We start from the raw sequence: 144,179 nt of genomic DNA, 5'->3' as shown, positions 1-144,179 counted from the left end.
TACTGCTTGATGTTTATTCAAATAGTTTTATCTCTGGAACACAGTATAAAGCCTGTCTGCTTCTTGCAAATTCTCTCAAGCCTGGGGTGGCAAATGGTGTTAGTTTTGCCGCAGCAGAAAATGGAGAAGTGACTCATCCATGATTGCAAAGTTTGTTGGCATTACTGCTAGAAAGAGAGAGAGCTCTGTACTAGGCTGTCTCTAGAAATGGCTCCCAGCAAAGAAATTTCCCTTTTCTTCAGAAAAATTGAGGTATTCGATCAGAGTCACTTAGAATAACCTTTTCAAGCTCCTCCTCTTCTGACTGCCCAGCTTCATCCCCAGATGGCTGATGTAGCCAGTCCTCTGCTGTGACACAGACTTCTGTCTGTGGTGATGCTTTTGCTATTTGTCCTTTTCTAGTCAACCTTTTAATCCATCTTCATTCGCTCCATGTGCTCACTTTCTTCCTATCTATTGAGACAGAAATGTACAAAACTGAGTTCTGAAGTGCATTAGGTGACACTGCTGCTTGACCCGTGTTCTTGGAGACTGGGTGCCAAGCTGAGAAGGACAACTTCCTTCTTAGTTTTACAGTTTGGAAATAATCTTATAATTTTAGCAATTCAGTGCATTTGCCAACATCAGCTGATCTTTGAAAATCATGTTCCTAGGCAATGCAATGTGAAACAGATTAGCATAAAATCATAGGTAAATTGTAGGATTTACTGTTTAAATTACAACACCGTATGAATTACTGTGTTTTGCCTGCCCTTTCCATCATTCAGCTACCGCAGCTTCACCAATTCAATTTATCCTGCCATCTAGCATCCGCGCTTTGCCAATGGCGTGGGAGAGCACGGCGGCGAAGTCGTGAGCGAGAAGCTGCGTGTGCAGCGCTCCGTGTGGCACAGGGAGCTGGAAGCGGCTGCCGCAGCACAGCCGGTGCCGCAGTGAGTCAGGGAGCGAGCACGGCCCGTCCCGGTGAATCACCGTGGGCACGGGCTACGCCTGCACACGGATCCCTGCGCTCAGGCGCTCCGAGCTGCCATTCAGCTCAGCTGGAAGCCCCGGCTCCCGTCCCCACCTGCACAGCGGGTCCTCTCTCCGTTTGCCCAGAGAAATCACGGCTGGCTGCGGGACAGCTCGGACTGGCGGTGTGCGAGTCTGAGGAGCTGCACATACCCCCTGCTGCTGTGCGGAGACAGATTGCTCAAGCACCTTTGGCCTGGGATGGTCTTTAGGCATCACAAATAACATGTTTTCTCTCTGAGTAGTGAATTAATGTCCCAGTGTAGTGAAAGAAAAGCCTGATAGGGTTCCATCTTCTGGGACGTTATGTTCTTCAGTCGGGCTACTTTTCTGCATGTGACTGTACATTTTCATCTTATTGCCAAAAATGCTTTATATTGTTGCTTAAATAGCTCCTGCACTTCATACCAGGTCTAACTGTGCTTCAGTGGTGGGTAAATAATAACTTTAGAATGGAAGAATTATTCCTGATAGTTATCCTGATATGCCAAAGTGAAAGTAGTGGATGTAGTACTATTGGACAAATTCCAGATACATGGATAGAAGTATGTAAATGGATTTTGTTGAACACCTCTGCAGGAATATGTGTGCATATACATGAACATACACACTTTCAAAGGAAAAAAAGGTAATTAAGAAGCTAATCTAAAAAATAAAAGTATGATTTCCCTGGTATTAGCCTAATTTATTGGCCCCACCCAATGTTGAGACATAATAAACAAAAAGTTTCATTGCAGCTGTGTGCATCCAGCTGTGGAAGCGCAGTACTTCAGCTGCAATGCATGAATACGACTTTTTCTGTATTGTACAGTTCGGAAATTATTTCAGTGCTGAAAAAGAGCTCTCTGCTAGTTTGTATCAGATCAAATTAGATCTGATACAAGCGTTATTATAAAATGCTTTTCGTTAAGAGTGTGACATAAAACCGTAATTCCCCCATATCCTTTTGGTTGGCTTACAAGTTTGTTTTTATTCTGTCTTTCAGAGAATTTTTAAGGCTGAGGCCTTAGCACCTCTTTGCCAAGCATTTGAACAAATTCATAACAGTGTTGGTAATTACTCATTTTAGGATGGCTTTGAGTATTTTCCCAGGCTTGGTTCCAGTAATTTCTCTCATCAGTCTATGATAGAGAAAAATTAAACATAAGGTAGTAAAAGGGATCTTAATCTGCATTGGATTCTGTTCTTGAAAATGGAGAGGACTAAGAAGCAGAAATGTGTGTTTGGTATTTAAGCAATGCTGTGGAACTGCTCCTGCAGCAATATTGTGAGGCTACATCTGCAGCAGGACATCAGTTATTGCCAGTGTTTGGCTTGGTAAAGCCATGTTATTGTTACTGAGATATAGGATAAACCATTGAAACTCTGAGGATCTCAGGAAGAAATGTCAGCTGATGGTGTGTAGATGTAGGAGTTGCTGAAAATAAATAAAGCAGTTGAGGCACTGGATTTTAAAATCTGGATACAAAATCTGTGGAGATATGAGCAGAAAAAAAAGGGGCCTTTATTTTTTTTCAGTGGATGCTGACTCACAGATAATTTGTTTTTCCCTAACCACTGGTTACAAGGCTAATAGTATATTTCTTACTCTTTTTCGAATGTCCCTTGACACAGCTTCATACCATTATGTATTTTCAGGGGTTGTAGTTGTGTTTAATAGGATTATTCATCAATTTTTGCATCACTTGCCATCTAATTGCAGAAATAGAAGAATTGTTTACAAGCATTGTGATTCACGGCCTAAATCTACCTGCACAGGGCAATTTAAAGAAAAAAAGTATTCAAAGTAGTTTCTGCATGCAATAGCTTTCTAAATAATTATTCAGTAGCTATCAATTTATATGGGGTCTGAATTAGATGCAGAGCTCTTTCTGTACATTCTCTCTATGAACCTTTTCCACAGGCATAAGGTACCAGATCTGTAGTGTGCTATTACAGTGAGTTTTGGAATTTTCTGTCTCTCAGCCTCCTGGTGTGGTCAGAGGGTTACTTTTATCCACCGCTGTCCAGTGGAACATAAACATGGCACCTTAGGCAAAGCATTCCATTATAATGCGAAAATAAAAGAGCAAAAATATCTACACAGCTTTTGTTGATGACACAGATCTTTTCCCTTGATCCTTTTCCTTCATGAGAAGTAATGTTGCCATCTGCTGGCAGAGGACGAGGACAGGCTGCTTCTGGTGCTCTCTTCACAAAGCTGTGTTTCCTTGAGGAGTTACAAATCCTTTCTCCTCCCCCCGTGTTTGATTCATTGATCCTGGCCATATCTTTACCACACCGAGGAAATTATTTCTGTGTGAGATCCATGAGTTATTTGTGAAGGTTTGAAGCAGAAAACCATCTACATAGAAAGTTTTCCTTTCAAGTATCCGTTGGCCTTGTCTTAATAAATGAGTTTAATAAAACATTAATGATGTGATCCTCATTATGATTTAATTAATCGGTGAAACAGTGTTAAAGCAATTTTTTTCCTATGAAACAGGGTAAATTTATGCCCTTGCTGTAAATCAGGAGGTCCTTTTCATTGCCACCGCCACAATAAAAAAATGTTTCATGTCCTCTAATCTCAGTCAAAGGTGTCAACAGTAAAGCCAACAGGAAGAGACAGCTGGTCCCTCACACCCTGCTCATCTGTCTTTTAATGCCTAGTTCATGAATGAACGCTGGCAAATACTGTCTAGGAATGTTGGGACTATGTTGCTACTTTGCAAGAATGGGGATACCAGAACTAGACTCTGATTCAGTGCCAGTTTTGCCAAACATTCTTCTTTGCTCTTGAAATGTGTGCTCCTTAGATAGCCCTGACCTGGGGCATTGTCTAGAAAGATACAGAAAAAACACTAATGTCTCTCTGACACTTCCAATGGTCTGATGCCACATCTGGCAGGTTATTTCTAGGACTTCTCTTAGTTTAGCTTGGAAGAGCAATTCATATTCCTCTTCTCAGTTTGAGGGAAACTTCTCGGGACTGGTTTCACTTTAGTTCACAAGAGTCAGTTTTTAAATAATTTCTCTCAAGCCACTGCCCCTTTGATAAATAACTTTGTCTTTAATTCATGTCTTGGATCAGTTTTATAACCCCATTTTGCTTATTTCCCCAGATATTAAATGTTAACTCAGTGCAACTCCTGGAAATGTAGGAAAAGTTTAAAAAACCCCAAAACTCCATACCAAAACAAAAAAAATAGCAAAAAACCCCAATCTGTCCCCAAACCACCACCACCAACTGTGAATGCACCAGAGAACTGTTTCACCTGAGAACATCTGAAATTCTGTTCACAGATGACTATCAGATGTTGAGAAACATTAAAAGGAAAATGTATAATACCTGTATTCAAAAGAAAAGGATAAAATAGATCAAACAGCCTTTTCTCCTTATCTGAAACATATTTTGTTTTAATACAGTACCATTTGGCTTTGTTGCTTTTTGTCTTCTGAGCACAAAATAATGATACTCTTCTTCCTCTTTTCATAAAACTTCTGATCCTGAGGAGACAGATGGAGAAAATTTCCTGTTTTAACCGTGCTTAATTTTGCAGACTTCATGTATGTTTCAGGATGCCGATGGTTAAAAGCCCAGGCCTTTTGAAGGCTGTGGGAATGCTTTTTCATGAGTGACCACAGAGGGGCTCTGAAGGGTGTGAGATGCTACACCATTCTCTCACAAAAAGAGAGCAGCACTTCTGATGTTGATCATCTTCACTGCTGGATGAAAGAAGGTGCATTTGGGTTGGAAATGGAATATTATAGATTTCTGCTCTCCCCAAACAAATGCTACGTCTGATGGGCAGACATCAGTTAAGTGTTGGATATCAAATGCTGTGGATTGGAGGAAGCTTTTCATTAACATACAAATCTCATCCATATGATAAGGTGGTGAATGTAAATAGCACAGGTGTCTAGAGAGAAATCATTCTGACTTCCCAGCATTTTGGCAATTAAAGGCCGAGTTGTAGTAAATTCTACTTAAGTGCAAGGAAGGATGAGGAAGCAAATATGGCAAGAATTTGCAAAGAACCCTCACTAGTTTAGGCCTGTGCTGTTGGCAGCATGGACAGATCTTGAGAGATCTCAGATCTCAGCTGTAGTGTGACATTGTTTGAATTGAAAGCTTTCCTCCTTCCTTGTCTCCTGTTGGGGTTGCTGCACATGACAGAGCATATCTGACATATTTCTAATGCACAGACTACTCTTTAGGCAGGTGTGTACTGAAGAGAATGTATTTGTCAAACCTCCTGCAGCAGAAAAGAGGATTAATGCAGAAAACGAAAGCTAATCCCTGCCCCACATGGTTGAAACTGGATCAGAATTTCCATTGCTTCTTCATATGCTCAGCTCTTTAACAGCAGGAAGGAAAGAAAAAGAGGAGATTCCTTGGATGTAGTTGAGGGACAAAGCTGTCTCCCACCATTTCATCCCTAGGCTCTGCAGGGAGGTGGATGGTCTTTGAGGTTGGAGGACCATAACAGGAACATACATTGGAGTTGAAACAGAAAGCTAAAGCATATACAGTTAATTTGGAGGGATGAAGAAGAGGGGTTAAGTGAGCAGAAAAGTAAGGAACTGGGAGTTCAGAGGGAGGGGACTAACAGGAACTTGGATGCCCTGGATTCTAGGGCAGACTTTTCTGTCACCTAGGTTACTTCCTTTAACCTAATTTTATTTGCTCTTTCATTAAATTATCCCCTTATTTCTCAGTGTTTTGGAAAGTCTTTTGTTCTGCTGTGTCAAGTTTGAGTGCTTGGGACTTGGACAAATTAAAGATAGACCAAAAGAGATATTAAAAACCCTATCCATGAATGTTCTGTGATTTGGGTTTTCAATAGGTCAGCTGACAATATTCTGTACCTCTGTGAACTGACACTGCAAACGAAATCCTTACTCCTATTTTCTGCTGCAGCCTGAGAAGGTTTAAACATAAACCTGAGAGTGTCTTCACCACCAAAATTGTGGGAATGTGGTGGTGGAAATCCCTTCATTCCCACTGAGGCTAAATAACAGTGAGAAAGTCAGCAAGTTAAGCAGAGGGAGCTCTGATAGGAAAGAGGGATCCCAGTTAGGTTGGAAGTGAGAAACCCTGACTACAGGGCTTTTATTGTTTATTGTATCTAGTGCCTTCTGATTATTGTTCTGATTGTTGTGATTGATGAAAACTTATCTGAAATAACTTTCTGAGTTTCTATGCAAACAACTTTGAATGCATTTCTTAATCATGTTAAATCTGTGTTTACCACTAAATTTTCAGATGGTTTAAATGAACTGTGTTCCACCTGAGTGGGACTTCAACAGAGCCATAGCTGTAGAACAGTACATTTTATTTTACTCTGGCCCTTTTTCATGGGTATTCAATTACATTGCATGCAAACACTCAGGGTTTGAATTTCCTATTATGCTATCTCAAGCCAAGTTCTACTGAAGAATGATTTGAAATGGACAAAACCAGTTTTGACTTATTTAGAAGTGGTGAAACAAAATGGTCGAATCAGTGTATGGCTTGTCAAGAAAATCTCTTGTTGCCAAAAAAATTACTACCCCAAATGCCAAATCCTCTTTTCGTATAAAATGTGAGAAGTTTTAAAATATGCTATTTTTTTCTTATGGAGATTTCTACCACAGCTCCTTACAGGACCTTAGATTTCCAGCTTTCTTCTCTTGCTGTATTCATCCTGAATCCTTTATGGAATTTCTTAGCTGTCAGTCTTGGCCACAACAGCTAAACTGCATTAGCAAGATCTAACCAAAATACAGCATTCATTCCAATTTGAGTAAGTTAATTTGTCCTAAAAAGATAAGATTTTTGCTCCATTATTTGGAATGTACAAAATAATTTTTTACACAGTGGTGATAGTTGCCATAAGGTTAGCAAATTCACATTTATAATGAAAATGTTACCCCTGCGTGAATGCCATTGACTTTAACATTGAATTTAAAAATCTTTGAGTTGAAGAATATAATTGAAGGAGAGATTATTTAGTGCTTAGCATAACAGGTTCATGTGTGGATGGACTCTTCTGTGCTACTGCTACAGAATGGGAGAACTGGATCTTCAAATATTCTTTGAAGGAAAATAAATACACTTAGGCATTGAAGTGAGATATATTTGTCAGTGCATTATACTATTGAACATAAGCTAAACAATACTGTTTGGGCTTTTTTTTTTCCTTCATGTTTTAAAATTCTGTTTGTAGCCCAGCATTAAATCCAGATGCTTTAACAGTAACTTCATTTCAGTGTGGTGATTGTAACAAAATACCCTGTGCAGCAGAACAAGTGGCATTTTACCTACAATCACAGTCAAAATTCATTGACCTGCTCTGCTGCATACAAATACAACATATTAACACGTGTGAGGACTGTCTTTATTTAAGTTACAGGAGGAGGCTGCTTTTCTTAGGGAATGGTTGTAGAACCACAGTCATAGAGTTTTAAGAAGAGCATTTCCTTACAAAACCGGAACTTCCTTTCCTTGAACCAGGAACTTGCCATAAGTCAAGTCACAAACGTAAAGATGGGTGCAAACTCCACATATAGGCACTCTCATAATTGTTATTTTTTTATCAGCTGTGGCGTGCAGCTGTTGTTAATTCTTCAGCTCCTCCTGGAACGTGTATTGTTTGTTCCTTTTGGAAACTGGGCAGAGATTAAATAATGAGTGTCTTTACTGGGTGTTTGTCTTGGGCCAGGCAGCTCTTTAATGACTGCTGTTCTTTCTCTGTTGTAAAGAGAGTTTTCATTTTCAGAATCTCAGGATTACAGCATCTGGAGAATTTAAAACTCCTTCAGAGCATTCAGCTTCTCTTCACTGTTGTTCCCAAAAGCTAGTCTGAGTTTTCTGTACCAAAGTGATCCAATTTTAGAGATGCTTTCCTCCATAGATCCAGTAAATGAAAAATAAGCATGTCCAATAAACTGAAAGTACTATCCGTGTTGTGATGAATAAAATATCATTCACTTGAGCTGCATGCTCAAGCAGCTTATTACAATGCAGTTCTAAAAAGCAGAAACCCTTTGTTTAGGATAGAGTTACAGTGTTTGGTGAGATAGTTTTACAAGCAGCAGCCTGTATCTGTGAGATTAGAAGAACACTGAGTGAAAAGAGCTGGTAATGATTTTCTAGTTTTCACTCTTCTGAAAATAAGTGTATGCACTGAAACATGGTAGGGCGTAGGCATTTTTATTTGAAAAATGATTTCAGTATTTAAGGAATAGAATAAATGTGCATGCCTGGGGGTATAAAAGCATTTAATATAACCACATAGTTGATACAACACAGTGCCTGTTTGTGCTTCAGTGCTCTGTCTCATCTCAGCTTTGCTGATGCAGAATGACCACTGGCACTCATGAAAAAAATATATGAATTATTGATGTATTTGATTATGATTTGTGTCAGATAAATGCCTGCCTATAGACACTAGAAAGAAAACAGTACTTTCTATTTCATTTCTGCTACAGAATATGCATAGTGCTAAAACGGTAGTGATTTAGCATCATTATCTCAATTGTTTTTCAATTTCTGGCCAAGATATAAAAAAGATCTAAATACCATTAACAATTAAGAAAACTAATGATCTAAAGTGTATGGTACTATGCAAATCATGGCACCTCTTTAAGTCTTCATGGTTTTGCTTCTTATGTATTTATATTTTACCCTTTTCCCCTTCTCAGTATTAATGTTTTACCTTTTTTCCCATCCTTCTTACTTTTGTCTGATCACTAGGAAAGCTGCAGTTATTTGTGAAGGTTTATTTTCAAACTGGGTGTGTGATGAATTAACTATGACTTTAAGATGGCATGTAAGAGGAAAAGAGCTAAGCTGTAATGACAGGCTCTTATTTATTACCTCTTAAACTGTGCTTCCCACTCAATTATTGCTTTAAAAATTGAGAACAGTACAAAGACACTTGGTATTAATGGTATCAAATAGGTCAGTCTATATGTTTTGGTTTTTTCTGTTAATAATAATAATAATCCTATTGTAGTTCATTTATTATCATATTTCCTCTTCCCTTTGATGGGGAATATTAGATTGTCCCTGACAAACTATTGCACTGCAGGTATTAACAGTATATGTTATTTGCTGCTGTCAAAATGTGTGTTTATTACACCCTAAAGATGGCCATGCATTTAAGAAAGACATAACTATTCATTGTATCACCATGAGTAAGGAAAAATTAGAGCTATAGATTTTTACCAAGGGAAATTTAACACTTTCTCACACTTACCCAAAGCCTGTAGATGTCAAGAAATGGAATACAAATTTTCTCTGGAGTTCAAAAATAAGAGAAGGTGACTATGCAGTGGAAGCTCCTGGAATTACCATCATTTGAATAAGACTCACACCTAGATTTAAGAAAATAAAAAGTATACTTTAGAAAGTAACCATGTTTGCAAAAAACAGAGATGATAAAAAGAGCTGTGTTCTTCCATACACAGATAGATTACAGAATACCTTTCAATCACATTTGTCTGCATTCTTTGACAGGAAACACCAACATGTGCTTAATTGATCAAATATCGTTTTATAGTCTTTCTTAATGTGGCTTTTATTTGTCAGAGAGTCTTTTTTTTTAACAGTTTGAAGTAACTCTTATGTAAGAAGGATCTAGCATCTATGTACATAAGCACTTATGTACATAAGCAGTCTAGTTTGTAAAAAGGATGCATTTAAATAAAGTAGGTAAATAGAGGTGAGAGGGTAAGTCTTGTCTAAGAAATTAACCCTGTAAAAGAAGGCTACCAAGTACCCATGTCTTACATAACTGCAAAGGTGGAAGAGAGGAATAAATAGTCAAGCCTTTAGAGTGAGAGGATTAGTGGTCAAATTGTGGGGCTAACTGGGACTTCTATTTCATAAGTCCAGTCCTGGGAGAAAGTGCTGAATATTGATGTATTTTTCTCTTCCTACAAAATACATTGTTTTTCTTTAAATCCAAAATAAAAATTCAGATTTTTTTTCTCTGTGCTGAGCAGTATCTACAACTGAGCATAAATTAGTGTGCTAACAGAAATCACTGTAGTGGTTGTAGACTTAAAATCCCATCCTACTTTAGGGAAAATGTTGGTTACATGTTAAGAGGAGGTCAGTGCACTTTTGACTATTCATGCAACATAGGAAAAGTCAGAAGTGAAGGAAGTAGTCAGGAAAAAGAGATAAAGAGGATACAGTTGTGAGAACAGGGCATGTGTCTGCTTAGCAGTATCCATGCACAGCAGTTAAATGTTCAAAAGAACTTCTTCTTTATTTTCTCACAATTTCTTTTCAAAGATGCTGAAATGGACTCTTGAAAACACACACCTTGGAAGAAAAATAACCCTCACCCCCAAAGTGCAAAAACCTTTTAAGGTCGTTTGAAAAAATGGTTTTCTGGCTAGACATTATTTCTGGGAAGTATTCACCTTGTCTGTGAGTTCTCAAGCCAGGCAGACATCCGTGGGACTGCACTGCACTCGCCTGATAGCAGCCTTCCAGTGGGTAAAGGGGCCTTAGAACACATCTGCACTGGGGCTTTTCACAAGGCCATGGAGTGCTACAACAAGGGGGAATGCCTTAAGCTGAGGGAGGGTAGGTTTAAATTAGATAATAGGGAAGAATTTTTAACTGTGAGGATAGTGAGGCACTGGAACAGGTTGCCCAGACACATTGTGGACTGCCTGTCCCTGAAGGTGTTCAAGGCCAGGCTGGATGAGGCTCTAAGTAACCTTGTCTAGTGAAAGGTATTGCTGTCCATGGCAGGGGATTAGAAGGACATGATCTTTGAAGTCCCTTCCAAGCCACAATTCTATGAGTCCATGATTTGCCCAAGCTCGTGTTTGTGTTCAGCACCATGGCCAGGGCAAAAGGTAGGGGATAGGTGACAAGGACAAGGGGAATGTATAAATAATTGTAATAGCAAGTAACCTTTCCCTGGATATGTTGCTGGTTGTATATTCAGTAGATGATCTGTAGTATATGATTAGGGAGATTTACCAGACACAAAACTGCTTGACTTCCTCCTCTTCTTGATAGTCAGTCATTAACTGTATGTTTGTTTCTCCTGTAAGTCAGAGATGACAGTAAGTAAAGTAAATTGCACCGGATTTATAAACTCTTAATCAGAAGTGAAAGACAATAATGCCCAAAAGGAACATTGGCCATGTCCCCTTCAATAGTGCCTTACTTAGCTTCCTCTTTAGCACCTCAAGTAAGGGGTTTAAATGTTTATTCTAGGAAGCATATTCCAAGTATGAGAAAAACATAGTATGTGCAAGAAACACATAACTGAATCTGAAGGTGTAGTTTAGCTTTAGGTAGTGAATAAATAATATCAAGGATGTGCACTATTATGGTTCTCTTTCTGCCTCTGTATCAAATATAAAGATGATCTTCATAACTCATGCCCTTCCCCACCCTGCCTAGTCATTTAGTAATCAGTGGCATATCCCCCTGCAAGAAAATGTTTGTAATAAAACTCTGCCCAATCATTTATAATCAGTGGCATATCCCATGCAAGGGAGCATTTGTAATAAAACTGTGCATGGAATCTTTTGGAAAAGGAGAGAGATTCTTGCTTACAAAACTTCTAAATGAGTTTATTTTATTGTACTCATTCCTTCTCTCCTGAATTTCAGTCAGTTGCCCTTTCACATCCACTTTTGCAGGCATTGAGCTTGGGTTGCCAGGTTTTACCAGGTTTGGCCAGGCTTGTTGGTGTGCAAAGTAGATGACAAGAGACATGGTTGTCAATGCCCATTGCATTTATCATTTTTCCTAGACTGGTGGTGACAAACTACTTTGTACAGATCTGTGTATCCTTTTGTAGTCCCTGGCTGTTAAGACAGGATCGTTTGCCACAGAATATGGCTTATTTCAGCTTTCTGAAATCTTAGATCTGATTACTGCTTATTATCTGTTTCCCCCATTTAAGTTATATATCTTTAGTCTGTTTTCTTGGTGAATTAATGGAAGAGGAATGGAATATATGAGATGATGCTAGTTATTTCTGTCTTGATCTCAGGATGCAGGTCTTCCACTGCCAAGTCATCTGTGCTGTGGTCTCAGCAGAGTGCAGGCCTTATTTTTCTGGATGCAAACAACACAATTCCACTTTATCCCTGGTAGCAGCATCTTGGAAACAGTGTTTTTAATCATCATTTTGGGCTGTTCTTTCAGTCTCAGTTCTGCCAATTCTTCCAATGCTTACACATATATTCTTTTTCATATACATTCGCACTCCTACCACCATCATCTAGTTCTGGGTCTTGTTCTGAAAAATACTTATTTTTAATGGTGTGATCCACACTCAGTGGCACTTCATATATAAGATATACACTTAGCAATGGATGAAATGGTCTAGGAAAATACAGACAGCCATAGTCATCTATAGTGCCCATAGCTGTTCATATTAAATCAATGAGAGTTTATATAATAACAGTTTATCAATTTATTCTAAAATCTCCTTTTTCTTTATTTTGGACTAATATGTTATTTTGTCTCTATTGCTGCTGTGCTTGGCCATGGTGGTTTTTGTTCTCGTTCCTAGTCCTTTTAGGTCTGTTTTGGTTTGTGCTATTCACCTATTTGAGCCTATAATATGGTGCCTGTAAACAGCTAAGAGATCACTCCTTATTTTGATTGATAGTCAATCGTTCATGGGCATTTCCCATTTTTAAAGTTAAATATTAATGTGCTATTAATGGCTTTATTACTCCCAGAGGTGTTGAATTATGTACATTAAAACATTATTAAAGCATCTCATATCTCCATTCCTACATATAGCAGAGAAGTGTCCACAAAAATACATTGCAGACCCAGTTCTCTGTGCTTGATACTCACGGTATCAGCAGGTACCATGAACATCATAGTTCTGGTAGTCTCTGCCTTATTGAAAATCTTGTTCTTAACTAATACTCCTGGGCAAGGAAAACAAAACATCTCCCCAAATAACCCCAACCCCTAGCAATTAAAGAAAAATAAATTGTTGTTGCTCTAAATGTTTTGCTGTAGAATTTGAGAATCTACCCAGCAAGAAAAGTAACTTCTAAAAAAATGTTGATAATGTAGTTAAAAATGCCTCCTTGACCCTGCTGTTTCAGTATCTGAACAATTTACAACCCACAAGGATAAGCCTTTAACTTGTAACAGAAAGCTGTGTCAACTTCCTGAAGTTGGTGTGTAACATACGGGTAGAGGTGTTGGGCCTGTCGTACTCTAGGTCTAATTGTCCTGTCTAACACTGTAGGCATTACAGAGGAGGTTGCAAACTCAGTCATGGAACTGGGGAGGTGGAGAGAGAGGCTCTGTCTCACAGAAATATGTTTGTGACTAGTTATGCTCATGATCTTGTAAATCTTTTCATGAGGTTTCCCACAGAATCAAGATAAAGGTTCCCAGGAAACTGTGCTGGCTTTGGCTGGGCTAGACTGAATTTTCTTCATAGTATCTAGTATGGGGCTGTGTGTGGGATCTAGCTGATAACACAGGGATGTTTCAGCTATCCCTCAGCAGGGGTTACACAGAGTCCAGGTCTTTTCTGCTCCTCACCCCATCAGCATGGAGGTTGGGGTGTACAAGGAGTTGTGAGGGGACACAGCCAGGACAGCTGACCCCAGCTGGCCAAAGGGATATTTCAGACTATATGGCTTCATGCTCAGCATGAAAAGTTGGGGGAAGAAGAAGAAAAAAGGGAGGAACACATCTAAAATGCCAAAGGGATGTTTCAGACTATATGGCTTCATGCTCAGCAGTGTAAAGTTGGGGGAAGGAGAAGAAAGGGAGGGACACATTTAAAATGCAGGCTTTTTTTCTTGCCAAGTAACCATTGCATATAATGTAGTCCTGCTTTCCTGTTGCTTCATGGCACTTTGCAGCATTGAATTTTTTTATTTTTTAATTTTTTTAATAGCTTTTGCTTCATTACTGTTCTTTTGCAAATTTTACTTATGGTAGTTAGTGGTTTTTGTATTGACACAGTTCCACACAGGAAATAGTTTTTGTGAGATGCACTTGATTACTACATGGGTTAATAATAAATAAGAATATGAATGGTGGCAATGAAAGATATGAAGTCTTTTTTTTTTTCTTTTTTTAATCCAAATGACAGTATTTAGGCAATTCTTGTTCTGACATACAAGTCTTGGATTGAATTCATATATCTGACATGCATTGCATAGAGTTAGAAACTGAAGTCTTCTATTCTTTTTAGTTTAACTATGTATTCTTGTCACTATTTTGCTCTCTTCCAGCTAATCAAACTAGAAAGCTTTTTCTTAAGTCTCATGTGGACTGTACATGGACTCTTACCTAACTCATGCTCATGACTCAGTAGCAGGCACTAATCTTCTATTCTCATCAGACTCCTTTTATATTTTTTACATTTACTTTGTGAAATGGGAGTTGTCAGATTGTATGGGAGTTTCTCAGTAAACAAAGAGGATACACCTCCTTAGTCAATTAGAGAATTTATTATGAAGGTAAATGCTGTAAGTTAAGCATCAATCACTTCCAAGTTCATCCAGGTATGCTTTGTTTGCTGACCTACTTTAATATTATTTATATAATTGCAGTCAAGACAATATACAGGATTATATAAATACTATTTAGCTTCATAAAACCAAATTCTATTAGTTCAAAATTCCTGAATTATTGCCTGCACCTTTCATGAAAATGTCATCTAGTCATCCCAATGTAGGATGAGGTGAAGTGCTCTTTTCAAGCACACTGTCACCTCAGTTAAAAATTATTCTTTTTGTGTTTGCAGTTTATTTTGGCTCAGTTCCATATACTAGCTTACATGAGAGAGACCTTACAAGTCCAGGGTCATGATATGAAAATGGCATTTTCAACCAAAGAGGGAGATTTTTCTAGGAGAGCTACAAAGTAGCTCCTATTAAAACTCGGATAATCCATGTTTTGTAATCTGTATTTCCATTCATATTCTGTGTGTTTGAAATAGGTTTGTTTAGAATAAATACTGTAATTTGAATAAGTAGTGGCAAAATAAAATCTAGTACAACATCAGTCAATTCAGGAGTATTTTTTGCTCTGAATTTGGATGACTCAATCTGAAACATTCCTGTGATGACAAAACAAAACAAAAATCCCAAATTTAGGAAATGAAATGAAAGAGCAGAAAAGCAGGCTTTTCTTTGACATATCTATAGCACCGTAAATATCTTGCAAAGGAAGAGGAAAGTCCACTCCCAAATGCATGTAGCATTAACAGGAAATATTGATTTTCAATGTGAAGCCTAGAAGTGTGATTTACTTTTTATTTTATAATAGAACTCTTCTTCAAGAGCTTATGTGCCTGTCTCAGTCTTTCAATTTCTGTAATATCTTAAGCCATGCTGAGCATTTTGTGATAAATCTACATTAAAGTCTGACCACTGTTTAATAATTTTTGTTATTTTAAGTCCCTTTTCTGAATGATGGGTGATTTCCAAAAGAATATTCCCCTCTTGTCAGAGTGCTTGGATTCAATACCCTCAGAGTAAATGCCTAATTGCATTGTTAGTTTGCATGTTCAAGTCTGGCCTAAAATACCAGAAAAAGATCTTTTATTAATCATCTGGCCCTTGGAGATGCTGAGGAGATGTTTCTGTAATAATTTATGTACAGGTGTGTGGTACATGGTAAGATTTTGGTAGCAGGGGAGTTGCATGGGGGCCTCTGTAGGACGAGATTTGGACAGCCCTGTGCCAGACACAGACACTGCCAGCTGACTGCAGAGCCAGCACAGCACCCAGCCCATCAGCCACACTGGTGGCTAGGGAATATATTTAAGAAAAGTTGGAAATATATTTAAGAAAGTCTAACGTGCTGTGTAGCAATTAGAGAGAGGAGGGAGAAATGTTCTGTTGAGGGAAGGGGGTGAGAGAGTTGCTGGTTGAAGGTTTGCAGTCAGCCAAGCTGAACCCATCACAGCTGGAAAAAGGAAGATTCTTTGTGTCTAATTACAGATTTGCCAGACTACAGCAGCAACACTTAATGCAACATTGGTGAAACACTGTTCTGAATTGGAAACTTTAGTCTCTGTCTTGGGAAAGTACAGGTAAGATATTATCAGTTATCTCATGGACTTTTTTTGATTTAACATTTTTATTATGCTATTTGCCTTCAGCAAACACCTTTACAGAGTTCTTATGAAATATTTTCCTCTATAATGTTTCTAACCTACGCAAGCACTGCCAGAAAAATAACTGTTCTTCAGCCTGGGCAGAGGAAGTACTCTGTCATCCATGTTCTTCATGCTCATTCACATCAGCAATACTCTGTTGTGTTATGTTCATCTAAGTCTTACTTCCAGGTCAAGATAAGAATTCAGCTTTATTTTTTTATAATATTTTTCTTTTAATGATCTGGAAAACCTCTTTAAAGGTAGATAGCCTTAAAAAATTTGGGCTTATATCCATACCAGGGTTTATATTCCCACAATGGATTGGATTAAATGTGATCACATCTCTTCTCCCTTTTCTCATCAGTGATTCCCTCTAATTTCTGCATTATAGAGTCATGCTCATTCCTGTTTACCTGATCTTTGGAAAAGTGAAAAAAGGAAGTATTCTGTTCAAAACTGAAGTGTTTCAAAATCAGGAGAGAGCCGTAGAACCCGAGGATTCGGGTGTTAAAATAGAATTGATCACTTAAAAAGGGACCTACAACAAACATCTGGTCCAACTGTATTCTCACAGGAAATTATAGAATCACACAATGGTTTGGGTAAGAAAGGACCTTAGGGATCATTTTGCTGACAATCCCCCCCACTCCTTACCATGGTCAGGGACAATTCCCACTAGACCAGGTTGCTCAAAGGTTGCCATTTAACCTGGCTTTGAACACGTGCTGAGATGGGGCATCCACAGCTTATCTGGCCAACCTGCCCCAGTTTCTCACCCAGTTTCTCAGACCCCTTAAAGTAATGAATTTCTTTCTAATATCTAATCTAAATCTACCGTTCTTCAGCTTAAAGTCATCCCTTTTGTCCTATCACTACATGACCTTTTAAAAAGTCACTCTCCAGCTTTCTTGTCGGTCCCTTTTCAGTGTTTGAAGGTGCTTTAAGGTCTCTCCAGTTTTCTCTCAGCTGCCTTTTTTTTTTTCCCCTAAGATTTTCCTTTTGCCTGGTGCAGGAATCTCCTTGTTCAGAATGCTGGATGTGTTATACATATTGGGACAGGAGTTTTGTAGAGGTGCATGTATCAAAACTCTTGAGATATTCTGGTGCACTGGGTAACAGTTCTTTTGAACACTAATTACCCACAGTTTGAAGTTATAATCAGATTTTTTATTCCAAACATTTTTTATCCATCCCTTACAAAATTTGAATGTAGGTAGACCCAGTAGATGTGATAGACTGAATGGCATGGACTGTCAGTCTCACGACTGGCATTTTATGGTACAGATAATTGCCTTCTGAGAATTGACATTTGAAGAAGCAGCAGCTGAAAAGGAGAAGGATGAAGGAATGCTCTAAAGTATTTTTTAGTTTTGCTTTCCTTTTCTTCCCTTTCAAAAGATACCTTGATAGTAATCTGATTCAAATTTTGAAAGTGCCTGGAAAATAAGAAAATAGTGCAAAATATCATGGAAGTGTGTAAAGGAAAATTTTTCTCAGGTTGCCTAATTCATCAGTTCACAAAGTTTTCTTCTATATACATTTTCATATTCACAATGTCGCTCTGCTGAAGTGCTGTATTGCCAATCCTGTCTTTTTGATGACTCAAAGGTTAGTTATAAAGCAGTGTTGTTAGGAAATGTGCATGGCAGCTGGAAGACTTGGCTACAAGTCAGACGTACAAGTCAGACGTGTTCTCCCGTTTGACGCAGTTATTCCCTGGCCTACGATGCAGAAGGCACTCTTAACTACGTAACTGCTGACTTACATAACTGAAAAAAGTTAAACTTTACCATAATTGTGGCAAGTTTGCTATTCTTTTGCAAGCACAGCAAATTATATCAGCAAGATTGTAGTGTTTGGTGGCAAGAAGAGGAAGACTAAAGATTCTTAGCAATTCTTACTTCAAATGAGCTCAATTTTTCATAACATCCTGTGGAACCATCACCATACCTTTACCACTACTCAGAATATTGTTTATCTCAGCTATTTAATATTAAATCTTAAACTTATGAAAATCTGTCACTTCAGTAGAGCTGTTGACTGTGGGCCATAAACTAAGCCATTCTATTAAGAGCTGGGGAGAAATGGAAAAAGTTTAATCTATCAGCCAAGTGACTAGGCTGGCCTTGCTGAAAAATACAAGAATATACCGTGTTGAGCAGTAGTGTTTGAAGTGTCTTTCATAAATTCTTGTTTTGAAAGATAAAAAATATCTCAAAATAAATGTTGATGTGGAGGCAATATTGATAAGCTGCTGCAAAAAGGAAAGAGAAAGTGAAAGGTTTGTTCTTCAATTTTTTTGTGACAGCGAGTCTGATTTCCCATATACAACTACATAGTAAATGCAAATTTACTTCAGTTTCACCTTCAGTGTCAATTGGAATTTTGAGACAAGGAGGTGGTAGAAGATATTAGTAGAGGAAATACACAATTAAAATAAGTATGCTCGCTTCCTTTTTTGTTCAAATTCTCTCTAACATCTCCTTGATATGTGAGCTCCATTGAGAGAGCGCAGGTTTAGGTACTCAAGTTTTGTCTGGAACATTTTCTAGATATTTTCACCTAAGTGAACTGTATTTTCAGAAAAAATCCTCTCCAGAGGACAGAGGAAAAAAAGCACATTTTGCCAATATTTTTTTCTCCCATTTTTTCCTACAGAGAAAAGATTTGGAAAATCCCATTCCCCTGGAAAAATTACTAGAGTATGGTGTGTGTGTGTTACCAGAGTAAGGTATGTGAAGTGTAATTCCCTTGATGCCTTTTCCATGCCATCTCTTCTTGGCTTAGTCTATTTCCCTGTAGTAAGTCCCACAGATGCTTGAGCAAAGGAGAACTGCTCTAATAGTATTTTAAATCATCAAGTATTTTTCCTTGGGTATTGATGTAGCTGCTGCTGTGCAGAGGCCTTTTGCAGACTAAAATTTTCTAGAAGCTAAGTGTTGTTAGGAAAGCTTACTAATTGAAGTTATTTCCTACATCCCTTCCTAGTCTTCAGTAATTGTGTGTCACGTGTTTATCCCCACTTGTACCTAGCTGGAAGAGAAGGAAATGTTTTGCAACCTTAGTCTCAGAGGATGAGCTGCTGACTTCCAAAGAAAGAAATATTTGGAATGGAAAATGGATGCTATTCTTAACATTTCTATGCCAAACCACTTAAGGAGGCTTACAATATTGTATTTGTTGGAACAAAAAGTAATGCCCATAACCCAAAGGCTGCTCAATGTTACAGTGATGAAATTGATTCTTTATCAGTTTTACATCCATCTAAATGTTGGCTCCTTTCGTGTTGATAATTTTGGATTAATCTGTTGGCAGTGTGCGTGTCAAAATGAAGTTCACACCCATTACTTCTGTGTGGTTGCTTTAACACTTTCATGCACTGTTCAGCCTTCTGCTGCTTGTCTCTGTTTCTTGTTAAGTTTTTATCAAGATGTGCTACAGAGGGCTTAAATGCCTCCGTCAAGGAAACACATCTCTGAATTCATAACTTGACTAGATTTTACCAGAGCTATTTTAGAATGGCTGCCAAGGGAATTCCAGCAACCCAGTTCAGACAATCTCTATGCTTGAAACAGAGAAGTGATGTGTATATTGTGGAGTTATATGGTCATGTGTAAGGCTGTGTGTGCTCTGGTGAAATTCTGGCAGGTGGAAGAGTAGCTGAACAAAATCCTATGGCCATTTCTGCAGAACAACATTACTGATAGAACATTGCTGCTTGGTTTGGCAGCCTGTGATCAGCAAGTCAGGACTACAAAAGCAGATATGGAAAAGACCTCAGTCACCAACTGTAATTGTACTCTTTGAGGCATTTGTACAGTTGTCATCCTGTGATTGCTGTAGCAAGACTGCAATTAGATTTCTTCTTGATACGTTAACTAATAGACATAGACTCCACATTCTTGAAAAATTGTTTATTCTTCCTAAAACAATAAACTCAGTCAGGTCTCAGCTGAATTATATCTTAAAGTTATATAAATTATATATATAGGCCCTTTTTTTTGCAGTGTGATTCAGAATGAAGATAATCTTCCATGTAGATTCTCTTTTTAACAACAAGTGTATTGCAAAATAAATTTACTCTGTGACTAAATGAACATTAAAGGTTAGCTTTGCTGATGGAACGATTGGAAATAGTCTCATAAAAGTTTAAGGGTAGGGAAACAATGCATTGACATAATCATGACTCAAAACACATCTTTTATCTCTTTTTCTGCGTCTGCTGCTATAACAAACACACTTGCCATGCAACCAACTTTTCTCTTTTATGCTTTGGATTTTAGCAGTGATTTTTGTAGCACTGGTGTTGGAACTCCTAGGTCAGACATATAATGAAAGCTTATAGGAAGCTGTATTGCTACTCATGGGCTTCAGGAACTGTTTAAAATCCATCTCTGTTAGTACTCAACTGTGGAACCTAAATAGGAAAATCCTTCTTCTTGTCACTAGTTCTGCTGCCTCTTGCATAGGAACAGCATGCAGAGTTATCAGTAATATCTTTGGTAATAAAAGCACCTGAACACTTGACATTGGAAAGAGGAAGGTGATTTCTGGTGAAGATGACTAGAAGCAGAAATGGCACAAAGTTCCACAGAAAGGTCAAAGCAGGTGTATATAACTTGTGTAACCTTAGGGCAAAGATGGTAATGGTAAAGTGGAATTAACTTTGTTGCAAAATGGTTGGTTACTTCAGGATGTCAAACAATTTATGGTAGATAAATTAATGCATACATACAGATCTTATCTGCACATTATCAGTAAGGTTCTTCTGGATTAAAATGTGTAGTCCAAAAACTTTTGAGGTAGCTGAGCAAGAAATAAACCAGGCTTCCTCAAAGAGTGGTTATTTCTGAAAGACATAAAGAACAGATGGTAGACAGGATCATTACCCTTCTGGCAATAAGGAAACAGAGACAGTATAGTTTAGGACACATTCTAATGCTAGCAAAAGTACAAATACCTAGGAATTTTGGAGATAAGGATCTGTATTTATTTATCTTCAAATCATCACAGCCATGTAAGCTCAAGTGTGAATTCTGCAAGAGTGGTCTCAGTGCTTAAAGACATGTTGATGTCCCTTATTCTCCTGTTAGAGATGTCACAGCAAGCCACATATATGTGAGAAGAAGGGAAAATGGGAGGTTATTCTCTGAGAGCAAAGACTGCAGAAGGAAAATGTCCTGTGTAACTTCATAGCTCAAGAAGAAATCATGTTCCCTGTACAGGCAGGACAAAGCTGGAACAGAGTAAATCAGTCTCTAAAATTTAGAGGTGCTTAACTAAAAATATCTCTCCTACACAGAATATTTTAAAATTATAAAAATACGAGCATATTGAACTGAGGTATGGTGCAACTGTAGTTGAAGGATTATTACCTTTCCCAGTCCCAAGAAATGAATGAGTCTCATTCCATCAAGATCTAGAAGCTTTGTGGCAAAGAAACCTGAATGGAAAATGTGCAAGTTTCCAACTTACACCTGTCAGCATGCACATCCAGTTTAATCCAAAAAGGGGTCAGGTTTGCTGTGTACATGGAGTTGTTGCAGTTTGCAAAGAAGGAATTAAGTAATGGAAACCTTTTTCCTTCTGAGGTGATAGTTCTAGCCAGGAAACTACCTAGAAAAACACAGGGAGGAAAAGAAAAGCTCAAAATACAGTCCTTTGGGAATCTCCTAAGTATTTTCAGAAAATACTTCTGAACTAAGGGTTTTGGTGGCATAAAAGACAGAAAATGCCAAATTGAGAGATGGCTCTGAGATACAAGAAGTTCAGTCTGTTAAAGTAACCACTGAGGAAGGATCTCTGTGTTTTTTCTCTGTTTTCTACGAATGGTTGGTTCTCACTGGTTATTACTGGGTTTATTTTTATTTTCCAAGAAGGAAAATAATGTTCTTCCAGTGATAGATTCATGAGGGAGAAAAGGGCTACTACTTAATTTCAGTCAGTATTGTTGAGTGATACGCTGTGTAAGGGTAAGAGAAGTGCAAATTTGTATTCTCAAATAGAGAAAGGAGAAAATCTGAAACCTTTTGAGATGTATTGAGGGAAAACAGGAAGATGTTCAGATAGAATCTAGGCTGTAGTTGAGATAAAATTATTAAATAAAAAAATAGCAGCTAAAGAATATGCTTTTATGATAAGAGGATGTTTCTAGTTGACTTAGAGCAGTTAAAAGGGCTAAGTAAAAAATTTCCTTGATGTTTTGAAAAATATAAAAATTCTATTTGTAATATGATCAATGAAAGTAAAACATACTTTAAATGATCAAGAGGATTACAGATTTCTGGTCACTGAATTGAAAAATTTTTGATGAGGAAATGTAGAGACTAGCCTGGACACTTTAAGAAGTAAAACCCTGTTAGTGCTATGAAGCAGATGTGTTACAAGATGTCTTGAAGGAAGTGTGCTTTACCTCAAGGACCTGTGCTTTTTCTTCTTAAGAGAGTTGCAGAAAGACCTTCTTAAAGGAGCTTTTCAGCATAAAATAATGTGCATGTGGAAATCTTGTATTTCTGAAACAGCATTGTGAACTTGTTCCTGATTCTGTTTTCTGCTTTCTGACTTCTTCTCCCAAGGACTCTCCCATTTTTCTCAGCACAAAGCAAAGCTGATCCTATGGTTGTGTATGATCTGATGTGGGACAGCAGACTGTAAATTCATCATTTGTGTAGAAAGTAAGCCAGAATGAGCAAGAAGGTTAGGGGGATTAAGGACAGTAATGTTTTCTTGTTTTCCCTTATTTTTTTACTTTTTCTCTAAAAGCTTAATACTATGTGAGAATCTCTTCAACTTTGATAGACATTCTGTTGCACCATTATAAGGTGTGAAAGAGCACCTCTTTTACTGTAAAATCCTTGAACTTACTGTGTCTCCCAGTCTCAATTATGTGTAGTATGGGCAGTATTTTGGTTTAGACATTCCCAAGAGCTTTAAAATTTAAAGAAATACAATAATTGCCTGCAAAATAATTTTACAACACATGATATGCCATTTTATTTGTAAAGGTTACTTACTGTTAATTACAAAGAGCTTCACAAGCATCACTTAATTTTTACAGGAATCATTCTATTTGGTGATGAAAAATGAAAAATTCTTTGGTTTTGAAGCTTTTATTTTAGGGTCTCACCTTAAAATTTCTTCAAGGGATTTCTTTGTTCAGCCACCCCAAAATTCATTATTTGTTATGGGAGTTGCTGAAGGTTAAACTTGGCGTGAGCATTTGAAGGATTTAAAAGCACAGCATCCTGTAGATGAAATAGGGCAATAAAAATTACATGATTACTGAATCAATATTCTATCGTTTCCTGTATGCTGAATTCCTTCATTTATGAAGGAAAAAAAAAGATTGTCTGTTTACTTCTTATCTTCTGCAAATATTGTACCTGTTTTTTCAGCCCTCCTCTTGCCTCCTCCCTTTGAATCTCCTCCCCTGTGATAGAATCAATTGCCTCAGTGGGGATTATAAAAAGCCCAGTTTGCAGTGGAGCTCCCATTCACCCACCTTAGCCACCATGGGGCTAAGAGCGGCCAGCCTCTTCCTCCTCTGGCTGGCTCTTGCCTCTGCTAATGAAATCAAAAAAGGTAAGCTCTAGAGATGAAATGGTAGCAGGCTGCCTCCTGGAAAAGGAGGAGAGAATTAAAGTATTGCTGCAGAGCTAGAATGAGGCAGTTCATTTAAATAATGCTCTAGAGTTTTAGGATGCCTTAAATTGCTTAAGCTTTCAGATACTGAGGCTGCATTGCTTGGACAAAAATTGGTAGATACGACTTTCTTTGGAGAGATTAGTGCCTATATCTACTGCAATGATGTCTAGTTTGAGGTGCTTGGAAAATATTTTCAATGTTGCTTTTCTTTCCATGCATTGAGTCTTTACTAGGTATGGCAACGACTTGACAGAAAGGAACTGTAGGACTTTGAGGGGTTCGTTGTTAAAGCAGTGAAGGAAGTGGATGATGGTATCTTCTGTTACTTTGGAGCAACATAAATTGTTCTTCAAAAATGAATGTCATAACATTGGAAAAAAGCTAATTTTGTCATTTAGGACATTTTCAACCCTTTTGCAAAGGCTCCGATTTAGTGTATTTGCTATCAAATTTGAAATGATGGAATGGAGCACTCGTACTGAAAACTGTTTTTAGAGGAATAGGTGTTGGATTATATCCAGTGATCAGATTTGGGCTATTGAGCTTGGTCTGCTGTGTCTTGAGTTCAGCAGTGGGAGGAAAGCTTTACCTGGCATTTGGTCTTCCAGCTGTGAGCTGTGGGAGGATCTCTGTGCAGCCTTCCTTGGGGGAGGGAAGCATTCCAGCTTGGCTGGATGTATCTGGTATGGTTGATACCATCCAAGTGCAGTAACCTAGAGGTTTTCTTAGCAGTTTTGCTTTCTCATGTTAAATGCTGCAAGAAAATCTTGTGAAGATGAGAGATATGTCAAGATTCCCAAGGATGCTCAGCTTTTGTGATTTGCCCCTAATCTACAGTATCTGGAGATTTATCAGATATTGTATTAGTTTTTATTATTTGTTCGTACAAACAGCAGGAAAAGGAGCAAATAATCTTCATATTTTGCTATTGCAAAAACTTATTTTTTCCCTCCTACCATGGCTGTTTTCTAACCTACCTTCTGAAAAATTTCTGTCTTGAAGTAATAGAAATCACTACTGCTTTTAGGAAAAGAAAGAATTCCTTGAAATCTCCTGTTGTGCACAAGCCCTTTCATAACCTTTAAATTATTTGCCTTCCAGAGTAGGTAGTACTTTCTTGGTTTCCTACTTGTTTTGTTTCTAGTACATGTCACACCAGGGAAGAAGATAGTTCTTGGAAAAGTTTAATATTGATAAAAATAATACTGTGTTTCAGAATAAAATCATATGCTTGGCACAGAAGCCAAGTTAGTGGTCAGTATTAAGTTTCCCCACCTCATGCAGATAAGTTCCTTCACCTCAGTGAGGATTATAGGCTATACCCTGGTCTCAGAATTATTTCTTAATATCTTATTCTCCTTTAGAGATTTTCATATTTTCTGCTGACCTGGCAGATACTTGATCAGGCTTGAAATCTATGGAATCACTGTGCACATACTTGCAAGTGGTTCCTACTGTAAAATGGAACACTTAACTTTTTTCACACTAGATTGTTTCTTGCACTTCTTTTCATCTCTATTTCTTTTTCATCACTTACCAGGAAGGACAAGAAGCCATGGCCACTATGTCTGCAGCACTTGGGGAAACAACCACTTCAAAACTTTTGATGGAGACATCTACCAATTCCCTGGCGTTTGCGAGTATAATTTTGTTTCTGACTGCCGAGACGCTTACAAGGAATTCTCTGTCCACATCCAGCGTGCTCTCAACAGCGATGGCCATCCTGAGATCCAGTATATCCTGATGAAAATCAAGGATATAGCCATCTACCTCAAACCAAACCTGGTTGTGGTGGATGGGCGGATGTAAGTTCCTTTACTCTAATGGTATTCAGAGAAATGTGCTGGCAAGATAAAAGCAGGATTGATTCTTTACACAACTGTCTGTGTACCACTACAGAAGCTGCTGCAAAGCATTTCCACAGACTAACAAACAAACAAAAAAGCCTTTTGAAATTCAGCTTTAAAACTGTTTTGGGGAGGGGCTTTAGTATTAATTGTAATTTCTACACTGGCAATTTAAATAAGAGATTATTTAAATACAAGTCAGGAATAGGTTTGAGTGAATTGTTCTTCCAGTTGTGCAGAAAACAGTGCAGCTCATGAGCCAGATTTTTCACTGGTGTAATATGACATAGCTTCATTTGTTTAATGGCATCATCTTGACTTTACCTTAGCAGATGGTCTAGAAAATCCTTGAAAAGGAAATGCATTTCTCTGGCGTCTTTTCCTCTTATTTTCTGACAGAAGAGAGGTAGTTTCTTCTGATCTTCATAAATAATTCTTTAAAGATCTGATGGCCATTCCTCAAGGGAGCTTAGTAGATGTAACACAGGTCAAAATTTTCACAAATTTATCTGTTGCAATATGTACTTTTTCAGACTAAGCTGTGTTATTTTTCTCCTCCTATAACATGATTACACAAGAAACTCGTCTGACACCATTACTAATGCTAAGTAGTGTCTCAACCTAGTCTTTTCTATCATTAGCTTATCCTTGCAGTGTGTGCATTTATATTCTGAAGCCAGTGAAGCAACTTATGAGTTAATTAGTATGTTTTCGCATAATTGAAAAAAAGGGGACTTTTAAATTGTCATTGGAGAATTCAGCTTTTGCTCTTAAGTTTGGAAGCCACTGAAATGAAAATATGTTTGAAGACTGAACGTAGCATTCAGTTTTCCAAAGATCATACTAGAATGCATAACAAAATGACAAGGAGTTACAAAAAATCCATTCTTGCCTCAAATTGAAAAAGCTCTTTCTTGTGTACTCAATTCTTAAAAAGAGCTCCATGAGAAAACAAGTTAGAAGCCCTTTGAAAACTGTTTCTCTTAAACCGAGCCATTTTCCTCTTAGATAGACTTTATTGTCATAAAACGACAGATCCCTGCTGAACAGGTTTTTGCTGCTTGGAGAACTTATTTTTTTGTAGAACCTAATTTTCCACATTGATCCTGAAATGATAAGTGATCAATTGTCATGTAAAACAGCATTTCACAGTGCTGAAGTGAAAACTGTAAAGTAGAAAAGTGTATGGATTACCCTTCAGGTACCTGATCCACTGATTGACTGAATGTCCTACTATTAGAAAAAAAATAGATAAATATTCCATACTGTGATAGCTAAAAGCTGAAAAGATGTCCAACATTTTATGCTCCCCCTCAAGAAACATATGTCTCAAGACTTCATTGTTTATTGATGAACAGTGCAGTCAAAAGCAGGAATAATAATCTCTGAGTTTGCACTTGGATGTGTAAGTCATTTGGGCATGTTAAAAAATGCCTGAGGTAAATAGCTGTAAAAACTCCAGTGACAGAAATTCAGGAGATAAAGCTCTCCCAGTCAAGAGACTAGTTAAGAGATGTGCATACACATGCATGAATCCTGATGGATAGCAATTACATTGATAAATCTGTAGAAAATTAACCAGTTATTTTGACTGGATTCCAGTTTACATTACTTCTGTTTGAACAGACTCTAGTCTAGATTTTATAGGATAAGACTGCCTGCCACAATCCTTTTATTGCTGAATGAAATTTAGCAGTTCAGTTTACTTGTAAGGCAAACAGGAATTGTTACCACACAAAAATATCTATGCTTAGCCCTCTGCAAAGCCTCTTCTGTCACCATTAACGAGATCAGTCCTGTCCACTTAAAACTAAGTAAGTAACTACTGAAAGAGCTACTGAATTCCTCTTAACATGCTACTTTCTTCTCCACATTTTGTTGGCAGTCCCTGTAACTGCCTGTGCATTCTGAACTGTCTCTTAAGGAGACAGTTCCTTGCAATGGAACATTAATTCTCTCTGAAATGGCTGTGAGATATTTTGGTAAAGAAATGCTGTAAATTAGGTTGTAGCTCATTTCATTGATGCAAATTATTAGTGAGTGTTTGAATATCCTCTGTTAATACCACAATGATGATGTTTTTCTTTGATTAATTTAAAGACATCTGGAATTTTGTTTTTTCTTAAGTTAAAGAGCTTGAAGTGTTGGGTAGGCTTTTCCTCTGAAATTGCTTTTCATTTTAAATGAGTTTTTGCAATGAGTTATTGTCCAAAGTGTCAGAGAGAGAAGACTTTGTGCCTCATTAAAACAAGGTATCCTGTGCAGTTAGGATGAGGTAGTCACACTAGTTCCTCTATTCCTTGGGGCATTTGGCTTATTACAGACATTCATGTCAGCCCTTTTATTTCCTAACTAATGCAAAGTCTGTGATTTTCTTCCTAGTGTGAAGACACCTTACTACGCCTCTGGTGTCTTCATTGAGACCAGTGAGATTTACACCAAGATTTATGCCAAATTAGGCATGGTTCTGATGTGGAACCAGCAGGATGCCCTGATGGTATGTATGATCAAAGTATTTTTAATTGGGATTTCCTGGGTTTCCTGGGATATTTCTCTATCTCAGTAGGAAAAAAAATAGGAAGGGGGAAAAAGGAAGAAAAAAAGATAATTATTTATGTTTTTCCTTTTTCTTTTCATTGTTTAGGTGGAGCTGGACAACAAATTTAATAACCATACCTGTGGTCTCTGTGGGGATTACAATGGAATTCAAATCTACAATGAGTTCATCAAAGGAGGTTTGTCATCCCACCATCCTGACAGCTGTCACCAAAGATAGGCTGACAAGCCCTGTGCATAGAAACATCACAGGAGAGGCAAATTTCACTTGAGAGGTTTCTGTGATTGCCCCAGACTAAACATGAAGTTCCAATGCTGCATTGCTGGTCTAAATTTATTCTATTCCAGATCAATCTTTTTGTTCTTTACTAGCCTTCTTTTCCTGTTTCCCCTTTAAGGGGAATTTTTGAGCACAGTTAGGCATCTTCCAGAGCAGGTGCCTGTGTCTAGCAGGCATATTTGATACCATAGTAACTGTTTCCCTTGATCAGTAGACTTCCAGGAATCAGGTGCTCCCTGTCAATTTTGGGGGCTCAGCAGATTCTCTTTCTATTTTTTTTTCTCATAGATGCAAGCTACAACTCAATTACATTTGGGAACATGCAGAAGATCAACAAACCCACGGCCAAATGTGAAGATCCAGATGAAACTCAGGCTCTTCCAAGCTGTAATGAGCATGTAAGTATTTCTTGTGGTGAACTTCATTTACATGGGGCACATGGAGACATCCTTGTGCAACAGGGAGTTAGTTGCAAGGAGCTGGGAGGACTATCCCTTCCAGGATAAATGGTTACTTTTTCCTAGCTGTTCAAAAAACAAGAGGTTTTTTTTGAAAGAAATGTCCAGAAGCTCAGATGCTTGCAAATCTCTTAAACATTATTCCTCTTCCTCCTCAGCGTGATGAGTGTCAGAAGTTGCTGACTTCCTCTGCGTTTTCTGATTGTCGGCTCCGTCTTAATTTGGAAATGTACATCCAAGCCTGCATGCAGGACAAGTGTGCCTGCAATGGCAAGACAGACTCCTTCTGCCTCTGCAGCACCATCTCTGAGTATTCCCGCCAGTGTTCGCACGCAGGCGGCCGCCCGGGAGAGTGGAGGACAGAGAGCTTCTGCCGTAAGCAGCGACACAAATTTTACAAAAATCCAAATGTTTCCTGCATGCAGCACCATGGAACTTAAATTCGTTATTTCTTTACAAAACTATTAGCATGTATTATAAATTTCATACCGGTACTGCTAAAACTCCCTGTTTTCTTTTTCTATTACTTTTGCTATTAAGAAATATTTTTCAGCAAATTCTGTTCCCATTAAAAAAACCTGAGATCTGATGCTGCAGGAGATGGGAATAATTTGATATCTTTGAGACCAAAAGAAGTAAATATAAATACCAGGAAAAGCAGTTCAGAATTGGATGAACATGCTTTGCCATGTGGAGTCTGGCTTGAGACACCACTGACTTGAAGGGAATAGGGTGTATGATCTGTTGTTTCTCAGGAATGATGGACTTAGCACTCAAATAACTCCTGGTGTCATTCTTTCAGCCAAGAGCTGTCCTGCTACCATGGTCTATAGAGAAAGCAGCTCACCTTGCATGGATACTTGCTCACACTTGGACATCAGCAGCCTCTGTGAGGAGCACTACATGGATGGCTGTTTCTGCCCTGAAGGCAAGTGTTATTCTAGCTGTTGCATCTGGGACAAAAGAAAGTGGCCTATCTAAGGAAGTCATACTCAAATACTACATGTAGTCAAATTATATCTTAGAAATGAGTAGAGCTAGTCATTATTTCCCCCCTTAGAGGAACATACCTGTAAAATTTTCTAAGGAGGTAATAATTGATTAATTAATCAATTGTTTTATGGTTCAAACATATTAACACATTGGCAGGTAATAAACCTGCTTTTTAATTCTCAGCAAGTGGGTTTTTTCTACGTAGTAAATCATGCTTTTTAGGTTGAAGAATTCTGAGACAATGGACATCATTTGCCCAGAGAGTGGCAGTGAAGGACAATGAGAGAAATTCCCAGGCTTGCTGTCAACCTTGGGAAAGATTACAGTGATAGTGTTCACAGCCAAAAAGACTAAAAATCTAAACGTGTGACATTGTGAGGTTGTTCTTATACGCTTGTAATAACCTTTTTATATGTGTATAGTTATGTAAATGAGCAGACTTGGATTTTCAAAGCTGAATAAAAGTGCTTTCCATCTGTCTTATCTTACAAATAATAGAGACAGTATTCTTCACAGTTTAGATAAACTCAGCCTGTGTGGCCAATTAGAGTTTTCCCTCTGTGGAAATTGCTTATTTGAAAAAGAGCTGGAATGGTTAATGTTGTGTTTTATAGGAACTGTGTATGATGACATCAGTGAAAAAGGCTGCATCCCTGTTAGCCAGTGCCACTGCAAACTCGGTGGAAAGACGTATGCACCTGGAGAAACCATTTCCATGGAATGTGAAGAATGGTAAGGATCCTGGCTGTTGTACACCTTTCTTTGAATGATTGTAAATGGGTCTGCATTTTTCAAATTTCCACTTGGTCATAGGAGATGTCCTGAAAACACTCTGAACTTAATGTTTATGTTGCATGTCTATAGAACAAAATTTCTGAAAAGTTTTCTTGATTCTGTGGCATATGTCAGAGGGAAAATCTGAAGGAAATGGTCAAGGACACCATTTTAAAACACCTGAGGATAGTTTGCTGGTTGCCAGATATACTTTCAGTGCTCTCAGCTCCTGTAATAACTACAAGCATTTTTTGTATTATTTGTCTGTTTATAGCACCTGCAATTCAGCCAGATGGACCTGCAAAGATCTAGAATGTCCAGGCACATGCTCAGTGGAAGGAGGTTCCCATATTTCCACCTTTGATGGGAAGAAATACACCTTCCATGGAGACTGCTACTATGTGTTGGCCAAGGTACTGTGTACTGTGGGGCTGTTCTCTTATAGAGTAAAACTGTCTGTGGGCTGATGTGTATCAGCTGGGAGTTATTGTTCTATTCCACTTCCATAGGGTGAGGGAAGCAGAAATGCTGGAAGTTGTACTACAAAATTCAGGATTTAGCTGTAATAGCCCTAAGGGGAAGCTGAGGACTTATTGCAATGGGTGATTAACTCAGTGAGATAGAAGACTGCCTAGTTGTCATTATCCAGTGGAGCTCTTAGTATATAAGAAATCAAAAAGTCTCAGGATTAGAAGTTTTTGACCACTTCTGTAATAGTTATTTTTGAGTGTCAAAGGTAGGGAAAAGAGGTAGGCAGCTATTTCATTCATCCCTAAAATACCTGGTGTCCATTCTTCTAGAGAATGAGGAAAATCTTGTGGAGCTAGGAAGGTTACTGTAACGGATAAATTTAGTCTTTGTTGTGGAAATCATCTCATGACATTTTTTATTTGAGTAATGGACATTTCTTTTCCTGTGATTGTAGGATACTGCAAATGACAGTTATGCTCTCCTGGCCGAGCTGGTTCCCTGTGGCTCCACAGACAAACAGACCTGCTTGAAGACTGTTGTGCTGTTAGCAGATAACAAAAAGAATGTAAGTGATGCACTGTGGATTTTGCTAGATACGTTGAAGATTAGCATATTTCCCTTAATATGGGTGAATACCTTTTTCTTCTGGAGTCAATATTGTGGATAGATAAGGAACCTCAGACAGGCAGACAAACAGCTCAGGTTTCTGCCTGAGAATTCAAAATAGACCTAAATTTAAGAAAAGATGGGACTCAAAACAACTGACATTTCCCCCTCTTCTTTACTCTGCTCTGTGTGATATGATTATTCTCACAGGACTCCAGGTGTCTGGAAGCAGAAGTACCATTCTTCTTTCCCTCAGAGCATTTTTCTTAATTCAGATATGATTTTATAGATCTAATTGAGTCTTTTTCAGAAGAATGCCTTTGTATGGTGGTACAATCCAACCTTCTGAAATATTCACTTTAATATTCTCTTTGTTTATAAGAATATATAGACTATCCCTATATATAATTTACATACATATACACATGATTTTCCTCACATATTTTTGGACTTCCATGTCCTTGCCAACATTACTAAGACATAAGAAAACCAAATAACAACCCAATAATTTAATGTTTCCATATGTATAGAGCAGCATTTTTGAAGAAGTTTAGTAAACTGCTTTCTTACCATGTCAGAATCATATTAACCATCATACAGAAGCTGTAGCACATGCTTTAATAAGGAATAAGAACTTGCTACAGATCCTGAAGACCTAATATTTTCTTCTACTTGCTGAAACCAAAGTGTCCAATATAAATGAGTTTTTCATTTCATTATTGCTACGAATTCTTGTAGGCAGATGTAAGAGAAACACTGAATAGCAAGATAAAACCTTACATGTACCCTATAGGGCTGCTGCCATGTTCAATTTTCAGACAGATTTTTCCTTTAAAAAATTTGGAGTTCTAGACAGAGCCTAAATGTCTAAAATATTCTTCTTGTTAATTTTCCTTGTATTAGTTCTTTTTCCTAAGCCCTGGGAGCTCATTGATTCCATTTGCCATTACACAGGTGGTGGTTTTCAGATCAGATGGCAGTGTGCTCCTGAATGACATGACAGTGAATGTGCCTCATGTGTCAGGTAAGACAGCCTTACAGGTGTCACACACCTGACTTCTCTTCTACAGGTGTATTTTTATTGAGGCAAAAGTGGAAGAGAGGTATTTAGCACTTTCCAAACCTGGCTACATGGTGTGGGTATGCCCATTTGGTTCTGATCTCAGAGACCAGTCTTTATAAGTAATCAGCTTGTAAAGTTTGTGAGGACCAGCATCATATCTAGTTGGCCAGTGTTTTTTAAAGGAAAAAAAATTAATTTGATCCTGGTCTCAGAGACCAGGGTGCTGGGTGATCCATGAGAATATGTATATAGATTATATATAAGAATATATATATATATATATATATATATATACATATATAAGAAATGTTTCTTTTGGCATCCTGTGTGTCTCTGTTTACTACAACAGTTCATGTTTTGTTTTTCAGCCAGCTTCTCAGTATTCAAGCCGTCTTCCAACTACTTTGTTGTACAAACTTCTTTTGGGCTTCAGATGCAGATCCAGCTGTTTCGACTCATGCAGCTGTTTGTGACTGTTGATCAATCAGTTAAAGGGAAAGTTCAAGGTAAGTGTCTCTGCAAATGGGAAGCAAAGCTATGCTGTTTCACAGCTGAATAGTCATGTATTCTTTATATGAGGAATAAGTCATGCTACTTGTTGATTCAAGGGGAGAAAACAGAAAGAAAATCAACTCAAGCGACCTAGAAATGTGTTTTTGTTTTTTGATATTGAAATTACCTATCACTCTGGTGCCAGGACATAGGTGTTTATTAGAATATTCCTTACTTTTGTGTTAAGTTGAATTTTTAACTATTCACAACATCAGGTTTTTGGTGTATTTTGTGGTTTCAGTGTCATCAGAAGGCATAAAAAATATGGGTTAGGGTAGTAATCTCTTGAAGCACAGATATCTTCATGATTACTATTTTTGAAGATGTTGAAGATTTAAAACAGGGCTTCTAAAACTTCAGTATTTATAGTATGCATTAAATTGATGTGGAATAATCAGCTGTTTCTAATGTTTGTGATCAGTTGTCCCTTTTCTTTGACCTTTCAGTATGAGAATAAGTAATGCTTATGTGAAATTTTTACCTTGTTCTCAAATAGGTCTTTGTGGAAACTTCAACGGAATGGAAGGTGATGACTTTAGAACAACCAGCGGGCTGATTGAGGCTACAGGATCTGCCTTTGCTAACACGTGGAAAGCTCAGTCCACCTGTGCAGACCAGGCAGAAAAGCTGGAAGACCCCTGCAGTCTCAGCATTGAAAGTGGTAAGCACATTAATGAATCCAATGGTGGGCTCCTGCCAGGATGAGCAGTGTCTGCTGTGTGTTACTGCAACAGGAGTGTAAGAGTTGTAGTGAGGCATTGAAGATTTTTTTACAGGACTGTAAAATTATTAATGAATATCTGCAAGTATGTATACATACAAGCACTTCATCCAAGTGAAGTGAAAATTTAAGGGGTGATGGTAAAAGAATTGTAAGGTGGAAGAATGGGTAAAACAGTCATTAATTTGTATTATCTGCAAAGACAGCTTGTATCTCCTAGCATTATCTATCCTTATGTTTAACTTAGCTTTATTGTCCCCAAATGGAAAGAGCTGTCACAATTCCTGAGCACAAGTTGCAGGAGTACAGTGCAATTTTTGATCTTATCGTTGCATGTCTCTGAATCGAGGATTAGAAATACATATATGGTGATTGCATGCAGTTTCTCCACTCCCTAAAATGCACACAGTTCTCTCATTTGTATTTCTGCACTGCATTTATGTGTGAGCATAACTAGGCATGGCACAGGAAAGAGAAGGAAATGCGATGTATTTATCTTTTTTTTTTTTTTCAGCAAATTACGCTGAGCATTGGTGTTCTTTGCTGAGAAACCCAGAGGGTCCTTTTGCAAGGTGTCACTTAGCTGTCGATCCTTCAGACTACTATAAGGTATCGTAATTTTGCACTCTTTTAGCACTGCATTATTTCAGATGGTTAACTGTAATTTATCATTTTTTGAACATTTGAGACATCAGTGAGTAGCTTATCCATAAGAGATACTGAAATTTTTGCATTGACTGATTCAAGCAGCATAGCATCCAAAGTATCTCATGTGATGAGATCCTTATGGGCTGCTGCTAAATAAAATTGTACATTTTTTCTTTTGCTTGCTTATGTTTTGTGTTTTATGTACATTTTTATTTGCTTGGGTATTTGGACTGAAAAGAAGATTCAGGAGTTGCAGATGTGCACAGTTTAGGCCTACCCTTAAACATTAGTTTTTATAAAATGGGGGAAAAAATTCCAACCATATATTGATTGGAATGTAACGCCGAATCATTTTCATGCCAGATACTCCATGAATTCTTTTCCCCCATGCTCATCTCTGTTGAGCAGTAAGTGAGGCTTACCTGAGCAAAAGGAATTCCAAAATGATTGCTTGTACTTGGAAGTCAATGTAAGCTCAAATGTTGTAAAGGTCTTTATTGACCTGGTTAATATTTTGCCTTTATTATTCTTGTTTTTGTGGATCTTTGTATTTTTAATTAGTAACTGAGAACAAATGGTATCAGTATGCTTTGAAAAACGTGTTCTTAAGGAGGCTGACCACTTTTTAAAGGTTCAGGAGTCTTGGCTTAGGTTAGAATAATCATTCAATTATTTTCATTATGTATGAAATGAAGCAGCACTTTAGCTCTCTAGTCTTTGTCTGTTCCTTCTTGTTGTCTGGTCATGGGAATTAATACAAACAACATCAGGAAAGGCACACAGGGCATTTTGTAGCAGTCAAACTGCAATTGCCCATTGATTTCTTGGGGACTTATTTACCCTTTTGTTTTTTTTCAGAAATGCAAATATGACACCTGCCTCTGTGAAGACAATGAGGAATGTTTGTGTGCTGCCCTGTCCTCTTACTCAAGAGCCTGTGCTTTCAAAGGGATTATACTGGGAGACTGGAGAAAGAGTGTCTGCAGTAAGTAGTGGAACAGTAATCCCTGTAGATATAATTAAACATGATCTCAGCATATGCAGGTTCTCTCTGAATTTGGTTGTCAGGGATCTCACTGTTAAGGGATTTGGAGTATCTTAGAAATGTCTAATGGACCTAAAAGAGACAATGCTGATAATGTTTACTAATCCATGTTATATTCTTCAGATGTAATTTGAAATTTTTTTCTAGAAGTAGAAAGCAATATTTTAAACTTTCACCTTCTTTCCCCAGTCTAGCTAATACAATTTCATTTACTAATGGAATCCCAGCCATCAGGGCCTTTACCATGCATTTGTTTATCAATGTCTTTGTTTCTGATCATGCTTGCTTTTCATCAACAGTTCAGTATGTTAGAGACTAGGAGTTTATTATATTGTACTCTCTATCTGATTTTCAGTATGTGAAACAAATAGGGGTATGAAAGTAGAAACTATTAGTAGCAGTTAAAAATAAGTGTTCAACTGGTAAAGTTAGGTTAGTGTTACTTGTGACTTCTGATATTTTTGTACTTTAGTAAGATCTAAGGGAATGTTTTTATCACTACATTTGGTGCAGCCAAAGAAACCAGAATGGAAATATCAAGGCCAAATTGTCCAACCTGCATCTCTCTTATATAATTTTGGTTTTTACCCCTCCAGGCAGTGAAGCATCTTCTTGCTCAGGAAATCAAGTCTTCCTTTACAATCTTACAATGTGCCAGCAAACCTGTCGTTCCCTTGCTGATGGTGAAAAGTATTGCTTGCAAGACTTTGCTCCTGTGGATGGCTGTGGCTGCCCATCCAATACATACTTGGATAACCAGGATAACTGTGTGCCCATCTCCCAGTGCCAGTGTTATTACAAGGGCTCATACCTGGAACCTGGGGAATATTTCACAAAAGATGGAGAACGCTGGTATGTTTTATTTTGCCTTCTTTTGTGTGGGTAAAAAGCCCTTTAAAGATTGCTTGTTAGGTGTAAGGTGCTTAGGTTTTTTTAGTGCTTCAATGAATAGTTCTAATGTATTTCACAACATTCTCATGCTTAGCAAAGCATTATCCTGTTGCAATGCAAGTTACCAATAATTGAGAAGTGCAGTTTGCTTTGGAGGTGTGAGTACTGGCCTTCACAGATAAATGTTATTCTGAAGCTGCAGTGTTAATAAGGCTTTGTTAAGCAAAACGGGGAAAGGAAGATAAAAGGCCAGCTGTGTGTTATGTTTGCTTTTCTAGCAGACACAGATTGCTTGTGTTTTCCACTGGAGGAAGGTCCCCTATTCTTGATATGTATTTACTGTAGCATAGGCTTTTGAAAGCAGCATTAATGATTCTGTTATATTTTGCCATGACCTCTGGCAATGGTTTGCTGCCTGAGTCATCAGTGCAAACTGTGAAATGCCTTCTTTCATCCAGCAGAAGAAGCATATAGGTCAACAAATTTGCAGCATGTAAATTGAATAGGCATGAAATCACACTGTGTATCCAAATGGAGGCTTTGATTTAAATTATCACTGTTATCTGTGTCATTATTATCTAATTCCTGAGTTGTCATAAAACATAGTGCTAAAGATTAATAGAATAGCTGTCTTTCCTTAAAATATACCCTTTCTCTGCATTATGCCTAAAATCTTGCTACACTTTTCTCCAAAGAAAAAATTCATTAGTGTGATTCAATAGAATTGACCTTGAAATTTCCATTGAAATGATGCTGGACATCTTTAATAAATACTCCCAAATTTATATGAACAAACCCTTAGACTTAAATTGAAGATATTGAGCTTGCTTTTTTTTTTAAATTTCTCCTTACATCACTTTTCTAGTGTTTGCCGAAATGCTAAGATCCAATGCACTTCAGTGAAATTAAGAATGAGAAGTAAGTGACGTTCTATAAACTAAACTAGAATAAAACCCATAACCAACCTCACAACCCAAACCTACTTTCTTTTTGAATTTTCCATGTACTTGTTTTGCATGTTTTTTTCTCTTTATGTAAAACAGTAACACGTTTTCCCTTTGGTCTCTCTTCACTGGGCCTATTTTTTTCATAAGGGTAGACTGAGATTTCTGTCTCAGAAACTGCCACCTTTCACTCACATTTCTTTTGCCTTTTCTTGATTGATCTAAACCAGCAATGTACCTTTCAGGTGAAGAAGAATGTTCTTCTAACAAGACGTACTTTGACTGCAGTGCAACCTCAACGTGGAGTTCACAAACACCTTTACAGCTTAGCTGTCATACTCCTCAAACTGATCATGTATGTATTCAACTTTTCTTTCTGTCTTGCTTTCTTTATTTTGTATTCTTTACGTGACATGGTGCTACACAGCAAATACAGTTATAACTAACAGTTTATTTCTCTTTGGTTTAATCAACTCTTTTTCCCCCCTATGATATTAATCTGTTGCCACTTTCATGATGATTCCAGTTATGGTTTCCTTCTCCTCTTTCTTTATACTGTGGCTTCAGTAGAGTCGTAACTTCCAGGTGAAAAAGAATTTTGGTTATTAGACAATCAAAAAAGTAAAGAAAGACATTAGAAACCGGCAAAAAAAAGAACCTTATAAAACTAATCAATATTGGACTGTGTGGTTATAAATTCATTTTTTTTTAAAGAGTGCTTGTGGATGAAGTGGAATTAAGATGCAGTGCTTTGTCATAAGGTAACCATTTTTCCTTATATTCCTTAGTTCCAGACAGAGTGTGTCTCAGGCTGTGTGTGTCCTTTGGGTCTATATGATGATGGCAGAGGGGGCTGTGTTGAGCAAGAAGATTGCCCGTGCATTCATAACAATGAGTTGTATTCTTCTGGAAAAAAGATCAAAGTGGACTGCAACACCTGGTGAGTTATAAGTGAATACGCTCTTCTAGAATATATTCTATGCAGTATATTCATATAATGTTTAGGCTTATGTACCACAGTAGCTGCAACAGCTGGAAGTATCATCCTTAATTTTCAGGAATACTTATTGCTAACTCAGAAAATACAGATTCTGCTGAAAGTATGGGGGTGGTAGTTACCTCTGTTTTCAGTAGGCATCTCTTGTTGGGAAAATTCACTCGTTTTTAAAAATTAAATGCTATCAGATCTAAAGATTGTAGCTCAACAGAGTAAAAATCATATTATAGGCTTAAAAACAGGCTAAACAATTGAAGTTGAGGCTTGGATATTTTGCACATTATCACATTATATCAGGCAGCTGCTTGGTTTGTTCTGCAGTTTTTCGAACCGCATACTATTGGTGAAATCTGAAAATTCAACTTCTCTGCTCTCTTCTAGCACCTGCCAGAAAGGGCATTGGGAATGCACTGATAACGTGTGCTATGGGACTTGTACAATATATGGAAGTGGCCATTATAACACTTTTGATGGGAAATTCTATGACTTTGATGGGAGCTGTGAATATGTGGCTGCTCAGGTAATGCTCATCAGGAGGGCTGAAAAGGAATTCCATTGCCTTGAAAATCTACTTTCCTCTGGTTTTGTCATTCCTTATTGTCTGCACCATTGTTCCCAAGGTGTTCACACATTCTGTCAGGATAAATTGTGTATTTTCAGTGCAGGCAAGCTGTGTGAATGTGGCTTTTTTTTTTTTTCCAGATATATCATAAATTGCACATAACAGAACTCTGTTACAGTGAGAGCTAACTATCATTTGTGAAATAAATCCAAATTCTAAGCTTAGAAAATTGAAACTTATATTTAAAGATATATTCCTCACTTTGTTTTATTGCCTCACTCTTTTTTCCAGGCTAAGACTGTGTTAACTGTTTATATGTATGCATGGAAGTATGCATATATGGCTGTGCATTTGTAGAAATATGTGTATATAGGATCTCACATTTGAAGAAGCAGTAACTATTTATACATTGTGAAGATTTAAATGGTTGCAATTATTATGAGATTGAACTACAATGAAATATTCTACCTAATTTTCCCATGTTCTTTTCTTTCTCTTTTTCAATAGGACTTCTGTGGCGACAAAAATTCCAGTGGTTCATTCAGTATCATCACAGAGAATGTCCCTTGTGGAACTACAGGAGTCACCTGCTCAAAAGCTATCAAAATGTTCCTAGGGGTGAGTGGTGATAGTCAGTACATATCAGTAATCAAGCATGTAAAAATGTAATGCTCCAAAGTCATGTCCCTAAAAGCAGCTGTAACAAGCATTAGAGACCCAATCAAATCAAATTACTCTGTAAAGGTGTAGGTTCTCAGGTGATGAAAACCCTCTCAAATAGAAGTGCTGCACCATTCCCTGCCATCTTGGAAGTCATCCCAAAGTTTCAGCTATTGATTTCAGAATGAGTTGCATTGTTACAAGTGTCTAATGTTTTGCTCATCATAGAAGTTAGTGTACAATACTTCTCTTTTATCTTTCAGAAAACGGAACTGAAATTGGAGAACAAAGAGTACAAAGAAATTCAGCGAGATATTGGTGATGATGTGCAGTATTGGAACAGGACAGTCGGCCTGTACCTGGTTATTGAGGCTAGCAATGGAGTGATGTTGATCTGGGACAAGAAGACTACTGTTTTCATCAAGCTGAGCCCTGATTACAAAGTTAGTGCCTATCTTTTTCTGAAGTAGTACTGTGAATAGATAAGGAAACATAAATGTTCTTTTATTCTGACTCCGTGTCTAATTCCTGTATCCTCTGTGCACTGATTAGCTTGCATTATTACCATCACAGCTTGCAGAAGTGCTTCTGAGGTTTCTTACAGTCTATCACAGTGCATTGCACAGAATTCATAGGATGCTATCCTAATAAACATCTCAGGCAATACTCTTGAGTTTATGAGTATTGATAGCCAATCGTCCAGAATAATGGAGGGGATGTGGACTGGCTGCACATGTGCTTGGAAACCTACGTGCAGTCTCAGCCCTGTGTTAAAAACAAACTCCCTATGCAATGCAAGGCCGTGGTTCTGGTTCCTGAAATTCAGCATGCTGAATTGGAGAATATTGAGGCATTGTACAAACAGTGACATACTGTTTCTTGAGGAGACTGGTGGACCTTAAATAACACTACCAAAAATTCACCATTGAGGGCAGATTGATACATTTTCTTTGAAGAAAAATGAGTCCCTGTTATTTCTTTTTCATGAATGAAGAAATGGTGCCCATTACGTTAGAAACTTTTAATAAAAACAGCTTTGAGCAGAAATGAATTACCTCAGACTTATATTAATAGGTGAGTTATGATAAATTGAAAAGAATGGAGAATAAATAATTATTCTCAGCTGTAAGAGGCTTGGGCACTCTTTAATGTTTTAAATTGGATATGGAGACGGAGATATGGAAATACACCAGATAGAATTGATTTTGAGGAAGGAAGACATGGCAGCTGAGTAATTTGCTGAGGATGGACAAATGAAGATTTTCTGTACAAATGAGTTGTCAGTAAAGATGAAAGTCATCATTTACAGAGACAGTAATTTGTCACTTTTTATGTCAATGTTTTGCTCTTACTTAACCAGAGCCTGTTTCTCACTTACATGGTATATTTAAAAACACAATTTTCTTTTCCAGGGCAAAGTGTGTGGTCTGTGTGGCAACTTTGATGACAAGGCAAACAATGACTTTACAACAAGGAGTGGACTGCAGGACTCTAATGCTCTGAATTTTGGAAATTCCTGGAAACAATCTCCCATGTGCCCAGATGTCACAGAAGAGATTAAGCCCTGTGATCTGAAACCACACCGGAAATCTTGGGCAGAGAAAGAATGCAGCATCATCCAGAGCGAAGTCTTCAAAATTTGTCACTCCAAGGTTTGTAGAAGACAGTAGGTGATGGGACAGCACAGTGCATTTCTGATAATGCAGAACCAAAAAGACCATCAAAAGAAATGAATGAAGAGATGGTTAAATAGTGACCTTCAATTAAGTCTTCAGTACAGATATAGGTGTCAGCACATTTCACGTGGCCTTAGTCAAAGTAGTCTGACTCTCTGTGGCAATGGAACTGTATCAGTGGTGGTGGTAGCCCAATACAATAGTCATCACCACAGTTCCACTGCTACTACTCTGCAAATTAGCTTCAGAAATATATCCTGAACAAGTCTGTTTTTGCTGCAGTTGCACCATCTCTTGTTGAGAGACAATCAGTATTACAAGTACTGAAGGGCCTTACAATCATCAGACCCATCTTCTGATGGAAATTCATACTAAACATGAAAGATGGCTGTTGAAGGGGCTTGTAGTATTCAATCCACAAAAGGATCTTCTTAGATACCACTGACATCACACTGACAGATGCTGGTACTGTGCCTCCAAATTGCCACAGCAAAATACTGTGACAGCCCACAGCTCCCAGAGTACAGTGCACAGAGCGCACTGCTCTTTATTTCTCATCTTTTTCCCGATGTATGGTAATAATTAACAGCAGTTTGTTCTTAACTCACAGTGGAAAAGTCACAAACAATTATGAATTGAATTAATTTATTGTATGTTTCCATGTGCTTTACTTCAGCAGCAAAAATCCAGTATAAGTTTCTTCTCTTTGCGATCTCAAACAAAAAAAAAATTCTTTTTTTAAGCATGTCGTTGGATAAACTCCCAAAACTGACAGGATAAAATTATATGCCTTATATTTGCTGTGAATGCAGCCTTTCTGACATTGTTCACCATTTGGTTGGCAAAGCTTGCTGAAAGATAAGACTTCATTGGCATCAATTCAACTTGGTTTTCAGAGCACTAAAATGGAACTCTATTAGAAAATGTGAGCACTGCCAAGGACTCTTACTTTGTTTTTTAAGTCATAGCAACTTATGAAGGAGGCGTATTATTTTAAGTCTGTTATTCTCCAAAATATATTGACCAGCTTCAAGCTTGTATATGTTTGTGATTTGGTAACTCTTAGACAAAATCTCATTCCTGGCCAGCTTAATTCCCATGTATCAAGAGCTCTCAAACATATTAGTTTGCAAACTTAGTTTGGAGGTGAACTGAGGCATCATTTCTTCCCCTGACAGGTGAACCCACGTCCTTTCTATGAAGCTTGTGTTCATGATGCCTGCTCTTGTGACAGCGGTGGAGACTGCGAATGCTTCTGCTCTGCAGTTGCAGCATACGCCCAGGAGTGCATCAAGGCTGAGGCCTGTGTTTTCTGGAGAACTCCTGAAATCTGCCGTGAGTACCAGATAAACACAACTGTATCTTTCTTGCTGCTTCAGAAAGCCAGTCAAATAAATCATTAGTACTGTCACTGCAAGGTCATGCTGGCTACTTGGTGAAATCTTTTCTCAGCATATCAGGGAACAAACAGGGCTAGTAAATTAAAATGTTTCAACTGTCTTGTTCAGCCTGGCCCTCTCCTCTCCTCTCCTCTCCTCTCCTCTCCTCTCCTCTCCTCTCCTCTCCTCTCCTCTCCTCTCCTCTCCTCTCCTCTCCTCTCCTCTCCTCTCCTCTCCTCTCCTCTCCTCTCCTCTCCTCTCCTCTCCTCTCCTCTCCTCTCCTCTCCTCTCCTCTCCTCTCCTCTCCTCTCCTCTCCTCTCCTCTCCTCTCCTCTCCTCTCCTCTCCTCTCCTCTCCTCTCCTCTCCTCTCCTCTCCTCTCCTCTCCTCTCCTCTCCTCTCCTCTCCTCTCCTCTCCTCTCCATTTTTCTTCCTCTATCTCTCTCCTCTCTCAGTTCTTCAAATTACTCAGAATTTGATTTTAGCAAAAAGTATATAGCATTCCCATGCTTTAGCACTGAACCTTATCAGTATAATGTATATTAATAGTGTCCATTACTGGTGCTAATATTCATACCAGTACACCATAAATGAATGTAAAATATTATTTAAATTAATATTACCCAAAAAGCACTCAAATCAAAATTTCGAGGTTCTAAGTAGCAGAAATATATTATTTTTTAATTTAAAAATTCATTCAGATTCAGAATTTGAACTAATTGGAGCTTTTAATTGTAAGAAGCCAGCAAAACAAAAACTGCAAGTTTCATTCAGCTCTGATATATAAGTTAATAAAAGCTCCTTCCTCTGTCTCTAGTCATCTAAGCTGAATTTAAGTTGTATTCATAATGTCTCATGTGCTTCCTCTTGGACTTTCAGCCTGTGTGATACAGCAAGATGGAGTATTTGCCATTTTGTATAAAATGGAAAAATATTTAGGAGTTTGCTAATAGCTGCAGAAGAAAAGTACTCTCAGAAATATACCTTTAATTTTAAACTAAAATAACTTTTTTAAAAATTGGGTTTTTTTATGATTTGAAACACTTTTACCCAGTGGCTTGAATATCTAAGATTTAAATCTTGGGCACCCGTGTTTTGACATTTCCTAAGTTTAAGCAGAGTAGCAGAAAGTCCAGGTCTTGTACCTCAAGAGAAATTTGGCCACCTTAACTTGTAGATTGATGCAGCTTGTGCCTTTAAAGGCCTGCTCAGAAGAGCATTCTGGTAACTTTGTTTTTAATCAGCCTCTCTCTTTTCTCATCAGCCATATTCTGTGACTACTACAACCCTCGCAATGAGTGTGACTGGCACTACGAGCCTTGTGGCAGTAATATCACAACGTGCAGGATGATCAATAATGTCACCACCAACTTTACAATACCACTGCTGGAAGGTAATCAATTCCTTGCCATTTTATATTGTGTTTTGTATAACTCTGTTCTGATGTCTTTTAATAATTATGGGCTAGTCAGTCAACTTGATGAGATGTTCCTGAATCTGCTATGTTGAGTTTGCCTCCAGTCTTACATAGACGTTTCCTATAATGTTATTTATTATTTATTGACATCAATGGGATAGTTATATTCCTGTCAGCCACAAAACTAGCTTTCTGCTTGGATGATATCCTGAAACATGTGTTACTATTACATCATGGTTATTTTGAATCCTATGCAAAAGTATTTCAAAAGCAGAAAATCTTTGATATGGCAAAGAAGCAAGTCACTTAGAGTTGGGCGTTTTTGACCTTGTCATTTTTTATGTACCAGATCATCTTGCCTTTGCTAGATTAGTGTGCAACATTTACCTACCTTTACACTGGAAAATATCTTTCATAGCAGACACACTGATGCTGCTATACATTGGATTCTTACTGGAGATTCTGTTTCCTTTGTAGATGAGATATTAGTAGGTGACAGTCCTTATGGTTGATAATGGAGTGGGAATTTCACATTAAAAGGACTGCAACGATCCAAGAATGTGAAAGATTTTACAAGTATCTTCTGGTTTACCACATGGTAAAGCAGGAGAAAAAACTTATATTTTTAGCCATAAAGTCTTTTTGGTCTGGACTAGAAGCACTTACCTCCAGTTTAGGGATTGGCAGGAAATGCCTTGAGTTTGACTTTGCTTTGAACTGCTAGTAAAAAAATTAAAAGAAAAATAATCAAACAAACCAAAACTCAAGAGAAACAAAACAAAGCAAAATACCCCTACAAAACCCTACTAAAAAAATCAGCAAAAATCCCTAACCAAAATATTTTCTAAAAATCCAACAAACCTCTATGTTTTAAAATAAATTGTCTTATATTATTAGAAAGATTTAGGAGGTGTCAGAAGACAGATTATTATAGATCCCGTTATCTTTCTCAGTTATTTTTGTTGTTTAATTTCACTAGAAATATAGAGCACACCTATTTTTATTAAGACATCTTAAGTTCAGTCTGGCAGTGTAAAGTGACTTTTAAGTACAAGCTAATTACATGGTGCTTCAGTTTAAAGGCTATTTAGAACTCCAGTACAGTATAAAGAGGACTTCATGTCATTAATAATTGGACTTAATAAGAGGTTATTTGGAGGAAGGAGATACAATAATAATAGCAGAATAATATTTTTAAGTGTATTTACATGAAAAATAGAATGATCCTTTGCAGTGGAGTTTGCATCACTGCCCAAGGGTAAGGATAAACACAGATAAATTATCTGTTTGAGGTAGGGATGATGTATTGAAGGCATATAAACAAGGTCTAATGTTCCAAGAAATGCAGTGAAAAACCTGTTTGTTAGTGAATCTGCTTCCATATTCCTCACAGAAGTATTAGTGGTACAGTGATCTATACAAAAATTGGGGTGTTTCTTTGTCTTAAAATTACTAGCTGCCCATAGAAATGAGTATAAATTAGGAGTTTCTCTAAGGTATTGAACTAACAAAAAGAAACTTCACTAGTTTTCGTAAAAAAACCTCTTAATCCTCCTCACCCCAATATTATCAGTGAGAACTGCTGAAGTCTTTTGAAAAGACTAATTATCCACGGTTTGATTTGAATGGGAAGTTTTAGATTTCTTTCACTATGCTTGATTCAGTGAGAGTAATTTCCCTTCAGATGGTAGCATTTCACTGAGTTAACTTTTTGTACTTTTTCTTCATCGTGTATTCTGTTCTACCTGTCATCAATAGGCTGCTACCCCAGATGCCCTAATGACAAGCCTATTTATAATGAAGAGACAAAGGAATGTGTGACTCCAGATAAATGTGGATGTTACCTCGAGGATGGAACCTCTGTACCTCCTTGGGAAGAAGTACCCTCAAAAGAAAACTGTACAACATGGTATATAAAAATTACTTGCAGTAATTCGGGAAATAATTTGTGTGTGCTGAGTCCTTCATTTACTTTACTGGGCTTCAAAAAAATAGAGATGCAACTTCAGCTGAAGAGCTGGTATATTCTTGTATTTCATAGTTTTCCAAACCCATAATAGTCCAGATTTCAGGTTGGTAGTTATTATAATTAGGGTATTAGCAAATTCACAAATTATTAGCAAATTATACCTGTCAACTGTCATAAATTATAATAATTAAACCTGGGTGAACTTCTAAAACAACCTTTCAATTCTCTTTGGGAAGAGAGGGTTTACTCTGCCTTGCATTAAAACACTTAAAACTGGGACTGCCACATCACTGTAATCTGAAATACTCTTGCCTTGAAAGAGATAGTTGAGTCCCAACTATTTGCTTAGAGTGTTAGCAATGACAGCACTCACACCTCTGGCCCTACATGGTGACCAGAGAATAATCTGATCTAGCTGTTAAATTCACTCTGCAAAACAACTGCTATTGCAATATTGCAACTTGCAATTGTACTGAAAGCGGTGACTTAATTTGAAAGAAAAATGGTAGGCAATACTAGAAAATATACCCAGAAATATATCCAGTAGTGTGAATGAAGACCAAGAGGCAAATATCTGTGTTTCTGTACTCTTGCAAACAGGTGTCATAAAACATCAGCAACATTTTAATTTTTGAAAATTTTTCTTTTAGTGTCTGTGTCCCATCAGGATCCATACAGTGTAAACCAATCCCAGGTAAATAACTTTTGGGTTTTTCTGGAAACAAAAGGGAAAAAAAAAGCATAGAACTGCTCTGTCTGACTCTACAAAAGGCTTAGTATTGATTTAGAATAATTCTTTCCAGTATTAGTGAAAGTTGTGACTAAAGAAAATTTGTTTGTGCTTCGTTGAACTTTGCTGTTAGTGCTTCTGGTTCAACCTTTTTCTCATGCCCCTTCAGTCTTTCTCCCCATGTCCCATATCCAAACTAATGGATTTCAGTACAAGTTTGCACTTTCTGAACATGTAGTTTTTACTATAAAAGTGTCAGTTAGTAAATTGCAATTATTATTTCTCTCAGAACATTTTAAAACCTACTTTCTAAGTCTGTGCCACCAGGCATTTTATTCAGGACTTGATTAAATATATCCTAACATTGCTTTAAATGTAATGATAAAGTAGCACAGTATAGTAGGTCTAAGCTCCAGGTATAGGTCTGAAAAACACGACTCATGTAAATGCTCTCTTGTCCATAAGTATTTTACCTCTGCCTCTTACATGGTAGTAGCAAAATTGCACAGTAAAGCTCTTTCTTGCAGCGTGTCCTTGTGTCATCAATGGAACAAGTTATCAGCCGGGTGAAACTGTGGGAAACGTACAGCATGGCGACATATGTACAGAATACATTTGTGCAGAAAATGGTTCTGTGGTTCCTGGAAAAGTCTATCCTTGCCCAACATCTTCACCTACAATCATTTCAACTTCCACCCCTACCATTACTCTTACCACCACCACTGCAGGTAAATCACCAATACAGATGTGATCTAAAAATTGTTTTCTTTAAGGAAAATATTTTAAATATAGAATGTACAATTATATGGGATTATAGTTGACACAGATAGAGCAATATTTATGAATTGTTTTATCACGCCCCACTAAAGAAAGATTTTTAGCATCTTGAATTGATTTGTTTCCCATGAAAGAAATTTTAAGTACAAATGTACAGGGTGCCTTCCTATTTCTGAAAAACACATGTTAGCTTTAAAATATCCTAATGGGATAGTAGAAATAATGTTAAGAGTGTCAGCAAAAAAATACTATTCTATTTCTTTTGAAATGATAGAGAAATCTCTTTTTTTTCTATTTCAGTTTCCACTACGAGCCATCCAGTAACTACAAGTAAGTTATAAATACAAAACAAGGTTATTAAAAATGTCAAAAGAATATTTAAAGGAAGAATAAACTAAAGATAATCAATTCAGAAAAATCTATTTTAAATAAAAATGAATACTTTTTTATAACTTGAAAAGTGCTATTAGTATAGAGAGAAGAAGGACCTTGAAAGGTTTCAGCTTGGTTATTTTATTTTGATGCAAAATTCCCAGTTTAAAGACCTGGTAATACAGAACCAATTTTAGAAATCTTTTCTTTGGAAAGATGACAAATTGCAATGCCATTCTCTAGCCCTTAATGGAAGAAAATTAAAAATTATCTTCTCAGGATGTTCTCTGTAACATCTGAAATCTCTGTCTTTTCTTGCAGCTCCTTGCTTTGGACTGGTCTGTGACTGGACTAAGTGGTTTGATGTTAGTGATCCTGAAAAAGGTGATGGTGACTATGAAACATATGAGGAAATAAGAAAGCATGGAAACAAAATATGTACAGCGCCTGAGAAAATTGAATGCAGGGCTAAGAATCAACCTGATGTGAGCTTAGAAGAACTTGGTCAGAAAGTCCAGTGTAATGTTACATATGGGCTAATCTGTAAAAATGATGAGCAAGATGTAACTATGTGGCCACTTTGCTATAATTATGAAATCAGAGTAAACTGTTGTGAGTGGCAAGAAATTCCTTGTGGGCCTACAGCTACACCTACTGCACCACAAACTACAACTTCAACGACCATCAAGACAATACCCACCACCACTACAACCAGGACTTCAACCACACCCATACACATCACTTCCACAAGTGAGTATGCACCACCAGTCCCCACTCCAGTATCCCCAACATCTACAGGTATTTAACAGAAAAATACTCTGTGATCTTACTTTGCCTTTGAAGAAATAAAAGGCTATTGGCTACTAAAGGCAGGTCACAGTCATAGAAAACGTAGATTTGCAAGGAAGTCTTACTTAGGAGGGTTTGGACTTTTAAGTTTCTGCTGGAGAGAATATACCCAGGAGGACCTGCTGTGTGAGAAAAGACTAGCCATGCTTCTAACTCCTGTTGCTAGAGGCATTTTCTGGGTGGGGCTGCAAAGGCTTCCTTCTTCAGGCTGGTGTGGTATTTCTGATTTTGTAAGAAGTATTTTCCAGCACCATGCCTAATCCCTTCACTAGGAAAAGAAAACCATGAGCTTCTCTGTGCATAGATGTCTAGGATTCTGCTTTCCAGGGCCAGAAAGGGAGGGTTGGTGCTAAGGACCTTTGCAGTGCTAAGGGTGGGCTCATCTGTTTATGTCTGTGGCAGCTGCCTCATGTACAGCTTCTGTCCAGTTCACATTGAGTCCCACTCATGCATTTGTGCCTTTGCCTGATTTCTCTGTCCCTGCTGTTTGGAACAGGCACACCGAGCACAACATCCCCTACAACAGAATTGCCAACCACTTCCACATCACCAGAGACTCCCAGCACCACCACCACCACAACCACCACCACCAGAGAGCCAACGACAACAACTCTTCCAACATCAACAACAAGTATGATCCAAAATCAAATAATTCCCACCAAAAGCCCTGTGCCTCCAACTACAGTACCAACAAATAATTTTCTTGTTCTGTTGTCATTTGTGTCCTTATTGTGGGAGTAGTAAAGGTCCATGAGCACCTCCGTATGTGGCTCTGGATGGGATCAGGGATGGGTGTAACGTTTGGGCATACTAGGAAATGTCATGTGCCCAAAGCTGGCTTTCTGGTCTGGCTATTTAAAAGAAACAAGTATTTAAGGGTCCTTGGGAGAAGGTCTTGTCTTCCCTGACTGAACAATGCTCCAAGGAGGTACATCTTCCTTTGCAATGTATGCTAGTGGATGACAATGTTTATAGATGTAGGAAGCAAGGATTTCTGTGACAGGCTTTTGGGAAAAGTTTCAGTCTGCAGACTGTCAATTCCTGTCAAGTGTGGTCATTGGCTGATGAGATTCACTATTGCTCTGGAAGCCCTTCAAAGGGCTGACATCGAATCAGTGGAACTCTTACAACGATGAGGCAGGAACATATTGCTGTGCTTTGTAGTCAAACCACACATTCCCTTCTCAGCTCTGGCCCCAGAATTTAGTAAGGTGTTTAGGTAATGAGGCAAAGATAGAAGGCCCCAGCCAGATCCAAAGCATTACTCCTCCTCATCTCTTGCTTGGTCTTTCTGATTTTGGAAGAAGCATCTTCCAGAACTATCCCCAGTCTCTTCACAAGGCAAGGAGGGACATGACTGTCTCTATGCATGGCTGTGAAGGATTCTGCTTTCTGAGGCCAGAAAGGAAGAGTTGGTGCTATGGACCTTTGTTGTGTTAGGGTTGGCTGAACCCTCTAGGTCTGGGGCAGCTGCCTCATGCACAGTTTCTGTTCATTTCACATTGAATCCCACTTGTGCCTTTGTCTGATTTCTCTGTCCCTGCTGTTTGTAACAGGCACACCGAGCACAACATCCCCTACAACAGAATTGCCAACCACTTCCACATCACCAGAGACTCTCATCACCACCACCACCAGAGAGCCAACGACAACACCAACCACCACAGGTCCCATAGGTATGATCCAAAACCAAATAATTCCCACCAGAAGCCCTGTGCCTCCGACTAGAGTACCAACAAATAATTCTCTTGCTCTGTTGTCATTTGTGCCCTTGATGTGGGAGTAGTAAAGGTCCATGAGCAGCTCCATATGTGGTTCTGGATGGGATCAGGGATGGGTGTAACTTCTGGGCAACCTGTGGCCAAACCTGGCCCATTGTCTGGCTATTTCATCAGGAACAAGGATTTAGGGGTCCTTGGGAGAAGGTCTTGTCTTCCCTGACTCAACAGTGCTCCAAGGATGTATTTCATGCTCATGCCCAGCTTAGACAGCTACTGAAGTGATGGGAATGTTGCTTTTGCTGCTATTGGAGGGTGTCCTTCATCTGGGCAGATTGTAGTCACTGGATCCAAGGTGTGCAGTTGGAGTGGGACTAAAGTTGGTGGCAGTGGCATTTCAGGCTCTGTTTGGGCACTGCTGTGCAGACCTTCTTCCCTCCCTCTCCTGTTTTGTCTCTGTGGCCATTGCTGTTACTTACCAGCTGTTTGGGCTGTGGGAAGCTTTCAGAGCTGTAGCTGGCAGAGTTTGGGGATTGGTTTCAGAGTGCAGATTTGACAGACACAACCTGTGGGCAGCTGGGTTCTTCCAGTGTTCCTGTTGGTGCTTGGCTCCAGTGATCCATGTGCTGCTGGGAGGCAGCTGAGGCTTTGTCAGCAGCATGTGTCCCGTTGCCTGCTTTCCCTGTGGTTGGGTGCCTTCCCAGTGCTTAGTTTCTCTGTGAGATACTGAGGTGGTGTGCATGGCCCAAGAAGCTGAGAGTGGCAGGAGTCTCTGCTTAGTCCCGCTCTGCCTCCTGTGTTGGTCTTAGGCGAGTGGTTTTTTGCACACGAGAGTCCATACAAAGCAATGTGACCCAGCTGTGGGGGGCACACACAGAACTCATCAGTGCCTGTGTTGTCCTGGTTTGGGCCTGGAGTGGTTTGTAGGGCCAAGAAGGAGAGGCCTGGTCACTTCACTGAGCTTTCTTGTGGCCAGTGTTGGCTGAGTGCAGTGGCATCCTGAGGGCCACCGTTGAGTGCAGGGGGTGCCCAGGGCAGCAGCTGTGAGTGAGCTGGTGCTCTGCCTTGTTGTGTCTGTCCTGTCTGTTTCTCATTGTCTGTCTTGTTGTTGCCTCCCAGAGTGTGAATGCGTCTGGTCAGAGTGGTTCGATACAACTTATCCAGATGCTTCCGACAAGAACAGTGGTGACTACGAAACCTTTGAGAACATTTGGAACAAGTTCCCGTCCTGGGAGTGTGCGAAAGTCGAGAATGTTTCATGCCGAGCACACAAATTCCCTGACACTCCCATTGCAGATTTAGGGCAGAAAGTGGAATGCAGTGTTGACGTAGGGCTCATCTGTAACAATAAAGATCAGCAGATAGGAGGTATCATACCGATGCCAGTGTGCCTCAACTATGAGATCAGTGTCTGCTGCACCCCCAGCTACCCAGAGTGTCTTGCAACTCCAAGCACCCCAAGCACCACACCTTCCAGAGCTTCAACCACCACGAGCAGTGTGTCCACCCCAATATCAACAACCTCTCCAACGCCAACAGCAGAGAAGACTTCCCTCAGTACCACCCCTACCACCACCACCACCACTACGACCACGTTGCCCCCCAACGCCACCACCACCAGTGGCAGCACCTCACAGACAACACCAACTGTTCCTGTCTCAACAACACCCATTTCAACCACTTCAGGCACCTCCACGCCCACACCAACATATACCACCACCACACCAACGACAGGTACTTCTCTGATCTGTGCTCTCATGTGTTTCCTTGCTGTGGGGAATTGAAGGTCTGTGAGCATCTCCATCTGTGCCTCTGTATGGGATCTGAGATTGGACTGATTGCTGTGTATCCAGTGGAATGGCCTTTGCCCAAAGATGGCCCTTGGGCTGGTTGTTTCAGAAGGAACAAGGACACAGGGGCCTATGTCCTCCTGTCCTGTGGAGATACTGATCCTCTTGGTACTGTGCATACATCCTTCCCTGACCACAGATTCCCATCTCAGCTCTTACTCCTTGAGTGAGTGAGGTGTTCAGGTAATGAGGCACAAATAGAAAGCCCCAATAGATGAAAAGCATTGTTTGTCGTCCTTCTCTTCCTTATTGGTAGATGTCTCTGATTTTGTGAGAAGCACCTTCCAGCACTATCCCCAGTATCTTCACAAGGCATGGAGGTCTGTGACCCTGTGTGTGTGCATGGCTTTTAAGGATTCTGCTTCCTGGGGCCAGAAAGGAAGGGTGCTGCTAGGGACCTTTGTTGTTCTAAGTGTGGGCTGATCTTTCTAGGTCTGTTGCTGCTGCCTCATGTGCAGCTTCTGCTGAGTTCATATTGAATCCCATTGATTCCCTTGTCTCTTTATTTTCTCTGTCTCTGCCACTTTAGCAGGCACACTGAGCACAGTATCCACTACACCAGAGTTGCCATCCACACCGGAGACTCCCAGTACCACCACCAGCAGGTCTCCAAGCACAACCACAACTGGTACTGGGTCACCCACCTCAACTACTTCAAGCACGTCCTCTCCCACACCAACATACACCAGCACCCTAGGAACTCCAGGTACTTCTAAGTTTTGTAGTTTCATGTGTTTTTGGCTTTGGGAGTACTGCGAGTCCATGAACACCACTTTTTTTTTTTTTTTTTTTTTTTTTCCTGTATGGCATCAAGAATGGGTTTAACTTCTGGACAGCCCCTGAAACATCCTTTGCTCATAGCTGGCCCATCAGCTCTTTTTCAGAAGGAAGAAGAACTCAGTAGCTTTTGGTGCTGTTGGACTTAGTGTCTTTCAGCTGGCCAGAGTGGTGTCACTGGACACGTGGAGTGTAATGGAGTGGGGCTTGGTTTTGTGACACTTGCATTTTAAGCTCTCTTTAGGCACAGATATGTAGACTTTCTTCCTTCTCTTCTGCTCATTTGCCATGTCCATACTAATTAAGCTACTTAGAGATGTAGGAAGGAAGCATTCCTCTGCAGTGCTCTTGGGAACAGTTTCACTCTGCAGGCTGTGATTTCCTCTGAACTGTGGTCTTTGCCTGACAAGATTCACTAGTGCTCTGGGAACTCCTGATATCAGAAAACCACATGGCAATCAGGCAGGAACATAGTCCTGTGCACGTTTCCTTCCCTGATCACAGCTTCTTCTCTCAGCTCGTACCCCAGGATTTAGTGAGGTGTTGTAGATAATGGGGCAGAGATAGAAAGCCCCATCTGGAGCCAAAGAATTACTCCTTCTCATCTCCTACCTGTTGGTAGGTCATTCTGATTTCATGCAAAGCACCTTCCAGCACCATCCCCAGTCTCTTTGCTAGGAGAGGAGGGCCTGCGTGTGCACAAATGTCAAGGCGTTTGCTTTCCAGGCCCAGAAAGGAAGGGCTCATTCTAGGGATCTTTGCTGTGCTAAGGGTGGGCTGACCTGTCTATATCTGTGGCAGCTGCCTCATGTGCAGCTTCTGTTCACATTGAGTCCCACTCATGCATTTGTGCCTTTGTTTTCTCTGTCCCTGCTCTTTCCAACAGAAACAGCTCCATCCACACCAAGCACACCAAAATCAACAACCACTTCCCGACCACCAGAGACTCGCACCACCACCACCAGCCCTCCGAGCACAACAACCACTGTTACTGGGTCAACAACAACCATCTCAACTACTGCAAGTATGTTCCCAGCACTAGTAATTCCTATAAACCCCTCTCTGCCTCTAACCCCAGAACCAACAAAAATTTCTCTGGTTCTTCTGTCATTTTTGGTCTTACCATGGGAGTAATGCAGGTCTGTGAGTACATCCATTTGTGGCTCTGTGTAGGATCAAGGATGTGTGTAACTTTTGGGCGTTCCAGGAAATAAGTTGTGCCCAAAGTTCATTTGGGCTGTTTCAAAAGTGATGAGGATGCAGGGGTCCCGGCAAGAAGGTCTTGTCTTTCTTGTGCAACAGCGCTCTGAGGAGATATTTCATCTGGCTGCCCAGCTAAGACAGACGCTGAACTGATGGAAAACGTTGCTTTTGCTGCTGTTGGACCATGTCCTTCAGCTGGGCAGAATATAGTCAGTGAGGTGCATTTGGACAGTCACTTTGGTTTTTGGCACTGGCATTGTAGGCACTGCTTTAGGCTCAGCTAAAAAGTTAGTACAGACTTTTTTCCCCCTCTCTCTTCCTTCTTGGTGGTGTTTGTTCTAATGCTTGTCAGTGGTTATAGATGTAGGAAGGGAGGATTCCCCTATCATGCTTTTGGCTACATACTACCTCTTGAAGTGAACTGTGGTCTTTGGCTGCCCATAGAGATCCACTATGACCACAGAGATCACTATCTGTGATGTCCTTTATCAGGGTGACATTGGGAAAATCATATGACTATCAGGCAGAAACATATTCTGCTGCATGATCCGTTCCCTGACCGTAGATTCCCCTCAGCTCTTACTCCATGAGTTAGCAAGGTGTTTAGGTAATGAAGGAGAGATAGAAAGCCCCAGCCAGATCCAAAGCATTACTCCTCCTCATCCAGTCCCTACTGTTAGGTCTCTCTAATCTTTTGAGAAGCACTTTCCAGCACCATCCGCAGTCTCTTCACTAGGAAAGGAGGACCATGACCATCTCTGCACATGGATGTCATTGAGTTTTCTTTCTGGGCCAGAAAGGAAGGGCTGCTGCTAGGGACCTTTGTTGTTCTAAGTGTGGGCTGATCTTTCTAGGTCTGTTGCAGCTGCCTCTTGTGCAGCTTCTGCTGAGTTCGTATTGAATCCCACTGATTCCTTTGTCTCTTTGTTTTCTCTGTCTCTGCCACTTTAGCAGGCACACTGAGCACAGTATCCACTACACCAGAGTTGCCATCCACACCGGAGACTCCCAGTACCACCACCACCACCACCAGCAGGTCTCCAAGCACAACCACAACTGGTACTGGGTCACCAACCTCAACTACTTCAAGCACGTCCTCTCCCACACCAACATACACCAGCACCCTAGGAACTCCAGGTACTTCTAAGTTTTGTAGTTTCATGTGTTTTTGGCTTTGAGAGTACTGTGAGTCCATGAACACCTCTTTTTTTTTTTTTTTTTTTTTTTTCTGTATGGCATCAAGAATGGGTTTAACTTCTAGACAGCCCCTGAAACATCCTTTGCTCATAGCTGGCCCATCAGCTCTTTTTCAGAAGGAAGAAGAACTCAGTAGCTTTTGGTGCTGTTGGACTTAGTGTCTTTCAGCTGGCCAGAGTGGTGTCACTGGACACGTGGAGTGTAATGGAGTGGGGCTTGGTTTTGTGACACTTGCATTTTAAGCTCTCTTTAGGCACAGATATGTAGACTTTCTTCCTTCTCTTCTGCTCATTTGCCATGTCCATACTAATTAAGCTACTTAGAGATGTAGGAAGGAAGCATTCCTCTGCAGTGCTCTTGGGAACAGTTTCACTCTGCAGGCTGTGATTTCCTCTGAACTGTGGTCTTTGCCTGACAAGATTCACTAGTGCTCTGGGAACTCCTGATATCAGAAAACCACATGGCAATCAGGCAGGAACATAGTCCTGTGCACGTTTCCTTCCCTGATCACAGCTTCTTCTCTCAGCTCGTACCCCAGGATTTAGTGAGGTGTTGTAGATAATGGGGCAGAGATAGAAAGCCCCATCTGGAGCCAAAGAATTACTCCTTCTCATCTCCTACCTGTTGGTAGGTCATTCTGATTTCATGCAAAGCACCTTCCAGCACCATCCCCAGTCTCTTTGCTAGGAGAGGAGGGCCTGCGTGTGCACAAATGTCAAGGCGTTTGCTTTCCAGGCCCAGAAAGGAAGGGCTCATTCTAGGGATCTTTGCTGTGCTAAGGGTGGGCTGACCTGTCTATATCTGTGGCAGCTGCCTCATGTGCAGCTTCTGTTCACATTGAGTCCCACTCATGCATTTGTGCCTTTGTTTTCTCTGTCCCTGCTCTTTCCAACAGAAACAGCTCCATCCACACCAAGCACACCAAAATCAACAACCACTTCCCGACCACCAGAGACTCGCACCACCACCACCAGCCCTCCGAGCACAACAACCACTGTTACTGGGTCAACAACAACCATCTCAACTACTGCAAGTATGTTCCCAGCACTAGTAATTCCTATAAACCCCTCTCTGCCTCTAACCCCAGAACCAACAAAAATTTCTCTGGTTCTTCTGTCATTTTTGGTCTTACCATGGGAGTAATGCAGGTCTGTGAGTACATCCATTTGTGGCTCTGTGTAGGATCAAGGATGTGTGTAACTTTTGGGCGTTCCAGGAAATAAGTTGTGCCCAAAGTTCATTTGGGCTGTTTCAAAAGTGATGAGGATGCAGGGGTCCCGGCAAGAAGGTCTTGTCTTTCTTGTGCAACAGCGCTCTGAGGAGATATTTCATCTGGCTGCCCAGCTAAGACAGACGCTGAACTGATGGAAAACGTTGCTTTTGCTGCTGTTGGACCATGTCCTTCAGCTGGGCAGAATATAGTCAGTGAGGTGCATTTGGACAGTCACTTTGGTTTTTGGCACTGGCATTGTAGGCACTGCTTTAGGCTCAGCTAAAAAGTTAGTACAGACTTTTTTCCCCCTCTCTCTTCCTTCTTGGTGGTGTTTGTTCTAATGCTTGTCAGTGGTTATAGATGTAGGAAGGGAGGATTCCCCTATCATGCTTTTGGCTACATACTACCTCTTGAAGTGAACTGTGGTCTTTGGCTGCCCATAGAGATCCACTATGACCACAGAGATCACTATCTGTGATGTCCTTTATCAGGGTGACATTGAGAAAATCATATGACTATCAGGCAGAAACATATTCTGCTGCATGATCCGTTCCCTGACCGTAGATTCCCCTCAGCTCTTACTCCATGAGTTAGCAAGGTGTTTAGGTAATGAAGGAGAGATAGAAAGCCCCAGCCAGATCCAAAGCATTACTCCTCCTCATCCAGTCCCTACTGTTAGGTCTCTCTAATCTTTTGAGAAGCACTTTCCAGCACCATCCGCAGTCTCTTCACTAGGAAAGGAGGACCATGACCATCTCTGCACATGGATGTCATTGAGTTTTCTTTCTGGGCCAGAAAGGAAGGGCTGCTGCTAGGGACCTTTGCAGTGCTAAGGGTGGGCTGAACTCTAATTCTTTGCCAGCTGCTCATGTGCAACTACTGTTCAGTTCCAATTGAGTGCCACTCATGCCTTTGTGCCTTTGTCTGTTCTCTCTGTCCCTGCTGTTTCTATCAGCCTCACCTACGAAGACACCAAGCACACCAGAATCACCAGCCACTCCCTCACCGGAGACTCCTACTGCCTCCACCCCAACAACAACTGTTCCAACTGGACAAACACCAACACCCACTCCAACTACTTCAAGCACATCCTCACCAACACCAACATACACCACCACCCTACCAACTCCAGGTACTTTTATGTTTTGTGCTCTCCTGTGTTGCCTTCCTGTGGTTGTAATGGAGGTCTATGAGCATTATCACTTGAGGTCGTCTATGGGATCCAGGATGGGAGGAAGAACTATTGGGCATTCCAGGAAATGTCCTGTGCCCAAAGCTGGTCTTTTGGGCTGGCTATTTCAGAAGAAGGATTCAGGAGTCATGAGGAGAAGGTCTTGTCTTCCCTGATTCAACAGTCTCCAAGGAAGCTTTTGATCCTAGTGCCTAGCTTAGACAGATGCTGAACTGACAGGAAATCTTGTTTTGCTACTGTTGAACTTTTTTCTTCAGCTGGGCAGAATGTATTCATTGGACCCATGGTGTATAGTTGGAGTGGGGTTTAAGTTAGTGATACTGGCATTTTAGGCAGTCTTTCCCAACAGCTTTGCAGACATTCTTCCCTTTCTCTCCTACTCCTTTGCCTGTCTATGCTAATGGTTTTCAGAGGCTGTAAATATGGGGAGGAAGGATTCCCCTGACATGCTTTTGGGAGAAGTTTCACTTTGCATACTACATCGTGCTGTGAATTGTGGCCTTTGGGTGAACAGATCCACTAGTATACTCGGATATGCTTTATCAGGGTGACATTGGGAACACCACGTGCCAGTCAGGCAGGAACGTACTTCTGTGCATGCTTCATTCCTGGACTGCATATTCTATTCTCTGCTCTTGCTCCAGGATTTAGTGAGGTGTTCTAGGTAATGACACAGAGCTAAAAAGCCCCAGCCAGATCCAAAGAATTATTTCTCCTCATCTCTTCCCTATTGGTAGGTTTCTCTGATTTTATGAAAAGCACCTTCTAGCATCGTCCCCAATTTCTTCACCAGGGAAGGAGGGACATGACTATCTCTGTGCACGGATGTCAGGAAGTCTCCCTTCTGGGGCCAGAAACGGAGGGCTGGGGCTGTGGACTTGTGCTGTGCTAAGGGTGGGCTCTTAGACCTCTCTGTGTCTGTGGCAGCTGCCTCATGCACAGCTTCTATTCAATTCACATTGAGTCCCACTCATGCCTTTGTGCCTTTGTTTTCTCTGTCCCTGCTGTTTGTAACAGGCACACCACCCACACCAAGTAGAGCATCCACTACACCAAAATCAACAACCACAATAACAGGATCAACCTTGACCCCAGAGACTCCCACCAGCACTGCCAGCACCACGATGCCCCCCAGCAGCACCACCAGCATCAGCACTCCAAGCACGACAACTATTACTGGATCACCAACACCCCTTTCAACTTCTCCAAGCACATCTACACCCACACCAACATACACCAGTACCACACCAGCTACAGGTAATTCTACATTTTGTGCTCTCACATATTCCACTGCTGTTGCAGCAATGAGGGTCCATAAGCACCTCTTTTTGCTTCTGTATGGGATCAGTGATGGGTATAATGGCCAGGTATTCCTGGTAATGACCTGTTCCAAACCTGGTGTTTTGGGCTGGCTGTTTTATAAGGAACAAAAATTCAGAGATCATGGGGAGAAAGTCTTGGCTTCCTGACTCAACAAGCTCCAAGGAGTCATTTCATGCTGGTGCCCAGCTTAGAAAGGTGCTGAACTGATAAGAAATGTTTATTTTGCTGTTTTTGGACCTGATCCTTCTGCTGGCCAGAACAGAATCACTGGAGCCGTGATGTTCAATTGGAGTGGGGCTTGGTCTAGTGGCAGTGGCATATCAGGCTCTGTTTGTACCCAGCTGTGCCAGGATTTTCCATTTTGCCTTCTCCTTTGTCCTGTCAGTGCTAACAGTTGTCAGTTGTAGGAAGGAAGGATTCCCCTGCAGACTTTTGAGAACAGTTTCTCTCTGCAGACTGCCCTTTGCTGTGAGCTGTGGCCTTTGAGATTCACTGGTTCCCAGGGAAGTCGTTCATCAGGCCTTCATTGCACCACAGGGATATCACATGATGATGAGGCAGGAATATATTCACAGCTTCAGTTAGGTTGGAAAAGATCTCTAAGATCCTCATGTCCAACCTGTGCCTGAACACCACGGTGTAAACCAGACCATGGCAATAAGTGCCACATCCACTTTTGTCTTAAAAGCTACGAGACCACTGTGGCTCTGCCGCCTCCTTGGGCAGTCCATTGCAGTGTCTAATAATTTGTTCTCTGGAGAAATTCCTCCTAATGTCCAACTTAAACCTCCACCAGCACAACTTAAGACTATGTCTTCCTGTCCCATCCTGTTAGTGCTCTCATTCCTGAGCATGCTCCTTCCATTACCGGAGCCTCCCATCTCAGCTCTTAACCTTGGATTTAGTCAGGGGTTCTGGTAATGAGGCAGAGATAGAAAGGCCTAGCCGGATGGAAAGCATTACTCCTCCTCATCTCTTCCCTATTGGTAGGTTTCTCTGATTTTGTGAAGGGCATCACTCAGCACTATGCCCAGTATCTTCACTAGGCAAAGATAGACATGACTGTCTCTGTGCATGGATTTCAGTCTCCTTTCTGGGGCCAGAAATGGAGGGCTGGGGCTGTGGAATTTTGCTGTGCTAAGAGTGGGCTCTTAGACCTCTCTATATCTGTGGCAGCTGCCTCATGCACAGCTTCTGTTCAATTCACATTGAGTCCCACTCATGCCTTTGTGCCTTTGTCTGTTTTCTCTGTCCCTGCTGTTTTTAACAGCCTCACCTTCGTCCACACTGAGCACACCAAAATCAACAACGACTCCCTCGACACCGGAGACTCCCACCACCACCAGCACCACCGGCCCTCCGAGCACAACAACCTCTGTTTCTGGACCAACAACTACCCCCTCAACTCCTGGAAGTATGTTCCCAAAAGCAATAACTCTCACCAAAAGCCCTCTGCCCCCAGAAACAGAATAGACAAAAAATTTTCTGTTTCAGTTGTCAGTTCTGTCCTTGCTGTGAGAGTAATGGAGGTCCATGAGCACCTCCATATGTGTCTGTAGATGGGATCAAGGGTATATGTCATTCTGGGAATCCCAGGAAAAGTCCTGTGGCCAAATCTGACCCTTGGGCTGCTATTTCATAAGGAACAAGGATTTAGGGATTCTTGGGGGAAGGTCTTGTCTTTCCTGACACAACAGTGCTCCAAGGAGGTATTTCATGCTGGTGCCCAGCTTAGACAGAAGCTGCACCAATGGGTAACATTGCTTTTGCAGCTGTTGGACTGTGTCTTTCAGCTGACCAGAATGTAGTTGCTGGACACATGGAGTGCAATTGTAGTGGGATTTGTTCTTGCAGCAGTGGCATTTCAGGCTCTGTTTGGGCTCAGCCCTTTGTCCTCCTCCTATGGCCTCTCAGTGTTAGTGGTTGTCAGCTGTTGGACATGTAAGAAGGAAGGCTTCTCCTGCCAGCCTTTGAGGGACCAGTTCCACTCTGCAGACTGCCTCTTGCCATGAACTGTAATTTTTGGCTGATGCTTTGTCTGATGAGATCCACTAGTGCCCAGGGAAGCTCTGCATCAGGCTGAAATTGAAATACAGAGGGAATCACATGCCAATCAGGCAGGAATATAGTCCTGGACATGCTTTCTTCCACGAGCCCAGCTTCCACTCTTATGTCCTGTTCCATGAATTAGTGAGGTGTTCACATAATGAGGCAGAGATAGAAAGCTCCAGCTAGGTCCAAAGCATTGCTCCTCCTCATATGACTCTTACCTCTTGGCTGGTCTCTCAGATTTTGTGAGAAGCACCTTTCAGCACCATCTCTAATCTCTGCAGTAGGAGAGGCCATGGCACTTTCTGTGCATGGATGTCAAGGAGTCTTCTTTCTGGGGCCAGAAAGGGAGGGCTGGTTCTGGAGACCTTTGCTGTGCTAAGGGTGGGCTGACCTGTCGATATCTGTGGCAGCTGCCTCATGTGCAGCTTCCATTGAGTTCCTAATGAATCCCACTCATGCATTTGTGCCTTTGTCTGTTTTCTCTGTCCCTGTTGTTTCTAACGGGTGCAGCTCCACGCACAGCGAGCACCCCAGAAACCCCAGAAACACCAACTACTCCCACGCCAACAGCATCTGAAACTCCCATCATCACTGCCAGCACCACGATACCCCCCAGCAGCACCACCAGCATCAGCACCCCTAAGACAACAACGACTGTTACTGGATCATCAACAACCTCCTCCACTTCTTCAAGCACATCCACACCCATATTAGAACACACGACCACAACTCCAGGTACTTCTGCCATGTCTGATTTTTATCCCCTTGCTTTGGGAGTAATGAAGATGTGTTAGCACTTCCATTTGTGCTTCAGCGTGGAATTAGGGATGAGTGTAACTGCTGTGCATCCCATGAAATGTCCTTTGCTGAAAGCTGGAGCTTGGGTTGGCTATTTCAGAAGTGATGAGAATTCAGGGGTCCTTGTGAGAAGCTCTTGGCTTCCATTACTCCACAAGCATCTAAGAAGATATTTCATGTTGGTACTCCTGCTGGGCTTAAAGAGATACTAAACTGATGGGAAATCTTGTGTTCTTGTTTCACCTTGTCCTTCATCTGTCCAGAAAGTAGTCACTGGACTTAAGTTGTGAAATTGCACTGGGGGTTACTCTTGGGGCACTGTAATTTCAGATGCTTTCTGGGAAAAATTTTGCAGACTTTGTTTGCTGTCTTCCTCTGCAATGTCAGTGCTAGTGGATGACAGAGTGTTTATAGATGCAGGACAGTGTTTATGGATGCAGGAAGCAAGGATTTCTGTGACAGACTTTTGGGAAAAGTTTCAGTCTGCAGACTGTCAATTCCTCTCAAGTGTGGCCATTGGCTGATGAGATTCACTGTTGCTCTGGAAGCCCTTCAAAGGGCTGACATCGAATCAGTGGAACTCTTACAACGATGAGGCAGGAACATATTGCTGTGCTTTGTAGTCAAACCACACATTCCCTTCTCAGCTCTGGCCCCAGAATTTAGTAAGGTGTTTAGGTAATGAGGCAAAGATAGAAGGCCCCAGCCAGATCCAAAGCATTACTCCTCCTCATCTCTTGCTTGGTCTTTCTGATTTTGGAAGAAGCATCTTCCAGAACTATCCCCAGTCTCTTCACAAGGCAAGGAGGGACATGACTGTCTCTATGCATGGCTGTGAAGGATTCTGCTTTCTGAGGCCAGAAAGGAAGAGTTGGTGCTATGGACCTTTGTTGTGTTAGGGTTGGCTGAACCCTCTAGGTCTGGGGCAGCTGCCTCATGCACAGTTTCTGTTCATTTCACATTGAATCCCACTTGTGCCTTTGTCTGATTTCTCTGTCCCTGCTGTTTGTAACAGGCACACCGAGCACAACATCCCCTACAACAGAATTGCCAACCACTTCCACATCACCAGAGACTCTCATCACCACCACCACCAGAGAGCCAACGACAACACCAACCACCACAGGTCCCATAGGTATGATCCAAAACCAAATAATTCCCACCAGAAGCCCTGTGCCTCCGACTAGAGTACCAACAAATAATTCTCTTGCTCTGTTGTCATTTGTGCCCTTGATGTGGGAGTAGTAAAGGTCCATGAGCAGCTCCATATGTGGTTCTGGATGGGATCAGGGATGGGTGTAACTTCTGGGCAACCTGTGGCCAAACCTGGCCCATTGTCTGGCTATTTCATCAGGAACAAGGATTTAGGGGTCCTTGGGAGAAGGTCTTGTCTTTCCTGACTCAACAGTGCTCCAAGGATGTATTTCATGCTCATGCCCAGCTTAGACAGCTACTGAAGTGATGGGAATGTTGCTTTTGCTGCTCTTGGAGGGTGTCCTTCATCTGGGCAGATTGTAGTCACTGGATCCAAGGTGTGCAGTTGGAGTGGGACTAAAGTTGGTGGCAGTGGCATTTCAGGCTCTGTTTGGGCACTGCTGTGCAGACCTTCTTCCCTCCCTCTCCTGTTTTGTTTCTGTGGCCATTGCTGTTACTTACCAGCTGTTTGGGCTGTGGGAAGCTTTCAGAGCTGTAGCTGGCAGAGTTTGGGGATTGGTTTCAGAGTGCAGATTTGACAGACACAACCTGTGGGCAGCTGGGTTCTTCCAGTGTTCCTGTTGGTGCTTGGCTCCAGTGATCCGTGTGCTGCTGGGAGGCAGCTGAGGCTTTGTCAGCAGCATGTGTCCCGTTGCCTGCTTTCCCTGTGGTTGGGTGCCTTCCCAGTGCTTAGTTTCTCTGTGAGATACTGAGGTGGTGTGCATGGCCCAAGAAGCTGAGAGTGGCAGGAGTCTCTGCTTAGTCCCGCTCTGCCTCCTGTGTTGGTCTTAGGCGAGTGGTTTTTTGCACACGAGAGTCCATACAAAGCAATGTGACCCAGCTGTGGGGGGCACACACAGAACTCATCAGTGCCTGTGTTGTCCTGGTTTGGGCCTGGAGTGGTTTGTAGGGCCAAGAAGGAGAGGCCTGGTCACTTCACTGAGCTTTCTTGTGGCCAGTGTTGGCTGAGTGCAGTGGCATCCTGAGGGCCACCGTTGAGTGCAGGGGGTGCCCAGGGCAGCAGCTGTGAGTGAGCTGGTGCTCTGCCTTGTTGTGTCTGTCCTGTCTGTTTCTCATTGTCTGTCTTGTTGTTGCCTCCCAGAGTGTGAATGCGTCTGGTCAGAGTGGTTCGATACAACTTATCCAGATGCTTCCGACAAGAACAGTGGTGACTACGAAACCTTTGAGAACATTTGGAACAAGTTCCCGTCCTGGGAGTGTGCGAAAGTCGAGAATGTTTCATGCCGAGCACACAAATTCCCTGACACTCCCATTGCAGATTTAGGGCAGAAAGTGGAATGCAGTGTTGACGTAGGGCTCATCTGTAACAATAAAGATCAGCAGATAGGAGGTATCATACCGATGCCAGTGTGCCTCAACTATGAGATCAGTGTCTGCTGCACCCCCAGCTACCCAGAGTGTCTTGCAACTCCAAGCACCCCAAGCACCACACCTTCCAGAGCTTCAACCACCACGAGCAGTGTGTCCACCCCAATATCAACAACCTCTCCAACGCCAACAGCAGAGAAGACTTCCCTCAGTACCACCCCTACCACCACCACCACCACTACGACCACGTTGCCCCCCAACGCCACCACCACCAGTGGCAGCACCTCACAGACAACACCAACTGTTCCTGTCTCAACAACACCCATTTCAACCACTTCAGGCACCTCCACGCCCACACCAACATATACCACCACCACACCAACGACAGGTACTTCTCTGATCTGTGCTCTCATGTGTTTCCTTGCTGTGGGGAATTGAAGGTCTGTGAGCATCTCCATCTGTGCCTCTGTATGGGATCTGAGATTGGACTGATTGCTGTGTATCCAGTGGAATGGCCTTTGCCCAAAGATGGCCCTTGGGCTGGTTGTTTCAGAAGGAACAAGGACACAGGGGCCTATGTCCTCCTGTCCTGTGGAGATACTGATCCTCTTGGTACTGTGCATACATCCTTCCCTGACCACAGATTCCCATCTCAGCTCTTACTCCTTGAGTGAGTGAGGTGTTCAGGTAATGAGGCACAAATAGAAAGCCCCAGTAGATGAAAAGCATTGTTCGTCGTCCTTCTCTTCCTTATTGGTAGATGTCTCTGATTTTGTGAGAAGCACCTTCCAGCACTATCCCCAGTATCTTCACAAGGCATGGAGGTCTGTGACCCTGTGTGTGTGCATGGCTTTTAAGGATTCTGCTTCCTGGGGCCAGAAAGGAAGGGTGCTGCTAGGGACCTTTGTTGTTCTAAGTGTGGGCTGATCTTTCTAGGTCTGTTGCTGCTGCCTCATGTGCAGCTTCTGCTGAGTTCATATTGAATCCCATTGATTCCCTTGTCTCTTTATTTTCTCTGTCTCTGCCACTTTAGCAGGCACACTGAGCACAGTATCCACTACACCAGAGTTGCCATCCACACCGGAGACTCCCAGTACCACCACCACCACCACCAGCAGGTCTCCAAGCACAACCACAACTGGTACTGGGTCACCAACCTCAACTACTTCAAGCACGTCCTCTCCCACACCAACATACACCAGCACCCTAGGAACTCCAGGTACTTCTAAGTTTTGTAGTTTCATGTGTTTTTGGCTTTGGGAGTACTGTGAGTCCATGAACACCACTTTTTTTTTTTTTTTTTTTTTTTCTGTATGGCATCAAGAATGGGTTTAACTTCTGGACAGCCCCTGAAACATCCTTTGCTCATAGCTGGCCCATCAGCTCTTTTTCCAGAAGGAAGAAGAACTCAGTAGCTTTTGGTGCTGTTGGACTTAGTGTCTTTCAGCTGGCCAGAGTGGTGTCACTGGACACGTGGAGTGTAATGGAGTGGGGCTTGGTTTTGTGACACTTGCATTTTAAGCTCTCTTTAGGCACAGATATGTAGACTTTCTTCCTTCTCTTCTGCTCATTTGCCATGTCCATACTAATTAAGCTACTTAGAGATGTAGGAAGGAAGCATTCCTCTGCAGTGCTCTTGGGAACAGTTTCACTCTGCAGGCTGTGATTTCCTCTGAACTGTGGTCTTTGCCTGACAAGATTCACTAGTGCTCTGGGAACTCCTGATATCAGAAAACCACATGGCAATCAGGCAGGAACATAGTCCTGTGCACGTTTCCTTCCCTGATCACAGCTTCTTCTCTCAGCTCGTACCCCAGGATTTAGTGAGGTGTTGTAGATAATGGGGCAGAGATAGAAAGCCCCATCTGGAGCCAAAGAATTACTCCTTCTCATCTCCTACCTGTTGGTAGGTCATTCTGATTTCATGCAAAGCACCTTCCAGCACCATCCCCAGTCTCTTTGCTAGGAGAGGAGGGCCTGCGTGTGCACAAATGTCAAGGCGTTTGCTTTCCAGGCCCAGAAAGGAAGGGCTCATTCTAGGGATCTTTGCTGTGCTAAGGGTGGGCTGACCTGTCTATATCTGTGGCAGCTGCCTCATGTGCAGCTTCTGTTCACATTGAGTCCCACTCATGCATTTGTTTTCTCTGTCCCTGCTCTTTCCAACAGAAACAGCTCCATCCACACCAAGCACACCAAAATCAACAACCACTTCCCAACCACCAGAGACTCGCACCACCACCACCAGCCCTCCAAGCACAACAACCACTGTTACTGGGTCAACAACAACCATCTCAACTACTGCAAGTATGTTCCCAGCACTAGTAATTCCTATAAACCCCTCTCTGCCTCTAACCCCAGAACCAACAAAAATTTCTCTGGTTCTTCTGTCATTTTTGGTCTTACCATGGGAGTAATGCAGGTCTGTGAGTACATCCATTTGTGGCTCTGTGTAGGATCAAGGATGTGTGTAACTTTTGGGCGTTCCAGGAAATAAGTTGTGCCCAAAGTTCATTTGGGCTGTTTCAAAAGTGATGAGGATGCAGGGGTCCCGGCAAGAAGGTCTTGTCTTTCTTGTGCAACAGCGCTCTGAGGAGATATTTCATCTGGCTGCCCAGCTAAGACAGACGCTGAACTGATGGAAAACGTTGCTTTTGCTGCTGTTGGACCATGTCCTTCAGCTGGGCAGAATATAGTCAGTGAGGTGCATTTGGACAGTCACTTTGGTTTTTGGCACTGGCATTGTAGGCACTGCTTTAGGCTCAGCTAAAAAGTTAGTACAGACTTTTTTCCCCCTCTCTCTTCCTTCTTGGTGGTGTTTGTTCTAATGCTTGTCAGTGGTTATAGATGTAGGAAGGGAGGATTCCCCTATCATGCTTTTGGCTACATACTACCTCTTGAAGTGAACTGTGGTCTTTGGCTGCCCATAGAGATCCACTATGACCATAGAGATCACTATCTGTGATGTCCTTTATCAGGGTGACATTGAGAAAATCATATGACTATCAGGCAGAAACATATTCTGCTGCATGATCCGTTCCCTGACCGTAGATTCCCCTCAGCTCTTACTCCATGAGTTAGCAAGGTGTTTAGGTAATGAAGGAGAGATAGAAAGCCCCAGCCAGATCCAAAGCATTACTCCTCCTCATCCAGTCCCTACTGTTAGGTCTCTCTAATCTTTTGAGAAGCACTTTCCAGCACCATCCGCAGTCTCTTCACTAGGAAAGGAGGACCATGACCATCTCTGCACATGGATGTCATTGAGTTTTCTTTCTGGGCCAGAAAGGAAGGGCTGCTGCTAGGGACCTTTGCAGTGCTAAGGGTGGGCTGAACTCTTTGCCAGCTGCTCATGTGCAATTACTGTTCAGTTCCAATTGAGTGCCACTCATGCCTTTGTGCCTTTGTCTGTTCTCTCTGTCCCTGCTGTTTCTATCAGCCTCACCTACGAAGACACCAAGCACACCAGAATCACCAGCCACTCCCTCACCGGAGACTCCTACTGCCTCCACCCCAACAACAACTGTTCCAACTGGACAAACACCAACACCCACTCCAACTACTTCAAGCACATCCTCACCAACACCAACATACACCACCACCCAACCAACTCCAGGTAATTCTCTGGCCTGTGCTATTTTTTGTTTCCTTCCTGTGGTTGTCCTGACGGTACATGAGCATTTCAAATTCTGCCTCTCAGCGGGATCAGGGATGGGTGCAGCTGCAGAGCATCCCTGAAACTACCTTTGCTTAAAACCTGCCTTTCGTTTGGCTATTTAAGAATGTGCAACGTTTTGGCGTTCTGGGGAAAAAGATCTGAGGTCTTCCTTCTCTCAATAAGACTCAGAGCAGATGTTCTGTACTGATGCTCATCTGATGGGAAATCTTGCCTTTTTTGCTGCTGGACCTTCCCCCTCATCCAGAACTGGGCACACGTGCAATTGTGGCATGGCTTTGGGTTTTGGTACTGGCTTTTTAGGCACTGACTGGATATAACTGTGTAGACATTCTTCCCTCTCTCCTGTTTCTTTGCCCTGTTAGTACTAATGTTTCTCAGCTGGTGTAGATATGGGAATGATGGATATGCTTTTGGGAGCAGATTCACTCCAAAGACTGACTTTCTTTGAACTGTGGTCTTTGGCTGACAAGATCCACTAGTACTCTGGGAAGCCATTTCTCAGTGTGACATTGGGAAAAGCACATGCCAATCAGGCAAGAACATACTCTTGTGTATGCTTCCTTCTCTGATCACAGCTTCCCATCTCAGCTCTTACCCCAGGATTTAGCAAGGTGTTCTAGATAATGACATAGAGGTCAAAAGCCCCAGCCAGACCCAAAGCATTGCTCCTTCTCATCTCCTACCTATTGGTAGATCTCTCTGATTTGGTGAGAAGCACCTTCCAGCACCATCTCATTGCTCAGAGGGAAGGGCCATGACCCTGTGTGTGCATGGATTTCAAATAGTGTGCTTTTTGGGTCCAGAAAGGCTAAGGTTTGGCTGACCCACCTTAGCTGCTCCATAGCAGCTGCCTCATGTGCAGCTTCTGTTCAATTCACATTGAGTCCCACTCATGCCTTTGTGCCTTTGTCTGTTTTCTCTGTCCCTGCTGTTTTTAACAGCCTCACCTTCGTCCACACTGAGCACACCAAAATCAACAACGACTCCCTCGATACCGGAGACTCCCACCACCACCAGCACCACCGGCCCTCCGAGCACAACAACCTCTGTTTCTGGACCAACAACTACCCCCTCAACTCCTGAAATTATCACCAGAACCCCATCGGTTCCACCGACTCCACCCACAGAAGAAATAAGTAATTCCCAGGGTTTCATGCCATTTGCTGGTTTTAGAAAGTGGGGTTTATTGGCAGCTTAACATGTGTTTCAGTTTCTATACTCTGCACTAATGTAGTTGGTTATATTTCAAAAATATCCCAGCTAACCTTTCAGGAGCAATGTCATATCCCCTACTCCCAGTTCATCTGCCTCTGTTAAAGGACATGAAGTACATGAAGGAGTTTGCCTGTCCTCAGTCAAACATGAATTAGTTTTTGTTGAAGGACTGTCCTTGTGGGCTGCCTGGGCAGAATCAGTGTATCTTAATTCCTCTATCATTATTACTGCACTCTATTATGTACACAGTGCTTCTCTCTCTACCATGTGTTACATATCGTGCTATAAAAGCACAAATAGATGGCTCTGAGGCTTGCCTGTGCAAATCATGAATACTTTTTAACATCCTAATAAAAAACGATTTTAAAGGAGTCCCCATTAGCAACCATAATGAAAACTGGCCATGTGAAAAATCAGAAAAGTGTATTTGGGGTTCATAACATCCCAAAATAGCTTGTGTGTGAGTAGTGTTAAAGGCCTGGGCATTAGAAATGGAACACAGCCTGCTCTAGCAACTGCTCCATTTCTGTAGAATCAAATGACTCTAAGCATAATCAATGGTGGCATGAACCACCATGAAGCAGCACAGGGAATAGTGGTCTTTCCATAGAATATAGTATGACAGCAATACAGTATTAACCAGAGTTCATTGATCTATTCAGTGGATTCCCCTGGGTATAGGATTGCTGAGCTCTTCTCTGCAATATAAAGTTTTAACACTGCAGAAGATGTTTCTTCTGACACTGTTGATAAAGTGTTTATATCAATGTCTCCTATGCAAGATGTAGATTTTGTTAATAATCCCTCAGTGATGCATAGACCATTAATAAAACAATTTCTGCTTTATTTCAATCTAAAGACGCTATGCTTAGGCTTGTTGAACTATATATGCTTAGTAGAAAATGAGATGACATTAGGAAGAAAATGCAATTTCCCTACTTAAAATACTCTGTTTTCTCTCTGTCTTAAAGAAGGTACCACAACAGCTGAACCACAGACGTCGACAAGCACCCCAGTTACTCCTTCAACTACCCCACTGCCAACAACAAGTACGACAGAAATAAGTACATCTACTGCAAGCACCACCAGTCAACAGTCAACATCACCAGTGTCAACAAGCCCAGTGACAGCTACCACCTCTGAAGTCACTGAAACAACACCAACCACCAAGACAACCACTTCAGGCCCCACACCCTCAAGATCCACCAGCACCACACCAGTAACAGAAACACCTTACCATGAGACCACTACCACCTGGACCCCAAGCCCACCAACAGTATCACCTACCACCATCTCCAGCCCTGGCACCGCTACAACCTCAGGACCAAGCAGCACTACAGAAACACCACCACCAATATCAACAACCCCATTCACTGGAGAAACATCAACCACCAAGACAACCACTTCAGGCCCCACACCCTCAAGATCCACCAGCACCACACCAGTAACAGAAACACCTTACCATGAGACCACTACCACCTGGACCCCAAGCCCACCAACAGTATCACCTACCACCATCTCCAGCCCTGGCACCATCACAACCTCAGGACCAAGCAGCACTACAGAAACACCACCACCAGTATCAACAACCCCATTCACTGGAGAAACATCAACCACCAAGACAACCACTTCAGGCCCCACACCCTCAAGATCCACCAGCACCACACCAGTAACAGAAACACCTTACCATGAGACCACTACCACCTGGACCCCAAGCCCACCAACAGTATCACCTACCACCATCTCCAGCCCTGGCACCGCTACAACCTCAGGACCAAGCAGCACTACAGAAACACCACCACCAGTATCAACAACCCCATTCACTGGAGAAACATCAACCACCAAGACAACCACTTCAGGCCCCACACCCTCAAGATCCACCAGCACCACACCAGTAACAGAAACACCTTACCATGAGACCACTACCACCTGGACCCCAAGCCCACCAACAGTATCACCTACCACCATCTCCAGCCCTGGCACCGCTACAACCTCAGGACCAAGCAGCACTACAGAAACACCACCACCAGTATCAACAACCCCATTCACTGGAGAAACATCAACCACCAAGACAACCACTTCAGGCCCCACACCCTCAAGATCCACCAGCACTACACCAGTAACAGAAACACCTTACCATGAGACCACTACCACCTGGACCCCAAGCCCACCAACAGTATCACCTACCACCATCTCCAGCCCTGGCACCGCTACAACCTCAGGACCAAGCAGCACTACAGAAACACCACCACCAGTATCAACAACCCCATTCACTGGAGAAACATCAACCACCAAGACAACCACTTCAGGCCCCACACCCTCAAGATCCACTGCTCCCACCACCACAGTAGGAACAGAAATAAGTACCCTAAGGACGACCTCTGCTACTGGTCCTACTCCAATAACATCACCTACATCAACCAGCCCTGTGTCAACCACCACCTCTGGTACTACTCCAACAGCAAGCTTTACCACCACTTCAGGAACCACCTCTAGTAGTTTTATCCCAACCAATGCAACCACCACCTCCACCACCTTCAAAACCCTTTCCCCTGGCTCAACTGCTACATCTGGGCCTACTGCAACATCAACTGCAGTCACCACTACGGGAAGTTCTACACACAGTGCAACTCCTCCAGTTAGTGGCTCAAGTACAAGTCTAACACCAACCATTCCTAAAAAAAATTGTACTATTTTCCCTAATGAATCTTATGAGGTGAGTCGATTTCATACTTTCATTGTGCTTTGGATGGAGACTTGATACATCACTTCAGTATTAGTAACATAGAAGGCATTAATCTGGTTAGGAAAGGAACTATCAGACTGTTCTGTTTATTTAGTTTCGTGGGCATCAGCAGGACTTGCAATGATATTTGGATTGATAGTTTATATATTGGAATTAGCTCTGCAAGGATGATTTTTAAAAAGCTTTCTGCAAGGAGCTAGATCGCAGCTCAGTGTTTGTCTTTGTTTTAGGATAGCTCTGATGAAGAGGAAACCAAGAGCTAAGTGGTGCTAAGCTTTCTTTTCTATTTCTGCTTTTGAATAAGTCCAGAGTGGGTAAAAGTTGTTTGTCTGTTTACATTGCAGCCCAACAAAAATCCACAGGGCTGAATTTGTCTGAGTTTGGAATGAATCATACTTGTTTACAGACTGGTTTCAGGAGAGGACTGTGAAACAGATCACTGCATTCAAATACTTACGAAATTTGACTCAGTTTTTTGGCTTTTTTTTTTAAACCCTCCACCTCTGACATAGACAAGTTAATGTCTTGTACATTTCTAAAGCCTCCTTATAGTTTAGATGCATACCAACTTGCTCAGCAGATCTGCAGGAATAAAAATTATACATGGCTGAAAAACTGATAGAAGATAGAAAAAACCTCATGCTATCTCAGTGCATGTATATAATCACCTTGGACATTTTCCCTCAAACAGTTGTTCACTATAGCTTTAGCTATTAATCCGTTCTAGGCATTAATGGAAGGGAATTGATCATATATTGGCCATTCATATTGATGAGTGTCTTTCACTGTTCTTTAGAGAGTGTGTTAAGGTGATGAGATTAGATGAAACATCTCACTTTTACATAGCTGAAACTAGAAAGGAGATTCCCATTTCAGTTTACTGGCTTGACTTTTGTAAGTAATGTTTTTCACTTAGCAGCTCTCAGTTGTTCTAGCTCATCTTGCAGACATAGATAGTGCTGACTGATGCACTTCCATCCTATTTTCAGATTTCTGGTGGGGGAAAGCTTGTCAGTAAACGTATGGCTTTTTAGAAACCTGCAGAAGATATTCAGGCATAACTGTTGTCAGTCTTACTGCGTCCTAAGGTTTGTCTCTGTCTCCTCCCTGCCCCTCTCTTTTCAAACACAGGAAGGTGACTCATGGTGGCTCTGTAACTGCACTAAGGCAATATGTATAGAAGACAACATTGTCCAGGTGATTCCAGTAATCTGCAATCCACCTCCAAAACCCACATGTGCCAATGGACTGTCTCCTGTGCGAGTCATTGATGAAGATGGATGCTGTTGGCACTGGGAGTGTGATTGTAAGTATATATTTTGTTGAATATTTAATCTCCTGAGGGAACAATACTATTGTCAAGGCCAACAATATTTATCAGGGAACAAGTATTGTGCAAGGCTATGACTCAGTCTTCTAGTGTTGGTTTGAGTGCTCTGTTGATTCTTTTTAGCCAATGGCGGGATTTGCTTAAGTTGCCATTATCTCTACATAACTGTTGTGTTAGTAGAGTAAATTGGTCTCCCAAAGAAGGATTTAAATGTCCAGAGGCAGCCATCTGTAGGCTAGAAGCCTATATATATGTTACTTGTTCAGACTGTTGTTAAAGATGTATCTATGGTACAGTTAATCCTATTCTCAGTTGTCTGTCATTAATGTCAGATGAACTGTGCATTGAAAGTGCCTGGTTTTTATTGATGACTTCTAGCTAATAAGCTTATGCATTGACATATACACATTATTAAAATTAAGATGACCGAGTTCACTGAGATGTTTCCCAAACCAACAGATTTAGCTTGTAGTCTGATATGTTTTTATTTTGTATGTTGCCATAATAGCCTAACTTAGCTGTATGTTTTTTTAGGCTACTGCACTGGCTGGGGAGATCCACATTACATGACTTTTGATGGATTGTACTACAGCTATCAAGGGAATTGTACATATGTCCTTGTGGAAGAGATCAATAAGAATGTTGACAACTTTGGTGTCTACATTGATAACTACCATTGTGATGCACGGGATGTAGTGTCCTGTCCTCGAACGCTCATCGTGAGACATGAGACTCAGGAAGTGAGGCTAAGAACAGCACAGCCAAATACTCTAAAAGTAGAGGTACTAAAGAATGTTACCACTGATTTCTTGATTCAGATATTAATACTGCATCAACAGGATAATTATATTCTCACGGTTTGGGAAAAAAATGAATCTGTGTTTTAGATTCAGTAACAGCTTAATTATAAAATTGGACTACTTCAAAGGACTACTTCAAAGCATTTTTTTACTCCAAATGTGGAGGAGAAAAAATTATACAACTTCCTGTCTTTTCAATCTCAAATCTTTTCAGATCTCTCCTAAATACACAAATGTGGACAAATTGCTAAGAATTAAGGATATAAAACAGGTTAATTTATAATTAACATTAATGTAACAAAGGAGAACAATGTGGAATGGGAGGAGATAATATAAGGTAGACATAACAAGAAGCATTTTTTAAAAGTACCATTAGTAGCTTTGACTTGTGTCATCTTTTTAATTTTTCGGAATAGGGCACTTATGTTTATTCCATTGATAAATGTGATGTCATAGTTTTGAGGTTTCAGAATTACTGAGAAGTGTTTGGGGCTTTTTGTAGCTTTTTACTATTTGTTTGGTTTATTTTTGTACATTACTGTGTGAGAATATTATGTTAGGTTGCAGCATATTGTTGAAAATTTACAACATTTAGACCTCCTTTTTTTTCTCTAAAGCAAAGGAATCTCTGATAGCTGAGTGAAAGTAGTAGTGTTAGTTTCTCAGGTGGCTACTGTATTTAAACAAATAATACAGTTTTAGTCTTATTTCTGTTACTGAATTTTCAGTAAGCATGTTCCTGTTATGCCAAGAAACCTAAAATTTTATACCATATGAATTTAGGAGAATTTTTTATTCCACTTTTATGAGGAGTCCTTGATGCCATAGTCATTCTAATAAGTCTGTCGAGTGTTAGGATTTATCTGATTTAAACCTTGAATTTATAGCCTCATTTGTTGATGGTTGATGGGCTTTTTGTGGCTCAGAGAAGAAAAGTTTGACTTTCCAGTAACAAAGGAAACACAGGAACATTTGTTACAAATTAAAATTATATTATTTACCTTTACATTCTCTCTGCAAAACAAAGGAACAGTCAATTGTTTTGAAAAGTCAAACTAAATTTATGCCTCTTTTCTGTTTTCCTTTATTTATTAGGTGACAGTAAACAACCAGCTCGTGGCTTTGCCTTACAAGAAGTTTGGCGTGAGCATCTATGAGTCAGGCATAAATCGTGTGGTGGAAATTCCTGAGCTGAAAATGAATGTGACCTACAATGGCTTGTCCTTTTCTATCAGAATGCCCTACAGCCTGTTTGGCAACAACACCCAGGGACAGTGTGGTAAGGCTTACTCTTCCAATTTTTGCACTCAGAAAACCACAGCCCTGCTGTAAAGATGAATGGAATTTCCTAACAAATCTGTGAGTGAATTCTTTCTCTCCTTACCACCCTTAGGTACTTGCAATAACAACACAGCAGATGACTGCATGCTGCCAGATGGAACTATTGCAGATAACTGTGAAACCATGGCAGATCATTGGCAAGTTGTTGATCCTTCCAAACCACAGTGCTCTCCAGGCCTAGTTCCTACAGGTTCACCAAGCACAACACCAACGCAGCCTTGCAAAGAATCTTCCATCTGTGAGCTTCTTTTGGGAAGGTAACATTACTCTTGGTTTTTCAAGCCTTTGGTCTTTGATTTAAATGGAAATTTTAGGATCAATTTACCAGTGGAAAATTTTTCTAACTATTGCTCTATTTCTTGTATCTTTATGGTTTGCTTCTACTCCTTTCACTTTTTCTGGTTGTTTTTTGCTGACGGTTTCTTTCAAGCCTCTGTCTGCCATGTTAATCTTTGTTGATGTTCCCACATTCTTCTATACTCTCAGCCCTCCCCTGTCCCATGTTCTTGCCTTTTCTCACATTTACTTAGCAGAAAACAGAGATCTTAATTGGTAGAACACCATGTCAGAACTGCAAAAGAAAAAAAATCAAAATCCCTTTAAAGAGATAGCACATGGTTGCACCCAATAATATACAGCTCCTGGACCCAAAGACTCCTAGACTGTTGGTGTCTAAGTGTTTTGTAGGTGAGTGAAAGAAGATTTTAAGATATGTTGGAAGGTTACTATCTGGATAAGTGCTCTTGGCACAAATCTCTCATCAGTAGTCCACATCCACATCCCCTTTAATCTCCCATGTTCTCTGTTGCCACATCGTAACATGTTAAACACATTGAAAAATGTATGAATCATTCAGTAACTAATAATGATAAATATTTCTTTTTCTAGTGTGTTCGAGCCATGCCATGCATTTGTCCAGCCTGAAAAGTACTATGCAGCCTGTGTTTTTGATAGTTGTGTACTTCCCAACCTAGACCTGGAATGCTCCAGTCTGCAGGTCTATGCTGCCACCTGTGCTGATCAAGGTGCCTGCATTGACTGGAGAAGCCACACCAATGGTGTATGCTGTAAGTATCTGGCCATTCATCTTGAATTTTTAAGGAAGATTACGTGGAACTGTTTCAGCAGTAATGTCATACTGCTTTCAGAGTAATGAAGACACTAATAAATCACAGCAGCTTCTCTCCATAAGTAATTTTGCAGGTAACGTTTTTAACAATGGAAATGGGCCTTCAAAAATATACATGTATTGACTATTCCAGAAACATTTGTATCAGTACATACTGTTTTGGATATAGGCAGTTCTATGCTTTGCAGGCATCAGCAGATCACTTTATTTGGTGACATGTACATTAGTTTTCATCTGAAGAGCACAAAAGGAAGAAAGACACTCCTCTTTGAGAGCTTATGCAAAAGAGACTGAAATTATGGGAAAAAATTGTAATCAAATGTAGACTCTAGGCTTTATCACCTCAGTGTAAAGTACAGTACTGTACCTCTATGGCTAAATTGCACAAAATTATGCCATTTAGAGACATGAGTCTATCTGGGCTTTTTCCTCTTTGCTTCTCAAGATTGTCATAGATATATAGGAAAATGAGTAAACAGTGTTTAAGTTCTTGGCATAAGGTCATGGGGCTTTTATATGATATTGTTACTGAGCTGTTCCTCCTTTTTGTTCTTCCATTTCAGCTCATGAATGTCCTCCAGGTAAAGAATACAGAGCATGTGGTCCTATAAAAGAGACGACCTGCAAGTCAAGGTAAAAAATTCCTTCACAGTTACTTATAGCTTGTACAATTATTCAGTCATATCTAATGCACAGGTGAATGAGCAAAATCAACCTCCTCTCATATCTTAAACTGACTGTCAAATTTATTAGCACTATTCTGCTGACCCTAAATCTGGGTGCCTGAACTGTTTCTGTTATATCAAACACAGACACCAACAAGTCCCAATCACAAATGTGCAGATCATTTGCCATTGTCATTTCACTGAAAGGTTATTCAGCATAATCCTCCTGTATGTGCCTGTGACATTAATGGTGATCCTCTGAACATTTTGTCTCACAGAGGACAGAATGACACATCAACTAAACAAGTGGAAGGCTGTTTCTGTCCTAATGGAACCATGCTGTATGACTCTGGTGTGGATGTCTGCGTGAAGACCTGTGGTAAGTTTTACTGCTTCACTTGGATGCATGTTTGTTTCCTCTTTGTTTCCTTCTGTGTATGCAACGTAGATTTGACTGTATGCAGTGCTCATACAATGTATAGTAGAGATGCCTCCTGTTATGTGACTGGTAATGGGAATTTATTTTGGTATTTTCCAGGCTGTGTTGGAGTGGATATGATACCAAGAGAGGTATGATGCTGTATGCTTTTGGATTTTCAAGTAGAAGTTTGGGTGGGGAGAGGAGAGTGGTCTCCACTAGTACAATCTTGTTTTGTCATCTCTGGACTTTGTATTCCTGGTTTTACTTCTGTTCCTTTTAACTGGTTGCTATGCAATCACTCATTTTATTGTTTTTCAATGACAGTTTGGAGAAAGGTTTACAGTGGACTGTCAAGACTGTATTTGCCTGGAAGGTGAACATGGCATTGTATGTGGGCCTCATGTATGTGATCAAAAGAAGGTCACTTGTGATGGAGAAGGCTTCTATGAAGTCACTGAAGTCAATCCTGAAGACTCCTGCTGCCCTCTTTTCACTTGCAGTGAGTTTATACTTTTGTTTCTGGTCTTTCTATACCTCTTGGAAATAGAAAGGAAAAGAGACTGAACTAGCTTAGTACCAGAGATCTACAGCAGGGAGTCACAACATCGTATCTTTCCCCATGCTTTTAAAAATCGACTTGCCCAGTGCTAGGGAAAATACATTTTAATATTGCAATGATTCAGTATAACTGAATTTACAATTATGGGACTCAACATAACTCAAGCTATAGTTCTTATGTTCAGGGTCACATTTTATTTAAGCAAAATGCAGAGATATTATGGAATTCTCTGTGGATTTTCACTTTCTAGCAGTTGCCTAATATCCTGGAGAGAGTAGGAGTTGTTCCCTACTTCTTTGCCTAGAATGGTGATACTTTATCAGCACAGAATAATTGCATTGTAGAAAAAAATTCATTAACTAATACAATACCCCATATCCAGTGGCTGGATTTATGAGGAAAACGTGTTCCCTATCTGCAATTTGTTTCTTTGAAGAGAATCTGGACTGTTCACTTGCAATGGAAAGTTCATCCTTAGAGCTTTGATAAGTGCTTATTTCTAGTAGCTGTGATTTAGTGAACTTTCTGGCTTACTCTTTTTTTTTTTTTTTTTCCCTCCTCAGAATGCAATACAAGCTTGTGCACAGCCAAAGCTCCCAAGTGCTCACTGGGATTCGAAGTTCATTCTTACATTCCCAGTGGTCAGTGCTGTCCTGTATACCAATGTGGTAAGTCCCTTGGAAATATATTACAATGTTATAGCTTTATTTATTACATAATTTAGCATTACACTTAATAAGACTGTATGCAGTAGCCTATTGAAAGAGGTGTTAAACAAGTCAGATTGTATAAATTCACTGCTATTAAAATTGGTTATCAGTGCTATAGTTATGAAACTAGGGAATCAGATATAGCTTAGGGGCCTCAAGTTCAGTGTTCTGCTTATAAATACACGTAAGAACAGCTACAGAATTAACTGGGATGATGGTCTCAGCTTAGTCTAGCAAAAAGTCCCTAGAATCTCCAGTAGAAGACAGATTTACAGTTCCTGGTAACTAAAACAAAGAATTACTTGTATCTGTTAAATAGACATTCTTGGCTATGAACTGGACTGTGTATTTTGGTTCAAATCTTTTTCCCTACTTGCACATGCAGTATTAGTTTTTATACTTTGTACATGTCCTGTCTGCTACCAGAATTGGGGAATAACCATATGAATTGTGACTGATTGTGGAAGAAATGAGTTTGATTAGAGTGGGGTGAAGACATTTTTTATTCTTTTTTCCTATCTAAACTTCTAACTCCTTGCTTATCAACAGTTCCCAAGGGGGTTTGTGTACACGAGAGTGCTGAGTTCTTGGTAAGTTCCTGTTTCAACCATCTTCTAAAAGTGCTTAAAACACCAGTTAGTATACTTATCAGAAATGCTATGAAAAGGTTTATCCAGTACAACAAATATTTTAGAAATTTTCAAATTTCTGTCAGGAGTTTACCAGTTTCAGAAAGCCTAAGTATTTTCTGAAAAGTTTCCTGTGTAGGAGAAAACTTGAAGAGCTGCATGTATGCCAGTATCATAGAGGAACTTGGGTTAAGCGTGCTGGCATTTAAAAAAGTCAGTTCACATTTACTGTCAGCGCATTACTGCAGTTTTAAACTCTATTTTCAAAAATTAAAAGTCGTATAAATAAGTATTATTCTAACCAAATTTAGATTTCTAATAAATTCTCTTGGGTCTAGTAATTATACCTGTTCTTTTAATATCAGAGTTTGTCATTGCTTTGCAGGACTTCAATAAAGACACACATTAAATTATATTCAGTATTTTAAATGTTGTCTTCATAAATGTCTAGCCAAATAGTTATCCAGATGTCTTTACAATTTTTTTCCTTTTCCACTGCTTCATTTACAGATTTTTTAAAAATTAATAAATGTCTGTTAGACATAATATCTCATTACTATGTGATTTGATTTCTTTTTTCTTAAAATGTGTAGCCCAACTCCTCAGTCTTTGTTGACAAGTGTCAGAATTGTATCTGCACAAATGATGTTAACGTCAGCACTCAACTGAATATCATCTCCTGTGAACATGTCCCCTGCAACACCTACTGTCAACCAGTAAGTGGCAAATTTAAAGAAACAAAAGACCTCAAAATACTAATATATTTTATTAATTGATTTTAATATTTAATTTAAAATAATATCATTTCAGTTATTAAAATACAATACTATAATTAAGCAAAGGACAGGGAGTTGAAACCCAGAGACTAACTCCAGCATGGATATCAACTGTTCTTTGAGCAATCTACTGCCTGAGACTGGCTGTTTAACTGTCAGCATTCAGTTCACACTGGCAGAATTAGCTGGGAAATTTCTCTAGACCACCTTGTGGAGTGATATTTAATTATTATACATATTTATTCTAGTACTTTAATTTATTCCATTTATAACCTGCTTCTATTACTTGTCTTCTGTTGGGTTGGAATACAAAAAGGCATCAATCTAGAGTGCACTTCAAAGTATAGTCAATTAATGGATTCATATGCTTGCATTTATTTCTCAAAAATTTATCATAATGCTATTGTTTTTATTTTATTTCTAGGGATATGAGATTAAACCAGTGAAAGGTGAATGCTGTGGAAAATGTGTGCAGACCAAGTGTATTATACACACAGCAGACAATTCTGAACTCATCTTGAGTGTAAGTATTCTCTATGTCTTAGGTCTCCACCAAATCTGTAAAGTTCCCAGTTCCAGAAGGGGAACATCTCCTTGCCAGAGATAAGGCTTTAGTATAAGTTTGCACCTGAAAGATCAAAATCTCATCTAAAGCAAAATCTAGCTACAATCTTTTGACCTGAAGGTAGGTCTCATGAAACAAAATTATCTGTAAGGCCTTTCCTGGAATGAGAAATCCAATACCATTGGAAGGGGTTTTCTTCCAGTGTCTGGAAGCTTGGGCTTTTCTGTTATTTTATTTCTGTATGCTGAAAAACACTGTTAAAGCCTCCATATGAAACAATTCTATTGCCCTAGTAGGATGAAGGTTTAGGTTTTTTTCTTAATTCACATAAAACAGTCTAGCCTTTTGAAGGCAAAATCCATTGGCATGGATGATTTTATTAAACTACTCCATGTACTTTAGAGACATTTTTCTTTCTCAAGGAAAATACCATATAAAACTGAAATTCTCTCCATGTATGACATAGTGCATCACATATCATAATCTGTATCCCAAATGGCTGTTAACCTAAAAATAATTGACTGGGAAACAAAATGAAAGTCATTATCGGGGCAAGAAAATTTCTGTCTGAGTTCCCTTCAGCTTTCCTTATTACATTACATTTCACTTGCAGCCTGGAGACTTTAAAAATGATCCTCAAAACAACTGCACCATTTATAGCTGTGTAGATGTCCACAACCAGCTTATTGCTTCCACATCTGAGATTACCTGTCCAGCATTCAATGAGGACAGCTGCAAGCCTGTAAGTAAAAATGGAAAATTTACTCTCTACCCCATACATAGATTACTTCAGTGTAATTCAGCCATTTAACTAACAACAAAAGTAAAATTTAGCTCTGATGGCCTTTTGTCATAATTTCTCAGTCCTAAGAACAAAAGTTCTGGATGCAAACATGCACAGCCCTACAGAGTGTATAAAATAAGATACCTGGCTGAGAATTCAAGGTTTATAACTGGTAGCTGTTTCTCAGTAGCCAAAATACTGGTCAGCACCGAGATACTGAATCTTTGTTTGGGGTTCTGTCTCAGCAAGAACCAGGTTTCCTTGAATGTTAAAGAAATAAATGCGAAACGCAAGCTGTTCAGTCAGCAGGCTGCCAGTAACACTGTGCATGGTCCCCATTCAAATACAGAGGACTCTAAGAAACTCTTGGAATTGCTTCTGAGGAAAAATTGCATGATGTTAACTGTAGACTTCCTAGAAAGAATTAGTTTTTATTTTCACAATCCTTTGTAAATTGATAGATTTCAAGACAGGAAGAAGCTGTTATCTTTGCTTATTTAGATCCATGTTAAAATTTTCACTGGTTATTTCCAGTCACTGAAGAATTGCTCTCCTCAGTTTTTTGCCTTAATGCCTATTTAAAATAGAAAAATAATCCATTATTTTTTCTCTGTATCTTTTTTCTTTCAGGGAACTATTTCATTCTTACCTAATGGTTGTTGCAAGACCTGTAAGTATGCCAGTATATCTGAATCAACAATATAGAGAATGAATTGTCCTCTTAAATCAGCCCATTTTCCAGATAAATTTGTATTTAAATATCTACTTTTATATTTATCATTCCAAGCCTTCACTGTCCGATCTCTCTGGAGAATTTTAAGCCGAAGCAGAAAGATCCCTTAAGGCAATTCTTTGAGTGCACTAGTGAAGCCCAGGGAACGCTGAGATGTGAGGGACTTCTGGAGCTCTTTCACTGAAAGTATTTTCTGCTCTTTCCCTGCAGGTGCCCCTCTGGACAGCAGCACCCCGTGCACTGTGCGCCACAGGACAGACTTCATCGTCTACGATGGCTGCCGCTCCGTGGACAGAGTGGACTTGACTGAATGTGAAGGAACATGTGGAACCTTCTCGCTGTAAGTAAACTCACCAGACAATGAGATTTAAGTCCTGGTGGCACTGAGCTTGTTTATATAAAGGGAACAATAAATAGTAGAGTACACAATGGTAGAAGACCTGGAACTATCTGCTTCCTGAATCATGGACAAAAAAAATCATGGAATCTGTGACCGGTTGATTTATCATAATACGAAGCAGAAGAGTGTATTAAATTCTCTTGGGATTCAGACAGCTCTGATAAGACTTATTAATCCATTTAGAGCTGGCTTTGTGTCAGACCACCTAGGCTAGAAATCATCACAAAAGAGCATGGATTATTGCCTGTAATGAGAATGAGCCCAGAGGGCAGCCAGGCTTGACAACTGAAAGTGGAAAAGCTGCTTCTCAATAGTTAACACTTAAAATGAAATACACATACATCTTTTAAAGGAAGATTTGAATATGCGTGGTTTGTATACAGTGGAGAAATGAGAAAATGAATGCTTTAGGTGTGATATTAGTAGAGTAACTTGACTGTACATTTTTCTCTGAAATGAGAGAATATAGTAAAAAGTTACTATAAGGAAGTGGTTAGTAGGACACCTGGTAGTGAGCTGCTAAAACACTGGAAAAACAACTCTAACTCTTCAAAGAAACTGTCACTTACTGCCTATCACTGAGTCTGCCACAGTGCACCTTATGTGGATAAAACCTGATCTTTAGTATCACATGAAACTCTGAGAAGCCAGGGAGTTCATTAGTATTTTGAAATTCCTGATCATCTGAGGGTCTTGCTGTGGTTGCTTCTACCAAATATAAGAAAAAGATGGATCTTGTCACAGTTTGTAGCCTAATATTGACAGATTCTTCAGGTTAGGAATGGTGCTTAGGAAGCTGATGAGCACAAGGCTGCAAAAATACTTTGCTGTGAGATGGGAACAGAAAGAGCTGCTGCTTTCCCTTTGTGTTAACACTGCACCGATTGGGTTATGCATTTTATAATCACTGTTCTGTCAGATGAGCTTAGTGCTTCCATTAGTCACAACTGCAGCTCTTCTCACAGGAGCTCTGTACCTGATTTCACCCTCTCCTGTACATTGGCTTCTGGCACAGAGTAACGTTGCCATTTTGCATGTTAACAGATACTCTGCTGAGGCCAATTCTATGGACCACAGCTGCTCCTGCTGCAGAGAGACAAGCACCACTGAGAAGCACGTGGTTCTGAAATGCCCCGGTGGGCACTCAGTGTCACACAAGTACATCTATGTGGAGAGCTGCAGCTGTCAAGACACTGCATGCAGCAGAACACAGTCCAGCGAGCAGCAGAACAACGAAGAAAATGCCAAGGCGAGCACTCTGAACCGGGTCGAGAGAGCCATCAGCTTAACATCAAAATGAGGGCAAAAAAAACCTGGCATCGTTAACTAAAAGGACTGAAAACCATTCTTAACTTCCTTGGCTACTTTTGGACTTTACTTTTCCCAGTAACTGCATCCTGTTTTTTCTCTAATTAATTTGAATTGTGCTCTATTTATTTGTGCACAAAATAAGAAGACAAAGTTGTATTCTTACACGTGCACAGCCTCTTGGGTCCTCTTCAAATCTGCTTATTTTTCTCTCCATGATTAAAAGCACATCTCAAAAAGCATGACTTTTGTATTTATTCTTATATAGTCTTGATGAGTTTGAGTTTGAAGAGAGAAGAAAAATTCTTTTTCAAGTTATAGGAAGTCAAGTAATTTCCTAAGTTTTTGGGGTATCTACTCCTGGCTCCTTAAAAGCTGATCAGACTGTGCTGTACAGAAGACCCAATCTAAGGTGGGAGAGAAGATGATGCCAGAACAAAGGCAAAGATGAATAATGATTGTGAAATTATTCAGATGACTTGGAGAAACTTCTAGTTCAGCACCACAACTTACTTTAGCAGGGCTCTGTATGTTAAAACTGTCTCAGTTCATTGCAATTACGTGTTTTCACTAAAAAAGTAATCCCTCAGCTATGTGAAGTTCACTCACAGTGCTTTCAGGATGTATAGTTACTACTGTAGTAAGAGCTCTCCAAATTCCAACATTTGCAAAACAGATGCCCATCACTAAGCTGGTAATCCTTAGCTTCCTCTGCAGAAAATGGAAAGCAATAGCCATTTTTGATATTAATTGTCTCACAGCAAAGGACATATCTAAAGGATTGCCTGTTTATCTTATTGTAAGGGGAGCTGAAGCAGGTAATGGGAAGTTATTAATTTCTCTTGAATCATCTTAGAGTACAATCTGTTGTAGGGAAAACAAAAATTCTTTTGGCTTATTTTGTCTCCAGTAATGAAATCTTCATTGGCAATAGCCAACTTCAATACTGGCATCTTTGCTACCTAAAGGATTGGTGGCACCATTTTTTGCTACTAGTGGCCTATCAAATGTGCTGCAGCTTAAAAGGCAAATAAGATTTCTGCCTTTTTATAAGACTGATAAGGATGTGTAGAAAATGAAACTCCACATTTTTTTCATCATTACAATACTATGATTGGAAAGCAGATTTCTCTGGAGTTGGAGAGATAGCTGATCTAACAAGAAGGAAGTTTTATCAGTTTACAGAGCAAGCTGCAGAATTAGTGAAGCCCAGTTTCTGCTTTAGTACGGGTTTCTAAGGATTTCTATCTCTATATTCATTGTGAGATGCGACTGAGTTTTCTCCCAGGGCACTTGCAAAGTCACTCTCCTCTGTGGATTCTTTGTTATCCAACAATTTCTGTGCTGACACTAGAACCATACATTTCCTTAAGCTTTTCACAAAAACTGCTTTTCTCAAAATCTGTTGACATTTAACTGTCTTTGAGCTTTTCATTTTTGCAGTTAAATTTGGCTGAAGTCAGCAAATAAATTCTGGAGACAGATACAAGGTGTGATCAAACCTGCCCTGTTTCCTGTGAAAAAGAGATAAAATATTACTCGTCAGTAGTGGCAGTTTGCAGCACACTGTATTTACACTGAAACATAAAATCTTCCTGGCTTCATTTATTTTTCATTTGGTCTGCAATTTGCACAGGTTCTTTCTGTCCCTTCTAGTGATGGGCAAACTACTTTTGAATGAGAAATTCTAAAGGTCCTGGATGAAAGTCAGTAAGGCTGCAGATTGTGGCTTCACCACTGCAGGGCAGTCTATGGCTGAGAATGTAAAGTCACATACCAAAAAAGCAAGCTGCCTCAAAAGGGAGTTTCTGTTTCATCACGTTGAGGGTTTTATCTCTGAGAAGAATGAATGCTGATCTCTCCCCACTGACATTTATATGCTCTTAGTAAGCACTGGAAAAACAATTATGCTGACGGGAATTTAAGTGCAAGGTGTTGTTTGTCACAGTGCTCTGCATTATGGCAGCCCTCTCAGTTTTGGTGCTGGGTCAGTGCTGCCCATAAGGAGGTTCACAAGCACACACTGTCAGAGAATTCTAACTTACAAGTGCTTGGCAGTTCCAGGTCACACTGCACGTGTCAAACCTCCACCTCCTTTTGCACTTAGTCACCTCAGGACTTTGTGGATGACAGAGTTGAACAGATATTAAATTTTCTCCAGTGAAGAAATCCACCAATAATATTTGGGAGAAAAAGGAAGGAAAAAAACCTTAACTGTGTATCCCTACAAAGAGTAGTAGTGGCAGTGAGCAGCAGTTTTGCTCCCCTCCACAATCCTCTTGGAAGTAAATTGAGAATTGTATTATCTGATCCCAGGAAGCATTTTGTTTCTCAAGCAAGAGTTGTTGGGTCTGCAGGCCACAAGAAGAGATTCTTCTGGAAAACCCAGGAAAAAAACTGAGGAAATGTCTCTCATCACCCTCTCTTCAAGGGTGATATCAGCACATTAGGGACTCAGGAGATTGTGGAACCTTCTGATCCCATTGTCTTCCAGGCAGGACCTACCATAAAGGACCCTAGCAGCTTCATATAAAGCATTAGTGCTGGACTGGAGTGGGCTTGACTCTCTCTGTCCTCAAAGAATGACTCCATTCTCCAGGCATTGCCTTGTCTTCTGGAGTCTAGCAAAAAGGGAGCAGTAGCAAGAGCCTGTGTCTTGTCTCCATGCCCAAGTCCTGTGTTCATCTCCTCCAGACTTTCTGTCTAGCCTCCCACTTTCATTGGTGGTGAGGGATTTCTCTTTGGTTTTTTTCTTGTTCTTCCTCTCTCAGTACTTAACAGTTTGAACTTTGTCTTGAAAAATGGAGAAGCCTTCTTGGGAGGCAAATAGGACTTCCAGTGACACTTTGACCCTTTGAAGGCACCAAAACCCGAGGTCCCACCCAACTCCTGCTGTCCAAGATCACATGGGTTTCATTCCCACTTGTCTTCTCATCCAAGATAGTTTGAATCTCAAACAATTTCCTTGTAGTTACCTGGACATGCACTGGAAATTGAGTGTTGCTCACAGGACTCTTCAGCAACACAGTGAGAACTTCTATCTTCAGTTAAAAAGGAGCTCACAGAAGATTTGTTCATAAAGAGAGCACAGTTGTTTTATGAAGCATTACTGGACATGTATTTTGAGAACACCAGACAGAAAGGAAAATCCTTGTTAGCAATGTGGAAGAATCACTGCTCTTGAGGTGAGGCAGATGGGATTCAGAAAGAGGGGAAAATCCACATGCAAACTAAGAAGAATTCTTCCCAAAATAATATAAAGTAGGGGTTCCTGGTCTGATAACTACCTTGTTTTCTGATCTATGTTCTTTAATAGTATTATTTTGTGCTGTGGGAAGGGTAAGATAAAATTTTCAGTGTGTTTACCGTTTGACTGTACTTTGCTAAACCACACTTCACTGAACTAAGCACATGCAACTCTGCACATAAGCCCCAGTGAAAGGACTTTAGCAAAGGCAAAGCCCTAAGTAAATAATCATGCAGTTACTGTGCTTGTTATACACTGTTGCACTTGTCTGGAAAAGCAAACTCAGATACGAGCAAAAGACAGAAATAGACTTACAAACTCTGAGATCATAGGAAAGAACATTCTTGTAGTTTTAGGTCTGACAAAAAAGGAAATACATTTAAATAACTGCAATGCAATTTCTGAAATTTCACCTCTCAGTGGAAGCTTTGAGGGGTAGGAGAGTATTTTAAGGTTTCTAAAGTTGAGCAGCCCTCTTCCAGGGCCAAATTTCCAAAATTAACTCACTCTTTTGAGGCTGCCACAAACACCTGTGTTCTTAATTGGCAACCACCCAGACTAAGGTCCAAACAGGTCCAAGCAGGCTACCTAAGCCATATTTCTGTCACTAATATGGAAAATCCTGTAAGTTCTTTTTCAGCATCATGCTTCTAAAATCTGTTCCGTGCAAACTGAATTCCCTTTAATGTTCCAGTCTCACTCTTAAATGTTCCAGTATCACTCTTACATGAAAGGCTTGAATTCTTTTCACAAACTAGTCTCTAGAAGAGTATAAAACACCACTGTGATGTTTTCATTACCCCAAGACTTTGAGAAAACTCAAGCAGGGAGAAAGTATGGCAGAGCTGGCGCTGAGAAGGAGCACCTGTGCTCCACGCAGCTTTCTTTTAAGCAGTAACAAAAGGCAACAGTGATCAAGGAATGTCCTTTACACAGTGGCCTGTGACCTGACACAGCAGTTAAATTTCAATAGCCTATCCATTTGGACTAGTGTAGCTGAGCACTTCTTGCCCTTTTTTTGCAGAATCTATGGGATCTTGTATGATTATTCTTCTCCTTAAAAGCACAGGGAGTCTGAGCAAAACGTAAGGGCAGGTACTTCTTGGGTGGCTAATTCTACCTTCCACACAGGCCAAGGCCAAGGTTGCTTAGATTCCCACCTTAACTTGTTTTCTGCCCCATCTCTTAGCCTTTCTTTTGGCTTGCAGTAACTTTTAGTCACGATGGACATGCTTACTGAATGTGTAATTTCATGTAATTTCAAGGTTGTAGAGACTTCAGTATTAAGCATGCAGTGGCCTCGTCTGACTTATCTTAGCACCCAGGAAATAAGAAATTGCTTTTTAGAAAGAGGTAGAATCTGCTCTAGCCTAAATCCCATAAAAGTTCTAATTATTAAAGCAGAAAATTCATATGCTTCCTTTAGTTCTGCTACCCCCTATTTTTCCACTAGGACAGTTGTTTAAAGAAAAACCTTTCAGGTAGAAAATCTCAAGGGCCCAACCTCCTGATGAGATGACTTTCTGTGCAGGGAGTCTCTCTTACGTGAGGAAGTGCCAATAGGTCAAAGAGACCTGTGTGCATGAGCACCAATCAGCCGTGTCATTACTCCTTGTACGTGGATTTTGAAAGATCTACATCTTAAAGAAAAACAGAAAAGAGCAGCTGGACTTATTCCTCATTCCTTGCAAACAGGAATAACTAATGTCCCTGGTTTGTTCACGAAAAAGTCAAGGAGTTCTATGGCAAGATGAGAGGTTAAGGAGCTTTGTATCCATTCTAAGGCAAAATGTAAGAAAACATCCAACCACCCCATACCTAAAATTGAAATACTGAAGACATTTGTCATGTATTTTCATGGACAATTAATGACAGATATCCATTCCCTCCTTTCCCACTGCCTGATACAGATAACCTGATACCTCTGTTTCAAACTGTGTGGTATACACAAATCTGATAGATCAAATAAATCTTTAATGTAACTTTCTTAAATTCTGTGATATAATGCAAAAGATTAAAAAGGATAATCCGTGTTCTTCTTGAATTCTAGTGGCAATTTAGAATGTACAAATGATTGTTGTAACTACCAGTTATGTAAAATATTTTGCCAAAATCAATTTGGATATTTTTTATCATATGGATTATTGGCACAAACTGCCTGACACCAAATGAAATGTTTTTCTAGCTAACATTACTTTGTTAATGGAGCACACATAATTTCTCTAGAGTTATTTTCTAGGCAGTGTTTGTAAAACATCATCTTATAGTGCATGCTCATTTCAAGAAGCAGTACCAATTTTGCCTGAAATTAACTGGATTGTTAGATGATTTCCAAGCTCAACCTCCTAGTGCTCAACTGACTCAGGATGGCCCTAATTCTTTACAGCACATATGGAATTACCTTTTGACAGAAGGATATGATAAAAATGCAACTTCCAGACTTCAGTACAGTGTCTGGCTATGAAGGGCATTAATCCACCAGATACCTCCTATTTCAGTGTGTCTTTTACCAAGTTTGTAGCAAAAATATATTTTTGTGAGTCACTGGTATATTACATTAGCTTCATGATGGCTTATCTTCAGTGAGTCAGTGGTGATAAAGAAGCTGAGTTAATATTTACCTATTGTATTTACTAAAATCACATACCCTTTAATGGCAAATGATCCATGAAATAGGCTGTAAAGGGGCCAAGAGGAATTGTTCTTTTTGCTAATACAGCTGCAGAAGAGGGAAGCCCTCTTATCCTGCAGGATCCAATAAAGGGAAGAGTTATTAATTGCAGTTTTTCACTGCAGGGGGAATAGTTATAACTTGCATGCCAATAGCAATGATTCAGTGGTAAGTGATCAACACAGTCTGTAAGCTCCCTGTCAGTCTGCATTTCCTTCTGAAAAGCTTCCATGTATTCCTCCTGAAAACCTCAGTGTTTCCACGCTTGAATATAAAAACTTTCATTTGAATGCAAATATCCTTCCCCTGTCAGTAGCCCTGAAATCATTGCAGAGGATTGAAGCAAGCAGTGATTTCTAAGGAGCATAGCCCGCAGTATCTGTGGAGAAGCCAGAAGCAGCAGCTCTGGTTAGTCATTGGCAGAAACTCTGCTCCCCAAGAAATGGCAAAGGAATGGCACAAATGACAGAGCAGACAAGCAGAGGTAAGAAAATGGCTAGGTACAGAGCAAGAGCACTGGGTTTCCTATTTCTCTGAGTAGAGTTTTGCTCTTGCTTTTCTCAGGGGAGGATCCCAGATGGCTTACACTACTGTCTCTGCTGAGTAGAGCATAAGTGGATGGTGGTTCAATGAATAATTTGTTTTATTCTGTCCGTTCCTTGAAAAGTTTTAACATGTGCTGTTCATGTTCTTCCCAGGCCCCTAAGTGCTAAGTGGGGTGTACAGGGGGAAGTCATTCCTTTGTTCATTCCTCCTGCCCATCCTCACATTACCTTGAAACACCCCACATGTAGAACACAAAGGGCTGGAAGTTACCAAGGTCAACCTCACAATGTCTTTGTCATCAAAGGACTACTCCAATCTGAAAGGTATCTTTGGCAAGTAGTTATTACATGGTTCCTGCTGATTTTGTGCAGCTCCGTGGGAATAAAGGGGGTTGTTTTTCCAGAGGCAGGAGTCATATTCCTAGAGCCTCATTCTTCCTTCTACTCTCATAACAAAATGAATGAAATAGGTACTTTGATTTCTTGGGTGGGAATGGGAAAGGAAGAGGGCAGTGATTGAAGAAACATGGACTTTATCTCAGCAGAGCTCTGCATTTGGATTTTGACACTAGCACTGATTTTGGAAAATTCATGTATTTCAGCTATCTGCCTTTACCCTCAGCTAAGCTCTCTTAGTCTGTATCTGTGGTCTACTGACCTATATGCTTTTCGTCCACAGCCCTTCCTCACACCTGCCATTAGCCCTGTTCTGTGGCCTGAACAAGAACTCAGTATGAAAATTACCAGGAGAATCTGTTGAATTTGAGTGTTGATATTTCACTGTGTTCAATTTCAGATCATCTTCATATTTCCAATATCATATTCTCATGGTTAAGTTATTCTCCTAAATAAGATATTCTCCTAGCTTACTTTGTATCTATTTGGACAGAGATCAGGGGGGAAGATATTTTGTGACTAAAAGGAAAAGCAGCAGCAGTCCATGACTTCCATCCCCAGTGCCATGAAGCCTGTTGGTTCTGTATTCCAGCCAAGATGGCAGGGCTTCAAGAACCTCCTTCCAGCAGCACCCTGCCTCAAGTGCAGCTGACAATGGGACTAATGGGGCACGGGCAGTGGCAAAGGGGTAACGTGAACTCTTGTTTCACCTCCTGCACAATGCTCACACACGCTGGTGCAGAGTTTTCTTTAGAGCAAGGGCAGCAGCAAATCTTCATCTGGCAGATGCTGTCACCTGCAATTCTGCAAAGCACCTTGTGCCTGTGTAGGGCAGCAGCTGGCAGGAGCAGTGGGCCAGCTTTGGGACACTCCACTTTGGCAGTAGCACAAAGCCTGGTAAAGGAATGAGCAAGACCCTGTTCCCAAGGCCCAGAATCCTGCCTGCCAACCAGATAAAAGGCATTCATGTTCCTATGCCCCAGTGGGTGCATGGGCACACTTGACCTGAGGCCTTTCAAGAAGGGGCAAAACTATGTCCATCTTAAACTGTGTTTGTGCCCTTTTAACTACTGGCAATGACTCTGGCTTTACTGTTTTCCCAAAGGGGATGGAGCAGCTGGAAGCATGGGAATGTCTGTTATCCATGTTTGATTTGCTGGGACTAGGTGAGAGGTTTCCTCTCTTGTCAGGAGCAGTTCCCCCATGGCACAGATGAGGGAAAGGAATGCAAGGTCAGTGTGTGTCAACAAAGCAAGTAAATCTCTAAGAGGGACTCTAAAATTACTGATATCAAAATATTTGTCAGGATGTCCTACAAGGGGCTGTAGAGCTCATAAGTGAGCTCATTGGATTTTTTATGGGTGTATGGTAGGGTATTAAAGTACTTTGAGAGCACCAAGGGACCCTTTTGCAGCAGTGTAATTTACGTGGTGAAGGAATGAACTGTGGTCTACATTATGATGGGACTTGTGCACTGCCCCCTTATGATATTTGGAGAATCCACCACCTCTGTGTGCATAAAGAATAAATGAAATCCTTTTTGTGCAGTTGAGGTGAGAATTTTTGACCTTTTGGTTTTGTTTCTGGTCTATTGAAGCAGTAAATCTGGCCTTTTTTGGTAAGATATTTTGGATACACTTTTTAAAGGACGATGCCCTCCTGCCAGAAGACTTTGTTCTAAATAAACCGTACATTATGCCTGACCTGATAATACTTTTTGCTCTGTTTAGAAGTAGTCATTAAAGCTGATCGAGGCAACAAACACATTTTCTTGTGCTGAGGGACTCTGCTGATGTGCAAGACATAGAAAAAATCTGAAAGAGATCAGTGATTGCTTGTAACTAATCAGATGTTATAAAACATCAAAACTATTGCTGCCAAAGAAATAACAACTGTAGGAGGAGGGTGAGGGGACCTATTTTCAAAGGAGAAAATTAGACATAGACAGCTCTCTGTCCCCATAAAGCAAGAAAGACCTGGATACCTGACCTGTCTGAAAGAGTGGAGGTTTCTGGGTGCTAATAATGAATGACTGAAAGAAAATTTAATGAAGCTCCACCTTTCAGGGACCCTGCCATCAATGTTTTGTTCTCATGCCAAACTCCTGGACTATAAAAATCTGCCTATAAGCCAAGAAAAAACACTTCCCTGAAAGGATTTTCAAGTTACGACTTCATGTCAAGATGGAAATAAAAAACGGGAGATCACTTTGGATCTTCTGCCTAATTTGGAGTTTTTGCAAGGGCAAAGAACCAGTTCAGATAGGTAAGAAAAGAATCTAATTCTTGCATTACTTGCTCTCATATGGCTCTCCAGAGGTGAGAAATAGAGTTGACAAATGAAAATGTGTAACATATTAATGTAAGAGCTGTAGACATGCCAGATACTGTTAAACATAGTACATTTTTATCCTTATTGTCAACCATTTAAGTATTTTACTTCTTTTCTTTCATTACTAGGTAGTGTATCAACTGTTTTATGTCCTAAGTGACTAATCTTAAAGAGGAGACCCTCTGAATGCAGTTTGCACCAAAAAAACAAAACAAAACAAAAAAAAAATGGTGACACCCTTTTCAACATGTTTCACACATATTCTTCATAGAAGAAGTACTTGCCATATCACCAGCTAGGCTTGATTGACCAGTATGAAATGCTGCATTAGCAGGAATCACATTTTTTGTGGTCTGCTGCACTGTTACCTCCTGGTTTGGTTTTTAATGTCTTACATTTTTCCCAGCTGCTTAATATGCTTGATGTACCAGTTATTAGTGCCTTAGTAATTCCAGCAATTTCACTTCCAGTATAGCCAAACTTTCTCACTTGCCCTTGCTACTGTGTAGAAAAATGATAAATTTCCCTATTCCACTACCATGCTGCAACCACCTATGACAGTAGCAGTCCCTTTAAAAAGCTGTTTCTGCAAGGAAACTGGGCACTTGAGTTTGGGCTGCACATTTATAACATAAGGATCTGAATTTCTCAGTTCTTCACTGCTGATTCTAAGGCAGGAATATTTAATAATATTTTAGAGTTAACTGAGTGAATGAGTAACTGTTTTTGATTTGATCTGTGGTGGATGTTGCTATGTTGATATTCCTAAACATGCTACCTGAATCAACACAAAGAAATTTGCCCATTTCATTTGTCATTCTTTCAGAAGAAATGTTGGAAGTATTTTGTAGCAAGCATATATAATTTAATTCAAGGTGATTCATGTTTTCTTTGTGAAGCTTACTGATGTGAAACTGCTTTCTGAAGTAATGTCTTATATGCACTCAGAGTATGTATTTATACTTTGACTGAGGAACAACTTAGGAGCTCCAAAACATGAGTTGAGAAGGAAAACTAAATATCTCTTAGCCAAAAGCTGAAGCTGGTAGCAGCCTCAACCACTGAGATCAGCAGCTGCCACTTTGCTGTAAATTCGTGCCTCCTGTGATATCTCCTGGAAAGCACTCAATACAAAGTCTTGCCTGACTTAAATGAGATTTAGACATCCAGAATGGGATTCTCCTCACTTCACTTTAAATATCTACAGTGTAAATATGTCTACAGCATAAATATAGATACAGCCTTTCTAGACAATGGAGAGATGCATGTGGTTTTCAGCATCTTCTTGCTAGGCACATATGTAAGATGAGAAAGCTGAACTTCTTCTGCTTCTCACTGTTAACTTCAAAGGAGACTGGGCTAATCTGCTCACATTGCAGGTATCTCTGTACTTCAAAAGTCATGGACTTCAAAAGTTCAGTGAGATGAAACTGCTTCCCAAGGGCTAGTATCTTCTTTTTGCCTTTGAAAATCTGCCCCTTTAATGTTTCTCAGCCAAAAAAGGGCAAGTACCTCATATGGGGTGAATTTCTAAGTTCCCCTACTATGATTTTTCTTTAGTCCAGGTCTCTGCTGTCAGTAGGAGTGAATGTGCCACCTGGGGCAATTTCCACTTCCATACATTTGACCATGTAAAGTTTACTTTCCCTGGAACCTGTACATATGTCTTCGCTTCTCACTGCAATGACAGCTACCAGGACTTTAACATTCAGATCAGGCGCAGTGTCAAGAGCAGCTTCCTGATCTACTTCACTGTCACCATTGATGGAGTGGTCCTGGAGGTGAAGGAGACAGGAATCACTGTGAACGGGAGGAAGTGAGTAAACGCTGTTGGTTTGTGCTGCGTTTTTATCGCTGTGTGTTCGGTGGTCTGACTGGAAAGCAGGGGTTGTGCATGAGTTGTTCACAGCTTTTTGAACAGGGTATTGTGAAGAGTCCCTCCTGTAGTGTTTGAGAAGGCAAGAAGCATTTAAACTAAACTACACATCCCAGGGACCAACACCAACAAGTTAAGTAGAGAGCAATGTGTATATTATAAAAACAGAAAGTGTTTTAAGGTTTCCTTAATGTTGCTTCGATTTGAGAGGGAGGGATGGAGGGAAGTACATAAACCCCAACACTTTATTAATAAAAAGTTTAGATTCATAGAAGCTCTGTGGTTTTTCTTCTTTCTCAAAACATTATTTCTGTGGTACTAACCCTACTGTTTAATGCTGCTGTTCATGAACAGATGGTTCTTTCAGGAATAGTTTTCTGTTTCCAGATAGATTAGTCTAGAAATTGCACTGCTTTGCAGATCACAACTCGCCCAGGGATGATCTTACAAGAAAAGGCAGGATTTTCAGAAGTCAAAATCCACACCTTTAATTCCAATTCAAAAATAAACCGCAAAGGAAACTGCAAAAGAGAGGGGTAAAAATATTCCATAAGTAAAAATCATATGCAACAATAGCTGAGAATTCGGCACAATGTTAAGGGCAGTCCTCACGAGAAGTGCAGAGTTCTGCTCCTAACATATAATTATGAAGGGCCTAGGCAACCTTTGACTCTGGGAAAACCCCTCACAATCTCGTTGGAAAGAAAATTGCAAGCATATGGGCTGTCCTGACAACCTTCTAGAAACAATCAAATACAGAATAGCACCATTCTGTTGTAATTACAGCACCAAATCCCATATGTGTCTCCTAAACAAAAAGGGCAAGAAATCTCCTATCTTCTAGGGATCTTTTGAATTTCTGAGTTTTTAGGCTGTTGCAAAATGAATGTTAATTGTCTGGGTAAGATGGAAAAGTAATGTAGGTCTGAGTTAGATCAGTGCATGAATAACAGAAGAGAGTTGTGTGGGAATCCCAAGTGCCCAGGCAGTTCTGGAAGGATGATAATAACCTGCAGTGTCCTCATGTGGAGGGCTGTTTTCCCAGTATTGTCATCTCGCTCTTTGTAAACTTTTGGGTTATATCCTTAGGTTTGGCTGCTTTCTATCAGTCGAGTGGCTGATGTAGTATTGACAGGAGACCAAAATGCATTGAGTTATGGATTAAGGTTGGTAAAAGGACACAGTGTAATGTAATGCATTATGTGGACAAAGCCTAACCTTGCAAAGAGTGTTCCTATGTCTTATTTACTTCCTTTTAACTCTAGTTTCCCTTCCTATATGTCTGTGAGGATTTAATCAGTCTTTGTTTCACTGCAATCTGTTTTGCTCCCTTGACTTTACAGGATTGCCATGCCTTTCAGCTTGAAGAGCATCCTGATTGAGGACACCTGTACATACTTCCAAGTCACTTCCAAGCTGGGCCTGACACTCAAGTGGAACTGGGCTGACACTCTCCTAGTATGAACAGTCAGTTAGTTGTTTTCCTCCTGGTGAACCTCATCAGTGATGAAAAGCAGGGCTGGATGCAAGCACTGCGTTGATATATGAAATTGTGGGAGGGAGGTATCACTGTACCCATGAGCTGATAGAGAAATATTACCAAAATATTACCAAACTAGGTAATAGTTCCACAGGGCAGGAGCATGGAGGCACAACCCCGTGGCATTTCCAGCTAATTTGATATAACAAAGGGGTTAACCCTGGATATAACACATCTGTAGTTAGCTCCATGCTCCATGGGGTACTGGCAGCAGCACAGCCCTCCAGCTCTGCCTTGCTACTCTGTCTCAAGCACATCTGGTGTGGGAAACTAATCTGTGTGACCACTTCAGACCTGGGCCCCTTTCACTCCAAAGCCATGCTATGTGGGAATTATCCTCTAAACATCTACCCTGCAATGTCTTCTCCTGCAATGGTGCATTTACATTTTTCTGTATGAACACTTGTCCTTCAGGACTGAGATTAACTACATGGAAGTTATGTGTCATGTTTTGCTATTCAGAGAGATAGAGAAAGGGTAAAAGGTGAATAGAGAGAAAAATATTAGAAAGTAAACAAGTGATATTGAAATTCTGATTTATTGAATATTTGCTTACCCCCTTCCTGTTTACTAATTAATACCTAAAGTGTTAAAGGCAATATCTCTACATTACTGTAGAGTGGACACAGCAGTAGGAAAAGCACTGCCCTTTTTTGATGGACCTGAGTGGCACCAGTACTGTTCCCCAAGCATGTAAGAGTGACAAGGTGCAATAGTTTTTCCAGAAAGGCAGTAGTGTGCTAACCTGGCTGTTTATTTCCACTAAATATGGGCAAAACTAGTAATGCTGGGCAGACTCACGCCTAGAACTGCTATAAAATTTTTCATCACCCTATACACTAGAAAACTCATTATATAAGGCTAAAAGTTAACCAAAGGCTACTTCTTTACAGCATCCAGCATTAGAGCACAGTTATCTGACCTGCCCAGAGAGGAGCTCTGGTACCCTTCAAGATGAGCTCTATGTCTGTGTAACCAGTGTCTCTGTACTGGGAGACACTGGTCCAGGGATTAATCCAGTATTCAACATGTGTCCTCTTCAGTGGGCAGCAATGACAATTGATGGAGGATTCTCTTCCCATTTGAATTCAACCTCTCTGCAGATAAGATATGAGAGATTTATACCAGAAAAGGAGATTGCTACAAACTGGGAATGAGCATTTCTGCCACTGCTCTTTTCTGTTGTGAATCACTTTGCAACAAGTGCTGGTGATGTGGGGAAAAGCCTTTAAACTCTGTGTTTCCTCTTTTGTAGCTGGACCTAGAAGAAACATATAAAGAGAAAATATGTGGTTTGTGTGGGAACTATGATGGCAATGGGAAGAATGATTTGATTTTGGATGGTAGGTCATAAATTCAGCATATTTCACCCTGAACAGACTTCTTCCTACATGATATGAAACTTGATATTTGTTTCCTCTGAGCAGCCTTTCAGATTTCCTAGCAGGTACATGAATATTTCCATACACAGGAGATGTATTTTAAGATGTTCTGAGATGATTGGGGATTTTCTGCTCTTTTCATTTTTGTAATGATGCCTTGAGAGAGTCTCCAACCTCTTTGACCAAAATTAATTGCTTGGCTATCATGCAGCAATGCTGACAATAACATACTTTAAGGAAATGCATGAGTGCATTTTCTGTTCTTCTATTTTAATAATCATTCTACATGTGATTGCTTTTACCTCTCTAATGAAATAAAAGCATCAGAGAAAACACAATGTATCTTTGAAGAAACTGTGGTGCCATCCACTGACACCTTCAGATATTGCAAATAGCTGAGTCTACAATCCTGCAGCAGGTTGTATGGATGGAAAGAAACCTTCATCCTGGGATATCATCTGCAGGACTGAATCCAAATTTATAACAACATCTCTTTATGTAATACCTGTATGACTGCTATACATGCAAACAGAAAACTCTGTAAGATCAAACACACCCCAAACAAAGAGAAGTCTTTGGAAATCATTAGAACAAGAGTCTCACATGATTTCAAATGCCTGGGCTGACAGCAGGCCTTGATACAAGTGTGCCAGATTCTTGACTCTAGCCCAACAGAGGATTCTATCAGGCTGTCATCCTCTATAAAATATGGATGCTGGTTAAATTTGGGCATCTCATGAAGTACATACTGCCTTTGAGCCCAAAGAATAAGTGCATTTTTATAGCCCATTAATTGATCTAAAGAATTGTGGGCAGTTACTGAAATGCATCTGGGGATTTTTGCAGGGTATAAAATGCATCCGAGGCAGTTTGGGAATTTCCACAAAGTGGAGGATCCATCACAAAAGTGTGCTGATGTGAGCCCAGATGACCACACTGGAAGACATCCCAGGAGGAAAGACAATAGATGCAGTAAATATGTAAGTGTGTGGGACCAAGAAGTACAAACCCTCCCGACCTACACTGTTGAAGAGACTGTTGAAACAAATCTTAATTACAGAGCATGCACTAAACTGAATTTTTCGGAACTCTACAGATGAATTTGAGCAAAATTATGTTCTTACAGCTGAAAGAATATCCTATTATGGTGTTTAAGAAATAGATATTGGGAAAATGCCCAATTGAATGACAGCTCCCAGTCCAAGGCAAAGGACTTTATGGCAGAAAATTAGACTGTATAATCTCCTGAGATCCATTCCAACTTAAATTATTCTGTGACCCTGGAATTGTGTCATCAAAACTTGGGGTATATATTAAAAAACATAAAAGGTGGTATAAGTGTCAAGTATCAAGTATTGGGTTTTTTTTTTTTGTTTTGTTTTGTTTTGTTTTTTCTCTTAAATAGAAAAAAGGATGCAAGAAACTTATGTCCCGTTTTGGAAACTGCCCCAGAGTGGTTGCCTTTGATGACTACGTAGACACCTGTGCTGAGGATATGTGCCACTGTGCAGTTAATTCTTCTCACTCGGATTTGGTTTCCAGCTGCATATGCAGCACTTTAAACCAGTACTCTCGAGACTGTGTCCTGAGGAAGGGAGACCCTGGGGAATGGAGGACCAAAGAACTCTGCTGTAAGTAGCTACTGCTCTGGAAATGTATTTCAGGTTAGACATTTACACAAGTGTTCTGATCCCAGCACAGCAAAGCTAGGAGCTCTGGTAACTACCTTGAATCAGTCTTTGACACAAACATTGTTAATGGAAAAGCTTCAACAAATTTATCTTGATTTTGCTCCTTAAATTAGAACTATACCTTGCCCACCTCTTTCTTACAACTCGGTTTTCTCAAGTTCTTTTTTTTTTTTAATTTTACTATGCACAGTTAACTCATAAAGAGACTTATTTCAGTATGGTGACAACTAGACACAAGTAGTTACTGAGAAGAGCAATATGTTTGTACTTATCTTACCCTGTGTTTTCATACTCAGTAGTCCATTTACTGAGTAGGAAATCTCCTTAAATCCAGGGGCAAGGCTGCAGGTAGTTCACCCAAACTGCTGATGTGGATTGGGATAGCAAATTAATGCCAGAAGAACTGATGCTTCAGGCAAAAATAAACTGTTATGACTCCCTAAATGATTCTGGTGTTCTTTGCTTGTATTGTGACTTCAGCCAACCTTGAGATAGTAATGTAATGTGAGATAGCTCATATTTCCCAGCAGCACAGTTTTGTCCAAAAGATAAAGTAAAAGTGGCCATAAAACATTTCTTTAAGAGGTTAAACAAACACAACATGTCGGGATAGAAGGTCTTGCAAAAAAATATGGAGGAAAGGAGGAAGAAGGGGTTGGGTAGTGGCACAACAATTTGAGTGATCTTATAAATACATCACTAACATACTCCATTTTGGTTTGGTCTTGCAGATCAGCAATGCCCAAACAACATGGAATACAGGGAATGTGGAAATTCCTGTGCTGACACATGTGCAGATCCAGAAAGGAGCAAGATTTGTAAGGCCCCATGTACAGATGGCTGTTTCTGTCCTCCTGGTAAGGCTGCTCGCTTCTGCCAATGGTCACACACATCAAGGGACAAAAAGGGAGGTTGCTCCCTTTCTTTACCATTTCACACAATAAATAAACTGATTTTTCTAGCATCATTTACCAACTTTCTTCTTGGAAGAACCAGATTTCTAAAGATTCGAGATCCTTATGCTGGAGAAGGGAGGTAAAGACTTCTAAGGACTAGACAGTGGAAAAAAATGGTGCAGATATGGAAAGACAAGAGGTGTTCTCTAGACAGTAGGAATGCAGGTGAAGATGTCTCGTGAGGTGCCTCCCTGCTGTGACACTAAATCTTGCTGTAGCTGAAGTGACACAAAACATAAATGCATTTCCATATATGTGCATGTGTAAATTTGTTATTGAAAATTGAAATAGTCTAACACGAGGCTCTGATTTCTGTTAGATTCACTATTAGAAAAGGATGGAAACTGGCTCACACCCTTGCAATCTGGCGCTTGATAATCCTGCTCACAGTGAAAAATTTCATAACAGGAAATGTTCCCTGAGTTTGGCATTGCTTTCATTTGAGTTCTAGTAAGAAATATTTCCCACCCATTAACATCTGAAAGGGCCTGGTGTGGTGTTTTCCTTTAAAAGTATCCTACTCATTTTAAGAAATGCTGAATACTCTAATCTTCCTTGATGGTGTTTCCCAGACTCACCAAAGGAATGTTAACTAGCCATTGTGTCTGAACAGGAACTATCCTCGATGACCTCAGCAGCAAGAAGTGCATCCCCAGAGACAGCTGTCCCTGTATGTTTCAAGGCAAGGTCTACTCATCTGGAGGAACTTACTCCACTCCCTGCCAGAACTGGTACTGTTGTCATCTTGATTGCACTAACAAAGCAGAAGTATTTATTTCAAAACACTGACAAGTTGCATTCTGTATGTTCCTTCGGGGTTTTTTGTTTGTTTTTGTTGGGTTTTTTTGTTTGTTTTGTTTTATTTTTTGTTTTGTTGGGTTGTTGTTGTTTTTGGTTTTTGTTTTTTATCTTTGCCTGTCATGTGTCTTAAATAACAATTCCAAACCTTGTTCTGAATTTCAGCAGTGTAGAAAAGCTTAGAGGTATTCCTCAACCACACATAGTTATTACTCACCCTTACTTGAAACTGCTTGTGAAAACTGAGCTCAAGATTTCAGTATGTAGAACAGTGAGACTCTTTACTGATTAATTCAGAGATTTTGGCCACTAATCAGGTGAGAAGTCAGGTGAGAAGTCATACCATACTAATAAGTGGCACTTCCAACAGCATCTGGCTCTCCACAAAGCTGTTTAAAGGCCAGATCTCAGAAGTCCTGATATTTGAAAATGATTTGATTTAAAAAGAAACCTGGCAGCTTGAACCCATCTCCATTCTGCACTGGTGAAAGGTGGTAAGATCTTAGGTATATTACTCTCAAAACAGTTTTACTATTTCCTACTCTGTATGTATTATCTGGGCTCCTGTAACACAACATCATTTTTTGACCATTGGTTGAAGCTTTACTATAGGGAGGAATGAAATGTGTTATGGTGCATGGCCAAACATTCTGCAAGCCCCTTTGGATTAATATATCCTGTATTTTGAGAAAATGCTCCTCAAATCCCAGAAATTTTGAGTAATTGAATTTAATGGGCTTTGAGTGGTTCTCATCTTGTCACATCCTCATTTACTCCTCTCAGAGCCCAAGCCTATGTGGCTGGACTGTTTTTCTTCTTGTGTGCACAGGTATGAGAATTGCTCGTTATCTCAGGCCCTCCACAATTAGCTGCTGAAATGTCACATCAGTGACTTGCTGAACAGTTGCATCAGTAGCACAAGATGTTGCAAGATCCTGCTTGAAGAGGTTCCTTTCCTTTCCTTTCCTTTCCTTTCCTTTCCTTTCCTTTCCTTTCCTTTCCTTTCCTTTCCTTTCCTTTCCTTTCCTTTCCTTTCCTTTCCTTTCCTTTCCTTTCCTTTCCTTTCCTTTCCTTTCCTTTCCTTTCCTTTCCTTTCCTTTCCTTTCCTTTCCTTTCCTTTCCTTTCCTTTCCTTTCCTTTCCTTTCCTTTCCTTTCCTTTCCTTTCCTTTCCTTTCCTTTCCTTTCCTTTCCTTTCTTTTCCTTTACTTTCCTTTCCACCCAGTAAAACATTTCTTTCTTTCCCATCTGAGGAAGTCAGCCCAAAGCCCAGTGCAGTTAACTTTCTCACTGAGAGGAATTCAACTTTCACATGTTAAGGGCTTAATATAAAAGTTTCCAGCCACAGGGTTTTAATAAGAAACCAAGATAATAATCTAAAAATAAAAAGAGGGCACAAGTATGCAGATTCAAATGGTGTATCACCTTTGCTCTCTTGAAGCTGTGTTAATTCTAATGGCTGCTTTTTGGGTTTTGCACAGCACTTGCAAAGGAGGCCACTGGAGCTGTATCTCTCTGCCCTGCTCTGGAAGTTGCCACATAGATGGAGGATTCCATATAACAACATTTGATAATAAGAGGTTCAATTTTCATGGCAACTGTCATTATGTCTTAGCTAAGGTATGAGCAATTTCTCTTTTCACTCCTAAATCTCCTGAGTAGCATAAGGCATTAAACTGTGCTGGAGTTTTATATGATTTAATTTAATTAAATGGCACCAATCCAGCAAAGTACTTCAACACATGCTCAGTCTTAAACCCCATAAATTCTTGAATTTGCAATGGATTGCAAGTCAATTGCTGATACGTAGCTCCAAAGTTTTGCAGCTTCAACATACTTGTACTTTTTAAAAAATTAAATAATTTTCTTAATGGATGTATTAGTGTTGATTCAGCCATTTCTTTTGAAGTTTTCTTCATGTGTGACTGTCAGAAGGAAGTGGATGAGCCAAAATTTCTACAAAAAGTTTGAATTATCTGTAAACGTTTGCAAATGAGATCCACACAGGCTGATAGCAAGGAAAGAGAGTGCAAAGGAAGGTTACTGAAATTATTGATTTTGGCAATGAAATAAACAGTTTGCAGTTAGATATCAAATACTCAAATTCTTTCATTACTCCTTCTTAGCCTTTCAGTGACACCTTTTTCTCTTCAGCCCGTAACATGCTAAAAATGTCTGCACGCACCTTTTTCTCATGTCTTCTCAGAACACTGATGACACAGTTGTGGTGATTGGGGAGATCATTCAGTGTGGGACTTCCAGGACAATGACTTGCCTAAAGAATGTATTAGTCACACTAGGAAGAACTGTGAGTAACTGTCTTTAATTAGTGATACATAGGAGGTCACTTCTATTTTCCTTACATTCTTGTATGGTGTGTGGACACTGAGTTACACTGACCCCAGGGGTGATGAGGTTTTGGAGACACTACTCCTCAATGCAGAATGAAGCTTGTCAGGTTGCTCTTGTCTGTCTCATGTCATATGCATTCACTACTGTGGGCTTTTCTCCTTTTCCCTGCAGACTATAAAAATATGTTCCTGTGGAAATATCTACATGAACAATTTCATTGTGAAGCTACCTGTAAGAAAAGGTAAATCCCCTTCTTCACACCTTCCACAGAATAGCCTACCTCTATTTGCAGAGGGATTCCTGCTCCTTTCTCTGAAAAGAGCATGATCCTACTCACTGTTAGGTGGATACTAGATCTGGGATTCTCAGAGAGTCCCTGTGTTACTGCATGCACTGGCAAATGGAAGTTCCTGTTTACTCAGCTTTGTAAAGATTTGCAAGTGCATACAACATTTTTTCTTCTTCTTTTTCTTCTTTAGATGGCATCACCATCTTCAGACAATCTACGTTTTTCATCAAAATCTTGAGCTCAGCTGGAGTGCAGATCCGAGTGCAGATGAAACCTGTAATGCAGCTCTCCATAAGAGTCGATCATTCTTTTCAGAATCGCACATCTGGTAGGACACAAAAGGCTAAACCCTTCAATGTGCTGAAGAAAATCTCTGTGATGTTTAGTGTGTGCAAATCTTTTGGATTAGACTCCATCTGTTTAAACAGGCCTTCATCAGAGACTTGTGAAGTGCAGACTACGTTCTTGGTTTTGCCACCGATCTCCTGTTTACACCATTGAAGATTTTTGTGCTTCTGATTCCCGTCTGCAATGGGATTACACCCTATCTCTCTGACCCATTTTGTTTTTCTTTGGCCATTTCCTTTATTTATAAACCTTTGGGGAAGATATTCTCTGTCTGCCAGTGTTTACTGAAGCATATTCAAGCAGTTCCAATCCCTGTGCTATCACTAAGGGCTACTGTAATGCAGAAAAATAATACACTCTAAACATCTGATTTGTGGGAACATCAGGAAGTCTCTGAAGGAAAATGGGTTTCTCTCAGGCCAGGTCCATCACAGAGCTAAGAGTGTTCATCTAGAAGCCTTTCCTTTTTTCATGCATCTAGCGATTTCTTCTTTTCTTTTGCCTTTTTTCTTTTGCCTCCCACACAAGGTCTTTGTGGCAACTTCAATAACATCCAAACTGATGACTTCAGAACAGTCACTGGAGCTGTGGAAGATTCAGCTTCTGCTTTTGGTAACTCATGGAAAACTAGAGCCAGCTGTTTTGATGTTGAGGATAGCTTTGAAGATCCTTGTTCAAACAGTGTGGATAAAGGTACCAGGCTTTTCATCTCTGGCTTATCAGTGTGAAATAATTTACACATGATGGATAATAAAAAAACTTTAGAAATCTAATAAACATCAAAACCCTCTGCTTTTGAGGCTATTGCTAGAGAAAAAACATTGTGTTTTGAAGGTCTTTAAGAGGATAGTTTTGTTTTCAAAACAAAAAGATAGCACTACTGGAGAAAGAGCCAACACATTCACTGATGACTTGAAAAGCACACACAGCATCAATAACAGCAATTTAGGTTTAAGGAAGATCACAGCTGGTTGCCAATATTTGGGCAAATTCTTCATCCAGTCTAGGTTGTTACAGCTGTGCTGAAATCCAGAGGAGGAAGTTATCAACAGTGCTGAGTTAAGCAAGCATTGCACTGTACTAGGTGTCCTGTCTGATTTTTCATTCTGACTAGATTTGGATATATTATTTGGGCTGACCTCTCCTGGGTACTACCACATGTAATTAAAGCTGCAGCTCATAGCCACACAGCTCACTGATTATTACATGCTTGGTATTATTGCTTGACTATAAGGAATTATCTAGCTGTAAAGAATTAAGAAAGTTTGATGAAAAAGAATGAAAATGGGGAGGTTCTGTGTATGCTCTGCAAATCCAGCTGCAGTAATAATATTAATACTTGGAAGGTGAAAGCTTTCTTTTAGGCAAGTGGCTGGTCATTCATCCAACTATGCTTATCCCTTTGATAAGTTAATGACCTGTATTTCCATCCAGCATTATCTAAACACTTCAGGTCATTCTAGTTCAATGTGATACCTGATAAGAATATAGATTCAGACAGTAAGTGACTATGGACAATGATATTTTTTTCCACTTCAGAAAAATTTGCCCAGCACTGGTGTGCTCTTCTGTCCAATTCAAGCAGTGTGTTTGCTGCCTGCCATTCTGTTGTAGACCCTTCTGTGTACATCAAGGTAAGGCACTGCTCCAAATGGGTGGTTTAATCCATGATCCCACATGAAGGGAGGGAAAATAGGTTACAGTAGTGACTGGTCACAAAGAAGTTCACTGATGCGGATTAGAAAAATGATAAAATAAGAGTTTGTGCAAGATGGGCCGTTTTGGCTACAGCCCCATAAATAATTGATTGGCATCACTGGCTTCTGTTGCATGACCCAGAAGCAAAATGAAAAAAATCAGTTCAAGATTTCAAAGTTCCAAAGAGTGAAAACTGTTCACTCTTTGACAAGAAGAATAAGTGTTTCTGCATGGAATTGAATTGAGAGTTTCACCAGCCCCACGGATTCCCTCTGACTTGATTCAAAATTCACACCTAGGGAGAGAATGTGTATTTACATTGTTTATGTCTCATTTATTACCTTTGAATCTTTTTGGCTCCTTGTGTTTGGCATGAAGCTGCCCATATGTTCTCTTGGTGTAAACCTCATATAATGGTGCTGAGAAAGCTGTCTGAGTTAGAGAGTTGCCACATTTATGTGGATGGTAAAAAAGTTCCTGCAAAAACACAGAAAGTTTGTGCAGGGTGTGTGTGTGTGTGTGTGTGTGTGATACAACTTACTGAGAAAATACCTGAGTCTGAAATTTTGCCTAGATTATAATATGTCTTCAGGTACCTTTACAAATATGGCTTATGTATTACCTCTCCCAGAAGAAAATATATTTACTTCAGAATTCATGTAAACTACAAATAAAACAAATTTTGCAATTTTCAGTTAAGGAGAAATAATAACCAGTTTCTTATAGATATGTCTGTTACTCCTGCTAATTTCTTCAGATTTTAAATCAGGATTTGTGAAAGACTTTTCCACAACATCAGTAATGGCAGGATAAGTCACTGTCTATCCAGTATGATCCTAGTGCTCCAGAGTGACTAGACTAGCTGTATCTGTGTTCTTTTGTACAGCCCACACAGTTAAAAGAACTCAAGCCTTAAATTCCAGCTATACTTACATAACTAGTTCTTAAAATGTCATTACTTATGATTGACTCTATAAACCATCTTCTGTCATGCACCTGTCATGTCATTGGGGCATCTCATCTGCGTACTAGATAGGTACAATAAAGTGCCAGTCATCACTGTGCAATATTTTCAGATATATTTTGACAGGTCCTAGATTGTACATCCTCATGGGAGGCTGGTATAGACATTTCTTAGTGTTTTAATGAACTATAGGTGCCTCTATCTTTTTTATTATTCATCTGTTAATGAGTGTTAGACATAATGTAATTGCAATTTCTGTAAATGATTTGCTATTTCTCAGATTTGCATAGTATTTCATTAGCACACACTTTCTCTTAGAGATATTAAGTTTCATTGATAATAATACCTTTTTTTTAAAGATACTGGTTGACTGCTTTTAGAATTGCTACATGTTTTGCTCTTTCTTCTATGAGCTAGACATAATAATATCCTTTTCTGTCCTTTAGAAATGCATGTATGACACCTGTAATGCTGAGAAGAGTGAAGTTGCACTGTGCAGTGTGCTCTCTACTTATTCCAGAGACTGTGCTTCAGCAGGCGTGTCCCTGCAGGGCTGGAGGCAGGGTGTCTGTGGTATGTGAACTGAAATTCCTTGGGCAGGGATATGGAGGAACAGCTTCAGGACAGCCTCATTTGTGGCAGTTAGTGCCTTTAGTCATCAAGTTAGAGAGCCTTTGAAAAACAGAATAAGCATTTATACTATAAAATTCAGTTTGTGACTGCTTCATGCTCTTACAATGCGTGTTCCTTGTGTAAAATCTTAGGTGAATTCATTACTCAGAGAAGCCAAATAGTACAAGGCATATTATTCAAAACAGAAGTTAGGCTAATTTTAGTTTAAGTTTAGTTAGCAATTAGATTAATTTTGAACACATGGGCTTCCCCCCTATTTTAATTCCAATACATTTTTTGCATTATATTCAGTCCTCTTGTCCCAGACAATACAAATGACATCACTCTTATTAACCACATTTTTCCATGTTACAGTAAAATAGTAAATTTTTAAAATAACTATATATTGGTGATATCTGAGAATGTGAAAATCTTTAAAGGCGTTTTCAGCTCGGGATTACCTAAAAAATGAACAAAAGTTTCTTGGACATTCACATTGTCACCAAATCCTGAGTAGAGAGTCCACATATGTATGCATTTTCCTTTGGCACTGCCAGAATTTATTACAAGATGGCATAAGAGCTGAGAATAAAACTCACTATCTTGGATTCTGAATTTTGCTTCAACACTCCCAGGTTGTCATTGATGATCAGGTAGTTCAAATGAGATTTGCCTCTGTCGACATGAAAATAGATGTATGGGTTTCTTGACTAATTGCACATCTGAATAGACAACATACCAGTGATTATGTTTTCAGAGTTTGATGCAGCTATGATCTATTTAATTGCCTGACTTAGGCACCAGCTGGGATACTTAATAGAGGCAAACAATGTAACTGGTGTGACACATTGTCAGAGACATTTAAGACTGTGATAAGAACAGTTTCACAAACCTGTGCTGAAATAGTTCAAAGGAATACAGTGTAGTCCACAGTAAATTGTCCTGGAATCCTGCAGTTATGCACTAGACACAGACACTGTTTATTGAAAGCTTTTTTCCCAACAGAGAATTATTGGCATTTTTTATGGCAAATCAAGACTGGTTCGCAGATGGGTTTGGCTGAAATCTGTGTTCTTAAGGCACAGTAGGTAATATTGACTCAGTGCAGTAACCTTGAGAAAAAAAATGCTAATGGTTTAATCAGAACAATCATTTTAGGCCTTATTTAAGAAGAAATAATCTTCTGGGAACATGGCTGTGATAAGAGTAGTTGTCCATGACTCACTGTTCATGAGTGAAAGACTAAATGGGCCACAACCTTCACTCTGTGTTCTGCCCCGTTGTGGGGGCTGGAAAAACTGTCCCAGCTCCTGAAGCTGCAGGCAGCATCCAAGGCAGGCTGTATCCCAAGCAGATGTCTGCACTGCAGTCAGCAGAATGTGTGAAGCAAGCAAAGCCTGCTGTTTGAACCCTGTGCATGCCTGTTACACACTCTTTAGCAGAAGCACGAGCCATTTCTGGAGCCATTGCTGGTTGCCCAACAGATCACTGGACTGAACAGTCTTGGCACTGCTTTTCTGGTGCTCCCTGTGCAAGCTAGCTTGAAGGCATCTTTGGTATGCTCATGTTCTCTGCACTCATGCCTCCAGTTGTGATTTGTCATCTTAGATGTGTGTCACTCCTGTGACCATGAGCACTACAATCAAATAACCTTTCTCTTCCAGTCTCACTTTATGGAAAGTGATCTTATTCCTCTATGAAAATTTAAAGGGAGAAAGTAAACACATTATTTTATTGTATTAATAGCTAATGGTTGAGACGGATGTAAATTAATATTCGACATCTTTATTAATATCTTTTTTATTTGGCCTATTTTGAATTGCAAATATCACTTGCTGTATCTTCAAAGAATAAAAAGTAGGAGAATATGGCTTGCCTGACTTACAAATGGCTTTTGTGTTTGCTCCAGCTAAGGACCAGAAAACCAACTGGTTTGTGGTGGTAGAGGTGCTGGTTTTGAATGTGTACACAAGCCTAGCACACTAACTAATCTTAAAAAGTGTGCAATGGTCATGAACTGGAAAAACACACAGAGCTTTATTTAAGCATGGAACCTATTGCTGATAAGTTCTCAGCATTGCTGCAAAGCTGATTAGCACAGGTTCCCATGATCAACACCCCTGTACCTTCCAGTGCATCTGTGTGTATCTGAAAAACAGCTGCAGGGTTAAATCTGCAGAATTAGAAAGAGGCCCGAGATGACTAGATCTCCAGTTCTCACTGAATTTCAAAGAAATGTGGATGCCAGACTTTCTTGAAAAATGCAGCCTTAATGTGGGTGATGTTTCCTGACAAAATTTAATGTCATCCCTATGAATCAGTACTGCAGATTTTATGGTAGAGCTCTGATGATGGTTTACACTGTCAGCCTGTGAAAATTAACCAGCTTTTTACTGTCTTACTGGGCTAGTTGAGCTCTTTAGATTCTGGTATTTATCTGTTTGGTCTACCCAGAGATCTTAGAAACTGTTGTTTCTCACTTCCCCAGAGGATGACAACAAGAGTTTTACTCAAGACATCTCTGAGAACTGAAACACCCTTTTCTTGGTAGCATCAATTGATTGGCAGAGTTCCTTGTCACTGCCATTTAATGTCAAAATTCGTCTCTTCCAAAATATGGTCATTTCTTAAGTTATGCCAAGGAAATCATTTGTAAAGGTCAAAAAATACAATTTTAACAAGTCAAAAGTTATTGGTTTCAGTTCTTGGCATAAGATAGAAATGTAAATTGTGGAAATTACAAAAATATACATCCTGCTGTATTTCAGTGTTCAATGCCATATAGTTTAGGCTATGCAAGTAGATTCTCCCAGAACCCTGGGAGACAAGATCTGGTAGTTTGGTAAAAGCACATTTATGGCTACCCGTGTGCAGAAAGTCATGCTAAAGTCATGAGATTTTGTGGACACACACATTTAGAGAGCTAGGGAATCACAGCTTCTTTTCAGGCCTGGATTTCTCCTGACTCTCAGCTCCATTCCCAGGCTGACAAGCTGACTGCAGCTTCACTTAGGGAGGAAGTCTCCCAGGGTGATAACATGGTGACAAACAGAGTGGAATTCATAATAAACATTAACACCTGGTGTCTTTCCCGTGGGATACATCCTGAGGTGCTGTCCCAAGGATGTTTTTCCCAATTGTCCAATGAGCTGCTGTCCTGTCCTAGCTGCACTAACACACTTTAAATCCGGGCTGTCTGTACAATAAATTGGCCTTTTTTCCCCAAAGAGCTCCGTGTGTGTTGCTGTCCTTTCTCTCTCTTTGCAGCGCAGTAACCGCAAGATTTGATTTCACAAAGAAGGCCATACATCCCTTTTATTTCTCTTGCAAAGATCCCTCTGAGGAGTGTCCTGAGACTATGGTTTATAACTATAGTGTGAAGTTCTGTAACCAGTCCTGCCGCTCTCTGGACGAGCCCGACCCGCTGTGCCAGGTCCAGATCGCGCCTATGGAGGGCTGTGCTTGCCCTGGAGGCACCTACCTTAACGACGAGGAGCAATGTGTGCCTCCAGATGACTGCCCCTGCTACTACAAAGGCAAGATTGTTCAGCCTGGCAACTCCTTCCAGGAGGATAAACTCATGTGGTGAGTTGCTCTGATGATGCTCTGTGCCTGGGGACATCAGGGCTCATCTGCTCCAGTCCATGAATGGCATCGTTTTACAGTTAGGAATAATGGCAAATTTTTCCTAGATTGTATCTTCTCCCTGGCAGGAAGTGCAGCCACAGCAAATGTTAAGATCCCATATTCCTGCTAGCAAACAAGAACCTGAAAACATGTTAAGTAGAACAATATTTGTAATCTATTTCTTGCAGAGTTCCTTGTGTAAAAAATATCCACAAACAGTGGGAGCAAGTTTTCTGGAAGACAGAAGGCTTGGAGGAGTTTCAGCCTTTGAAATGAAAAAACAAAATGAAAACCACCACACCATCCTGCAGACTATTTAAAAAATAAAAATGGTCCATGAAAAAAACCCCACCCAATTCTCAGTTTTAAAACAGAAATTTTTTTTTTAGAAAAGAGAGAGAGAGAGAGAAACTGGAGGGGTATGGGAGGAGGATGAGAAAAATAGTGTAATTAATTTGCATCTGCCTTGAGAAACTATTGTCATTATTCTCATTTTCAACTACCTTAGGGCAGCAATGGAAACAACTACCAGGGGAAGGCTTTTTTCTTATATTTAGATGTTTATATGTTCCCTCTCTAACTGTCTTCCAAATGAGGATTCTAGACTATTTTGTAATCACATATTCATTTAGTAATTTAAGAGATCTCGTATTTAAGAGAGAGTATTAGTCTTATCTCATGGAGTAGAAAATGGATGCTTAGGAAAAGCTTAATTTAGGGAAAACACACAATGAAACAGTGGCAGATGAAGGAAGAGTATTTTAAGAGCTGGGTCTTTTAATCTTCCTTCTGGGGATGGTAATTCATGTCTGTGAAACTGATAGCTGTAACAAATATTCATTTTGATAGGAATTTGTTATTCATGTGACAAGTGAAGCTTTGCAGTGCCTTTCTCCCTAGTGAGGGAGAAAAGTGCAAAGAACTCATGTGTTTTGTTTTATGGAATCTCTCTAGCAAATGCATTCAAGGAAGATTAGACTGCATTGGAGAAACTGTCTTGGTAAAAGGTGAGATTCTGTTAAATAATGGCATTATGGCATCAGCCAATATTTATAATGTTTTTCTGTGTTATCTCTCACTTTCTGTAACATTTTAGTATTCTGCACATTTTCCCATTCTCCCTGAAATGTGTTAGGTATTGATAACATTTGTCTTTGTAAAATGTCACCAGAGTTCCTAGACTTTTTAGATGGTGAGGATATTTCCCAAAGCTTAGAAGTTATCTGCCTTCTTTTCCCTTCACTGTTACTGGGCAGAAGCAAAACTATTAGAAACTTTAAATGACAGACACCCTCTGAAATCCTCTGGTTGGTTTTGCAATTGCTGATGGCATCCTTATTGCTCTCTCTAAATGACTTTCCTGACATGTTTTCTTCTACTGCAGATTGCCCAGCTCCTATGTATTACTTCAACTGCAGCTCTGCAGGTCCTGGAGCAACTGGATCAGAGTGTCAGAAAAGCTGCAAGACACAGGACATGCACTGTGTAAGGAGCTCAGCTCCCAGCAGGGGCACAGCACAGCATGGCTGTGCATGTAGGATTGTCCTTACCAAGCCCTGATGGGAACAGGCCGTGCTGGGCACACACCAACTGCTTCACTCATAACACAGCAGCTGTAGCTAACAATGTACCTGTGATGTTTGAAGCATGATTTCCCCTAGCTTGCAATTAAGGATTTTTTTTTTTTTAAATCCAGAACTTTGGCATCCAGAGCTAGCACACCTCAGCTGGCTCCCTGTTCTTTCTGTGCACTAACAAGTTGTCTTCTCCTGTATCTTCTAATGTGCAGTATGTCACAGAATGTGTTTCTGGCTGCATGTGTCCCGATGGACTGGTACTGGATGGCAGTGGAGGATGTATTCCCAAAGATCAATGTCCATGTGTTCATGGAGGACACTTCTATAAACCCGGGGAAACCATCAAAGTGGACTGCAACACATGGTATGTTATCCCAGGGAGCCTTATTTTATAACAAAGTTTGTTAGAATTGCCAGTCCATAGTGCACCCGTGGGGCAGGCTGTACTTTGAAGCCTTCCTCTCCATCATGAGAGCCATTGGGCTGCCAGTAAAAATAAAAGAGGAAGTATTTCTCTGCATCATGCTGCATGAGCCTGCACTTGGGGAGAGCAAGCATCAATATCTTCTGTCAAACGATTTTCATCCTTTTCTGTTTCCCCACCAGCTCCAGAAACACCAACCTTACTCTGGTTGCTGTGTGCTTGCTCATTCAATAAGGGGGAATTGAGTCTGTGTGTGTTAGGCACAGCTGAACCCTGGAAAATGATTGAATTTAGTCAAAGAGGAATTGCAATGGTCCTCCCTTGAGACTTGCAGTGCTTCCAGATGCATAGTTCTCCAGATAAATTAATACTCGAGTTGCTCAAATTTCTGGTGCCATAGACTTCACTGCTATTACTGATCATAGTGGGTAAAATGCTTTTAATCCTTATCCATTATTTAGCAAGGATGAGACTGTTTAGCTCTGCCAAATGGATGCACAGACAATAAGAGCTAGAAACACTTTGGTCTAATCACCATTGGTACAGGCAGTCAAGTTTAACATGTGTAGTCAAAACCTGATAAGCTGTTGTTGCTTATCAGAGCCATTAAGAAGTTTTATTGCAATGAGGGCTTAATTTTCTTATGAGAAAACATGGGAAAACATGGGAAAGAAAATGCAGTCTCTGTGTCAGGGCTGTAACAACTAAATTTTCTGTCTACAGTCCTCCTGAACTAGAGGTGAGGTTTGTCAAAGTATGGTGGGTTGACTTTGGCTGGACATTAGGTGGCCACCTAGCTGCTCTATCACTACTCTCCTCAGCTAGACAGGGGAGAAAACAAGATGGAAAAAACTCATGAGTCAAAATAAAGATGGTTTAATAAAGCAAAAGCAAAGGCTGTGTACAGAAGAAAAGGAAAACAAAATATTTATCCCCTACTTCCCATCAGCATGTGCAGCCCACTTTCCAAGGAGCAGGGCTTCAGAAAACAAACATCATAACATACATCACTCTGTTCCCACCCCATTCTCCCACTCTCTTGGCTTTTCTTGCTGAGCAGACATCACACGGTTTGGAATATCCATTTGGCCAGTTTGGGACACCTGTCCTGTCTCTGTCCCCTCCCAAAACCTTACTCATGCCCCAGCCTACTGGTGAGGGGGAGAATGCTGAGGAGAAAGCACTGATGCTGTGGAAGTGCTGCTCAGCAGTAGCCAAAACACTGGGGTGTTACCAACACCTTTGTAGCTGCCAATGCAAAGCACAGCACTGTGAAGGCTGCTGAGGGGAAAATATTCTCTCCATCTCAGCCAGACCCAAGGAAAGACAGAGATAATATTTGTTCACACCACTGTAACAGAACTGCAACATGATCCCTCACAGATGAAAATTCAGAAATGGTTGAAATATTCAGTTCTTCACCTTGAATTTGTCTCCTAAACCCCCACCATCTGCTGCCAGGACTCAATTACTTAAAATATACTTGAAGGAAATAATAGTATAAATTTGTTAGGGTAGTAACTGTGAACTTCCTGATTTATATGGCATCTCATGGCATGATCTTAGAACAGTTTAGAGGGCAGTACAAACAACAAACCTTTTAATTATTCTGCCCCCTTTTGGGGTTAAGGAAAGCCCATGTTTCGTGCAAACGTTGATATTCTTTGCATTTTGCCTCCCAGCACCTGCAACAAAAGGCAGTGGAACTGTACAGACAATCCCTGCAAGGGGACCTGCACTGTATATGGAAATGGGCATTACATGAGCTTTGATGGGGAGAAGTTTGATTTCCTTGGAGACTGTGACTATATCCTAGCTCAGGTACCAATTTATTTTCATTTCATTTCATTTTCCACATGCTTTTCACAGCCCACACTGTAGACTTCAGTCTGGGTAATTAAAAGGCATTCCCATGCAAAATAGCCAAGCTGATGAGCAGAGCCTACTCCCCTCCTCCTGCCCCCAGAGCTGATTGAGTGAGATTTTCCACATAAAGCAAAGCAAATTGGCTCTCAGAAGTGACACAAGAGGGCACTGTGTGATCCCGAATGATTCACCCCTTGGTCGGACTGCCCTTTCCTGACGGCATTCCAGCATTTTCAAGGGAAAGGAATTGGTGTGGTCCTGAAAATTGTTTCCATCAGCCATCCAAGACTGGCATTAGTTTTGTTGTGACAGAAGCACGCAGAGGTTAACGTGTGAGCCTCATGTATAATAATTGCATGTAATGGGACAGCACTCAGTGAGACATTTTGTCATCCCCAAATTTTAGTTGGTTTTGCTAATTTTAAGAAAATACGTTTTTACCTTTTTGGACTGCTGCTATGACAAGCTCATTTTCCACATTAGTTTTTCCTTTTTGAAAATCCTGGTCAAGTATGAACCTGCCACCAGGCTATCTTCCACCAGATTCTTCTAAAATTCCTAGAGCTTTAGTGAAAAAAGAAATCAGATCAGAGTGACATTCATTTTGAGCCCCTGAAAATGCTTGTGACTGGTTTTGTTGCCTGACAAGACCCAAGAGAATGTTCTCTGTTTTTCTAAGGATTTTTGCCCTAATAACGTGGATGCTGGCACCTTCCGGATTGTGATTCAGAACAACGCCTGTGGGAAGTCACGCTCCATCTGCTCCCTAAAGATCACTTTGATTTTTGAGGTTTGTCTAGAACTACTTATAACCAAGGAGATGTAGTCTTGATTTTGTAGTATTTGTTGTACCATTCTCTTATATTCCATCTCAGTTGCTGCTAAAGAGTACCTATAGAAGTCAAACAGCCAGCAAACTAAGGCAAGGAGATTGGGAAAGGCTTAGGTATTTGATGTTAACAGGGATTGAAGACTTCTGGATGAGGGGAAAGATGCAAGGAGTCATCAACACTCTATGTATGTGCATTTATGTGTGTGTTTGCATTTGTGACAGTAGGCTCTGTGCATCTGTGACTGTGGCTCACCTTTCTGCCAAGATACAATGTGCGGATGACAAAAAAATAAGACAAAGAACGAGAGGCAGAGTGCCAGTGCTGTTGCACTAAGATTTTTATTTTATTTCTTTCCATGCAATATATCTGTTCCTTTGTAGAGCAGTGAAATAAGGCTCTTGGAAGGAAGAATTCAGGAGATAGCCACTGATCCAGGAGCTGAGAAAAATTACAAAGTGGACCTCAGAGGAGGTTATATTGTAATTGAAACAAATCAAGGGATGAACTTCATGTGGGACCAAAAGACTACTGTTGTTGTTCATGTGGCCCCATCTTTCCAGGTAAGCAGTGGGGGGACTGGGAGTTATGATTTCAAACTCAGAGTTATGGATCCAGAACTGGAGCCCCAGTTTGAAAAGCAGGGCTTGGAAAAAAAGGCTTGGAAAAAGTTTGGTTTAGTGGTCAAGAAGAAGCAGCAAGCAGGCAATATCTTGTGTTTTATTGCACTGTTCAGTCAGTAGAAAACATTCCAGAATATTTGAGGCTAGAAGTATTGGTAACACATTAGGAATGTTTCTGTCACTTGAAGTCCAACTTTTTCTAAGCCATTTTTTAAGCTGTCTCTTTAGAAACTTGCACCTATTTTGTCTTTAGGTTCTATAGTTTATTTCTGTCAAAGAGTGGGCTGCACTCAAAATAGCCAAAATATTTACTGTGCCTACACAAATTACACAGGGAAAGGTCTGTGGTCTTTGTGGGGACTTTGATGGCCGCTCAAGGAATGACTTTACAACCAGAGGGCAGTCCATGGAGATGAGCATCCAGGAGTTTGGAAACAGCTGGAAAATAACAAGTACCTGCTCAAATATAAACATGACAGACCTGTGTGCAGATCAGCCTTTCAAGTCTGCCCTAGGACAGAAGCACTGCAGCATCATTAAGAGTAACATCTTTGAAGCCTGTCACAGCAAGGTAATCCTGTTCTCTTATCCTCAATAGTTTCACACTAGATATTTGTTGCTGTTTTGCAGAACATTTGCAGCATATTTTTAGTATTGAAGCTACTACACAGTAGTACAAGGCTGCCTCTCTCAAAACCTTACTTCACAGCTGTGCCAGTTAAATCCTGTTGTACAGTATTGAGGAAACAGCAGTGCCTGTTTTGAACAACTGAAGATAGAGGATAATAGTTGGCCACCAGAAGCAGAAAGTTAGGTATCTGTAAAATGTAGAGATAAGTTAGTTTAGGACTGTTTGTAAGGTGATCCTTGGGAAATTCATTCAAGTTTTCTGAAGAGATTAATTATTTGGTTTATTTGAGTCACAAATTGAATTAATTTAAACTGCAACAAGGCTACTCTTCTTAATCAGAATGTCTATACAAAGTTTCAGTGCACTTTAAGAAACAATTTAAAAAACAAATTTGACCTAATTTCCTTTGTTAGTTTATGTTGACAATGGTTAAAAAACAAGAGACATGAAGTTTAGTGGAAATAGATTTCCTTTCATATTTATTTAATCACTGTCTCTCAGTTGAAGAGTACACACACTGTATAGTGGTGCTAAGCCAAAACAAGGTAGTTCAGTCCTGCAGAAATCATACTGGGAAGGCATTTCAAGTGTAAGTGGCAGCATTACACATATGAGAATAGGAAGATTTAGAGTCCAGTTCTCCCAGGCAGGTGAAAATAGAAAACTACCTGTTGTAAAATATCACAGCTCCTTCATGACAATCCCAGTCTGTCACAAGCCATCAGTGCACGACAGAAATTCAGAGCCCTTTCCCTCATTAAAACACGGTGCAGCAGATACAGCTGTGGTGACAGCTCTGTTGGTGTTCTGGCAGGTGAACCCAATCCCATACTATGAATCCTGTGTGTCTGACTTCTGTGGCTGTGACAGTGTGGGGGACTGTGAGTGCTTTTGTACCTCAGTGGCTGCTTACTCGAGGAGCTGCAGCAGAGCTGGTGTGTGTGTTAACTGGAGAACCCCTGCCATTTGCCGTAAGTACTGCCCCGAGGTGCACACAGAGCAGTGCCCCTGGTGCTCAGACACACGGAGGATACAGAAGAGCAGAACACTCACATTGCTATGAGTGTGTGAGTGAACAAGCTCTTTTTGTCATGATTATCTTATTAAAATCTTTTAAATGAGATTTAAAAATTGTCCCTGCCCAGTGTCTGACACCTAAATGCTTTTTTATTCTTCTGTTCCAGCCGTGTTCTGTGATTATTACAATCCACCTGACAAACATGAATGGTTCTATAAGCCATGTGGAGCCCCTTGCCTAAGGACCTGCAGGAACCCACAAGGGAAATGTGGGAACTTGCTGTACAGTTTAGAAGGTAACTCTTCCTTGACTTCAATGCAGTTTATGGCAGTTGCAGCTGCTAGTCTGGACTAGTTTTAAATGTCTGAAGCAGAAACTCACTGACCATGCCTTGTTAATTCCCTGTGTGATGGTGCCATTCATAGCATCATTTGCCTGCTGCCTTTAAATATATGGAGAGATAAAACACTATTCAATATAAATTAGCAAAGAATAATTATCTGTTGACAAATGTAGTAAATTAAAACTTTGGGGAGAGAGATAAAAAGAAGACTTGGAGAAATAATTGGTATTAAAAAGAACATTAATAGTGGAATCACATTAATTTGGATATCAAATCTGTATTTGGTAGATGTATTTATGTGTTTTCCTGTATGTATGTAACTCAGACTAAGAATACTTTGTTTAATTTTCCAGGCTGTTACCCAGAGTGTAGTCCTGACAAGCCATATTTTGATGAGGAGAGCAGAGAGTGTGTCTCCCTCTCCAACTGCACTTCATGGTAGGTCAATTGATGGTGAGAAATGTAAAATAGGACTGGAAAGGACAAACTAGGAGATGTTTTGTTAATGTTTATAGGCAGTGGCAATTACTATTAAATCCAGGTTTTTGTAAAAGGAGGTACAGTTGCAGACATTGTTATTCCATATACTAATTCATTTCAATAAAACAATTATTTTTTACTCTTTCTCTTCAGCGATCCCAAAGAGAAACTATGTTCTGAAGACTCCAAAGGTAACTTTTCACCACCCTCACCATGCAGTGAGTGATGGCAGGACTGAAACAACCCAACATCACATGTTACTGCAAACATACTGGTAATAGGAGGCCAGACAGGTAGTTCAATATGTGGGTGTACAGCAGCACAGATACACTTTGATAAGCAAAATGCAGCCTTTGACCTCAAGAACTGTGTAAAGGATAATCCTGGGGAGGAAGGAGACAGGTGTGATGTGTAGGATTCATCTTACCCAGGCTAATACCACTTTTCCACTTCTCCACTTCCTTGGTAGTCAGTGAAGACAGATAGATAGTACTCTATAGCAGGTCATTCATGGTACCTCTTTTAATAAGAACTTTTAGAACAGGGCAAATCTTGTAGAAGTGCTGTTTCCTGGCCGTTCATTTAATAAAATAAACCAAGACAGCTGGCTTATTAGATACATATTTGTGTGCCTAAAGGACACATTTGGTTAAGGTTCAGTATCCGTTCATTCCCATATCTGGGTGAAATCACCCCAAAACACAGGGTGACCCAGTAGATAATACATTTGCAGTTTAGCTGGTTTTGTTACAGTAATAGATACACTTCCATTGTTTCTTACATGTACAGTCTCCAAAATCTGGAGAGCTTCTCATATATTTAAATGAAATTGTGTACCAGTGCATGCTCCTCGTTTGTGGATGGAAATGCTGTTCAACACCTCCTGAACCAGTGTTTTTTCACTGAGAAAAAAGGCAGTAATCCCAGTCACACTCCCTGCCCAGAGAGAGTTCTCCTGTGCTCCATGCTGGGTTAGTCCAGTACCAATTCTCTACTGGCTTTTACCAGCCAGTATTTCCTCTATGCAAGTTGACTCTAAGAAACACCTGCAACCAGAAAAATCCAACACACTTCAAATAAGTGAGATAGACTCACAGTGCAGCTTCTCAAATAGAAACTGAGAAAGTTTCTTAGCCAGGTAATTCATGTTTGATGTCGTGAGCTTCAGAAGGGTAAATGTAGAGTTTGGTTTGCTTTTCACTTGTATTCATATTGCAAGTGTCCTCTGTTGCCATGGCATTTTCTCTTTTGGTGCCTCAGTTTGCCTGTGCTGCTACAATGGGAAGACCTACACCTTAAATGAAACTGTGTACAGCCACGTGTATGGGACCGAGTGTGGTGAAGCTGTCTGTGGCCCTAATGGACAGATCATTAAAACCCTCACCCTCTGCAGAACTCCATCTACAGCAGCACAAGGTACCAGATTGATAAAAGGCTTGGTGGTGATTCTGTGCAAGTCCATAATGGTAATAAGATTTATTCATCCTGGAAAAAGCCTCCTACAGCATGTCTAGGATAAGAGCAGAATTTAAGACTGTTGAAGTGTCAAAACTGAGGGATCACAGCTTATGGGTCTTATGGTGAGGACCAAAAGTGTAATTTTATAGATTCTTGCTGACCTTACTGTCAGTGAGGTTAAGAGAGAATAGAAAGATTCAGCAGTTTTTCATACAACCTTTACAATAAGCTCGAGCATATCACAGTTGACACTCTGGTGTTATTAGTCTCAATATTTCATACTTCTAAATCTTTTTTTTCCTCCTTATCACCTATAGCACAGTCTGGTTTTTATTGTACTGTTTTCTGCATTGGAATAAGTGAGTCTCATACAGGTCACTGGAATATGAAAATAAAGCTTCCTGGCAGTTAACTCCTGTTCAAAAGACACTTCCCAGTGTGAATGGAATGTGAAAAATCAGAAAATAGGAAGGAAAAAGAGATAAAGAAAAGAGGGGAATTTGCCACATGATTTTTAGAAATAAAAATAAGTGGCTAAAAAAATATTTTTTATATATATATTATCCTGGCAGTAAATTATACAAGGGAAACATGAGAAGTTATCTTCTCTACTCATGGGAGTGGAAGAGCTAAATACTTGATGGTGAGCCTGTGTGTTTGGTATTTACTGTAAATGGTAACAAGTGGAATAAGTACAGTGAAGTAATACCTAATAAAGGAAGGATTATTGAAAGCAGACTGTAGGTGGCATAGTAAAATGTTTACATCATCTGTCTCTATTACCAACAGTTTCTTTGAAAGTAAGCATTAATAATCCAAATGGAGTGCCACTGGAAATCACCTCTCCAAAGTCAGGTAAAGTACTGCAGGACTAGAAACATTAAATTGGAATGAAAAATGACAGAAGGGGCATTTATTGTGTTCCATATAGGAAAAAAATAACTTGGGGAGGGGTGTGTTTAGTATTACAGCACTCTACTGTGTAATAGAGTATTTATAAATACAGAGGATGGTTTCAGTATGAATGTGTACAGAATGTAGTGGAGGTAAAAAAAAGATTTTTTTTTCTTTTTTTTATTATGGTTGTAAAGAATGTAAGAGATGTCATAGAGTTTGCAAGTAGAGTAGTAGAGGATTAAAATATCAATTGATTTGATTTCCTGCAGAACCACATATGCAGTATGCAACATCTGCACCTCCCTCATCAAAGATCACCACTCCCTGCTTCTGCAATGACAATGGCCAGTTGGTACAAATGGGTGAGAAACCATGCAATTATTTTTCTGCACCAGTGACATGGAAAGATGTTCTGATTGATAAAAGTGCTTCAGCAAGTGCTCATTCTGCCTGTCACAGTTAGACATTACCAGAAGTTGTTACATCTGTGAACTGTAGCTAACACCTTCAGAACTACAACTCTCCTATACCCAAAAACTTTGTTCTGGTTTGAACACCCTTGGTGTAAGGAAACTAATAGCAATTGCTGATGTCAGCAGAGCTCTGAATCCCAAACTGCTGAACATGAGCTTGTAACTCACAGTAATATTCCAAAAGCAGGGGAGGAAAGACTTTTCTTCATTAGTTAATAGCTCCTGCTTCACTTACCTCCTGGTGTTTGTGTAGAGCAGATGCACTGGGTGATGTACTCAGTATTGTCTCTTCTTGTACTCATTTTCAATTCCTTCCAATGTACCTAAGAGCAGAATTTCAGATTAGGCCTTGTGGCCCTCCCTCAGTCTTTGCCATTTGGATGAATTGCTGTCCAGTTCATCCATGGCATCCCAGGAGCTGCAGACAGACAGTCCCCTGAGCATGGCTATTGGGATAATTAATGCAGGGCTGAGAATTCAGCTGTTCTGTGATCAGGCCTCAGGCTAACTAACACTTGGGTTTTGCCCTTGCAGGACAAAATGTTTCTCTGCCAGTGAATGTATCAGGTCGTTGTGCTTACTCTGTCTGCAATAAATCATGTCAGATTGAATTAATCTGGGCAGAGTGTAAAACTGGTCATGCTGAGACCCTCAGGGTCTGTGATCCACATTCTGAAACCTGTCCATCAACACCTGCTCCTGGTGTAACAAACCAAGTTCCTGCTCCCTCAAGAACTTCTGTGAGCGATTGTCTTGCACTCATTCCTCCCAGAAAGGTGAGAGACTTTGAAGATGTGTCTCATCATTCATCATTCCACCATTCATGCATTGCCTGCAGCAAGGATTTAGTGTTCTCCTCTGATGCTGGTATCCAGCACTACAGCTGGACTGTAGGTGTGGCTGAACGAGATGATTTAGAAATATGTCAGAAACTCCCACTGAAAGAAGAAGTTGAAGATTCTTCTGTTCACCTGAAACACCTAAATGATTGTGAGCACAGCTACCTAAGATGAACAAAGACTAGGAGGTGGCAGTGTCCTACCATCAGAAGTGGTCAGGACCCTAATATAGATATCTAAAAAAGTAGATATGAAGGCTCTCTTCATTCCTATATGGCTCATATTGCCTAGTTTCCAGAGCCAGAGTAGACACCAAATTTTGCCATGCTAAACCAATAGCTAAATGGAATGTAGTTGCTGTGTGTGATTTTAAAGATTTTGTGACATGACTTTGTTATTTGCCTCTCCTCTTTTCTTTTTTTTTTTTCCAATTAATCTATAGTTTAATGAAACATGGGATTTTGGAAACTGCCATACTGCCACTTGCCTGGGAGAAGGAAACAATATCAAATTGTCTGTCATGACTTGCCCACCTCAGCAACCGAAACTCTGTGTCAATGGTTTCCCGTTCACAAAACACTCCGATGAAACCGGGTGCTGTGAAGTCTCTGAGTGTCAGTGTAAGTGGCAGGAGAATTCCTGAAGTTTATCCCATGTTCAGCTATGTTCAGCTTTTCTTTCAAAAAAGAAAAGTCTATCTGGTCAACATCTATATTATGTTCATATCAATTCAGTAGTATGGAAGAGAAATCCCATCTGAAATCTTGGCTGTTGAAAGCAGATGTCCTTGCTAGAGTAATTTTTCTTTATCAAACTGGGTATTTTGTCTCTGACTGGAAATGAGTAAAATGATTACAAGTAACTTGTACTTACAGATAGCCCAGAAGTCAAACTTGAAGCCTGTCATTCTGTCTTCTAGGCATTTGCAGTGGATGGGGAAATGAACATTATGTGACTTTTGATGGAACATATTACCATTTTAAAGAAAACTGCACCTATGTCCTTGTGAAGTCAATTCATCCTGACTCTTACAACTTCTGGATTCACATAGACAACTACTACTGTGCTGCCACGGGTGGAGCAATTTGTTCAATGTCCCTTATCATTTTTTACTCCAACTCTGTTGTTATTCTGACACAAGCAATGGAACATGGAAAAGAAGCAAACTTGGTAAAGTATTGCGTTTAAATGACTTCTCAAAATTATTTTGCTGTAGTTGTATTACTGTACTGCTAAATGTCCTATCATTACAAAAGATTAAGCTTGTGAAATATGGAATGGGTAAGAAATGCAATTACTTTGCTTCTTCTCTCTGTTTTTTGCTTTGTGTCACTAAAATCTGAATATTCTAAAAATCAGGGAAATGATCACGTAACTGAAAATTGTGTTTTTCATACTGATATGAGTATTCAAATATAAATTGCAACATATTAAAAAGGAATATTAGCCAACTGCTTAAATAACTGCCTTTGACAGACATAGGTGCACCTATGGTCTGAATTTGTGCTGCTCTGCTTTCCATTTTCACTAATCATGTACCTTACTCAATGAAAGAGTGCCCATAAAAAACCTTTTGTTTCTTTTCTTTTCAGATTTTGTTTGATGATAAGAAAGTAGTTCCAGACATTTTTAAGAATGGTATCAGGATAACCAGTTCTGGCCTTTACTCCATAATTGAAATACCTGAATTAGATGTTTACATCTCCTATAGTCGACTTGCATTTTACATAAAACTCCCTTTCAGCAAGTTTTATAACAATACCAAGGGACTCTGTGGTGAGTGTCCTCATCAGCTGACAAAAAAATTAATGCTCTGAATTTTTCTCCTTCTATCTCTTATTCCCTTGTAAAATCTCTAGATACTTGCAAGTTCACTATTTCTCACAAATGTTAATAGGTTTATTTAATTGAAAGACACTATCAAGAAGTGTAGTTTTAAGTCATAGCCTTTCATTCTGTTCACAGTCTGTTGGAGGATGGAGATGGAATTTTTCTAGGCCGTTCCTTTTCACCATATCAACTTCATATAAGAATGCAGGAAATGTGGAGAGTCCTGTACCATCCCACTTACTCTGGCCACTAGGAGAAATCTATCAATGAACACATCAATTCTGGTTTTCATGAGTAGCTAGCAAACTGTTTCTTTGAGCCTTCTCTTCCTAGAAACATTTTGTGTGAATTTATCCAGGACCCCACATGTTTCTCCCTTCACACAAGGAGGAGAACTTCCCCCCAGATTTTCTCTAAAAGCAGCTTCCCCAGCATCGACTGTCCTTGAACTGTCATTTTTATATTGCTTCCAGGTACCTGCACCAACCAAAAGTCTGATGATGCTATGAAGAGGAATGGTGAGGTTGTCAAATCCTTCAAAGAGATGGCATTAGATTGGAAAGTCCCATATCCTACCAACAGATACTGTAATCATGGTGTCTCACAACTATCCAAGACTGAGTACCATCAGCATTGCGTGCCTTCTAGTCTGTGTAAAATCATCTGGTAAGACAACTCCCAAAAGTATCAGAAAAATAAGTCCACAGGGTAATATTCTTCTTCACTAAATGGCTTGGGTGAACTGATTCTAGGATCTGAAGAAAATACAAAGTAATGCATACCTTGTGAAACTGAGCAGTGAACTGATGTGTGTGTTCTTGAGCTTGGCAGACATTTTTCAACTGCATCAGCAAAATCAGTCGTCTGTTAATAGTGTCTGCTGCTTGGCACTCCCTCTGCCTGTCAGTTCTGGAGAGGCCAAGTGGGAACTAGCTATAATTCAGTATCTGAAAGCTCTGAATGATATGAAACACAGAATACAGTAAGCAAATATATGTGTCTGTTTCTAAAATAATTTCCTTGTTTAAAGCAGGATTTTCAAACATGCTAGCATAAAAATATCAGCATATAGACATATAGCTATGAGCTGTGCAGGAGCCTTTGCAGGTAGCAGTCCAACATAATATTGTTTCCTTTCAAAGCATTGTAAAGAATGGCAGGTAAAACTCATTCTTTATTAGGCTGTGGGGGTGCATTGCCTATGATAACAATTTGTAGTTGTACCTTGAGACTTTGCCTGGGGCAGGGGGGATGGTTTGGCTCTGAGTTGAATTCTTCCTTGGAAGTAGCCCAAGGTTTTTCTCCTTGCTTTGTGAAGGACTCTGACGGAGTGCCACGGCGTGGTCCCCCCCCAGCCCTACTACGAGGCGTGTGTGGCCAGCGGGTGCTCGGAGGAGCACCCCAGCACCGAGTGCCAGAGCATGCAGACATATGCAGCCCTGTGCGGGCTCCAGGGCGTCTGCGTGGACTGGAGAAGGCTGACGAGCGGGCAGTGCGGTGAGCCCGGGAATGGCAGTGCTGGGAGCCCGGGAATAGCAGTGCTGGGAGCCTGGGAATGGGCACACTGGGAATGGGCACACTGGGAATAGCAGTGCTGTGAGCCTGGGAATGGGAGTGCTGTGAGCCTGGGAATGGGAGTGCTGTGAACCTGGCAATGGCAGTGCTGGGAGCCTGGGAATGGCAGTGCCGGGAGCCTGGGAATGGGCACACTGGCAATGGGAATGCTGGGAGCCTGGGAATGGGCACACTGGGAATGGCATTGTTGGGAGCCTGGGAATGGGCACACTGGGAATGGCAGTGCTGGGAGCCTGGGAATGGCAGTGCCGGGAGCCTGGGAATGGGCACACTGGGAATGGCAGTGCTGGGAGCCTGGGAATGGGCACACTGGGAATGGCATTGTTGGGAGCCTGGGAATGGGCACACTGGGAATGGCAGTGCTGTGAGCCTGGCAATGGGCAGCGAGTTAAGCCTGGAAAACACCCCCTGGGGTGAAGCAAGTCTGGTCTGCTCTGTCCTCTCCTGCTTCTGTGGACCTGAGAAATAACAGGAACAAACCAAAGAGGTTGTTCCAGTCCAGACCTGGTGGGAAACAAAGGGGAACCAGGCCCACAGTGTCTCCTGCGTAGCTCAGCCGGGGAGCTGTGTGTGTTCCCCGCAGCTCGGGCACTAGATGGCAACGCGCTGCTTTTGTCTGCCTGCTTTGCCTGGCACGGCCACGCCAGGGATCGGGGCGAGCGCTGCTGCTCCTGTCGCTCGCCCCTGCTGGCCCCATCGGCCTCTCTCGCTGGGGCTGCAGGGACCCCTGGCCGGGCTCTGCGGAGCCGGGAAGGAGCTGCGGTAGCCTGGGCGCTTTGTCCCTTCGTGTCCCTGCACCGGAGGGTTCCCCACGGGTCTGGGCTGTTTAACCTGTGTGTTGCAATGCTCCACAGAGGCCAGCTGTCCTCAGGATCAGGTGTACAAGCCATGCGGGGAAGCAAAAAGAAACACTTGCTTCAGCAGGTGGGTCATTTCCTATAAGGCGTTTTTCAAGTCCACGATGTGAAAATTGCCAGGAAGTTTAAAGTTCAGATTCCCTTGGGATTTAGATGTCTTGATTGCCCTGGGCTATGTTTTTGCCTCTCGTTCATTCACATTTCTATTCTGTGCAGAGGAATCGTTATGGACACCCTTCCCTCCCAAAATAGCACATCAGTGTTTGTTGAAGGATGCTACTGTCCTGAAGGAAAAATTCTGCTGAATGATCATGATGGCATTTGTGTGTCTGTTTGTGGTAAGGAAGGGTATAAATGGTGCTATGGGAAGTGGGGGTAAGAGCCTGACTAGAAGTGCACATTAAGGGGGTTGTTTTGGGTACAGAGGAAATGGGGGAGACCTTGGTACTGACCCTTTCTGGTGAGGCTGGAAGCATTCCCGATTGAGAGTTTTTGCCTGCTCTTATATGCAGAAGTTGCAACTTTCAAAACAACAAAGAACAGCATGTTTAAGATGTTTTTGTGTTTACAACCTGTGACTTTGCATTCTGAATTTCTCTTTCTCTTTGTGGCTGTTTTTTAAGATTTCAATACCTTCCTTCTGTTCCTATTTTTCTGCTTCTGTTGTTTTCCCTGATTGAGTTACCTTTAAAGTAACATCTAATTCATTTTGTAGGTTGCACTGCACAAGATGGCTCAGTGAAAATGGTAAGAGAGAAAGGAAAATACGGTTTTTATAGTTTATCTGTGTTCTGTGACCTAAAAATCAGTGAACTGCAATGACAGTGGGGAGAAAAGAAGATTTTATTAACTCCAGAACTTGTTTAATCACTTGAGGTACAGAAACAGAAAGACCAGTTTGTGGAAATCGGTTTCCTGGTAGAACTATCAGGCTTTCCTCACACATAAACCTGCAAAGGAAGGTGCCAAATAATGGCATTTTTTCTTACTGTTCCCTTCTTCTCCCTCTGGGATTTGAACTACACAATAAATTAGGTCAACTCAGTCCCACACTGGCTTGCATCAGGCATTAATTGATATAATGCTTCCAGATTTTGCTCTCTGAACTGCTATCCCTCTTGTTTTTATAGCCTAGAGAAGCTTGGGAACATGACTGTCAATACTGTACTTGTGATGAAGCGACCTTGAACATCTCTTGCTTTCCCCGCCCTTGTGCTAAATCTCCACCTATCAACTGCACAAAAGAAGGCTTTGTACGCAGAATAAAACCACGTCTGGAAGACCCCTGCTGCACAGAGACAGTCTGTGGTGAGTAGATCCTTCACATGCCATAATATGGCATTCATTTGCCTTCTTCAGTAATCCTAAAGTGAGATGTGGTGCCCCACAGGCAGCAGATTCAACTGAGCACGCTGGAGTGGTCATTTCTTCCATCTACGCGCCAGGAGCTCTTGCTAGCAGAAAAGAACTCCTCTGGTCCAGCTTGTACTCTTAATTAGTGCCATGACCTGACAGATAATTACACTGGAAAATCCCCTGTGGATCATTAGGTCCAGCTGATGCTCCACAGGATCCTTTGGCTGCTGTCCTTCTGAGATGAGAAGGTGATCCTTCCACAGAGATTCACCCAGCAAGGGAGGATGTGTTCATCTTCCAGGCTTCCCTGAAGCTTCCTGTGGAGGTTCTTGACACTTGTTTGCCCTCAACTTTGTATTTGCACCCTCCCAGTCCCAAATGCCCATCACAGCACAGGAGTAGCCTGCTCCTAAACCTGGCCATTCCCAGTATCTATACCAAGATGCAGGACAGAGAATCCTGGCAATGGTAATAGGATAGTTTTTTCCAAGTAACACTGCTGGATGGGATGCTTTGGCTTACTTTGTCTCTGCTGTCTATTGCAGAATGTGATATAAAAACCTGCATTATCAACAAAACAGGATGTGACTTAGGTTTCCAGCCAGTGGTTGCTATATCTGAGGATGGTTGTTGCCCTATCTTCTCCTGTAGTAAGTACCTTGTTTCCTTAAGGTGTTTTATTTATTCCTTGAAGCATTTGATTTTTCTAAATGAAAGATTTTAGGCAGAAGCCTGTTGCCTTCCCTCTCAGTCTTTACAATTGGGCTATTTTTTCCCTTTTTTTCCCTTCCCTCCCCCCCCCCATTTTTTTTTCCTGAGTTAGAATAACTGGTTCAGGTTCTCTGTAGCCAATATTCAGGAAATGTAAAGCTATTGACCATATACTGAATGATAGTTAAACTGAACTCATCCAGAAGGTCTGCTGCCAAACTATATTTCCAGATTCATACACATAAACCCATTAGCTTTGTTGCCTGCATGATGGTTAACCATAAAGAAGAAGTCAAGTAATTTCAAGTATAGGTAAAAATACCACAAGACAAATAGATTTTACCTTATGGAAAATACCAGGGTATAGAGTTATCCCCACTTGATGCATCCATCTAAGTAGATGCTACATGTGGGCTTCTGCATACCAATTAGCATCATGTACTAGTTGCTTTTTTTTCACCTCTTATATGGGCTATTAAGTTCAGCTCTGCTCTTGGAACTTCTCTAAATCAGTCACAATTCAGAGATGAGAACAGTAACTGCATCATTCCTAGCACAACCTTTTCATTTATTTTTCTTACAGTACCAAAAGGTGTATGTGTTTCTGAAGGAGTTGAATTTAAGGTAGGTCTTCTTCCAGACACTTCTTCCTATGAGTTAATGTCGCCTGAGTCAGAATTATCTGAAGTTCTTGTATTCAACACTCATACAAAAAGCAGGATTAGAATGGCCTATAATTCTTCCCTGCCAGTAGTCTCCTCCCAACCCCAAGCAACCTGTAATTCTGGAAAAAGTTACTGAATAGGTAATGCTAGAGACCAGCAACTTGCTTACTAAAAGAGGTCTTGCTCATGCTTTAGAGTCAATGGGTCAGAATTTTGATTGAACAAAAATTTTAAATCTCATTGAATGTTGTAAGATTATTTCTTGGTCAAACTGACCAAGAATAGATGCTTGGAATTTATGAGAACTCATTTAACATCCTTGATACACTTGGGAGTGTCAGCCTTGTGTTCACTTTGTGATACCAATGGTGAGGTTTTTAGAGATCTGGATGTATATTCATTTCAGGAAATTCTTCCAAAAATAAACCTCCTAAGCAGTAGTTTCTTTGATAGGCCAGGGGGATGTTTTTTCCAGAACCCTCTCAATTCTTGTCACAGTTTTCTCTCTCCCCTGTATTTCCAGCCAGGGGCAGTGGTGCCTAGAAGCTCTTGTGAGAAGTGTGTGTGCATGGATGAGCAGGATCCTGTGACACAGACCAACCGCATCCAGTGCCTTCCAGTGCGATGCCAGACCACCTGTCAGCAGGTCAGCACCTCCTTGACCACAATGGCTCTTGGGTTGAAACAGGGACAGTGTAACTGCAGCATCCATGCAACACTGCAGGATAGACTCTTCTATTAATTGTTCTGTAAAGTCCTTTTTAGGGTGCTGGTTATTTTCGCTCTAGCAAATTTAGGAGGTCACCCTTGGAAAGGTGCCCTGAGGGGAAATGATTGCAGACCTGTTAAAGTCTGACTGCTGAAAGATGTTTGTGTCATTCTGTTGATGTTGTCCATTGTCATCTCATAAATGAAGATTGTGAGGAAACTGTACAGTGGTTTATATATTTCCAGCACTTTCACTTGTGAGTGGGGAATACTCAGTTACTTCTCAGTACTTGTGAGAATCAGCACTCAAGTTATTCAGTCTGTTCCTGACTATAAGCAGGGTGGTTGCTTTTCCATTCGTGCCCAGATAAGGACAGATGAACCACCAATGTTAAAAATGGACAAAACCTTTCATTGCACTTTTTCCTGAAGCCAGCCACACCCACAGCCACTAGAAGACCAATGGATACCTAAAACACAGAGAGAAAGTCTTCACATGTCTGACAGCAATAGTTCTTGTAGATAATGATATCAGACCAAGCAGTGGTGGCAGATTGTGCTAAATTAATTTATTTAACCTCTTTTGTGTCCTAGTCTGAAGAGAAGAATAGTCAATGACAGGGTCTTCATGGCAACTGAAGTACCCAGAAGTCATTATTCAGTAAGGCAGAAAAATTCCCAGCTTTGATTGTCAGGCTTAATGTGGTTCCAACAGGTTTCAAAAGACAACAGAATTGAAACCAGAAGGTTGGCTCATTTCCTCTGCCATCTTCAGCATAGCTTTGATCCAAAGACGCTTCAGCAACAAGACATGGGTTAACATGGATAAATGGAAACTTTATTCCCACAGGGATTTCGTTATGTGGAAGAGAAGGGTCAGTGCTGCAGCCAGTGCCAGCAAGTGGCATGTGTGGCACATTTTCCATTTGGCAATGTGACCATTGAGGTAAGCACTCCCTTGCTCTTGCTCTGCACACAAGGCTGAATTCTCAAAGCATTTCAAGGCTGGGAGGACCTCAAGGAGATGTAAAAATGTCTGCATTTCCAAAGTGAATGTAGATGTTTATACAGCTGTTCCCTGCTGTGTGCATCTCACAGGCACTACCACGTTGACAATTATATTCTCTGGCAGGAATGGAAATCATGTTCTCTCTCATCCACTTCTCTTGATATGAAATAGCCAGAAAGAATTTGGAAGGGATGGTGACATGGTGTAATACTGCTCTCGCAGAGATACATGTGCTGGCTTCACATCACACTGCTCCCATCTGAAGCAGTTTCATTATCTTGCCCTGAAGATACAGGGATACAGTGTGAGCAAGCTGATAGAGCTGTGCTGCCACTGGTTCTGAATTTGCTGAGGCAGAAATGAAGTGACACAGCTGCTGTAGTGTTCTGTGACTTGGTAACACACACAGCTAATACATCATGTCTTGCAAATGTAGCGTTGTGTAGGCATGTGCTGAACCTTTAAAGGATGGGCTTGATGATCTTGGAGCTCTTTTCCACTCTTAAAGATACTATGATTCCCTGATTCTAGCTCTTTGGTTTTATTACAGCCTGCTACTCTTGTGTATGGTTAATGATGCTGTTTAAACCAGTGTCTTATCTTATATGCTATTGCTTCTTTGACAGCTCTTGTATTCTACATCTTCTCTATTTCTATTTCTTTTATTCCTTGATAATTTATCTTACCAGCTGGATTTTTCTGTTCCAGTATATAGTTTTCATCTCTGCACGAGGAGGCTTTGCAGTTATCCATTAATCTCTATTGCAAAGACTTTTTTTCTCTTTCACTCCTTTTCATTTTCTTCCATCTATTAAAAAAGAAAACTGTTGAAATTTTTGAAAGAGTTATTTTTCTTTTATATATATTTTAGCCCACAAACATTAACACATCTACCTTCTGGCATTTCTGTTAATACCTTTATGCTCATTCTGGCATTCTTTCATTCCTTCCCCTTGGGAGGCCACAGAAGTGATTTTGCATAGACTGGTAGTGGGCGAACTTGGTGCATAATTTGTAAATGTGAGTTGCAGACATCTCAGCCGTTTCAGAGTGGTATGAGCAACCCAGTCTTTGACAGTTCATTGACTTTATTACTGTTTCACTTTTCTAATTAGAAATGCAATGTTTTAATTTTTTTTTTCTGTTTTTATCAGGTTGGAAAGAGTTATAAGGATCCATATGACAACTGTACTCAGTACACATGCACTGAATCAGCAGGCCAGTTTTCCTTGACTAGTACAATAAAGGTCTGCCTACCATTTGAAGAAGCAAACTGTGTGCCAGTAAGTGTTTTACAGCCATAAAAAGACTTCTATATTGAGCCCTGATGCTGGCTTGGGAGTTATATTTGCTGTTTTGAATGACTATTTCTGGTATGATTATCCTTGTTTGAAGGAAATGTGCTTTTCCATCCCCATGTCCCATGGAAATTAAGCAAAAATATTTGCAAACAAGCCCACACAATTTACATTGTTGTGGGATAAGCACTAGAACTTGAAAGAGAAGGGTATTGGAGCAATAGCAAGGAGGGGTTTCTCATCACTTGAGAAATATCAGTGTTGTAAAATGCAATTGAACAAGTAGTAACTCATCATGGATCTTTGAGGAACTGATGAATAAAGTGTCTTCTGTTATGTGGTGTGCCATGAAGTGAGGAAGTGGAACATGAATGAGCAAGGGGTAACATTCATACTTAGGCTTTCAGCTATTGGTGGTTTCCAGTAGCTTTCAGAAGCATTTTGGGACTTCACAGCAGATCAAAGCAGGGACTAGGACAGCCATGTACTTGAGCTAGCTCTGGGATAGGCTCTGCCCAGCCAGGCTGTTCAATTCCAGGGGCAGCTGTCATTCTCTGAGGCTGGGGTGTTTATACTGGCTTCAATAGTACCTAAATAAGATCAGACATGTATTACAGGGTGTCTTACCAGGCTTGTGAGAGGATATATACTTTTAAGAAAATTCACTTCCTTCCTTGGTGGATGATTTGTTTTGGTTTAGGTTTTTTAAGCAGCTTTGTATATAATTGGTACACAAATAGGTCTGATGAGGAATTTGTGTGGATTAGAGATAAACTGTAACTGAATTCTCATCATTACTACTGTCAGCTTAGCACTACATTCATCTGAACTGACTGTTCTGGTTACTTTCAATACAGGGGACAGTTGAGGTGTCTTCAGATGGCTGTTGTAAGACATGTGAGTACATTAAATCACTGCTTCTCTATTCCAATGCTGTTTGGTCCTTCCCTGCTTGTAGCCCTTTTTCTGCATGCACTGAGAGCCTGCACGTTCCACAGACTGGAAGACAATTTTACAGCAGCAGAACTGTTCTGTACCTCACAGCCAAGACTAAAAATCTACCTCATTCTTCCAATGGGGACACTAAAATATTTTTATCTCCTCTTCTTGTGTTTTTAAGTAACTGAAATACTGTTAGCTTGAACTATACTCCTGACAAGAACACTTGTAGAAAATACTCTCTGTGTTCTTGCATCTGCAAATTGCATGGAAACAAAGTTTTGAGCATTTTTCCCTGTAGCATCCACTCAGAAATCCTAGGTTGTTATAGAGCCACAAATGTAATTTGTAGCAAATTCAGGAAAACCTAAACCCTTCACGTCTCCTTTAGGTCTTGATTCAACAGTATCTTTACATGCTAAAGCTAGTCCACAAATGGAAAAGTGCATTGACCAGTGGGGAATAATTTCGCTGAATTAATGCCTCTTTGCACTCTAATTTTTGGTTATGATTGTGCATTTGAACTGTGAGAAATTTTACTAGGATGAACTGTCCTTGGCTTACTAGCAGATACCTTTCAAAACATTTGTTCCCCATTCTGAAGAAGCCTAACAGAAGTGTTCTTCTGCCCAGGTATTGACCTACCACACAAATGCAAACGCAGTGTGAAGGAGCAGTACATTGTCCATGGCAACTGCAGGTCAGCTGCTCCTGTCCCTGTGCCCTTTTGTGAAGGGATGTGCAGTACCTACTCTGTGTAAGTTGGAAGTCTTTCCCTTGTCTTCCTGGGTTCTTGTCACCAGTGGGCTGCAGCTGTTTGTCCCCTTCCTGCTGTTTGGGAGGACCCTGTTGGGAAACTGGGTGTGCAGAAGAGCAGTCATTAACAATGGCTACAATTTGATAGAGTGCCTTGTCTTAGTCAGAAAAACAGATCCTTTGGGAAAGATGGCAGCTAAATTTATTAAACATGCTCTTAAAACATGTCCTTGTATGGCTTTTGAACAGCTCTAGGAGGTTTTCCTGCTTTTTGTTATCTGTACGAATTGCTCCTTTCTGTCTTGCTAGAACGGGCCTAATCCAAAATCCACTGAAGTTACTGGGATTTTCCCCACTGCTGTCAAAGGATCTGGCCCTGCATGGCCAATAGCATCCTGAGGAAAAGCTGTGATGAATAAGCAGAAAAATAAATAGGAAATTTTGCTCCTTAGTAGTATGTGCATTTGGAGCAGCAAATACAGATGAGTTTGGGAAGACCACAGGCAGCAGACTGATACAAAAAATCTCATTTCTATAGGTATTCTTTTGAGGCCAGTGAAATGGAACACAAATGCACTTGCTGCCATGAAAAAAGAAGTCACAAAGTGAAGGTGGAACTGGTTTGCTCGAACCATAAAACAGTCCAGTTCACATATGTGTATGTAGATGAATGTGGATGTGTGGAAACAAAATGCCCAAAGAGGATAACATGAATATAAACTAAAGGAAACATTTCGTCTCCCATTTAATCCTTCCCTAGCAAGTGAGTAGTTTAGTAGTTTACCAGCTGTGAGTAACCTTCAAATGACCATAGCAGTGCTTTTTCTTTCTGGTATTATATGATGTTATGGAAATTAGCTAAGATTTTATTCTAAATGTTTGTAGAATAAACTGCATTTCAAAGAGGACTTGTTCTCCTGTTTCAGTGATGCTAATGGGGCAAAGTGGCTGATGTCTTTAATCCCACACTGATGTATAAACCAAGGTTATTACAAGACACTCTAGAGACAACTGATGCCTTTCAAAAGTCCTGCCTGAAGAAAGTGCACCTTTTTAAACCATAGCCACGTGTATCACTTCATTTCCCTCGAAGGGAAACAACAATCACTTCCACAGCTGCACTTCAGGCAGAGGTAGGACTTGGCTCAGGGCCACATTTCTGTTCTTGTCCCCAGTGGTCCCAAATCTACTTTGGCTGTGACTCTGGGTCACTGGAGGAAGTCAAGGTGGTTTTTTTCTTTCTTCACAGTGAGCACTATATCAGGAGTGTAAATCATGGATCCTATATATACACTACAAAATGAATATATTTGCATCCTTATTGGGAGTCCTTATGCCACTGGGAGTTTTTATTATTTGCCAACGTCAAGCTCTGATCTGTGTGTTAGTTCAGTCTCACTACTGGTTACATGACTATGATTTGTGTGACAAAGAATTGACTCCCAGCTAGCATGCCCAGTAGTAATGGTGACAGGATTTCATGTGGACAGGGATCAAAATGATCCAACAATACCTTGAGAGGACACAAGGAAGGCAGATGCTTCTGTTATTTGTGCAATTTGTGGCCTGCAAAAGAACTGAAGTCTGTGACTTTCTCAGTGTCCTGCAGCCTGCTGTGGAGGCTTTTTGAGAATTGTTTTGCAGGGAATGCTTTTGAATGGACCAAGTATGATGATATGCATTATACTTTAGCTTTCCATTTTTTAAGTGCTGCAGCTCTTGAGCCCCAAGGAATCTTTAATTTGCTTCTTTTTCATAATAAATCCTTTCAGCAGATGTCACGTTTCTTTGATGTGTATTGTTTCATCATGATATTGCTGATCTTAAAATTATGGGGATCCTTGATATTGTTTGATTAGAAGCTATAGGAACCTCCAAATAATTCAGTTAACTGTCTGTACAATGCAGCTCCCTTGGAAGGCACAATTGCTGACTGTAGCTCATGTAAAAATTTCACATTAGTCCAGAAAACTGTTTTTATTGATAGAAATCAAGCTCACAAATGCTTTTGCAATGCAAGGAACAGCACCAAAAAAAAAGGACATTCCTTTCTTTCCTCCTTGCCTTTCCCTGAGGGGGAAGAAGTCATTCTTGAGTGTTTTTGTCATCAAAATAGTAAACAGACTCTGTAAGTAATCACATACACACCCATGCAAATCAACCAGCCAACCAACCAACCAACCAAATCAATAATTGTCAGCAAGATAACTTAGCAGGAACAGGATCAGAAACCTTTCATATCTCTGCATTATCTTCAGGTGGGAGAAGGGAATAAACCACAATCTCATCATACCAGCTGTCTTTAGATTTCTATCCTCTTGTCTGTTTCAGTGGTGATGGGATTTTATACAGAAGCTGAAAATGGCATTGACTTAAAAGCATGCTTTCTTGCTCATTTTTAGCATGCATTTTGCTTTTCAAGCAAGTGAAATGTTTGAACCAAAGGCATATTTCCATCACCAGGATGCTTTTGATCACGTGAAATCTCACATGCTCCTTCTTCATTCCCAGTAACACCTGGCACTCCATTTACTCACTCAATCCAGCATCTAACTGGTCTGTGTGATACTACTTAGAGCCCTGAAGGCCAGGTTTTAAAGAGAACTCTTTGGTTCTCTGTTTGGAGGTGCAGAGTCTTACTTAGCTGCCAGCAAGGTAAAGCCTTTTTCAAGAGAATTTCAGCTTCTTCAGCTCAAAGACAGTCACTTAATATTACAGAATCACAGAATATAATCCACCTCCTGTCCCTGCACAGGACACCCCAAGAGTCACACCATGTGCCTGAGAGCATTGTCCAAGTGTTTCCTGTGCTCTGTCAGGCTTGGTGCTGTGACCCTTCCCTGGGGAGCCTGTCCCAGTGCCCAGCCATTCTCTGAGTGAAGAACCTTTTCCTAGTATCCAACCCAAGCCTCCCCTGATGCAAATTAAGGCCATTCCCTCAGGTTCTGCCACTGGTCAGAGAAGAATGGTGCCTGTGCTTCCTCTTCCCCTCACAAGGAAATTATAACTGCAATGAGGTCTCCACACGATCTCCTCCAGGCTGAACAGACCAAGTGACCTCAGCCCCAACTCACACAGCTTCCCCTCAAGGCCCTTCAATGTCTTTGTTGCCCTCATTTGGACCCTCTCTAATATTAATAGTTTAATATCTTATATTGTGGTGACTGAAAACATACACAATACTCAAGCCAATGGGTCAAACATCTCCCCACCCTCCACAAAACCAAAAATCAGCCTGGAGGCTGTTTGATCAAGATGCTGACAAGCTGGCCCTTCTTTGGCAGTGCCTGTGCCTCTGATGCAGCAGCAGCACTGCTGCTTGTCCAGAGCAAGATGGACTGCAGCAAAAGTCTGTGTGTCCTTCTTTAGGCTGTTGCCACAAGCTCCCCACCAGAATGGGCGAAGTTAAACACAGGTGACCTTGCCTGAAAGAGCTTGATTTGACCATGATCCTGCTGCTGTTGCTGTGTGGCTGCTTCTCACGTGTGCAGGGTCAAGCCTTCATCTGTAGCCCAAGGCCATCTCTTCCAGTTACTGACTGGTCTCTGCAAGTCAAACATTTCCCTGGCGTAACTCAAGAAAAATCAGTGGCATGACTCCAAGTACTGTTTATTCCTTTTGTGTGAATTCTTTACACCAGCATAAACTTCAATAGGGTAACCCCAGGAGAACCAGTGCTCAGCTGAGCCAGCTGGGCCAGGGCTCAGCTGGTTTCAGCCTGTAGCCATTCTTTCCTTATCATACGAGGATGGTACTCCCAACTCACTGAACAATTCTGAGCCAACACACCAGGAAGTACTGTCACACATTGCTAAAACAAATATTTATCAGAGATACTGCCTTATTCAGGAGAACAATTCCTAAGACACTTTATCATTTTACTGGTGTGCTCTGAGTCTGGGTTGCTGTTGTAAGATGAGCTCTGACTTGCCTATTGGTTTGAGGCTTGGAAAGGTCAGTTCACAGCCCTACTTTGATATAGATTAGCTCATTTTAAGTTTTTGTTTTGTTTTGTTTTTTTGCTTTTGCTCCCAGTTATTGGCATTTGCAAGGTAGAGAAGAAAATGCAGGTTGTACTCTGAATTTTTATTTGGGGAGAGGTGCTTTGCTGTGACCTAGTTCTCTACTGAGAGATCCCCTGGCTGTGGAATCCGACCTGTAGTGTTATCTATGGTGTGCTTTATCGATACCAATCTATTCTGATATCTAGAATCTCAAGCTGAGAACAAAGACTGTGAACTGTAAATGCCCTCTGATACAGAAGGGATTGTTTAAAAGAATGCTGCACCTACTTTGTTTCAGTGTACCGGCTAACAATTGGGAAGTTGCAAGGTAAACATGAAAAAATTTGTCTAAATATCACTCAGGAAAGTTATCTGATTAGTAATGAACCAGAAAAGGAAAGAATCTGGCAAATTCGATGGATCATCGTTTAGGTGAAGGGGAGAATAAAGATTGAGTGGTCTGAGAGCTGTGCCTGATGCTTCTACAGATTCGTGTGTTCATAGACATGTTCTTGGCCTTGTTCATATTTCCCTCCTGATCTAAGATAAGGACAGAGGTAGGCCTTTGTTTCTTTTATGTGATTGTTTCTTTTATATGATTGTAACATTTAAGTTCATAGGGCCTTCGTGCAGTGATTGCTGCTTACCTGGCATCCCAAACATCCTTTAGGAGAAAGAACTGTGACAATTTTCCAGAGACACCAAGACAAAGGTATCAGCTGTGAAAATCTTTCTTGTTTTTACACTTCAAAGGATCTGATTATTCAGTATCTTTGGGGCAACAATGGAGTGTCAGTTTACCTTGTCCAAGGCCATTCTCACAGCCATTTAACCCTTTGATAACCGAAAGGGCTCTCAGGAGAGCAGCCTCACTGGAGCCCTGCCTGGTAATTGCCTTGGCAGTTTGACCGTGAAGCCACACAACATTGTAACTTCTTAAGCGCTTTACTTCTCTCTGAAAAAGGTGAAGGCCCAATTTCCATCAGTAGTCTGGCATGGAAGTTTAATTGATACTTCCTGGCTTTAATTATTTTTTTAAACCCATATGCAATCTGTCCAGTGGCTTCCTGTAACTGTGGATTGATAGTTCTGGTCACAGAAGTGTTTCACTCAAACTTGTTTTCTCCAAAGGCCTGCTTTTAAACTATCCTCCTTGTTGGAAAGAAAAGTATTTAACTACAAATTCTCCAGAGCATCCAGTCCAGAAACCAAGAACGACTGAATAGGTAGGCAATGGTTCATCCTATTTACATTTAAAAAGATCAGGACTTGAAGCACTGTACTCTTTCTGTTTAGTTACTGAAAATTGCTATGCATCTTACCTCTGCCCAGCCCTTCTCTGGAAATGTTCCTGCCTCTCTTTCTTTTGATTTCCCAGTCTGAGGTAAGTACAGCCCTACCTCATCCAAATCCTTTAAGCAATGTAAGGATTTGATCCCAAATGCCAATGTTATATACTTGTGACAGCAAGCACCAGATATTTGCCACAAATTCTGCCAACCCTGTATCCTACTTCGAACATCTCAACCAGCAGCACTTTCAGTGACAAACTCTTTCACCCTGAGTTTTACTAAGACTAATGCTGAGAACGGTTTCATAGCTTATACCAGCTTCTTTGTAAAGGGCTTAATTTCACTTGCTTTTAACATTTATAGTCATTTTCTGAATTTTCCCTTTACTCTTTTTTTGGTGTTTTAAATATAGTCCTTAGAAACTGATCTCATTCTCACCCCTGACACTGAATGAGTCATATTTTCACTTACATTAATGTCCCTTAGCATGACTCCAGCAAATCGAAGGGATCTTAAAATTGGGCTAAATTAGCAGTGAAGTTAGTGCCGTCCCTATGTGTTTTCTTTATAAGTTATATTCAGCTTCAGTGTATGAAGGTCTCTGAAGAAGTGCATGAGCCCTTCCACGTTGCAGCTCTGAAATGGTTTGTTCCATGTCACCACCTCTCCCTACACTGCTGCTATTCAAAGAGAATCTTGAGGCAAGTCAATTGCCACTCCTTTACAGCATCTTGACTTCACTTCTTTCCATATCTTGACATTATTCTATGTTGACTGATCTATTTCCTGTAATGCCATAAAAACCTGGCTTAAAACCAGAGTTTAAATTGACCTGCAGTGAGCATTGTTCTATAAACAAAAGGCTACTAAAGTGCACTGTAGCCATACCAGCTGCCACTTTATGGCCTGGAATTAGCCTTTGCCCAAGGGCTACTTCTCTCAAGAACCAGTCCACAAACCTTAACATTCCCAAGCACCCCAATTTAGTTCTAGCATGCCTGCTTGAACTTTCTGTTTGCTCCTGATGATGTTTTCTCTTTTTTCAGACTTCAGGTTAGGCACAGAATAGATTTCCTGGATATGTGATATATGCTATAAATCCATCTTCCTTCACTGTTGCTCCAGGAAAATTTTTAGGAAGTGCTATAATTCATCACACTGTTCCAAAATTAGTAGTTTGGAAAATCCTTCAAGAATTTTTACAGCCTGCAATACTGGTCTGTATGGGGAAGTTCTTGTCTGGAGTCAGTTTACTGAGAACCAGAATAGCTCCCTTAGCTCCTGTGGATGTTTGTTCTTCTCCATCACCAAATAAATTGGACTAGACATCCTCCTAGAGATGCCAGTGCCTTTCCAGGAGCAAGTAGTTGATTGGGTGAAGTTTTTGTGTCCTATGTTGTGCTGTTCACGGTAAATCATAATAATGACCCTTATAGCCATTGTAGAAGGAAAATCAGTTTCAAACACATTCTCATCCTACATCTACGGTTTCTTAATGGAATAATTATTCAATGGAAAGGTTTATGCCAGAAGGAGAAGCTATGCCTATTAATTCACCTTTCCCTCAAGCTGAACGGCTTGAAAAACATCTGAAAAATAAACCCCAATCAAGTCGAAAAAAGCAAACAAAGGTTTCCCAGCAGTCTCATATTTTGCATTCAGTGCAATGCTCACAAATGTCCTTGACTTTCCTGACATGTTTTTATTAATAACTAATGAATTAAGCTGCTTGATTTTGATGTTGATTTTTCGCTGCAGAATATGACTCAGTGAAAGGAACTTCTTTGTACCCTGGGCATTTTGTGGGATGGCATAGCACTTCTGATAACAAAATTGTCTGTTCTGTAAAAATGAGTTGTTATTTTACATGATGAACAGTTCTACAATATTGTGTAGTATCATTCTTGCTTGTAGATACCGTGGGATTCCATCATACAGTTCCATTTCAATGCTTCTTTATCACTTTAAATTCCCTAGTTTCTAGTAGCTTTGGGCCTGATTCTCTTCTACTTTCTAATTTATAAATATGTGATAATTTAGGATTTTTTTTTTTTCTATTCACAGCTTTTTATTGCAGCTTTAAAACTGAACTACATTTTTTTGTTTTTATTTCCCTCATAAGGTGGGCTGCCTTGCCTGAGAAAGATCCTTCTAACAAAATAATAAATACCAAAGTTTTTCATTATCATCAACAAAGATGAATTACTCTGTACCAGCTATTTGAACAAAATAGTCTGTTAATAATGCATGCAAGGGATTATTAGTAATTAAGAACTGTTTCTTCTTGTTCCTGCAGTCAAAACAAGGGAGCAAGCATTGAAACATGTAATCTTTGCTGCTAATGAATTCTGTCTGGACCGGCAGGTCCTGCTTCATCTGCACAGCTTTCTTTGAAAGAAAACTGAATTAGTTACATATCCAATCTGCCATAGAGCTCGAGCCCTGAGATGGGTCAGCACTGTCCTTTAGAGTGGAATATATGCTCACACCAGCAGAATCTAAAAGTGAAAAAAGTCTTTGCTTTCTCTGAAAATCCCAACCTGTCATTTGATGTGAGAAGACATTGGAAGTGGTGCTATGATGTGACAGAAACGTGGTGTGACAGGATCCCTAGGCAGCCAGTTCACTGCAGTGGAATGTCTACCCTCCTGCTGCAGGCTCAGCTCCTGCATTTCATACCCTCTCTGCATGCCTTTGCCCTCCCAAACCTTCCCCCAGATAAATCTGTGCAATTACTCTCGAGAAAGGAGCCATCTCCCTTTCCTCCAGAGAGATTACTTCAGGCTGAAACAGGTACTGGACAATTCCTGGTATCTCTGCAATCTGTGTGGTTAATTAATGGTCAGCTATCCTTGCAGAGAGGGACTGAAGGATACTGGGGGATGTAAACTTGGAAATGAGCTGGCAATGTGCCCTTGCAGCCCAGACAAGCCAACTGCATCCTGGGCTGCATCAAAAGAGGTGTGACCAGCAGGCTGAGGGAGGTGATTCTCCATCCACTCTGGAGAGAGCCCACCTGGAGTGCTGCATTCTGCTCTAGAGTCCCCAGCACAAGAAAGACACAGACCTGTTGGTTCCAGAGGGCTGGAGCTCCTCTCCTGTAAAGAGAGGCTGACAGGTGAGTGTGTTCAGTCTGGAGAAGAAAAGGCTCCAGGGAGACTTCACAGCAAGCTTTCAATATATAAAGGAGGCTGATAAAAAAGTATAGAAAGACTTTTTGCCAGGGACTGTAGAGACATGACAAGGGACAATAGTTTTAAAATGAAAGAGACTAGGTTTAAATTGTAGATAAAGAGATTTTACTTTTTTTTAACAGCAGTGTTGAGACAGAGACACAAGTTACATGAGGAAGTTGTGGATGCCCCATCACTGGCAGTGTTCAAAGTCAGGTGAAACAGCATCTGAGCAACCTGGTGTAGTGAAAGATGCCCTTACAGGGATGTTGGACTAGATGATCTTTGAAGGTCCCTTCCAATGCATATTACTCTATGAATTTATGATTCTACGTTGTTCTACTCCCAGAGACACACTCTTTATCAGAACATGCAACAGCAGTTACTTTCACCAAACTAAAAATCTGTAATCGTTTCTTTGGGGTTTTTGGTTTTGTTTTTTGTTTGTTTGTTTGTTAATGAATGCAAAGACAGTGGAAATCGTGGCAGGGTTCTGCACCTCTTTTCGGCAGAGAAAGCTACTCCAGTACCTCCTGCCACTACCAGAAACCCCTCCTTGCTGGTTCTCTAACCTGCCAAGGAAATCCGAGTTTCTAGTTGTTTAACT

The 144,179-nt window shown here is 40.6% G+C and overlaps 2 protein-coding genes across 4 annotated transcripts; both read left to right on the top strand.

The window, feature by feature from the left end:
- Positions 1-23,620: 23,620 nt before the first annotated feature.
- On the top strand, positions 23,621-84,861 carry MUC2 (mucin 2, oligomeric mucus/gel-forming). The gene is made up of 66 exons (XM_088166583.1): positions 23,621-23,690; positions 25,294-25,558; positions 27,983-28,097; positions 28,245-28,335; positions 28,725-28,834; positions 29,053-29,269; positions 29,697-29,822; positions 30,502-30,619; positions 30,936-31,074; positions 31,587-31,697; positions 32,693-32,762; positions 33,170-33,307; positions 33,850-34,014; positions 34,589-34,683; positions 35,581-35,711; positions 36,368-36,619; positions 37,524-37,576; positions 37,848-37,957; positions 38,391-38,542; positions 38,981-39,119; positions 39,669-39,779; positions 40,085-40,264; positions 41,234-41,473; positions 42,676-42,832; positions 44,140-44,268; positions 46,051-46,201; positions 46,912-46,955; positions 47,519-47,719; positions 48,069-48,098; positions 48,462-48,890; positions 49,486-49,694; positions 51,829-52,441; positions 52,814-52,877; positions 53,087-53,263; positions 54,221-54,358; positions 55,489-55,674; positions 56,630-56,784; positions 57,903-58,079; positions 59,157-59,396; positions 60,733-60,876; positions 62,025-62,249; positions 63,328-63,447; positions 64,609-65,223; positions 65,869-66,054; positions 67,002-67,139; positions 68,269-68,445; positions 69,450-69,644; positions 70,695-72,439; positions 73,601-73,775; positions 74,334-74,581; positions 75,695-75,878; positions 75,993-76,197; positions 76,829-77,007; positions 77,239-77,241; positions 77,633-77,702; positions 78,013-78,113; positions 78,273-78,304; positions 78,480-78,654; positions 79,278-79,382; positions 79,974-80,014; positions 80,647-80,769; positions 81,254-81,352; positions 82,008-82,136; positions 82,809-82,848; positions 83,122-83,251; positions 84,356-84,861. Exons 1-66 carry the CDS (start codon positions 23,621-23,623, stop codon positions 84,609-84,611), a joined length of 12,138 nt encoding a protein of 4,045 aa, XP_088022709.1. The 3' UTR covers positions 84,612-84,861.
- Positions 84,862-93,646: 8,785 nt separating this feature from the next.
- On the top strand, positions 93,647-136,011 carry LOC106863600 (mucin-5B). Of its 3 annotated transcripts, XM_088166697.1 has the most exons (49): positions 93,662-93,743; positions 95,370-95,625; positions 97,029-97,143; positions 98,481-98,568; positions 99,454-99,587; positions 100,013-100,238; positions 101,030-101,155; positions 101,868-101,985; positions 103,532-103,670; positions 104,257-104,358; positions 104,574-104,643; positions 104,882-105,019; positions 105,568-105,732; positions 106,579-106,673; positions 108,148-108,274; positions 111,646-111,898; positions 112,895-112,947; positions 113,325-113,425; positions 113,730-113,881; positions 115,624-115,762; positions 116,487-116,597; positions 117,021-117,200; positions 117,595-117,831; positions 118,706-118,862; positions 119,076-119,204; positions 119,606-119,690; positions 119,886-119,923; positions 120,993-121,148; positions 121,617-121,628; positions 121,992-122,045; positions 122,357-122,449; positions 123,095-123,336; positions 123,842-124,019; positions 124,319-124,569; positions 124,992-125,175; positions 125,703-125,895; positions 126,548-126,726; positions 127,659-127,728; positions 127,878-127,999; positions 128,377-128,408; positions 128,792-128,969; positions 129,563-129,667; positions 130,312-130,352; positions 130,917-131,039; positions 131,952-132,047; positions 133,265-133,393; positions 134,266-134,305; positions 134,981-135,104; positions 135,642-136,011. In XM_088166697.1, the coding sequence occupies exons 1-49, from the start codon at positions 93,662-93,664 to the stop codon at positions 135,814-135,816; spliced, it is 6,393 nt and encodes a 2,130-aa protein (XP_088022823.1). In that variant the 3' UTR covers positions 135,817-136,011. The 3 variants fall into 3 exon arrangements, with proteins under 3 accessions (XP_014748579.2, XP_088022823.1, XP_088022822.1); XM_088166696.1 differs by lacking the exon at positions 121,617-121,628 and having other exon boundaries at positions 121,980-122,045; XM_014893093.2 differs by lacking the exons at positions 121,617-121,628; positions 121,992-122,045 and having other exon boundaries at positions 93,647-93,743.
- The last annotated feature ends 8,168 nt before the right edge of the window (positions 136,012-144,179 follow it).

The sequence above is a fragment of the Sturnus vulgaris genome, chromosome 6 (genome assembly GCF_052056855.1).
Source record: "Sturnus vulgaris isolate bStuVul1 chromosome 6, bStuVul1.hap1, whole genome shotgun sequence".
Lineage (NCBI taxonomy): Eukaryota > Metazoa > Chordata > Aves > Passeriformes > Sturnidae > Sturnus > Sturnus vulgaris.
Note: the sequence above shows the minus strand (reverse complement) of the source record. Positions and strands in the feature narration are given on the sequence as shown.

Excerpts from the sequence above, each read along its gene's own strand:
- LOC106863600 (XM_088166696.1), top strand. The coding sequence starts at position 93,662 with ATGGAAATAAAAAACGGGAGATCACTTTGGATCTTCTGCCTAATTTGG. Across the intron at positions 119,924-120,992 it reads ATGTTCTGAAGACTCCAAAG|TTTGCCTGTGCTGCTACAAT; the intron begins GTAACTTTTCAC and ends TTGGTGCCTCAG. Across the intron at positions 122,046-122,356 it reads AATCACCTCTCCAAAGTCAG|AACCACATATGCAGTATGCA; the intron begins GTAAAGTACTGC and ends GATTTCCTGCAG.
- MUC2 (XM_088166583.1), top strand. The coding sequence starts at position 23,621 with ATGGGGCTAAGAGCGGCCAGCCTCTTCCTCCTCTGGCTGGCTCTTGCC. Across the intron at positions 60,877-62,024 it reads TACCCCCTCAACTCCTGGAA|CTCCACGCACAGCGAGCACC; the intron begins GTATGTTCCCAA and ends TAACGGGTGCAG. Across the intron at positions 75,879-75,992 it reads CAACACCCAGGGACAGTGTG|GTACTTGCAATAACAACACA; the intron begins GTAAGGCTTACT and ends TACCACCCTTAG.